Raw genomic sequence first — 144,179 nt, forward strand, 5'->3', positions numbered from 1 at the left:
CTTCTTGGCCCTACATCTTAATTCACCTTTATGGAAAGGCCTTACTATTCACTCAGTGGTAGACACATGATCCAGGCCTAGTCAAACAGAGAGACAGCAATTGGTTCAGGAATAAGCATGTGATCCGGTTTGGACCAATAAGAATCAGGGCCAGAATTGTTGCTGATTTTTCTACCATGTTGGTTAAGTTGGGGGAATCCAAGTCTGATATTGTCAATAGTCTTTCTACAAGAAGAACCTGCCTGAGAATATAATTATCAGAGAAGAAAGCGCATATACAAAGAAGCTAAGTCCTAATAATATAACTTTTTGCCTCTGAAACCAGCTGTACTGAAACTAGTATACATAACCCCAGGCTTTGCAGTTAGACAACTCAAGAAAGCCCTCTTTTTTGCTTAAGCTAGTTTGAGTTGGGTTTCTGTCATCTGCAACTTTAAGAGTCTAGAAAAAGATAACTATTATTCAGTTCAGAAGGTGGCACTTCAGTATATTTGCCTCGTCCCCCCCCCCCAGCTTTAGTGAGAGTTAATTGACATATAATATTGTATAAGTTTATGGTGTATAACTTGATGATTCGATGCACATATACGTGTGTATTGCAAAATGATTAATGACGACTACAATAAAGTTAGTTAACACATCCACTTCCTCACAAAATTACGTTTTTTTGGAATTTGCCTCTTATTAGTAATAATGATAGATAATCCTTATTGATCATTCTTAATAAGGGTTAAATGACCCATTGTACCCCTAAAGCAACCTTATCACGCACATACTATTGTTATCATATCCATTTTACTGAAGTGTAAAATGAGGCATGTAGACGTTAAGTAACCTGTCCAATGGGTATACAACTCTAGGTTTTGAGCTTGGGTTCCTAACCATTACGCTGTGCTGATTGAGCCAATTGATTCAGAGGCTACTAAGATCATTTTAAGAAGAGCTCTCACACCAAGACCTCCTTAGCTATTGCCAGTCTATGGATCAGATGCCCTGAAATAATGCCAGAGATGAACAATGTTTTTCACTTTCCTCAGAATCAGCTAAGAGAGGCAGGCCCCAAGACCATGACAGACTCTTAACCAACATCTGTATGCCAGCCAATGGGACCCAACATCAAATCTCCCTTCTTTTGCTCAGTAAGCTCCTACAGGGTCTCTCACAAATGGTTCACTTTGTCTTCTCTCCCTCAGTTTATCCTGTAACTACACACCTCCCTGGTATCGTCAGTACTGACACTTTCTGGTTGTAGCTCATCAGTCATCCCCACCCTTTCTGAAGTGTTGTCACTGTTATGGATGGGGAACCTGAACATGATTCCCCTTCACTAGTCTTCATGCTGAAGGTGGAGGGGGGATGCTCTGTGGACTCCCAATCTGTCTTAAATTCTTCCATTATGCCCCAAACTGGACACCTCAGTTTCCTATAATTCCTTCTTCTTGTTCCTCTTCCAGATTTATGTCTAGGACTGCCTCGGTGTTCTCTGTCTGTGGCTCTGGCCTGAGAGGTTTACAAAGATTTTAAGCCTAAACCAGACTGTCACCCAACCAAGTATTTCAGACTTGAAGCCACGATGATGTAGTCCTTTCATTTTTCAGCAAACATTTATTGAGCACCTACCTACCAGACATTGGGGACTCAGGAATGTATATGACAGTTCTTTCTAGAGCTCTCAAAGTATTAGAAGCAGGGCAGATATAACAGGTTGACAATTCCCATGAATAGACTCACTTGAAGTCACAGCAGAAGAAGGTGCCAATTCATGGAAAGGAGTGAGAAGGCTTGTAGATGAAGTGGCAGGGACACTGCTCTTGAGATGTTGGTAGGAATTACCAGGCAGAGAAGAGAGAAGAGCATTCCAGGCAGATAAAACAGCTTACTCAAGGTTAAAAAAGCAATAAAGGGCAGGAATTGTTGGAGAAATAGCAAAAATGTTGGTGTGACAGGAAGAGACAGTCTTTGAGAGAAAGTGGCAAAGGATGAATCTAAAAAAGCAGGTGGATGTCAGCTTACAAAGTCCTTGTGTGCTGCGTTAAGGAATCTGAAATTCATCCAGTATTCATTGGAAGCCAATGAAAGATCTCAAGCAGAGAGTGACGTGCTTACATTTGTATTTCAGAAGATTGCATGGACAACGGTGTCACTCCTATGTAGCAATCAGGCCCTTCCTCCCAGCCCTGCTCTTTGGATTTGAGGTTTTTCAGATGGATTCAACTTTTAGTCTCCATGACCACTACTATTGTTAGATTGTTCTCTTTCTTTTTTCTTTTCCCCCCTGTTTTAAGGAGGGCGCAGCTCACAGTGGCCCATATGGGGACTGAACCGGGAGCAACCTTGGTACTACCAGCACTGTGCTCTAACCAGCTGAGCTAACCAGCCACCCCACTTTCTTTTTTCAACATATAATCAGCATGCCCGGAGCATCCCCCACACCCATCAGCCCCAGTTACAGCGCTCTTTCAGAGAAGTAATTCTCTACCATATGTGGTTGTGTGCGTGGTGGAAAGAGTATTCCATCTTCTCTTGGAGGGCATTTCAAAATACATATACCTTTGTGATACTACATGCCCCACTTGCCCTGAAATTCTGATAGGCTTAAGGTTTGGAGGGTGGGAAGGGGGGGCTGGGGAGACTAGCATTTTGGAAAGGTTTATTCTTTTAAAGAATGGGGATCTGACCATGGGAATTCTAATCAAGATAATGTCCCTCTCAACCGTGGTAGTTATTAAAATGCTACAAAATCTGCATTTATGTATATATTTTAATTAAAATTTATTGGGGTGACAATGGTTAATAAAATTACATGGGTTTCAAGTGTACAATTCTGTAATACATCAGCTATATATCCCATTGTGTGTTCACCACCCAGAGTCAGTTCTCCTTTCATCACCATACCCGTATATTTGACCCCGTTTACCCTCAGCTACCACCCTCCTCCCCTCTTATCCTCTGGTAACCACTAAACTATTGTCTGTGTCTATGAGGTTTTTTTCTTTTCTTTGTTTGTCTTGTTCCTTTGTTGCTTTCAGTTTTATATCCCACATATCAGTGAAATCATATGGTTCTTGACTTTTTCTTTCTGATTTATTTTGCCTAGCATAATAATTTCAAGATCCTTCCATGTTGTCACAAAGTGCACTATGTCATCTTTTCTTATGGCAGACTAGTATTCCATTGTGTATATATACCAAACTTCTCTATCCAATCATCTATTGAAGGACACTTTGGTTGTTTCCATGTCTTGGCCACTGTAAATAAAGCTGCAATGAACATCGGAGCACATAAATCTTTACGGATAAATGTTTTCAGATTTTTTGGGTAGATACCCAGGAGAGGGATTGCTGGGTCATATGGTAATTCTATTCTTAATTTTTTAAGGAATCTCCACACTGCCTCCATAGCAGCTGTACCAATCTGCATTTCCACCAACAGTGTATAAGGGTTCCTTTTTCTCCACAGCCTCTCCAACACTTGTTAATATTTGTCTTGATGATGATAGCCATTCTAACTGGGGTGAGGTGATATCTCATTGTGGTTTCCATTTGCATTTCTCTGATGATTAATGATGTTGAGCATCTTTTCATATGTTTATTAGCCATCTGTATGTCTTTTTTGGAGAAATGTCTATTCAGGTCCTCTGCCGGTGTTTTAATTGGATTGTTTGTTTTCTTGTTATTGAGTTGTATGAGTTCCTTGTATGTTTTGGATATTAGCCCCTTATCAGAGGCGTTGTTTGCAAATATCTTCTCCCATTTGGTTGGTTGCCTCTTTATTTTGTTGATAGTTTCTTTGGCTTGCAGAAGCTTTTTAGTTTGATATAATCTCATTCATTTATTTTGGCTTTTACGTCCCTTGCCTTTGAGGTCAAATTCATAAAATCCTCTTTGAACCCATGGTCCATAAGTTTAGTAATTATGTTTTCTTCTATGTAGTTTATTGTTTCAGGCCTTATGGTAAGGTCTTAAAATGGCCATATTACCCAAAGCAACATATTTAATCAATCCCCATCAAAATCCCAATGGCATTTTAAAAAATAATAGAACAAAAAATCATCAGATTTGTATGGAACCACAAAAGACCCCCAACCTCCAAAGCAATCCTAAGAAAAAAGAACAGTGCTGGAGGTATCACACTCCCTGACTTCAGCTTGTACTACAGGGCAACAATAATCCAAACAGCATGGTATTCGCAGAAAAACAAGCACACATACCAATGGAATAGAAGTGAAAACCCAGAAATAAACCCACATAAATATGGACAAATAATTTTTGACAAAGGAGCCAAAAACGTACAATGGAGAAAAGACAGCCTCTTCAATAAATGGTCTTGGGAGAATTGGATAGCCACGTGCAGAAGAATGAAACTGGACTGCTGTCTGTCACCATGTATCAAAATTAATGCATTTATACTTTAATAATGATATCATGTCCCCCATTGTTGGACGAATGGTGGCCCCGAAAAATATATATAAAGATGTATCCATGTCCTAATTCGTAGCCCCTGTGAATTTTATCTTATTTGGGAAAAAGGGTTTTTGAAACTGTAATGAAGTTAAGGATTTTGAGATGAGATCATCTTGGATTATTCAGGTGGGCTGTAAATCAATGATGAGCGTCCTTATGAGACAGAAGAGGAGACGACAGGGACACAGATATGTTGGAAATATGCAGCCACAAGACAAAGAATGTCTGGAGTGACCAGAGCTGGAGGAAGCAAGAACGTATTCTTCCCTAGAGCCTTCAGAAGGAGCGTGGCCCTACCTACACCTTTGTTCTGACCTCCAAAATGATGAGAAAATACATATGTTGTTTTTAGCCAGTAGGTTCATGGTAATTTGTTATGGCATCTTTGGAAAATGTATATACCCTCTTTCTAATAGGTTATGCTTAATAGTCACTTTTCAGAGAAAAGACAATTTTCAAAAGTGTCGTATAATGGTATAATATAAATGAATTTGGGCAAGGTAACAATCTCTCTGAGCCAATTTTCTTACTAAAAACATGGAAATAGTAATCCCATCCTCACAGAGTGTTTAGACTATTAAATGAGATAAAATAAGCAGACAACTGGCAAAAAAGGGCAGGAGCTGAAAGATTTATCCATGTGAGAATACACACTGCACAGATACCCTGATGAAACAAGGCCTGGCAGAAGAGAGCTGGGTTGGTTAACATGTGAAGTTTGGGCCTGAATCAGAATCTCTTTTGCATGTAACCACTTATGCAGATCTGGCGTCAGCTCTTATTCTCACCAACAAACCACTGCCCTCTCCCCCAACCTTCTCAACTTCCTGTTTACGTAGATTGCTGCTTCCTGGCCAAGGGAACTGAACAGTTTCAGCCAGACTGCTTTTTCCCCTGGACCGATGCCAAGAATACCTTCTTTGCTCTCCTTCTCGCATTCTATTTTCTTCTTGTTTTAGAAGCCATCACATTAATGAGGAGCAAACTGCTGCCCTGAGCAATCCCCAGCTAAGCAGTTGTTCCCCTGCCTGGCTATCGGATCGAGTCAGATGGACATGAGAAAAAACACACATCAAGTATTATGTAGGTACCAAGGAATCTGTCTGCCTCTGCTCACTGCAGCCCCTTCAAGCTATTATGGATGCTGATGTTTTTGTCATTCATCTATGCTGCCACTGGTGCCTCCGTGCCCTGCACTGAACTGTTTGTGTGAAGCAGTCCTGACCAAGGCTTGCAGGACAACAGTGGGTTGAACTTGACCAGAACACCCAGTTGGGAGGTTGTTGTAATGATCCAATCCTTGGTTCTCCATATGAAGCCAATGGCCAAGTCATCTGAGAGGCTCTCTCAAAATAAATAAACAAACAAACAAGCAAACATTTGGAACTGGAGGGTAGGAATGGATATTTTGATTAAAAAATCCCCAGGCGATAATGATTTCCCCCACAACCCCAGACTTTTCATCCTTAACACAGAGTGGATAGGAATGTGAACTCTGGAGCCCAACTGGCTTCAAATTCTGGCTTTGTCACCCATGAGCTGTGTGACATTGCACATGTTACTTAAATTCTCTGTGTTTCAGTTTCCTCATCTGTAAAACAATAGTGATAATACCTACCTTTGTCACAGAATTGTTATAGGACTAAATGACTTGACATGTGAAAAGCACTTAGACTATATGTTTCCTGTTATTATCATTACTTTTATTGTTGCTTTTTATTGACCTGCTGAAGAGGGAGGAAGTTGGTCAGAGGATGGGATGCCTGAATTAGTGATGTGAAGATGATGCAGGTAGAGAAGATGACAGAGTTCATGGTAAAACAGCGGAAGTGGGTAGCAGAGGCTGAATGGAAGAAAGACCATCATTGGAAGGAGAAAATTTGGAATAGTATTGAAGCACATGTTCTCTGGGATCGGAGTGCCTGAGTTTATATCCTGCCTTCACTAGTTAATGACAGCAGCACCACAGGCAGATTATTTAACTGTTTCTTCATCTGTAAAATGGAGATAATAACAACAACGTCTTTCTTTGACAGAGCTACCGTGAAATCAAATGAATTAATACATAACATGCTGATTTCTTAGAATAAGGACTGGCACATGGTAAGTGTTAGATCTTATTTTTATTGGAGATGAGAAGGTCAAGGAATTGAAGGGCCACTTGTTAGCTGGGCTTCGACAGTATCTGAGATGACAGCAAGGTTGGAGGTCAACAGAAACACCCTGAACCAGGTTTAAGAGTCTTCAAGGAAAGCGTGAGATGACAGGAGACTGGTAGTAAAGCAGTAAGAGGTGATAATAGCCAAGTGGCACTAGCTTCCAAGTGACTGAGTCTTTCTCAAGAGCTCAGGGAGCACTTACCAGAAGTAAAGAAGACGCCAACACCATATCCTGACCCTGAACTGAGGAAATAAACTAAGGCCTAGAGGCAGAGGGAGGAGTAAGAGGTGCTGAGGCTATCGTTTTCTGCTTAGGGAGTGACAGTTCAGATGGCATGGTAAGAGTCTGGAAAGTGGAGGAAGGATAGGAATAAAAAGTTACATTTGCTAAACATCACAGTAAGTTCCACAGACAATAAAAGGTCTAGACCAGCACTATCCACTAGAACTTTAGGCAGTGCTGGAATAAGGTATAAAGTGTCAAGTAACGCGGTGGCGGATGGCTCAGTTGGTTAGAGCGTGAGCTCTGAACAACAGGGTTGCTGATTCGATTCCCACGTGGGGCAGTGAGCTGCGCCCTCCACAACTAGAAAAACACACAGTATCCCAATAAAATTTTAAAGTGTGTGTTTGTGTGTTTTAAAGTGTCAAATAAGGTAGGTAATAGCCACATGTGACTACTGAGCCGTTGAAATGAGGCCAGGGCCATCAGCGTTCCTAAGCCATCACTGAGAAATTTTGTTAAGATGTAGAACCCTAGGCTCCACCTTCATCTACTGAATTAGAATCTCTGTAATTTAGAGAAACTAGCAATTCCAGGACTAGGAATTGCTGCCTGATCTTGAGAAAAAGAGGGCGTTCATGTGGCTTAAATATAGGAAGAGCTTTTATATAAGGTCTAATTTGGGAAATTTAAATGTTCTATTTTATTCTCAGTGACATTGATAGTTTTTATTTTGAAAATGTTTGGCTTGGTTGATATAAGAAAATTTAAAACTAAATGCAATAGTAGAGAAAATTGTATTATGTTAAACATTAGTACTAGTGTTCATATTAGGGGACAATTAACTGCTTCAGAAGAAATATTTTGATAACTGCTAGAATCCAAAAGTGTGAGAGTGGAAATCCTTTTTTGCATAAAAAGAAAGATGGATTTGAAGTGCGGAGGGCTCTCTGGGATGGATAAAGTTAGGGTAGAGAAAGGAGAGGGCACAGGAATTATGCATGATAGTGGGCTGAGTACCATACAATATAATAGCTAGCCCCCTCAAAAGTCTAATGAAGTCTACCAAATTGCACATGTTCATCGAGCATGTTATTTAACTTCTCTGTGCCTCAATTTCCTCATCTATAAAACAGTGGTAGTATTACCTACTACTTTGTAATACCTACAGATTTTTTGCTGGGAGTTGACTCACGAAAGAGCTGAGTTTTTCAGCTCTTGGGAAAACTTGGGTTCCTCAGGAGAAAATTAGAGCTAGCACAATTGAATGCAGGAGCCTGAAGGCAGAGAAGGCCAGGAGAGCATAAACCTCTGAAACTTCCTGAAAGTTGGGGGAAGAAAGCTTTATTACACCCCATTGTGAACTCTGGTAGTTGAGGCAATTTCACTGAGCTGTCATTAGTTAGGGAGGCCTCACCTTTCATCTGGGTTATAGAAGGAAAGAAAACAAAATGCGCAACGGCCTGTGGGGCCTGCTATTCCTTGGCTCTTAGGCTGGCGGCATGAGCTGCTGCCCACTCCTGGGCCTCTCTGATAATCCGTTTGGTCTCTGGGGCTGTTCTGTCTGATATCGTATCCTCTCATCCCCAGAGTGGCCTGGTCAGCTCTGGTCTCAGCTCTTATCACTCCCCAAGGGTTGTCACAAGGAAATATGTAGATAACAAGTGCTCTAGTCCTAGAGTCTGGGGGCTTAGGGAAGAGACAGCGATGTGGGCCTGAGTGATTAGGTATCTGATTGACCCTTGAGGGAGGCCAGATTAGGTAAGGCAGGGTCATAGGCAAAAGAGGTACCCAGGAGGTACGAACAGCTTTGGGGAGCAGAGGTACAGAGTTCCCCAGAGCAGTTGGGCTATAACTGAGACAGAGGGAAAGAGAAAATATATTCCAGGAATATATGTTAGCAATTGAGCCTTAAAAGCCAAATCTGTATTAAGTCCAAAGAATAAGGAATGGTCAAAAATGGAAGAATCCCAATGTCAGGAACAGAGCAGCAGACAAGGCCAAGGCACGAAAGAGCAAAAGGTACAGGATTTCTACATGCAGTGCTGGGTTACGTGGGGTTTCTTCTCCTGACTGGGAGGTAGAGGTTGGGGAAAACAACGTATGCCCTGCACATTGAAACATATCTTTTTTGTGTGGGGTAAAATATGCGTTAACACAAAATTGACCAGTTTAAATTTTACAGTTCAGCGGCATTAAGAACATCCCCACTGGTGTGAACATCACAACTATCCATCTCCAGTACACGTTTATCATCCCCAACTAAAGCTCTGTACCCATTAAACAATTCACCACTTCCCCCTCCCTCCAAGCCTCTGGCAACCACTGTTCCAGTTTCTGTCTCTATGAATTTGACTATTCTAGGTACCTCATACAGGTGGAATCATACAGTATTTTTTCATTTTAAGTCTGGTTTATGAAACATTCCTCTTTACTATCTCCTGAAAATTCTGAACCAACATGTCATATATGCCCCACCTCTTGTCTCTGCTAGATCCTACAATAAACCAGCGGCCTGCCCCTTTCCCAGCACTAGGTCTGATGGAGGTGTGTGCAGTCAGCAGGAAGAGGGGCTACTTTCTACACTTTGCATTACTTCTGCTGCTGCTGCCAACTTGCCTCCTTTTGTTCCCCAACCTTGATCACCGCTGCCAAGGTTCTCTCTGTGTAATCACACCACAGCCATCTCTAACCCCAAAATGGAATGAAATTGCCCCTATAAGGAGTGAAAGCTTTTTCAAAAACCTCAGTCTGTCATCTAAACAAGTCCATTTGGATTCAAACAGACGGCCATGAAGCTCTTTTAATTAATTAAGGTTTGGGCTGGGGCTCGCTCTGTGATGCTGCCTCCTTCAGCCTCGCTCACCTATCTGATGTGTGCCCACAGTGAGACAGATATGCCCCGCCACTGCCCACCACGACCCTACTCTCGCCTCGAGTCCTCTGCTTTTCCAGCATGAGCCGTCAGCCCTCCTCCTAGGATCAGGGCTTACATCATCATCCTCTCTCTGTCCAAGGGTATCACACATCTCTCTAGGGTCCCAGTCATGAGTTCCCATGGTCCTTTTCACCATTTCTCCTACAAGGCCCAAGACTCTTGTAGCTCATGCAAATCAGACTCCTGGTGGCTGCTGTGACATCCCAGAACTCTCAAGGTGATATGCAACTGAGTTTCACATGACCCTTGGGGCTCATGAATTTTATTTTTGAAAGAGATGATGGAGGGCAAGGGACTGTAGTCATATGACCAGACACTACCAAGGAGTTTTCCTGAAAGGCTCTTGCCCGCCACAGAAGGTCAAAAACTATCACCCTCATGGCCTGAAAGTTAACACTGAGAAAGAGAAAAGCACATGGGATTTGGCAAAAATCAGAGTTCAGATCTTGACTGCATCTACTAAGTGGGTAACCTTGGCAAATGATTTACTCCGGCCAAGCCACAGTTTTCTCATTTGGAAAACTGGAATAATATAGTAGCTAATATGCAGGGTATATCAGTTTGCATTAGTATTGGCTGTGAGAAACAGAAACACAATGAAAGTGATTTAAACAAAAGAGTTTATTTTTCTCTCACATCAGAGTCCTGAGGTAGAAAGTCCAGAGCTGCTACACAATGTCTTCAAGGACCTGAGGCTCATTTCACTGCACTTCATTTGTCCAGTGAGGCCCTTGTTCTCAAGGTCCAAGATGGTGACTAGAGCGGCAACCATCACATCTGTGCTCCAGGAAGCAGGATGGAGGGAGGGAGGAAGAAGAGGAGGCACAGGGCATGTGCCATCTGCCTCTGGAGGAAAATTGCCAGAAGCAGCCATATAACATGTCTGCTTGTAAGGCAGTGTCCAGAACTTAGTCACGTGGTCACACCTAGCTGTAAGAGAGGCTGGGAAATTCCAGGCAGCCTGTGTACAGCTAAAAACTGGGAATGCCATTACTGTGAAAGAGGGGGAAGGTGGATTTGGGGGGACATTTTGAAACTCTGTTACATAAATTACTTATTATAAAGATTAAAGTGGTCCATCAAGAAATGTTGGCTATTTTTAATATTCTTCTTTGAGGGATTACTAAGGAGTAACTCTGAAAAGAAGGGACAAGAGTGTCCCCGAACGAAGAGATGTGGCTTTCATTTTACGCTTTTCCTTTGCTAAAATAGTGTAGCTTATGAAGTGCTGACTTAAATTTTTCAAAGTTGTTACCTCCTTTACAGATTTCAATAAGTGATACTTTAATGAGACCCTGCTTTCTTTGTGAGCGTCACATAGACTCACTATGAGCCAATCAGTGACAGGGCCAAGCAGACTCAGACGGGAGCATACCAACATCCCAATCAGATATAGTCCCTATGAGGGACGATTCTCAAAAGACCTGTGTATGTCCTCATACCCCACTCACCATCACTGTGAGGGTTTCCTTTTCTGTAGCAACTTCTGCTGTCAAGGACCCCATCAGCACCGTCTCCAACATAAATCCGACCTCCCCTCTGCCATCAGCTTAGTTTTTGGTGCAAACTAGTGCCTAGAGAATCTTGCTTCTTCTCTATCTTAATTCCTGCATTCCTCACTAACTGGGAGGATCTCTTTCATTGTAGAGAGCACTCTCCCTCCCAGAGCCCCTGATGCACTTTCAGTGAATAACTAAGGCATTAAAAGAATTGATCAATTAACTAGTCTTCCCAGAACCACAGGGCTGTGGTGGTCAGATTCCAGTCTAACGGCCTCCGGCAGACTACTGTAGCGGAAGCACACCCCCATCCTTTTTTCTACTGAAATATTACATTGCATCCCAATAGGTAAAACTGATACAAGCAGAGCTGGGCTGACTGAAGATGGGGAGGGCCCGAAGCCCAGCCCCCTCAGCTTGCCTCTGACCAAGCACCTTCCCTGTCATGTGAGGTGTTCCTGGGTAACCCCCCCCCCCACCCCGGAACTCTAGGGTTTATGCCACTAATCTCAGTTTCAACATCCTCATTCTGGTCCGTTCTCTTCTTTCAAGAGCCGGCCGGGCGAAGGGGGAAGAGAAATGTTTTAGAATCAGACAGGCCAGATGTCAAATGTTGAGATCTTAGTAGCTAGGTGATCCTTGGGCCTCAGTTTCCCCATTTGTTAAATGGAGATGCTGAAAACGGCTTTCCTGCATTGTAATGAGAATTAAAGGGTTTATGAATATAAAGTTCGAGGCACAGAGCAGGTTCTCATCAACGTTAGCTCACTTTCTTCTTTTCCTTCCCCATAAGGTAAAACGACAGATGTTGACCGTCTTTGTCCCCCCACGCTGACCATTGTGTGTGTCGATGAGCGTTCTTTTATGCATACATCTAAAAAAGTACAGGTCACTTCTGGGTAGTTTAAGGAACCAACAGCTAATGATTATTGTAGTTTGTGTAGACTCCTCAGGCATTAATGGAGTTAATGAAGGTACTATCAGATAAGGCTGTGACATAGAACGGATAGAATGGCTCTTCTTATGTTTGAAAATATTCGTTAAAGAAATATTGGATCTAGGAATGGCCTGGCTCTCACAATGAAGCATCTGAATGTTGTTGAAGAAATAAAGATTGGTTTCTCTTACCTACCAGTCTGGGCTGGCAGCCAGAGCACCTCATGCTCAGTGTAAAGCACCGTGTATCACTTTATATAAAGGTCAAGTGATGGGGAGGGAGCCAGTCAGGCCAGAGGCCGTCTCCTCCGGCATGGGATTTATGGCTACCATCACAAAGAGGGTGGCTCAGGCCTGGCATCGGAGGGAGTTTACTGGTTTCAGTCCTAATTCTAGAATCGGAGATTGAATGACGAATAATGGTTTTTGAAGGCAGAACAAAGGCTACCGAAAGACATCTGTATCATAATCTCGGGAATTTATGAATATATCATGTTACATGGCAAGGGAAAATTATGGAATTATGGCAAGGGTTACAAATGGAAACAAAGTTGCTAATCAGCTGACCTTAAAATAAGATTATCCTAGATGAATCAGGTGGGCCCAATGTATTGCAAGGGTCCTTAAATGGGGAAGAGGGAAGAAAGCAGAAGAATCAGAAGGAAACGTGATGATGAAAGTAGAGGTTGGAGTGACTCGATGTGAGCACTCAACCTGATGTTGCTGGCTTTGAAGACGGAAGGGGTCCATGAGTCGAGAAATGCAGACAGTCTCTAGAATCTGGAAAAGGGAAGGAAATAGTCTGTGTCCTGTGTCCTCCAGGGCCTCTCGAAAGGAACACAGCCCTGCTGATACCTTGATTTTAGCACAGTGAGACCCATTTTGATTTTCTAACCTCCAAAACTGTAAGATAATAAATTTATGTTGTTTAAGCCACCAACGTTGTGGTAATTTATGATAGTAGCATTAGACAACTAATATGATGAGTGATGGGCAAACACTGGGTCATTACACAGAACAGTGTGTGTGGGGGGGCCAACATGCACCAGTGAGTGCAGTTGTGAGAAACTAAGTATCACGAAAGCTGGAGAGGTAAAGCCAATAGCTTACAGGAACTTAGGAACCATCTCTTTGGCTTACTGGTTCATTTCTTGGTTAAGCTGGAGATGGCCACTCCTTACCCTCCACACCTGCGGAGGAAGGGCAGCAGGCAATGTGAGCAAACGTTCCCAAAGCAAGTCTTCCATGCTTTTCCTAGTCAGTCACTCTGTGACGTTGGAAACTAATGGTCACCAAAGCCCCCGCTGCGTCTCTGCTGGGAAATTCTGCAGTCTTCCTGATACTTACAACAAATCAGGACTGCTTCTCAGACACACACTCACAAGTCCCTGTGAGCAGCTGTCTTCCTCGTAGCTTCTCAGAAACTCGGTCTATTTTGCTTTCATCCTCAGAAAAGAAAAGGAAATACCTCACCACGTGCAAGTCAATACATGACGACCACAGTTTTAAATGATAGTAACAGATACCATTTGAGTAAGCACACTTCACAGAAACTTTACAGGCTTCATTTCTTTTAACTGTCATGACCTACATATAAGGTACACGCTATTACTATCTGCATCTTACAGATAAAAGAACTGAAATCTAGAGTGATCAAAGAGACTGTCCAAATCATAGAGCTAGCAAGGCGTAATCCAGCTCAGTCTCACTCCAGAGCCCATGCCCTTTGGGACTGTATCACTGTTTCCCACTGCCTTAGGTACTACAATACTTCTCCAGAACTAGCTGCATTTTGAGAAGCTCAGCTTCTTGTAGTTCTTCCAGCACCAGAGCAGAGATTATGACTGAAAATCATTTGCAATAATAAAATAACTAACATGGTTCAGAAATCTAACAACATTCTTTCAATCCTGACTCCCATGCTACACTGGCCCACCAAGTGACATTCCCTCTTTAGGCTCCCAATCAAATATAAGGTGTGATCAAGCAATATGGTAAATGTTTAAATAAAAATTTTTTTTTTTTACAGTAAATGACACATTGCCATTAATCCCCCTGAAAATATTCCCTCTCGCTTCGAACACACTTATCCCATCAATCTTGCCACTTTCTGAAGCAGTTCTGGAAGTCCTCTTTCGTGAGTGTCTTTAGTTGCACTGTCATGGCTGCCTCGATGTCCTGAATCGATTCAAAATGTTTTCCTTTCATTGTCATTTTGACTTTGGGGAAGAGCCAGAAGTCTCACATTGCCAGATATGGTGAATAAAGTAGATGAGGACACACCGTAATGTTTTTATTTGACAGAAATTGCCGTACCACAAGTGATGTGTACCACAATGGAGCCTTTCCATTGAGACTGCAAAATACAGTGAATGCTGCTGCCAAGTGCCATCTATCAGAAAGGCAGGGATCTTCAATACAGAAAGGGGTGCATTGAACCTTAGTAACAGTGTGTGACAAGTCTCAACTTGTTTGGTGCAGTCAATTGAGTGTGAGTTATAGTTGAGAGAAGGTGTGTCTTAATGTGTGCCATAAGTCATCCTTCATCGTGACAACACTCCATGTCACACATCGCTTCTGATATATGGCAATTTCTGTCAAATAAAGACATTATGGTGTGTCCTCATCCACCTTATTCCCGGATCTGGCACCATGTAACTTCTGGCTCTTCCCCAAAGTCAAAAGGACCATGAAAAGTAAACATTTTGAATCGATTCAGGACATCGAGGCAGCCATGACAGTGCAACTAAAGAAACTCACAAAAGAGGACTTCCAGAACTGCTTCAGAAAGTGGCAGGAATGACAGTATAAGTGTGTTTAAAGTGAGGGGGTATATTCTGAGGAGGATTAATGGCAATGTGTCTTTTACTGTAATACATTTTTTAAAAATTTAAACATTCACTGTAGTTTTTGATCACACTTCGTATATCCATTTCCTCCTGATCTAACTTCCCATCTCCTCTTCCCTATTTTCTCTCAAACCCTATTTGCCTGATGGGGAAGAAAAGAAGGGGAAGGGAGATAGGGTGGAGGAAGAGGAATTGAGCTGGGCAGATAGAGGGGAAAGGGTCCCAAGCCCTTTCTGAGAATGGGCAGTACTGGTGCCCTGTAGGTCTAGAAGCTGAAGGCTGGGGTCCCAGCTGTAGGCTGGGGTTCAGAGCCTAGACTAGCTTCCAGCCCAAGCAGCATACCTCATGCTTCCTCTTCCCTATGTGCCTCCACCCCATTCCTGCTTGGGATTCCCAGATTCATCTTACCAGAGGTAAAGAGGTAAGCCACAGGAGGAGAGAACATAAAGAGAAAGGGAGAAAAGAGCAGAAAGATTCAATGGAATGCTGCTCTACTTCAGTTTCATTTACAATCTCTTGTCAGCTTCCTCCAAAAAGCTCCACCCACCGGGGTTCTGGCCTCCGCTGTGTGCCCTTAAGGATTCTATTCTGTCATTGGGCTCCATGAAAGCTCTTTCTCCTTGAGGAGGAAAGGTGTCAATCTAGGTGCCCAGGCACTCATTCAACAAACATCACTATGCCAGACAGTGTTCTAGGCACAGGCGATTCAGAGATAAACAAGAAAGATGTTCCCATCAAAATGAATCTTTCCGGAGCAAAGTCTTATGTAAAATCTTATGTAAAGGAATCCAGGAAGACTTATGTAAAGTCTTATGTCTTATGTAAAGTCTTATGTAAAGGAATCCAGGAAGACTTTCCAAAGAAGAGTCAGCCAGACACTCAACTACCATAAGGGCCTAAGTTTGAAACAGACTGATACATTTATTTAAACTCTAAATAAGCCTGGGAACTCAGATCCTCCAAGTGTACGCTTCTCTTGTAAGGAGACAGGTCATCATGCAAGAAAGACAAAGATTTCACCTTCGATGCCAGTTTAGACTGACTGGCTTGAGAAGGGCTGTGGAAGCCCATCTGAGCTCAAGCAGGAAAAGGGGCTGTGACAGATGAGCGAGGTCTGCGACATGTACTTAAGGGATGAGTGATGGCACATGTGCTATGCATTACGACGCCAGCCCTCACATAGATTATCTTACATCTTACACAGTTGTTCCACACCTGTTCATTTCCCAGCGAGGCAACAAGTTCCAGGGAAGGCAGCATTATGCAGTAGAAGGAACACTGGAAGCTGAACAGAGGAGCTTTTCTTTCCCTTTTGGAGCATGGCACGGTGGGATGGAATGAGCGAAGATGTCCAGAATCAGAGAGGCAGGGCTCTGGAGCTCTGGAACTCCCCTCTTCCACACATTGATCCTGCATGTGTTATAGTTGACTCTTATGTTTCACGGTAGTTATTGTTTTATAAAGTCTCTGTGAAGACTGAATTAGCAAATACTGAAAACTCCTAGGAGAAATACAGGATTAGGTGCCTGCAAGCCTCTGGCCGAAACATTTTCAGTCCGCACATAACTTCGTTTCACGTGTGTTTCTGCTGACAGACACCTTATTTCCTACGTACAGGTGGCTCCCTGACACTGACTTCACAGCCAACAGCACTGTGACTCATGCCTGAAACATGCCTAACACACGTTTTCTCTGCAAGGTGCATCAGCCTTCTCGTGCTCAGGGACAGTAGACAGCACTTCAACATCGTCACTGGGCGCCTTAAACAGCAAAATCACCAACAAAATGTACAAAAGTGTTAAAAGTGTGCCACAAAGTTGCCTTCAAAAGGGAAACTTGTTGACAATATAAGAGCTGAACCTAGATGGCAGAGCGTTGCCTTGTTTACCTCAGCTGGATACGTCCAACGTGAACGTTGGACAACTCAATTTTTTCCAGGTGAATAACCAGGAAAGCGCCAGGAGTGAATTCGAGATAACAAACACATTTTAGTGAGTAGGCAAATTTGCAAATACGGAATCCATGAATAACAAGGATGGACTGTACTTACCTTCTATGAACCTCAGTAATGGTAACTCCCTAATAAGGTAAATAAGAGAAGGTATATAAAATACTTTACATGGTTCCAGTTAGTTCTCCTTGGTACCAAATGTCTGCATTGTCACCTTTTATACTTTACCTACCATGCTCAATCCTGAGAGATAAGTAGATACTAAGAAATTTCCAGGCAAATGTACCACCTTTATCCCTAGAGCATAAATCCGAAACTACTCCCACTATCTGCAGTAGAAAAGGAGGCATTTTGAACCAATACGAAAGGCAATCCTCTGGGCACTAAAGTGTGGGGATCGGCACAGTAAGGCTACCCTGGGAGGGGACTGAAACAGGAAGACGGGAAGTAGTCCCATCGCTCTCGTGTGGCTGCATCGTTTGCCAGCCCTGTTTCTCTCCGAGTATCTGCTACACTTTCCTGCTTCTCTCAGCAGACAGGTTTCCTCTGCCTTCTCTGGCCTCCTTGCACCCTCATAATTTGGGCTTACATAGGGTTCTGGCGTCCACGGCGCTGCCTGCAGCCTGACCGCCTGGCTGGTGCACACCTGGGGTCTGGGCCCGGGTAGCACCACTCTCCCACGTCTGGTGACAGAGGAGCGGACTGCCTGCCTGGCTCAAGGGTTGGCGGGTGACCCAGGCCTGGCCACTGAGTCTCTCTCCCGCGAATGTGATGCTTTCTTAGTCATTTTCTATCACTTCTGTCATTACTCTCTGTATCTTTTTGCTGTCTCGTGGTTTTTGTTTGCTCAGAGCTCTTGTTTATCCACCGTTTCCATTATTCATGAAGTCTGAATACTGCCTTCTCTCCGTGTCTTTCTGCTTCTGCTCTCACTGATTATTTTTTCTTTGTCTCTCCAGTTCTGATTCCTGAAAGAAAAAATCATTGACACAGTTAATTTCCATTTATTTGGGCAAAACTTTCATGCCAGGACACCCTGTAGGTTAATGTCCCACCTATTGGTTAGCTGCTCCTAGGTCAAGGTCAGTGCTTGCCATTGTCCCACAAGCTGTGTGCAGGGATGTAGGAAGGGTGCGTATGGTATTGAATGTGGTCACTTATGTTTAATGATTTATCCAGATGCCTATCTTTTTCTAATATGCCAAGTCCAAGCTACGAACAAGTCCTATTAGTTCTATTCTCAAAATATATCTAGAATGTAGTCACTTGTCACCATTCCCACTGCTCCCACTCTGCTCCAAGTCACACTTCCTCTGACTTGCAGTACCCCACATATCCATTCCCCCTTAGCCCGCTAAGAGGTCACTTGCTTCTAGGGATAGTCTATTCCCAACATTGCAGCAAGAGTGATTCTTTTAACACCTAAATCAGGTCATGTCATTCCTTTGCTTCACATAGCACAATGGCTTCTCATTTCACTCAAAGCAAGAGCCAAAGACATAGCCCCGATTATGCTCTGACCTCATATTTACCGTTTCCCGCCTTGTTCATTGCACTCCAGCCACACCAGCCTCCATGCTTTTCCTCAGATATCCCAGCATGCTCCACACAGGGCCTTTGCTCTAGCTGCCCTAGGTGTCTGAAGCACCTTTCTGAAAGATACCGGCTTGACTAACTCCTTTAGATCTTTACTCAGATCTCAACTTCTCCACAAGGCCTGCCCGACCAACCCATTCATTACTATAATTGTAGTAGTATAGCAAATTTGTAGCAAATACTGTATTTTTAAATACTATAGCTCCCCATATATCCATTCCCTCATACCCTGTACTACTTTTTGTTCCTGCACTTATCACTTTCTAACATTCTATATAAATTACACTTGGTGTTTATTGCCTGTCTCACCCTGGTAAACTGTAAGTTCCACAAATACAGAGATCTTTGTCTATTTTTTCCTTGAAGTATACTGAGGGTTTAGAACAGTGCCTGACCCAAACACTCCATAAATATTTGCTGAATTGAATTGAATTCCTCGGTAGGGAGCTATAAACATGTCAGGTACACTAAGGCTTTCCTAAGCAATATAAAAATATCTTTTCCAAGGAAATTTACAACACTAAGTGCACATATTAGACAAGAGGAAAAGTCTCAAATCAATAGTCTAAGCTCCCATTCAAGACACTAGGGGAATGGCTCCACCATTTTAGGAGAAGAATAAAATAAATCCAAAGCAAAAGGAAGGAAATAACAAAGACAGGGACAAAAATCAATGAATTTGATAGGAATACCATGAAAAATTCTACACAGATAAATTTGACAACTTAGATAAAATGGACCAATTCCTTGAAAAAAACAAACTAACACAACTCACCCAATATGAAATAGGTCATTTTAATGCACTATAACTATTAAGGAAATTCATTACATACCTATCAGAATGGTTAAAATTTAAAAGTAACACCAAATGGTGGTGAGGATGCAGAGAAACCAGATCACTCATACATTGTGGGTGGGGCTGTAAAATGGTAGAGCCATTGTGGAAAACAGTTTGGTAGTTTCTTAAAGAACTAATCATGTAACCACCATACAACCCAGCCACTGCATTCCTGGGCATTTATCCCAAAGAAATGAAGACTTATGCTCACACAAAAATCTGTACATGAATATAGCAGCTTTATTCGTAACAGCCAAAAGCTGGAGACAACCCAGATGGACTTCAATGGACGAATGGTTAAACACATTGGGTATGTCCATTCCATGGGATACTCAACAATTTAAAACACAAAAGGAAGAACATTGACACATGCAAAATCTGGATCAGTCTCCAGAGAAACATGCTAAGTGGAAAATGCCGAAAGAAAATACATGTTGTATGATTCCATTTATACAATTCTTGAAATGACAATTCTTGAAATGACAAAATTATAGAAATGGAGACCAGATTGATGGCTGCCAGGGATAAGAGACTGGGTAGGGGTGAGGAGAATGGGAGGGAGGTGGGGATGATCCTAAAAGGGCAACAGGGGGGATCCTTGTGGTGACAGAACTGTTCTGTAACAATATCAATATCCTGGTTGTGATAGTCTTGTAGTTTGCAAGATGCTACCAGTGGAGGAAACTGGGTATTATTATTCAGGGTTATCCAGAGAAATAGAAGCAAGAGAATAGACAGATAGATATAACTATAGATACAGACCCTGATATCCAGGTATTTATATAGATCTATAAGAAGCAATTTATTATAGGAATACACTCACACAATTATAGGGATTCAAAGTCCCATGACCTGCCATCTGCAAGCTAGAGAACCAGGAACCCCAGAGGTGTAATTCAGTCCAAGTCCAAGGGACTGTGGACCAGGGAGGTCAATAGCATTCAGGCCAGCTCCAGAGGCCTGGGAAGCAGGGGCCAGTGGTATAAGTCTCAGTCTGAGACCAAAAGACCGAGAACGACAAGCACCGGTGTCCAAGGGCAGAAGATGGATATCACCTCTCCAGCAAAGAAAGCAAATTCACCCTTTCTCCAACATTTTGTTCTATTCAGGCCCTCAAAGGGTTGGATGATGCTCACTGGTGAGGATCATCTTCATTACCAGTTTACTGATTCAAATGCCAGTCTCTTCCAGAAACACCCTCACAGATCCCCCCCCCAAATAATGTTTTACCAGCTCTCTGGGCATCCCTTAACCCAGTAAAACTGACACATGAAATGAACCATCAACACTGGGTAAGGGGAACAAGGGATATTTCTGTATTATTTTTCACAACTACATACAAATTTATAATTATCTGAAAACAAAAAGTTTAAAAACTCTCTCAATTTTAAGAAACCATGGAATACATGAGTTATAGCTATTTTGGGGGAAGAAGAGAAATACTTTAATTATTGATTGTAAAACCACATCTCAGTTTCAGAAATGTTAAAATGTGGAAAAACACATCTTAGAAATTAGCGAATATATTAGTATGCGTGTTTATTTTTATTATACACATCAGACACAGGAAACATGTGGAAGACACCAAAATAACAACAGTCATGTCATCTCTAAGTGGTAGGATTATGAGCGTTCTTTTTTTTTTTTAGCTTATCTGCATTTTCTCATATTTTCATAGTGAACACATATTACTTGTATAATTTTCAAAGCACACCATATTGTTAAGACATTATCTATTGCTTGGAAACCTCCAACCTATCTCCAAATTATTAGTCATTTCAGTCTTTCATATTGTAAAAATCAGTATCTCGCAAAGCAGTACAGACAGCTCTAATTATTAGAAATGAGAGCTGTTGAAAGCAAAGGTCTGTACTGCCTGTGCCTTCAGAGGGTTTAAGGACATGGATTTGGTCCCAGCACAGGTCAATTAACTTAGCTTATTCATAGAGGAAAATGGTACACCGGCCGCATGGCTCACAGGGGCCAGGCACTACTCAAACACTGTCCACAAGAGACACAAATATGTGAAAGCAAACAGGCAACACAAATCCATCTCTGCTTAGCACACTTTCTCACCCTGAACAATTCCTCATTTCCTCAAGAGGTCAGCAGGAAATATCAACCAATTGTAAAAGTCGTTCCAATTAATAACCAGAAATAAAAGTGTAAAAAGCAATTCTTTCACAACCAAGATGCCAAATCCGCACTAAATATTTTAATCTCAACCTAACAAAAACTATTAAAATAAAAAATCCAGGGGCGGCTGGTTGGCTCAGTGGTAGAGAGCAGTGCTCATAACACCAGGTCACCGGTTCGATTTTCCCACATGGGCCATTGAGCTGCGCCCCCCCCCCCCACACACACACACAACTAGATTGAAAACAGTGAGTTGACATGGAGCTAATGGGTCCTGGTAAAACACACTGTTCCCCAATATAAATTTTTTAAAAATTCCAAAACTTCATGATACAGTAAAAGGAAATCAGACTACGAGGAGAGTTATTCTTGCTCATACCTAGAAAGACTAAACAAATTATACTGTAACACTTCCCATTCACAGATTTAATGCAATGCTAATTAACAGGACAGTAAGAGTTATTTTATAAATACAAAATGCAAAATAACTGTAAAATGCACTTGAAAAAAAAGCATACAAAAATGTTAGTGTTCTGGGAGGGAAAAGATAATGTTGCAGAACTTCCATTTCCTGGATTTAAAAACATTGCAATGTCACATATAGCAGCAATTATCAAAACTCTTGGGCAGTTCAACTCTCAATTCAAGGGGCTGTTCTGAGTCAGCATGGTGAAGGAAAATGGGGGTAACAGGCCTGGCCTAAGACCACTCAGAGGCAGTAAGTGTCTTAGGAGGGCTTTTTTGTCTGCAAGATGGAGAGACCTCCTTCAAGGTAGCTCAAGTAAAAGAGGGTGTATTTTAAAGCAATTTCACCTCATGTAAGAATGGAAACAAAGAACAGTCAAACCTCACTGCACTAAAACTATGAACTAACGCAACTCTCTCCTTATGTAAAGAACCGTTCCTAGTGCTCCCCTCCACCAATCAACCCCCACTCCCAAGGTCTGAGCACTGGTTGGGTGACACCTCACCTCAGCTCCCATCCAGCCCCAGGAGCAGCAACTCTGGAGAATATTAGCCTCCAGACCTTTTTTATATGTCTGTATTCACACGGGTCTTTAATGTAATGTAATATATAAATTTCAGAAATAAATTCAAATCTATACAGTAAGTTAATGAATAAAAAATTTGGTGAAATAAGCACCAAACAAACAAATCCCTATTAAACAATAGGAGAAACTAGATATCATTTAAAAGAATATAAATATATGACCACGTTTTATACCATATGCCCCCATAGATTCAGAGGAGTTCAATAATTAAACCAAAATCTATTTTCATTGGAAGATAAAAATTTCAAAAAATCATCATAAAATATAGACAACAATACAATAACATGCCTTTCCTAACATAAAACAATGTATCAATTTTAGAATATTGAAACATTTAAAGAAATCATTAATTGCAAGGTCAATGGGTTTTACGCTACAAAACACAAAGTCAACAATTTGATTAAAAAGTGAATTCAAGATAAAGAGCAATGGAATGAGAAACCACTAAAAACACATGTCAAAGAAAGTTTATTATCTATAATATTAAGGGACTGATAAAGATATAAAATATCAGTACTCTTTTATGGAGAGATAAATAACCAAAAGATATAAATAACAAAAAATACAAAGAGTAAAGAAACACTTGGGAAAATTCCCTGTCTCACTAACAATTAAGGGAACTGAATCTAAAACAATAATGAGGTAACAATTTATTATCAAGAGTTAAAGTGAGAGAAATCCAACGTAAGCATGATATTGGGTAAACAGGTACTTAACATTGGTTATAGTACCGAAAATTAGGAAAACCTTTCTAAAAAGCAACATGGGAATATACCTGTTAATCCCACTTTGGGAAAGAAAAAAAGATTTTTAAAACTATTTTTTATGAATACGGCATCTTGAGCTGAGCTGCCTCCCGGATGTCTTGGTAGGTTGGAGTGTGTCCTCTCAACCACAAGGTTGCCAGTTCGACTCCCGCAAGGGATGGTGGGCTGCGCCCCCTGCAACTAGCAACGGCGACTGGACCTGGAGCTGAGCTGCGCCCTCCACAGCTAAGACTGAAAGGATAACAACTTGACTTGGAAAAGTCCTGGAAGTACACACTGTTCCCCAATGAAGTTCTGTTCCCCTAAAAAAACAAAACAAAACTTTTTTATAGCTGAACTACTCATTACTGTGAAAAACTGGATATAAGTCAAATGCCCCAAATAGAGGGAATAAGTCATGAAAACACTGATATAGTAATATGGTAGAATATTGAATTGCTATTTAAAAATAATGAATCTATGAACAATGTGTATTAACAGAAAAGAAAACAGAGAAATTAAAATATTATGAAAACAATTTGATCTGACTATGTAAACATTATGTTTATACAACAATAGAGATTTTAAAAGAAAGAAAGCAGAATCTTGTACTTTTTGTCGATCTCTAAAATTTTTTTGATTTGGATCAACTCTAGGTTTGGTTAAATACATATAAAATCATAATATATGCAGTTTTCAATGAAATTTCCCAGATAATCGACTATGAAATTTGGCAGGTGACATATGTCAAAATTCTCTCTCCTCCTCCAACCCATCCCCATTCCAGAACTGCTAGGACTAGCTGAAATTTGAAACAGAAATTCCTGCTGTTTAGTTTCTCATGGCTTCTGTGGTATGCTGCCTACCTAGAGCTCCCCTTCAGGACTGAGGCATTCCCCCACCTGTGGGGGAGCTGACTGACAACTCACATGAGTGTCTCTCCAAGAACGTGCCTTGCCCAAAGTCATGCCCCTCTCTTTGGGGGCAGCCACTTCTAATACCTGGCCAATCATGGGGGAAGAAGGAGGATAATAAAGGCCAGACTCCCTTGCTTCCAGGAGACCCCTGTGAAGGGTCAGCTCAGCTCAGAGCTCCCTATGGAGTCCTTTGTTGTAACCGCATCACATGTACTTCTCCCTCTGTCCAACCTGCCACCACGAGAGACCAACACTGAGCCCCCAACACAGCACCATTCGTCCAGAAAACCAACCAGCCACTTGATGGCAAGCTGATTACACCAGAAGGAGCAGTGATTAAATCTGACTAGAACACTGATTCGAGGTATGGGGTTTGCCTTTCCTGCCCTCAGGGCCTCAACCAGCACCACTACCTGAGCACGTACAGTATGTGATTCACCAACACGGAATCCTGTGTACTATTTTTATGGGCCGAGGAACCCATTTCACAATAGAGTAGGTGCAACAGTGGCTCATGACCATGGGATGCTATTTCATACCACACTACACAGAACATATTACCTGTTTCCCTGAAAATAAGACCTAACTGGAAAATAAGCCCTAGCATGATTTTTCAGGATGACATCCCCGAAAATAAGCCCTAATGGGTCTTTTGGAGCAAAAATTAATATAAGACCAGGTCTTATTTTCAGGGAAACATGGTACCAGCTTGACAGAGTGATGCAATAGCCTTGTGAAGGTAGAATTGAGCAACCACTTTGGAGGTGATACCCTACAGTAATGGAGTAACATCTTCCAAGATGCAGCATACACCATAAATCAACAATTATTGTATGCACTTGTGTTCTCAATAAATACATGGTTCTGGAATCCAAGGGAAGGAAGGAAGTAGGAGTGGTCCTGTGCCCTGCTTACCACCACTCACAGCAACCTACTTGTGGTAGTTATGCTTTTTGTCCTAGCAACTCTGGACTCTTTGGGTTTGAGAAGCTGGTGATTGACTAGGTTGTTCTTTGTCTAATTTTGACAGTAAATGGAGTCGCTATAGCCTGAGAAGGACATGGTAACTAGAGGCCACCGGGTAAGCTGCCTAGACAACAGAGCTGAGGGTGAAGGAAACAAAACCAGGCTGTAACAGGTCAGGGAGACAATGAGAATCAGTTGCAACCTTCAGACCAGGAGCAGTACCAGGAGTATCTTTTGTCCCACTAATCTTTCTCTTGTAAGATTCCCCAGGAAAAGAGACCAACCAGGATCCAAGAGGAGTTGTTCCCAGCCTTATTATATAAAGTGACTGGATCCAGTGCAAAGAGTAGCTCTAATGGATACACTGGTGTGCCACTCTGACCCTCCTTTCTGGAATGAGATAATCATTCCCTTGGCTGCTAGGAATACTGGCAGCTGATGGCTCTCAGACAAGTTTCTCTTCTGATATTGTCCTCAGTTGCCCAAGCTCATAGGCAGCCTACATCTAATGACCAGTCCATGCCCAGGTACAAAGGCCCAGACCTGTTTGCTCCCTCTTTCCCCACACGATTGGCTGAGAGACGTTTCTTGTGACCACACTGCAGTTCAACGCCTCCCTCTACCCAATCCTACTTCGTTCACAACTCTTCTGGTATTAAATCCCTGGGCATTCCCCAGTAAACTTCCCGCATGCAAACATTCATCTCAGTCTGTTTCTGGGGGACTCAATACACAGCAGTTACATCAGTTTTAAAAAAACAAAACAAAACAGAAAATACTATGTAGCACACTAGGCTTTGTGTGACTTACGTGGATACTAAGAATCCCTGCGTCATCTATGTCCAGAAAGCTCACTTATCTCAACCGCAACACTGATACTATTTCTTCTCCTTTTGAAGACTTTGGTTTTCTGGGACCCCCATTGCATGTGCTAAATACCAGAACAGCCAGGAAGCCTTTCAGTTCTGCTTTTAATGGTCATTTCCTTTCTTCTTTAGCTTTGGTGTCGTCAGGCCCTGAGCTTTCCAGAAAGCCATCGGTCCCACTAGTTGTCACTTGACTTCCTCCACCCATAGTCGAGTAAGTTTCAGATGCTGAGAGAGTTGTAGGAATCTCTCTAGTGTCACCAGGAGCAGGGGAACTTAAATTCCTCTGGCTAGCAGTAACCATCTTGTTCCTGTTTCTTTCCTTTGCCCCCATTGCTTTTCTTTCATCATAAGAAAGCTAAGTCACTTCCTTACTTCACGTCCCTCTGCCCACTAGGATTTCAATACCTTTTTATAGTAAGTCTCTATATTACACTTTCAAATTTTATTATTATATAATTATTCTTTAAATTTTCTGGATAACAAGCTATAAATGGGAACTAAGCTTCCACCGTCCTTCTTTCTTCCCTCTCTCCCTCCCTCCCTCCTTCCTTTCTTCAGTGAATTTCTTGTGTACCAACTCTGAGTCATCTCTTAAGTGAAGCTAGGCTATACCTACCTTTATTTCATGTTATTAAATGTGATATTAGGGACACAACCATTCCTTTTTGAAACCTCTCTGGGGGCCAAAATTGGCAGCAGATTGCTGGTCTGGCTGAGTCTTGCAGCACATCCCATTGGAACAACCCAGAGCTCTTACCCTTGGATGGAGAGTGTATTAACAGCATTCTCTTTGTGTAGGGAGGCCTCCAAGTTTTGTAAAGGCCCACTATACTTCAGGTAGTAAAGTGAAATGTCCCTAACCCGTAGATTTCTATTGACCAGCCAGTCTTCAAAGGCCAACGGGACAGGGTGGCTGGAAACCACAACCCAGCCCCCTGCCCAGTGGCTCCTTTACACCACCAGGCCCTGTTGTGTGCTTCTAAGTCAAGACCCACATCAGACTGGAACTTCTCCATCCTCACATTGTTGCCGACCTGAGGCCTGAAGCCTTTCTACGCCCTCCAGGTTTTTGACCTTGCAATTCATTCTCCCTCCATGCCTCTCCCTCGGGGCATAGCTTGGGGTCGGCAGAGGGAACTACTGTTCCTTGTCTGCACATTTACTCAAAACACAGCCATTTCAGATGGAGAAATACCTACAGAAGGTGGACAAAGACTGAGCCTGTAATATGATTACTGCTCCAGTTGCAGAACTTTTCTTGTTTTGTGTCATCTTTTGTACCCAACCGTAGGTGCCATGTTTCTGACTTGGACTTCAAACTCGTTCTGTTCCTGAATCAGGATCCAAGCCTGCTCATACTGGTACAAATCAATGAAAGCTGAAAGAGGTAAACTGCACCCCGGAACCGAGGACCTCTGAAATTGGAGGTACCAGGTGCCTCTGAAGATGGAATTGTGGGTGGAAATAAAAAATTGCTTGACAGTCTTTTTAATGATAAGGTAGACCCCCAGATCTTCTTGCCAACGTAGCACAGCCAAGTGACTACCTTTCTACCACCCTAGAAGAAGCCAGAAAGTTTACTTGATGAAAGGCTGAGTAAAATGATCTGGGGTGGGTGCATCAGGTACAGCTTTAGGCGGGAGATTATATGGCAGTCTCTAGAGGGAATGATGAGCTCCCTTCACCTGGACCCTTTAGCCCCTTTCCCCTAATAAGCTCCTAGAATGCTAGAAACCAAGTTTTAAAACTCCCATGTAGAGAAAGTGAGGGGGTTAAAAAGCACAGTCGGTAACCACAAGATTGCCATGGGGATACGAAAGTCAATTTGGGGAATGTAATCAATAATGTTCTAAAGATTTTGTAGGGTATCTGAGGGACACTTGTCTCATTAGGAAGACCATCTCAGGGATGATGTAGATGCCTGATCACTGCACTGTACACCTGAAGCTGAACAATAATGAATGTCAACTACAATTTTATATACATATATAGTTACAGGAAGTGGAGTACAGCATAAGGAATAGAGACAGTGGAAATGTAACGGCTGTATGAGATGTCAGAGGGGTAGTAGATTGAGGGAGAGGGGTTATCACTTTGTGAGAGGTATAAATGATAAATGTCTAACTATTACAGTGTTTTGTACACATGAAACAAAAAAATTAAATTAAATTAAATTTAAAAATAAATAAAAACTCCCATGGATTTCTGACTCATTGACTGACCAGCCTAAAAGAAAATAACTTCAAATAACGACATTTGGAGGTACGCACCCCAAAAAAACAAAATATGACACTACTGTGTAGCCCAACAGTCAATGAACTCTGCCCAGGGAGCATTTAAGTGCCTCACTCTTAAATATGAATAGACAGCTATTTATGAAAAGTCACTAATGTGAAACACAAACAAAAAGAGTTCAGAGGGAGATGACAATGTAGGAAATAAAAGAAAATTTCAAACACTAATATTTACAGCTTTAGATAGCAGAAGATATTGCATCCATGAAACAACAACAGGATGCCATTTAAAAACAAAGCAAAATAAAAATGAGGACAGGAGGAAGGGGACAATCTGCGAACCACAAAGAGCTTTAGAAAATAAAAATAAGCTAGCAGAAATTTAAAAATGTAATAGAAGAGTTAAAGACCAACTTAAGATAATCTTTCAGGAAAAAAAAAAAGAAAAGAAGACAATTAGATCAGTTCAAGTGATCCAACAAGTGTTGTAGAATTCTAGAAAGAGTGAGCAGAGAAAATGGAGGGAAGGGAAATACTGAAATACAAATATACATGACAACTTCTCAAAACTGAAGGGGATGTGTTTCAGATTGAAAGGGCCATTGTTTTTTTCATGCCCACACTGGATGAAAAAAGACCCTATTCTGAGGTGTCTCATCATGAAACTTCAGAACATTAGGAAGAAAAAGAGGATCTCAAAACCTTCCAGAGAGGAAAAAACATCAACAAACAACCCTGGAGTCCCATAGGAGGTATTAGTGTCAAACTTCTCAGTAGCAACATGGAAAACTACAAGACAAAGAAGCAATACCATTACAATTCTAAGGGAAAACTATTTCTAACCTAGAATTCTACACCCAGCATATCATCCAAGTGTGCTGCTAAAATGAAGGCATTTTCAGACATGCTAGGTCTCAAAAAAATTTTACCATTCATGAACTGTTTCTCAGGAAACTATTGCAGGATGACCTCCATAAAACCAAGTGAGTAAACCAAGAGGAAAAAAATGAAATTTAGGAAACAGAAGATCCAATAAAAGAGAGATGCAGAAGGAATTCTCAAAATAATGAAAAAGGGATGTCTCAGGATGACAGCTGGACCTCTAGCCTAGAAAGCAACCAGCAGCTGGACAATGAAAGGCTCCAGGATGATATTCAGAAGAGATGTCTGTGACAATACAAACAAAACTGACAGAGGGAGAGAGTTATAATTCTGTCAGAGGACTTGGCAGAAATTACTAATTGCTCTATAGAAACTAAAGTTTAAAAAAGACAATTATTAACCTAAGGGAAAACAAAACGATTATACAAGATACAACGTGAACAGCAAGCAGTTCAGTTCACCTATGAACAGTATTTCCATAGGCACAATAATGTAAACACTGAAAACAGGTTTAACAAAAATTGTGATATAATTATAATGGGAGGATGGTTATAGGTGAAAGGTGTGTGTTGTAGGGTGGTGTGGAAAAATGAAATCCTACTCCGTAATAGGAAATCAAGAGGTAATACCTAAACTGAAAAGTCAAGGGGGAAAAAGTATAAGCACCAGATGTGAACACAGTTGGTTCTACAGAACAGAAATCACAGGTGGGAGGAGTGAGCAAACGCACTGCCATTTTGTTTTGTTGTTGATGTTAAAAGCCTTGCATTTGAATTTCTATATAGTACGTGCTTGTATATTTTTCATTTTTATAAAGACTAAAGTAAAAAAAATGCATTAGGGAGAAAATCAGGGACAAAAGAAAATTAGGGTAGAAAACATACGTTGAAGTCAGAAGTCATATTAGATGACATGCACATCATTGCTAAAGATAGGCTGGAAATTTGGTTCTGAGCTTTTCAGCAGCCAGCACAAAGTGGGAAATATAATCACTTATACAGTTTCACAATGTCCAAGAGATAAAAAACAAACCACTTATTCAGGAGAAATATATCTATTCCTGGTCCTTAGATCTAAGAGACATTTTTTCCCATCTGTCCTCCTAAAGAGAACACCATGTGATGTAATCAACCACATCCGCATCTACTTGCCTACAGTAATGCAATAACTCTCATAGAGCTATTTCTTATCACGTCTCTCAACATCCACTGATGGCAAAATGCCAATACAGAGTCCAGTAAAGGCAATTCTGTGAGGAGATAAAAAGGGGTTCACTTCAGAGAGGCAATAAAGCACAGTGGCTAGGGCATGGACCTGAGTTCCAAACCTGTCTCTTAAGAATGTCCCTTAATTACTCTGCACTAGTTTTCTCATCCATAAAATGGGCCTAAATATTATCATCTCCTGGGATTTTATGAGGATTAAATGAGTTTATGTACATGAAACACTTAAAACAAAGCCTGGTACATGTAAGCACACACACACTCACAAAGATAGCTATTATTCAGAAAAAATGTTTTTTCAAAATGGGTCATAGATTAAAGGCAAAATGTCAAACTATAGAACTTTTAGGTGAAAAGAAAGGAGAAAACCTTGGAACCTAGGGCTAGATAAAGAGTTCTTAGATGTCACACTCAAGGCATAATCCATAAGAGAAAGACTTGTAAGTTGAATTTCATTAAACTTACAAACTTTTGCCCTGCGAAAGATCCTTAAAGGATGAAAAGACAACACACAGACTGGGAGAAAGTGTTTACAAACCAAAATGTACTTCGGAAAGTATTGCAAACCACACATCTGTGAAGGATCAGGAAAAAAAAAAAAAGGCTCAAAAATCAACGGTAAGGAAACAAACAATCCAATTAGAAAATGGGCAAAAGACATAAAAAGACATTTCTATGGCAAATTAAATATGTTTAACATCATTAGTTATTAGGGAAATGCAAATTAAAACCATGAGATATCACTAGACACCTATGAGAAACGCTCAAATACAAAACAGTGACAAACCCAAATGCTGACAGAGAAATTGGTTCTATCATGTATTGCCGGTGATAACGTAAAATGGCGTAACTACTCTGAAAAATAGTTTGGCAAATTTTAAAAACTAAACATACACTAACCACATGACCCATCAATCGCACTCCTGGCCATTTATCCAGAGAAATGGAAATTTAAGTCCACATAAAAACATGTACAAGATTGTTTATTATAGCTTTATTTGTAATTGCCTAAAATTGGAAACAACCCAAATATCCTTCAATGGATGAATAGTTAAGCTATGGTATGTCATCTCATGAAATACTACTCAGCAATAAAAAGAAACAAACTACTGATACCTGCAATAACTTGGATGGATCTCAAAAGAATTACAGTATACTAATGAAAAAAGCCAATCTCTGAAGGTTGAATATTGTATGATTCCATTTATGTAACATTCTCAAAATGATAAAATTATAGAGATGGAGGACAGATTAGTGATACTAGGAATTTGGGTTGGGGGAGAAAAGGAACATAGGTGCGACTATAAAGGGGTAGCACAGGAGACCTCTGTAGAACTTTTAGGTGAAAAGTTATAGTAATAAAACAGTTTGAAATCTCTATTGTGATTACGGTTATATGAATCTACACAGGTGATAAAGTTGTTTAGAACTACATATACATACACATGCATGCGTATCACACACACACACACACACACACTAAGTACACTTACAACTGGTGAAATCTATCGGAATCTGAATAAAATCTGTTGACTGCACCAAGGTCAATTTCCTGTATTTAATGTTGTACTATAGTTGTGTAAGATATTACCACTGGGGGAAACTAGATGAAGGGTACATGAGACCTCCCCGTACTATTTGCAATTTCCTGTGAATCCATAATTATATCAAAATAAAGTTTAAAGAAATAGATGCTATAAAAAATGTTAGGTAAATCCTATAATGAAATTTTATTAATTTGGGGATTAAAGTTACCTCTATTTAGCAAACTCAACTCTTTCTTTATAGATAGTAATAAAACGATAATTTAAACATTTGAAGGGATGGTACAAATTGTAAAAATTCATCTTTCAAAATATGGTGAAGGCAAAGAGGGGTGTGTGTGTGTGTGCGTGTGTGCGTGTGTGTGCGTGTGTGCGTGTGTGTGTAGGGGGATGCTTATGCAGGCACTCACTGTTTCAAGAAGGAAGAAGCATATTTCCAAGCGTCCTTGCAGAATGGCACTTATTACCGTAGACCAGTGTCTGGCCCTCAGCTTCTCATGTTCAAAAGCCTGATTTTATTACAGACTGAGCATGGATTCCCATTCTAGCTCACAAGACTGCTGTTATGCACAAGAAACTCAGCCACACAGATGTGCAGGAAAAGCCAAATTTCTTTCTGGTCTTTAAATTAACTTACTTTGAACTCCAAACCCCATCCTATAAGCTGGAGGGAATTCAACCTAAGTAATTCTTTGCCAAGGCACTGTTGTCCAGTTACTGCCCAGATACCCACTGGATACGATCACTCAGAATGGTGACTGTGGCTTTTGTGATGGGACTCAGTGCTGGAATCCGGCTTTCCAAGCACTCCAAACAGCTATTTCCCTCTGAAGTCTCGCACCTTCTCAGGTTCTAACATCTCCCTGATCCCTGTTTCAGAGCAACTCCTAGAGAAGACTCTTCCTTCTCTAAGATCCTTTCTCTTCCAGCTTTCTAGGATACCCAGCATCAGCTTAGCTTTTCCAGAAGGTAAGAAAAATCACTCGCTTGAAGCCACCTCTCCTTTTTATCCTGCCAAGCCAAAATCCCGATGGTAGGGAATTATAAGGCCTCACTCCCTTCTAAAATGTGGGGAAGAGAAAAAATATAGGGAGAACAAGATAAAACTAATATTTTAACAAGTCATTCTGCCAAAACTACATAAAGCCAGAAAAGCCACTTTATTAATTTGCAACGAGCAATGAATGTCACAACAACAGGTCACATCCATGAGCCCATTCTCCCCTCTGTAAAGTAGACATTCAAGATCCTAATTAGACCATTACTTGGTGAGCCTGGAATCAGAACCGGGGTATTAGAATAATTGAGCATTTAAAGGTGTCAGGCTGCCATGGCCTGATATAGGAATCCCACAACAGGGACAGTTATGTCATGCTATGGGAGCTGGACACACAGGAAGTTCATTGGCTACAATCCCGAATCCATGTTTGCTTTGCGAATGTCCTTGCCAGTGGAGTTACAATACTCACAGGCATCTCACTGGGATTCTCTTTCTCAGGAGAGCACTTGGATGAACACTACCAGCATTTGTCCTAGAGACTGTCGTTTTCCATGTTTCACGACTGACCACCGCTTCTATCAAAGAACGGGCCAGCACTGCCAGTCGAGGGTTCATGGCCCTTCTGGACGATTTCGCATACATCTGTTCCAATCAATTATACAAGGACTTTGTATACGAATTCTCAAAGAGCCATATAACTTCTTTGTTCTTGGGTGAGCCTTCCTGTACCCACCCCCTCCTGACAATGGTGCGGATACACCATTCAGTGTGGGATTCCAAATACCAGGAGCGTCCGAACAAAGGAATTATCCTAAACAGTTTAAAAATAATTATACATTTTAAAAAAATGACACCATTATAACAATTGAAGAATTGTACATAGCTTTTGTTTGTTTTTGTGTTTTAAAAGAGGGAGCAGCTCACAGTGGCCCATGTGGGGAATCGAACCAGCAACCTTGGTGCTACCAGCACTGTGCTCTAACAAACTGAGCTAGCTGGCCACCCCAAGAATAGTACATTGTTAAATGTAGTATGCATGATAATGGGTGAAATCTGCTGGATGCAAATGATAATAATGTCACTGAAGTCAGATTTTAAAGTGTTGAGTGCACATTGTCATGTGTTGAGTGGTCTTGCTGTAAAAGTTCTTGGGTATTTATGTTTTGGTGGGTAACAATATCTTTTTTTTTGGATTATTGTATGTGTACTGTGTTGAGATGTCTAAACTTCAGACATATCAATAATCTAGTATAGGACAGGTAAGTCCATTTCCCCCCACTCTTTGCAGAGAAATACTGAACATTCCAATGAAAGCATTGTACTTGAATTTGCAAAGTGCTTAAAAACAATCTTTATGGTAATTCCTCATCTATATATCTATGTGTATATCAAAAATTATTATCCCACTTTCTATTTTATAGAATAATAAGAAAATATAATAACAGTAATAATAACAATAGATTTCAAGGTTCCTTTTTCCCCATAAAAAGTTTAACAAGTTACATCACCCATGGCAGTAAGAATAAAACTCAGACTGAGCTTGCTCTCAAACTCTTTTTGCTAACCTTGTATTCTCTAGTATCCTCTGCTTGCCTTTTTCTCTTTTCAATCTTTTTTTTCCCTCCAGTTTTCTTAAAATGGCACATGCAGGGTACTCATCATTACTAATGAGATCTTCCCAATCTTCATCGATTCATTATGTCCAGTAAAGCAGAAAAAACATCAGCCAACTGGCCTTGTGAATAATTTCATAGTAGCTTTATCTATCAAGATAAATGAACATTCTGTAGGATGTTAGGGTTTCTGAAATAATTCCAGTATAATTTTGGGTTTCCAAAGGCAGTATATGAAGTTTTTTAAGTTCACTTCAACTGGTTTATGGGTTAAACTTAGCATAATGTTTTTATCAAGTTATGCTGTTTTATTTTTATTTAATTCCTTGACTATTTATGAAACACATGAATGTTTATGAAATACATGAATATATTTACTTCGAGCTTTGCTTTCCTCCAACTCATGCATAATGACCCTTTTTTATTTATGTAAACTTGAAATAATAATAATAAGCTAGTTGTGTTCAGCCCTGTCCTTTGAGATGAAGAGAAGCGGTCATAAGGCCAGAGGTCAGTCAGATGGTCTCTACTGCCTCTCAGCATGGTTACAAGTAATGACTGCTCACAATCTGTTCAGGTGACCGATTCACCCAAGATATATTTTTGCTAAATACAGAACACCAGGCACTAGGAGATGAGGCTGAGAAAACATGTTTTGTTTTGCTAAAACAAAAAAAGATCCAGTCCCGTGTATTATTATTACCTACTGACTCCATCCTAGTGCAACTGGTGCATCAGGACATAACCTGTTCACGTCCTGCTGCTCTGACCAGAACTCTGGTCTCGTACACACTCTGGGACACTCATTTGGCCAGGAAGATCCAAGGGCATGGGGAGAGAGCCTACTGTTGCTACATGCTATGAGGTGGCAAGAATGTCTCATTAGGTTTGGTTTCCATTGCAGGAAATTATCAAATCAGATCACTTCACATAATGGGGCTCAATCTCAGAGGCTAGAGTGAGATTTAGAAGGCTTTCAGCCCACTTATCAAAATGCTTACAGTTCCCATTTCACTGCAGATGAAACAATAATAAATATTGAGCAAAGGAAGTTAATCCACATCCGGAGGATTTTATTAAGTTAAACAACATAAACTGTGCAGATCCCAGGCAATGAGTTTCATATTAAAATTCACAGCAACCTATAGGCACATTTCATCAAAAGCCATAAATAGACATTGTATCTTTTTCATTGCTATCATGAGTCTAATTGTAAAACAAACAGCAACTGTGTAATTGCAAACATCAGGGTTTTTTTTTTAATTGGTATTTTTCTTTTAGCAACATAGCAAATCTAAGACTGACAGGGACCTATCATATAGTGTTGCTCACAGAGCAATATCAAGGCTTTTTTTTTTCTATATTGAAATTTAACATTTTATAGCAAGTATTTTCTAAAGAAATCTTTTTATTTGATCTTTAATCAGTATAGGCTGGGTGTGAGGGAAAGTAGGTAAAAATAAATTTATTACACAGTCAAGAAAAAACATATTTCTTGTACTTAGTATTTTTAAACTTTGTTTTACAGTTGGAGATTTTCTATTTATCTGTACCTTATAAAGTGAATTTATTTATGTTTTTGGTTACATTATTCTATATGCCAAGGCATATGATATGTGTCTCTATGTGATATGCATATTCAGTGGTATGTTGGTAAACCAACAACAGGACTTCAAAAAATAAAGTCCTGATTTGCCAATTTCTATGTTAGATATTCCCACTGTGGCCAATTTCAAGCTACCAATATTTTGTCACAGAATGTGGAGTTGGGAAGAAATGTGCACATTTGGCTCTTGTGAGCCAGTACAAACTCCAACACCATTGTATCTATGTGCTCGCACGTGTGCATGTGCGTGTGTGTCTGAGGACATATGTACACACACACACACACACACACACACACACACGAGGGCTGTGGAGTAGTGAGGAAAATGAAGCCAGTGCCTACCTTGAAATTCCACCTTTAGTACTCAGTAGTTATTTGACCTTGGGCAAATCACTTAACTTTTCTGTGCCTCACTTTCCTCTTTTACCGAATAAACATAATAATAGTACCACTTACTAGGTGTGTTGTCAGCTTAAGTACATTAACATATGTAAAGGGTATCAATAACACGTAAACATCAGCTATTACTGTCATTGCTAATAACAATATTATGTATAAGTAACTGCGTATGTGTAGCGTAGTAGTCTGTCAGGAGCCTGCCCACCAGAAGCAGCTGATGCTCCATCTCCATCTCCTCCTCCACTCCCCAGCCTCTGCCCCATCGCTTCCCTCCCCGTTTGCAGGTTCAGGTAAGCCTTGCAGGGATTCAATTCTGTCCCAATCAGAATCAGCAAATCTGTAGATGTGAGTCTAGAGTGGTTCTGTTATCAAGACTCAAGTCAGCTGTCTTACCGGCTTGTCCCTCTCCATCGGTGCCTAGAGAGCTCCCATTACTGGAGCACTGCCCTGGGTGTTTGGCTACCTACCCTCATCCCCCAGTCATTCAGCTCATCTGGTTGTCTGTCTTCTATTGGTGGTTTCTGACCGGTGGCTTGCCCTGATCCTTGCTCTGTGTGTTTCACCTGATCTCTGGACCTTGACCACTGGGTTCTGACTCATGACCTTGGCTTTGGTTTGGAATCCTGACTGATGATCTTGTTCTGGACCTTCCCCAGTTTCTGTCTATTTTTACTGCACTCCCAGCTCTCTTGATCTGGGATATCTTTAACTAGGATGGCCATTCCACCTGGGCTTTCCAGATAGTGTCAATTTTAAATATTTTGTCCTTTTGACTCTAGTGTTTTGGTATACAAAGTATATTGCCCAGAGAATTTTTGATGACAGAAATAGTCAAAACATATCTTTTTTTATTAATTCATAAAATATGATCATGGTTTGTCTAACCTTTTAATTTCCAGTAGAAAAATGACCACCAGCCTTAATGCCCAATCCCAAACCATGCCTACTCTATCACGCAGTACCATATTACATGGTGGAGATGATTTGGAAAGAAGACACAGTTCAGAGAAGGCCCCAAAAACCTCCTTGCCCCAGATTTCAAATAATGGCAGGAATGTCATATATTCTATTCACATTTTTTAAAACTATTACTCTATTTGTGTGTACATATTGTAATCATCCTGTATGTATTGTCACTTGAATACAATGAAGGCAAACAACTTCATTGTCTCTGTTTTCCTCTGGTCTGTCTCTTAGTGACCAAGTGTATCAGCAGCTATCTCTAAAAACTACCTGGAAAGCCCAGGTGGAATGGCCATCCTAGTTAAAGATAGCCCAGATCAAGAGAGCTGGGAGTGCAGTAAAAATAGACAGAAACTGGGGAAGGTCCAGAACAAGATCATCAGTCAGGATTCCAAACCAAAGCCAAGGTCATGAGTCAGAACCCAGTGGTCAAGGGCCAGAGATCAGGTGAAACACACAGAGCAAGGATCAGGGCAAGCCATCGGTCAGAAACCACCAATAGAAGACAGACAACCAGATGAGGCCAAAGATCCTGGGGGATGAGGGGTAGGTAGTGAACTTTAGTTAACTGTGATAGATTACAATATTATTAGCAGTATAGGCAGGGACAATCTCTACCCCCTGTACCACCATGACAGTTCTGACTACAGCCAAATAAGGACAAGAGAATCCCACCTCCCACCGGAAGGAGTGAGCAGTGAGGACCCGCTTGGGAATGCCTATAATGCCATTCCCAAATTTCAAGTATTTCATACCCTCATTTTGAAGGTAATAAATTCCTAAGTCCCTTTGTTCTTCGGAGCAGTTACTCTTCTCTGAGCCTGCCCGCTCCCACCACCTTGGGAGTGTACCATCCCCCTCCTTTTAATAAATTCACCGCTTACTTGGCTCATTCAGTGAGTCCTTGAATTCTTTCCTGTGGCATACACCAAGAACCCGTTTTCCGGCAACAACCTCACCTTCTTTCCAACTGATTCAAGCTCCTGGCAGCTTTTTCATCTTGCCAGGCATTCAAAAGCAAACTCTTGAAAATAATCCCTCTAAGAAAACTTCAACATCCACATTTCCACTAGAGCTCTAAACAATAATTATTTCTCTAAATCAATGTCTTCTACTGAAAGGGAGAAGCATTATAACATTATTTGGTGGTGGAGGTCTACATGGGTTGTATGGCTGGGTGGTGGGGGATGAAGTAGGAAGGTGGGTCATAGTCAAAATTCTTTTTTCTTTAGAACCTCCCAGACAAGCAACTCTCGGGTCCCTCTCTTTTTAGAACTGACTAAATCTAGCAATTTAAATAAAACTCATTCTTTTCTATCTACACCCCTTTATGAAGAGAGAAAAAAAGAATAGAATTAGAGAACTGGACTGAGTCCAATTCTCACTAACTCTCTTAATGCACCCCCAGGGGGACTATAGACAGAATGCCATGAATTTGGAAGGGAAAAAAATTGTATCATTATCACTGACCTCTAACTGAAATTTAGCATGTCCTTCAGGATCGCAACAACCTCTGCCCTGTCTGTCACCTCCTCCCTTTTGTGGGCTTAAACTGGCCATATAGTCCTTTGATTATTAATGGAGACAAGAAACCAGTGTATTAGCAGTACTTATGACTTTTCACCAATAAAAATCAGACATTTTTTATTGCTTTTACATTTGTTGCTGATATCTCAAAATATCGTATTTGTTCATCACTACTTCAAAATTATGGTAGTTAATAGACTTGCTGCTACATCCTTTAATTTAATGTGTTAAGAAAGAAGCATATGTATTACTATATCACATACTTGTTTTTTAATGTTCTGAAAACTGTATTTCAATAGAATTTGTTTCCTTTGGATTCTTATGTATTTTATTTTTTAAAACATCTTCATTGAGATATAATTCATACAAACATAAAACTCACCCATTTAAAGGATACAATTCAATGGCTTTAATCTACCCACAGAATTATGCAACCATCACTATAATCTAAGTCTAGAACATTTTCATCACCATAAAAAGAAAACGATGCTCATTAGCAGTCACTTCCCACTCTCCTCTACTCCACCCCAGCCCTAGACAACCACTAATCTATTTTCCGTCTTCATAGATTTGCCTATTCTGGACCTTTCATATAATTGGAATCATATAACATGTGGTCTTTTGTAACTGGCTTCTTTCACTTGGCATAAAGTTTTTGAGGTTCATCCAAGTTGTACCACATATCAGCACTCTATTTCTTTTTATTGCCATATAATATTCCATTGTATGAATATGCCATATTTTGTTTATTCATGTTGATGGATATTAGTTTCCATTTTTCAGCTATTGTGAATAATGCTGCTATGAACATTCATGTATATGTATGTATATGGGTGTATGTTTTTCATTTCTAATGGGTTTACACCTAGGAGTGGAATTACTAGTTCATATGGAACTTCATTTTTAACCTCTTGAAGAATTGCCAGACTATTTTCCAAAGTTGTTGCATCATTTTATATTACCACCAGCAGTGTTCAAGGATTCCAATTTCTCAATATCCTCTCCAATTCTTATTATTGTGTCTTTATTGTAGCCATCTTAGTAGGTATGAAGTGGTATCTCACTGTGGTTCTGATTTGCATTTCTCTAATGTCTAATGATGCACATTTTTTTCATGTGGTTATGGGCCATTTATATACCTTCTTCGGAGAAATGTCTATTCAAATCCTTTGCCCATTTTTAATGGGTCATTTTGTCTTTTTAATTATTAACATGTAAGAGTTCTTTATCTGTTCGGGATACAAGTCCTTTATCAGATGTATGATTCCAAATATTTTCTCCCATTCTGGAGGTTACCTTTTCACTGACTCGATGGTATTATTTGCAGCACAGAAGATTTAAATTTTGATGTAGTACAATTTTTTTCTTTGTTGTTTGTGTTTTTGATGGCATAACCAAAAAATTTTTGCCTAGGTGATGGTTATACAACTCTGTGACTACACCAAAAACTACTGAATTGTACACTTTAAATGAGTGGATTATACGTGAATAAATCTCAATAAAGCTGCTTAAAAAAAAGCCAAAATGGAAGAAGAAAAGGACAGAGAAAAATCCAGACCTTGGCGTCACCGTTTGATCGTCTCTCTAGATGACCAATAAATCTCCCTTATTTTTAAAAAATACAAAAAGAAAATCAGTTTCTAAAATTAGATCATGGTGTTGGTTGTACAATTCTGTAAATAGACTAAAGACCATTGAATTGTATATATTTTAAAAGAATGAATTTTATGGTATGTGAATTATATTGTGTTAAACCTATTTTTAAAAAGACAAAAGAAACCACTGCCTAATCTAGTCATAAAGATTACTCTTACATTTTCTTCTAAGAATTGTTTTCAAATATAGGGTGATGGAAGGAGCACTGACTCTGGGTGGTGAACACACAATGGGATTTATAGATGATGTGATACAGAATTGTATACCCGAAAGCTATGTAACTTTACTAACATTTGTCACCTCAATAAACTTTAATTGAAAAGAAAAAGGGAAATAGAAAAAAAAGAATTGTATAGTTTTAACTTTTACGTTTAGGTTTTTGATCCATTTTGAAATAACTTTTGTATAAGGAAGGAGATCCAACTTCATGTATTTATTTTATGGTCTCAAAACCATTATTTAGAGAGGACTTACCAAATGGCCAAGGTGGCCCACATTACAGACAAAGTGAGAAATCTTTGCTGTAGAAATTGGACTATATACCCTGCCTCCTCTGGGCCTCAGTTTCATTCCCTTTAACATTCATGGGTAGGATTGAATTAGGAAGTCCCCTCTAGTTCTGTGGCGCCCTTTTCTGTGTAGACACTATGGGTGGAGAGCAATGATTCTTTTCTTTAGAAAAATACCTCATGTCTGTGACACAAGCTGCTTCTAAGTTTGTTTTTTGTTGTTGCTGCTGTTTTTAAGGAAGCCATTGTCTGGCAATCATGGGAGGGCTCAGCCAGAGCTCTGCAACGTGTTTAGGGGGTAGAGGTGACACAATAGGGGAAGGAAACGTTTTCTATTGAAAAGCAGTCAATTGCCTTCAACAAGTTGCCAACAAACTAAAAAAGACTTTTTTTTTTTTATTTTCAGGTTTCAGCTGAATGCTAGCTTTTGGAAGGTAAATAGAGTGGGCCAGGTGAAAAGGTGACATTCACCCCCAAATGAGAGGGGGGATTATTTGTACAAAGCTAGGAGGATGTGAGATGCCAACCATGCAAATGAGCCACCATCACTAACGTCATCAAAGTGGAACAAAAATCTGGAAAGTACAATCAAATCTTTACTTCTATAATTGCAAAGGTACTTTTACAATTTTACAGTTGTTATTTCATATTACTTACCTTTTTAAATACGGTATGAAAGGTTTTAAAGATATATTGGTTGGTTCCTTTCAAAATTAATTAAACGATTCTGAGATAAATCGTTTGCATTTTTAAAGGCTTTAGCATCAAATTCTATAAGCCATTTGATCATTGTTTGTATGCATTGTAATTTTTCCTGGCATCTATTTCTACATAGTGGAACTATTGACACTAATAATTATTAAAAAAAAAGCAAAATGTTTGCAAAATTTGCATTAAATATGGAGTTTGAAAAAGACTGTTCCCAGAAGAGCTAGCATAGATTGATAGTTGTAGCATAGTTGATACATAGATTGTGCTAAATTCTTCATGTTTTGCAAATTTTGTATGTCATGTGTTGACATCCTTTTAAATTAACAGTACCACTCCCTTATCAATTCAAGAAGAATCCTTTTGGGCTCAAAAGTCAGGACTTTCATTTCTTCTCCCCAGCACCTTTTCCTCAGGCTTCTCCCCTTGCAAATAGTACCAACGATGTGGGGAAGAAGAGTATGGACAGAGAGGAAACAGGGTCAGAGCTTGAGAGCCCTGACAGTTCGTCAAAGGTCAGCATGGAAGGGACTGTCTGTAAGAACACGGAAGCTGAACTTCTCTTGAGCCAGCTGAACTGGATGGCAGCCAATCTCTATCTCCAGCCTGGGCCCAAGGGGAGCTCCCTACAGTTCTGTGTGGCCCTGAATAAAGATGAAATTGCTCTGTATAAATAGGGTCTAGTTTAACCTTTTTAGGTGAACAGATCAGGGCAGGTTTCAGCAGGGGGTCAAGGGACAGAGGACAGAGAACCCAAACTATGATTTGCTGTGTCAGAAACTTACAGGCTTATTTGGAAAGACTGAAACTAAATAAAGACTTCTTATTGGCGTAGGACTAGAGTTGTGAAATATGGTCAAAGGGTTTTATGCAAGGATGCCTCCATATATGTATACATATACACACAGTCATAATGATAGAAAAGAGTAGAGAAAAATACAACACTTTAATTAAGAGAGAAAACTATTATTTTTCATAAATTGATAACATTTCTCATGTCAGCAATCTCTTTACACTAAAACATAGGAGTGGTGCTCCCAAGTTTTTGCCCCCTCCTCAAAATGAAAGGGAAAGTAAAATTCTTTTCACATAAATAAAATGTACATTTTTTTAAAGTGCATTAAACCAATGTGAAATGACTTATTCTAAAATGACATTTCTCTTTAATTGGGCTTTTCTTCAGATTTTCTGAGAGGAAAAGTTGCTGTTTAACCCCATGTGTTACTTCTCTTGCTTTCGTAAATTTTTTTTTCACATTCACTTTCTGGCAGAAGTAGTATTTTATTGTTCTGTGACAATCCAATGGCAATCCATTAGTTATCAGTTATTAGTAAGGTCATATTAACAAGGTAATTAGGTAATATTCGTAAGGTTGTAAGTTATAAGGCAATGTGTAAAATGGAAAAAGAGATATTTATGTTCAGAAATGCTAAACCTTTTGGTTCTTTGTATTTAGGTAATCTCAACCTATTTTCTGGAAATGTGCATTGAACCATAAGTGTGTTTTTCACAGAAGGAAGAATTCTGAGGACTGGGTCCAACTGGGAGGAATGTTACCCAAGGTGGCCTGGGACAAAAGAGTTGGATGGCGAGTCCCAATTTTCATCATCTTAGTTGCAAAGAGAAAAGGTCATGGCACAGAAGACAACCTTGTGCGTCAGTGGGCCAGGCAAATGCAGAGAAGCAAGTGGTGAAGCTAAAACCAGGGGAGTGAAGATCCGAACAGAGGTAGGCAGGTGCAGAGGATCGAGAGAAAAGGGTTCAATTCTGAAGCAACAAGTGTGAAGCCTTTGCCAGAGGTCCCCTTTTACTGTGGCTGTTGAGAGGTTCTGCTGCTAGGAGTAGCCCCCGGGCACTCCAGGCTAAACACTGCAGATCAATAGATATATCAAATTTATTTCTTCTCTCTCTTTTATATACTTTCTTTTCATGTCAGTGCTATGTGATTTTTTATCCTTTCATTCTTCCTTCCATGTTTTTAAGCTCCATTCTCTACAGCTCTAGGTTCCTTTGTATTTTTGTTTTGTTTTGTTTATGAGCTTTGTAAAAGCTAACACTTTTGCAGCTTCTTTTTTTTTCTTTGTTCATGTAGTCTGATCTGGAATCCAGAACTTTATGCTGGCCTGGATTTCTCAGGTCTCTAATCAACTCTGTGGAAAGTGGAATAACTTGGCAACAGACGTAATAATAATAATAATAATAATAATAATAATAATAAATAACAGTGAGCACAGAACTAAGACATGAGATTCAAAAATAAAAAGGAAAATGACAGAGTCATAGGCTTTCATCTGAAAATATCTATTCTAGCTGACTGAGAAGCACCCTTGCAAATCAGTTAATAACATCTCTCTATGTGGAGAAAAGCAAAATGATAGGGAAATTTTGCATTTAGTTGTAGTTTGCTTTGTGAACTACCTTCAGTTGAAATTCCACAAACAAACAAAACTTTGAAAATCCAAGATGAAAACAATGGATGCCACTAGTAAGATTTCCAAGTGTACTTTTAAAACACAGAGTAGATTTGTTTTTCTGGCACAAGTACTTCAGAGTTCTCACTTAATTCTACGCATTGTCATTTTGTAGCTGCCATTATGCATTCTCTTTTGCTGAACCTACATCTTGTCAACGAGGTATTTTAAAAAATACTTTTTGAAATCATCCACACCCTGAACAGCAGAACTGCTGTGTGTATACAAATGCTCTGGAAAGGCCCAAGTCAGGTATTGGGTGTAGGCACAGGACAAACCGCATGGTCTGCCTTGGCAGCCCTGTCCTCACCTGCAAGCTGCCCACACACACTCCCTTCCAAATGGTGCTCCTCTGATGCCAATTGGCTCTAGTTTGGGAGGAAGCCTATGAGAAGGGAGGCGGGGAGGTGATGTGGATAAATATTTTATAAACTAAACTTCAAGCTTAAAACTTGATTTACCCTTTCAACCAAATTCACATTGGAAGTCCCATCTCTCCTTAAAAATCTTGGAAACTGAAGAGTTAAAGGGGTATGGAAGCTGGTGTAGCCTGGGGCTGTCATCCAAGGCCAGCAGAAAAGGGAGCAGGAAGGGTTTGGTTCTGGCTAGGCTACAGACAGACCATCTGGATGCAGAGGAGACCTAGAACGCCAGAAACAGCTTTTCTTTTTGGTGTTAGGCTTCAGTGAGTTCAGCCTGGGGAGAGTCGTTTTGGTTTCTGACCCAAACTGAGAGTCTTCTTTGAACAGGAATTTTGAATTTTATATAAAACATTCATTACATACATTCTTTTGGTAAAGAAAGTCACAAAAAGCAATGTACACAATTAAACATATTTTAAAGGTATATAGACCAGATTCAGTAGACTTATCAATGCATAGAAACTATGCCTTTAAATAATGTCGCTAGGAATAGAAAAATATGGATAGGCTATCTGAAAAAAATTGTTTTTCATATTGTGCCACTCTGTGACTCTTATAAAGAATTATTTTATTGTTTGTTTTTAGTATAGTTCACTTGAAACAGCAAATTAACCACACAAAATTGCTTTTAGGTCTTTAAAATTACTATCTTTCTCCATTCTTGTTTTATATTCAATTATTACATGTGGCATAATGTTAGCATGGGCCAGCTGGAATTCCTTTCACAGGAAATTTTTCTTTACTAAAATTGAAGAAAAAAAAAAACCTGCAGGGAAATTGTAGCAACTTCCTACACTATATCACTCATGAACATACACTCTGTTTGGAAACCACCCTCTTTAAAAGATATAATCTATTCTTCCCTAGCTATAGCAGTTTGTGTTAGATTTGTATGTGTTATCTTTAACAATTAAAGGAAAAGGTGAATGTAAATTCACTCGAGCAAAACAAAGTAGGAAAGAGAATATTATCCTTAAGAGAATTCTTACCTTAAGGAAGAGAAAATGCACGTATCTTTTTGGGTGGGGAAGATTGAGGGGGTGGGAGGGCGGATTTTTTTTTTCCTCCAAGGCTCTAATTGCCACCTAGCAGCAGAAAAGGGAATTGCACACTTAACTTTGCACTTACTTCTAGAAAACATTGGTTTTAAAGGGCACATTACTTTTATTATGATCAATATCTAAGGAATGATTATTAGCCTACTGGTAAACTAGGGATTGAGTTCTTTACTCTCTTGTTGTGATGAAAGAAAAATACAACAAATGAAAATTTTCGGCTTATTTATAAGAATACTCTTTTTATCATAAAAATATCTCTGTTCTTTTGTTTCGCTATGGCTACCCTGGCCACCTCAGCAATAGGCCAAAGGAAAGAAATTATAAAGCCACCCTGACACTAAAAAAAAATGCTTGCTTTGGCCCATTAAAGGAAGAAATGCCTGTTTTTAACATAGAAAGCAGTTTCCCAAATAATCTCAGGATGTATTTCTACAAAAATGAGATCAGAATATATTTTAGTTTGCTAGGACAAAAGAGGTCGTTTATTTTGAAAATTAGAAGACATCTTTTTTTTTTTTAAGGATGAAATAATTTCCAGACCAAATGATTATTCAAATGTGTTAAAGAAGAGCATCCTTATTTCTAACTTCACCAACCATGTTTTTATTTTTGTAGCAGTCAGCCATACTGAATGCCAAAGCTTTAAAGGAAAATAGGTCTCTATTATTATGTTTCATAGATCTTGGCAGCTAAATAAAAATAACCAAAAAATTTCAAAAGAGATTAAAGCAGAATTAAATATTTAAAAGGACTTCAAAAATTAACAAGTTGAAAAAGAAGGTTCTTGGCCTAAAGAATAACTTAAGATACCAGACATGGGGGGTAGTGGGTTCACGGTACACTTCCAGTTTGCACTTATTATCTAGATAAATAACAGGCATCACTACTGTATTGATTATATATTATCACTAAGGCAATCATTAACATTTTGGAAGACCAATGTTGATTTAATAAATAATAATAATATTAATAGTTAATTAATGTTGAGAATTTATCATGTGCCAGGCAGTGTGCTAAGCAGTTTAAATGAGAAATTCACTTAGTCATCACAATAATCATAAAAGAGTCTAGCCAATATTATCTCTATTTTATAGGTTTATGCAACAACGTCAAGACAAAGATTCAGAGAGGCGAAATAAGTCATCAGAGGTCTCAGAGGTTATAAGCAGCTAAGCTTAAATACAAACCCAGTTCTTCTTAATACCCCAGTGCTCCAGCATTCAGTTCTTGAAACTCTTCCCTATCTACTCTCACTCTAGTCTCATGGCTCTAAATAACTTCTGTACGATGATGACACCCAATTTTTTATCTCCAGCTTGGATCTCTCCACTGAACTCCAACTCATATGCCAACTAACTACTCCAGATCTCCATTGGGATGTCTAGCAGACATCCCAAACTTGAAATATACAAAACCATATTCATCATCTTTCTCCCCAAACCTGCTCCTCCTATCTCTCCTTTGTCACAGTTCATTGCAGTGCCAATCTTCCATTTGCTCGGGCCAAAAACATGAGTCATTTTGAAATCTCTCTGTTACATGCCACATATAACCCATTAATAAAGCGCTATTGGTTTTGCCTTCAAAATATATCTAGAATCCAACTACTTTCTATCATCTCACCATTACAATTCTGGTCCAAGGCATTGTTATCTCTCACTTGGCTTACTGTGATAGCTTTGATCTTATCAGTGTGCTTGGCTGCAAACATTCTGCTCTCAACACAAGGGTCAGAATAATCCTTTAAAAATGTCAGTCATAACATTTCTCTATTTAAAACCTAGTAGCTTTCCGTCTCACTCAGAGTAAAAGTCCTGACTATGGCCCAAAGGCCCTATACTATCTGCAACCCCCATCCCATTTATTCTCTGATTTCATTCCGTAAGACTCATCCTCAGGAATTTTTCTCTGTTTTGTTTTAGTATTCTCAGCATCTTATTAATAGTATTCTCAGCATCTTATTAATAATGCTTGGCATACAGTAAGGTGATCAACAAATATTTGTTGAAAAAAAATGAGAAATATCTGACTCCAAAGCCTGTCCTTTTCATGATTCCCTGCTATGCATATATTGGTGGCTCTGAGTTGAACATAGCTGGCTGGACGCTTCAAAGTGGCTGTTATATCAAAGCCCCACTGTGAACCACCAGAAGAGACATTTAGTCTCTTGGGGTTTTAATGGCTTGAAGCTCTTTTTTTTTTTTTTTTTTTAATTATTAGCTTTCGGCTCCTTTAAGCATGATTTGGGGAGTTGGCTCAGGGTACACCTTGATTCTTAAGCAGTAGTTTTAAAATTGATCAATAAGGGCATTTTGTAGAAAGAATAGGCCATAAAAGCAGCACCACTTCTATCATTTAAAGGCCATTGTTAGTTACTTCAGGATTTAAAAAAAATAAATTTTAATAGCCAAGTTAAAATTTTCCCATGGACACGTAATATTCATTGTTACTCAACTACCTAGATGACATTCTGTGATAATTGCTTAATTTCTGGAAAAATATTTCTAAACAACTTAAATATGCCAGTGGCTTTTATACAACCCTCTCTTTTGCTCACACATACTGAGGGAGGGAAATTATATTATACGGTTTAGATACAACTCTAAATTGTTATTCTTCTAAATTAGTCTATGAATTCCAATCTGCTCTATTCCAAGCTTTAGCTATTAGAGAACAATTAGAGAACATTAGCTTCTGAATAACTAGCAAAAAAATAATAATAATTAGGTGGGAATGGATACAGACAAGGGTAGCTTTAGAGAGAGCTATCTAAAAGCTATCAAATGTCAGTTAAATAAATTAGGATATATTCATATGATAGAATATTTTACTGTATGTAGCCATTTAAAAGCATGAAGAAATGCTTATGATATAATATTTAAATTAAAAAGTAGGTTAAAAATAATCATATATGATTTGATACAATTTTTTGCGGCAGTTTATTTTGTTGAAATATTATTTCTATGCGTTTTCCTATCTCTCTGCTCCTTGACCCATTCAAGCAGGTATCCAGACCTCAGATTTTTGTAAGGCAAAAACAAAAGCTGCTTAGAAACAACGTAGGCTCTCCCTGTCTTTTGAAATGAGAAGGAGAGAGAGAGAGAAAGAGAGAGGAAAGAAGAAAGAAAGAGAGAAACGCCTTTGAGGGTGAGGTAGAAGAGAGATTCCTCAAGATTTAGAAGTCTGACAGCCATCAGTTGAGTGAACAGCTAAGACTGGTGTCTTGCTCCATGACAGCCCGAGTGGCACAACCTCAAAGAGCAAGGCTGCACCTGGGTTCAGGGGCTGCCAGATTGACTCACTTGATTCCGGATTCTTGAAATCCGGAAAGGGTGGTAAAAAAATACCGGAGTCATCAGACCTGAAGGGAAGATGGCACAAAAGGGAATCTCAGCAGTAAATCAATGTGTACAGATGACCAAATAATTTGAGATAATTATAGGTACTTCCATAATAATTAAGGCCCTAGAAACTTTGTAGAACTTCCTATATAAAAAGGAAATGCTCAATAATAGCTGAGATTGAATTTCCACAGCATGGCAGGATGTAAGCTCAAGGGTAGATTCAAGTTGATCTATAAAAATGTAGTACTTCTTTCTATGGAATGAGAGTGATACCCACCATATGTGTATGCACACACAGACAATGTATTACATACTATAAATTTTGGAAAATATATTCTCAGGATATTTTCCTACCTTCTTTAGGGAGACATTATTGTAGGAATAAAAATCACTAAAATTTTAACTGTGATTTTCTCTACTTTGTGGATGATAGAAGATTATTTTTCATATTGTCTGTATTTGAAAAAAAATTTAAATAAATGTGTATTCCTTTTATTATTGGAAAAAATTATAAGACCAACCGCAAACTGACTTTTTCTCTATATATTTAAGCAGGTAGAAAACAGGGAAGAGCACATATAATCGTAGGTTCTATTTTCCAGGTGTTTCAGACCTACCAATATTGTTCCTGTAAGAATAATATACACTAAACTTCAAGAAAAATAACATATTTTTCTCACATTAAAAAAAGTATGGTCTAGATTCTGCATCCTATAAAAATTTTAAATATCATTGTATCAGTCAGGGTCCCAGCAAGAAACAATTGGCACACTCATAAGGGGCAACGGAAGAGAGTGTAATCAGAATGTGGAAACAGCAAGAGACGATGCGGTACCACTGCCAACCTGGCACTAACATGGAGGGACAGAGGGTAATAAATATGCTGATCTCTATCTCCTATTGCCTTCTGAGCTCCTGTTAGTGCCCTCTGTCCGCTGAGCCCAACCACAAGCCAGAGAGGGAGGAACTTTGCAGATGTAATCCATAAAGGGTGAAGTAGAGCTATTGGGGCAACAGAGAATATCTAGCATGGTGGCATCCAAGTGCAAGCAAGTCCACAACTTACTATAAATATTTCCAAATTTAAAGATTTCTACTAGAGGAGTACTAGAAACACAAGAGTTTTGGACTTCAGTCTTTGGTACTATGCAATATACACATATAAGAGTATTAATTATACATACTTACCTGGCAGGGGAGACACCATGATCATGAAGGTGGTTTTCCCAGGGCGAGGCTTATCCATTGCACTCCAGATATGCTGACGCCTGTGATTTCCCCAAATGTGGGAAACTTTATTGCATAATTTGTGGTAGTGGGGGACTGCGTTTGCGCTCTCCCCAGAGAGTAAAAAAAAAAAAAAAAAAAAAAAAAAGAATATTAATTATTGTATTTTTATAATAGCAAAGACTTGGAAATAATCTACTTACTCATTACTAATTACTCAGTAAATTACCGTATTTCCACACAATGGAATACTATGCAATTATTGAAAACAACATAGATCACTACTTATGAACATGAAAAGATAGCCATAACTTTTTAAGTGTAGTATAAGACAGTTTAGTATAATCTTATTTGCAAAAAAAATTATATGTTTATATACATAGTTGTGAGGCATGTGTATAGATAGATATGTAGAACTTTCAAAATGTTTATGCACTATATAACAACTTTTTTTTTAAGATTTTTTTATTGGGAAAGGGGTACAGGACTTTATTGGGGAACAGTGTGTACTTCCAGGACTTTTTTTTTTTTCCAAGTCAAGTTGTTGTCCTTTCAGTCTTAGTTGTGGAGGGCGCAGCTCAGCTCCAGGTCCAGTTGCCATTGCTAGTTGCAGGGGGCGCAGCCCACCATCCCTTGCGGGAGTCGAACTGGCAACCTTGTGGTTGAGAGCCTGAGCTCCAACCAACTGAGCCATCCGGGAGGCAGCTCAGCTCGAGGTACCCTGTTCAATCTTTAGTTGCAGGGGGCAGAGCCCACCATCCCTTGCGGGACTCGAGGAATCGAGCTGGCAACCTTGTGGTTGAGAGCCCACTGGCCCATGTGGGAATCCAACCCACAGCCTTCGGAGTTAGGAGCATGGAGCTCCAACCACCTGAGCCACTGGGCCGGCCCCATAACAACTTTTAAATGAGCATGTATTTAATTATTGAACATTCATTATTCATTCAGCAAGATCTATTAGGCACTAAACTTCATGTACTAGAACCATCTATTAATTTAAATCTGTTAATTTAATCCACTAAATTAGGTGATTTTTAAAAAAATGACAACTAGTATTGGTGAATTTAAGGAGGGCACTCTCATATACTAGTGTTGAGATATAAACTGGTAAAACATTTCTGGAGGGTAATTTAGCAATTTTTATCAAATCCTTAAGAGTACCCACTTCATTTGACACAGCAATTCCATTTTTAGGAATTGCTGCTAAAGAAAGGAACACAGATGTATATATATATATATATATATATATATATATATATATATATATACACACACACACACACATATATATCAGGAAGCTTGGGAGAAGGGTCACCTAAATATTAAACAATAGGCATTTGGGTAAATAAAATATCACATGTTCATAAGGTGGAATACTAGAAAGCCGTTTTCAACCTGGAAAACGTCCAAAATATATGTGAAAAGGTTTTAAAAGCGTGCGATACTAAGTTGCTCTGAACCTGAGTAAATCACTCAAGTGATCTGAGTCTGTTACTTCATCTGCAAAGTTCAGGTCCTCACGGACACCTTCAACTCTTACCTGAGTCTAGGTACTCATTCTTCTTTGCAAAGAAAGTAAGTCCTCGTTGGCAGCCGGGAGATGTCAGGTTGGCGGCTGTGAGCAGAGCCGTCCTAAACTCCTTCATCTGGGGTTTTACTAACAGATGCTTCCAAAGTAGAAAATACGTCTTTCGGGAGAAAAGAAAAAGAATTGTTGTTCTCAGAGGCCCCATCTATTAGGAGCCGTGCTTAGTTTTGGGGACACAGGACACTGATGCCCTCCAAGAGCTCCTCGTCTGGTGGGGGGGCACCAAGTCGTCAATGACAACAGAGCCTCGACAGATGAGTCTCCAGGGAGGAGGGAAAGGCTTCCAAAGCAGAAACAAAAGCATGTATTCAAACGAGATGCTCGAGGAAGAGCATGGCTGACACTTGGAAACGGATCGTTACTTTTTGGCTTTTCTTGCGGCAGCCTCGTGCCTCCGTCACACAACGCCCCCAGTTTCTGGGGACGCCGAAAGAGAGGCTGAGCGACACACTCGATCACTCCGAGTGGCAGCTGTCGTCTCGAGCGATTTCAGGTGCGAAATTGGAGGGAATGTGCAACACACCCCTAATATCACTGAGGCTGTAAGAAGGGCGGCTTGGGAGAGGTCGCCCCTCGGCTCTTAGCTGCCGCGGACACTCCTGGGCCCAGGTTTCCGGCCAATCTCGGTTCCACCCTCTTCCGAGGCCCCGCCCATCGCCAGCGGCTGAGAGTTCGGAGGGCCGGGAAGCCTGGGCGGAATATCGATATCTCTGGAATAGACTGCTCTACCCTGCGCCGCCGCCGCCGCCGTCAAAACCCCGCAGGCTTCTCAGCAGATCGCCGAGAGGAGGTTTCGGTAGCGCTCCTTGATCCGCGGCTTTGCTGGAGGCTGCAGCCAGGCCCGCGAAGGAATCATGGTGCGTTGGGTTCCAAGCTCAGGCTGGGTTGGGGCAGAGGTCCGCTAACTGGCGGATGGTGAGCCCGGTCCCCTGTCATCCTTAGGGCGGCCCGGGGCCGTGGGGCATGGAAACCTCAGCCGACGGGAGGGTTCGGGCAGTGATTCAGCATCTCCGGCCTAGCCGGGAGAGGAGCGGTCGGTAGTCAATGCGGCCCTTTTCCGGGGTTTGTTTCGCTTTCTGCCGGGCCTCGGACTCTACTTCCGTCAGCCAGCCGAGTTCTCCCCTTCGGTGGGGTAGATTCCGAGCGGTCCTGAGTGGGCCCTCGTGCTCCGTCGGGGAGAGAGAGGAGAAACCGGGGGCTTGACTCGGAGGCCTCCCGTACTGCCAGGGTCTGACCCCAGGGTTCGGGTGCCTGTGCGTCGTCCGTGTCCCTAGTGGGCCCGTGCCATTTCCCTCTCGCCTAGCGTTCGCTCAGAAAAGGCCCTTTTCAATCACTTTGTCCGCTCCCCGAGTTTTACAGATAAGTAAACCCCGGCCGAGAGGAGAAGTGATGTCACCCGGATCCCAACACGCGTGTCAGGGTTCCCGGGTCTCTGCCTGCCATTCCAGCACCCAGCTTCCCCGCCCTCGTGGTTATGCTCCCAAGGACTGTTCTGGTAGACTTGTTGGAAGACTGTCATTACGGCAGCAAAGGCTCGGCCTCGGTAGCTGTGTGTGTCCATCTCTAACTGCCTGGGGACATGTGTGTGTTTATTCGTTCAGTTGGAACGTCTGCACGTACACGGCGCTGTTTTAAGTGCAGTGAGGGGTCAGCGGTAAATCAGTCCGGTGCTCAGTCGTAATGTAAGGTACACAGGGGCGTGCAGGCAAATAACTGGTGGGAGTACATACTGGGGAGATTTTGGAAAAGATGGAGAAGACCACGAGATAGACGTTGGAGCGAGTTGAAAGAAAAGGAATGCTTTGGACCATTTATTAGGGCCTGGTGTGAGGGAGGAGCTTTGGCCAAGAGCAGTTGACAGATAGGACCTTCAGTGACTGACTGAACCCAAGGGGTGGAACTGGAAGTTGGGAAAATAGGTCCCGGAGAGATCTGCTCTCCCTCTCCCGCCCTCGCGCACGGTACACGGGGAATTGGCTTGCAACCGAGTAAGTAACACGGTAGTAATCTTACAGTGAAATTGTGTTAACGTCAGTGTGTTAACCTTGAATGGAAACGTTTGGGAAAACATCTTTCTTAATGTTAGAGCTTGTTAAGAGTTGGGATTTTTAATGTTCTTATATTAATAAGTCTGTTTTCTTTTACTTTCAGTTTCGCAACCAGTATGACAATGATGTCACTGTTTGGAGCCCTCAGGTAAAGTAATGTTTTATGCTATTTCGATGGAGTGGCTTTTGGTGACCGCAGTATGTTAGAAACTCATAAGGTAGTAAGTAGGCTGTGAGAAGATGGAATCGAATCATTTTAGACATTCTTGGAACCTAACTTTATCGTTTAAAGTAAGTTTCGTGGTTTAAAAACAAAAAATCATTTGAGATTTAACTATGCTCACCTACTATGAGATTTGGGAACTCTACATTAAATTTAAATTTATCAGAGGGTCTTGTAAGATGACTCTAAGCTGTGCTGGTTTTTCTTCTTTAGGGCAGGATTCATCAAATTGAATATGCAATGGAAGCTGTCAAACAAGGTTCAGCCACAGTTGGTCTGAAATCCAAAACCCATGCAGTGTTGGTTGCACTGAAGGTAAATAAAGCTATTAAGTAGATCTTCCTCCTTTGGAAAACAGAACTGTCAAACACAAGTTTCACTGTATAGATAAGAAAATTGTAAACTTGCTTTTATGTCTTATAATATCTCCATTTAGAGAGCACAGTCAGAACTTGCGGCTCATCAGAAAAAAATTCTCCATGTTGACAACCATATTGGTATCTCAATTGCGGGACTTACTGCTGATGCTAGACTGTTATGGTGAGTGTGATCATGAAAAACAAAAGAAACATCCCTTTTGGTTCATAATTGTTTCCATTTCTAGAAAAGATCCGGGTAAGGTATTTTAGGAAGTTGTCTACCAGAGTGTGTTTAAGATTGTGAATACCTTGGTGGATTTAGGCTCAGTTACTAAGTATTCCATTTCTTGACCCCTGTAATAGTAACCAATAGAATTAACCATATTAACACTTTTGAGAAGTCACTGAATAATGTGATATTAGTTAACTCAGTATATATAGCTTGAGATAATGTTATGTCTAAGAAGAGCCTGACAACTTGTATCTGGTTTCTAAGGATCAGCCGAACTACCCCTGCTTTCTTTAATATGCTAGCATTTGTTTTTGCAAAGCTCAATTCTGTATATTGCAGGGTATATGAAGGTGAATCAGACATAGATCCTGTCTTCCAGGAATTTAAAATCTAGTAGTATGCCTATAATACAAAGTAGGAAGTGGAAAGTGACAGGTAGATTTCTGTGAGAGTCCAGAGGATATAGAAATTATTTCTAGTTCAGAGGAATTGTGTGAATGAATAGCTAGGGCTTTGAAGTCACACAGATTGAGTTTAGTTCCCACCTTTACCACTTAGTATCTGAGATTGGGCTAGTTACTTAAACTCTCAATTTTTTTTTAGTATTTTTTCTTTCAAGGTTATTGTTCAATAGACTAACATGTAGTACACTTAACACCGTGGTTTCAGGTAATTTGTGAGTGTGTGTATTGGGAGATGGGAGGTAGTGAGCCAAAACTAATCTCTTAAGTCAGATTTAATTAGGGAAGAAAGAATATAACCACTGAGGCAAACAGTAATGCTAATGTTTATGATTTTCAAATTACCCAGCGAGCCCTTGCCTTCCTAGGCCAGCAATATAGTGACAGCATTATTGGTTTCTGTCAGTTCTTGAAGTGTAAAATAGATTGCATTATCAAACATTTTATTTAACCCAATCTATCTAAAATACTGCTATGTCAACACGTAATCAACGTAAAAACTATTAATGAGATGTTTTATATTGTTTTTTAAACCGAGCCTCTGAAATTTCATATGTATTTTGCACTTACCATACATCTCAATTTAGACTAGCCACTTTTCTCTTGCTCAGCCTTCTCTATTCTACAAACTGCTGTGAGACAAAGGTTTTCTTAGAACTAAGGAATATTTTAGTTTTGTTTGTTTTTTTAATCTCATGTGACCCCAGAGTTTGAACAAAAATGTATCCTTCGTGTCTTGCTGATTACTGTATATGAACGCAATCCATATAAATGTCTGGCAGGAAGCAAACTATTTAGATATGAATAACTGTGATTTGAAATTACTAATTTTTTTGGTTTCTTTTTTAGTAATTTTATGCGCCAGGAGTGTTTGGATTCCAGATTTGTATTTGACAGACCTCTTCCTGTGTCTCGTCTTGTAGCTCTTATCGGAAGCAGTATCCTTTTTATGTCAGCGTTTTGGTCGTGAACTTTAGAGGATTTTGATATTTAATTCTTACATTAGTTATTAGTAAGTTATAGGTAAGACTGTGAAAAAAGGGTACTTTTCAATAACAGAATGTTTAAAATTTAGGAGAGTTGTGGGAAGTTTTACCAGTTAGAATGTGTTCTAAATAAGTAATTGGTTTGCTCTTTCATCAGCTCTTATAAGCAATTGAAATTTTTCAGACACAGATAAGCTCAATTTTAAGAAAACTGTCCAAGCATCATTTTTAGAGGAGATTTAAAGTTTTTTATTGGTGGTTCTAGACATCGCAAAAAATTTTTGACCTCTTATATCCAAAATGAATGAGGTTCTCTCCATGGGAGAACATTTTGCTAGCATTGGTTCTTGGTTTGGTCGATAACTCAACATTTTTTAATACTAGACCAAAGAAATATTGCTCTGTTTTGTCATCTTCCTATGGTAGATTATGCAGCAATTAAGAAACCAGAGCTCTTTGTTAATAATATTTAATTTGAAAATAAAGGTAGTATTTTATTCCTCGTAAGAACAGGCTCTTTAACCAGTTTAAGAGACACAGATACCAACGCAAAGATATGGCCGGAGACCATATGGTGTTGGGCTGCTTATTGCTGGTTATGATGTAAGTTCATGGAGTATTATTATATTTTAATGATTTTTTTTTAAACTGACTAGCAATATTCTAGTTTTTAGCTCAACCAAAGTCAAGAATTATGTAGTGTATTTTTTTTCTATTTGTAGGATATGGGCCCTCATATTTTCCAAACCTGCCCATCTGCTAACTATTTTGACTGCAGAGCTATGTCCATTGGCGCCCGTTCTCAATCAGCTCGTACTTACTTGGAGAGACATATGTCTGAGTTTATGGATTGTAAGTGATTTTCTTTTTTTGCCCCCTCCACTCTTTACATAGTGAATTAGTATAGTACCCTAAATGAAGAAAACTATCAACCTTTCAGAAAGACTTTAAAAAATTAAGCTCATGAAATGTTTATTATTTCTATTACATATACTAGCTTTTACCCCTTCTGACTACCACAGTAGTTTCAGTAGAACTTTTTCAGAATACAAGTATGTGTCCCGAACCTTGCAGATTCTTGGTTCAGTTGGTGTGAAGTGTGCCTCAGCCAGAGTTGAGAAGCACTGTACCTGCTACCAATTTTAAGTTCAGTTTACAATTTTTCATTTTCTATGATTCCATTCTTTTTGCTGTAGACATTTTTACATTTACTAATCCATAAACAAGTAAAAAGTCTGTAGCTGTGGAAAAGAAAGGAAAAGATGTAAGATGTGATCATAGGGCAGGTTTTTAAGTGTTTTGCTTAGGCAAGGATCTTGAGTTTTAACACATGCTTTTTAAATCATCTGTTGCGGTGATTATGTGTTTTTCCCCCCTTCATTCTATTGTGGTATGTTGCATAGATCGACTTTTGATGTTAAACTAGCTTTGCATTCCTGGGATAAATCCTTCTTGATCATAGTATATAACAGAAATTATATGTATAAATGTTTATATAAACATAAATGTTGCTGGATTCAGTTTGCTGGTGTTTTGTTGAATTTTTTTGTGTATATAGTCATAAGGCATGTTGATCCATAGTTTTATTTTCTTGTGATATCTCTGTCTAGTGTTGTTATCAGGGTAATACTGGCCACATAGAGTTAGAGACTCTTTTTATAAAAAGCGAATATAGCAACTAGAATTCCACAATACATTCTATAAAACTTTGAGCTGTATCTTTATGAATCAGAATTTTAATTTAACTTAAGAAAATGTCAAATTTAGTAACAAAAATTATGTGTCCTGTCATTAAATAAAATAACACTCAGCTGTGTTATTATTAGAAGAAGATTATAGGGCTAACCATTAAACTTTTGGCTGTTTTTATTGTGATATATTTAGTATGTGACTAAAACCATGATGTTAGGCTATAGGCCCAACAGACAAAAGAAGCCTAGCGTGAAGATGAAATTAAGAAATAATTGTTAAACTTATTACACATAGGTAACTTGAATGAACTGGTTAAGCATGGTCTGCGTGCCTTACGAGAGACACTTCCTGCAGAACAGGACTTAACTACAAAGGTAAAAATCACGTTTTTCAATTGTAGATATTAACAATACAATTTAATCATTTATTGCATAAATGTAAGTAATAGAAAAGTATATGCTTATAGTTCTTTCATTTGGGAGATAGTTGCCTTGGCTTATTCTTTCTCTTTAAGCTATTCACTAAGTGATCGGATTTTGAAACAATTTGTAAACATTTCTTTTTGGTATAAAGCTATAAAACCAGTTAAGTCTGATGTAGGATATCCTTTATTTCATCAGCAGATAAGAATCTCTTCATATTCTTAATTCAGTTGACAAATATATGTATAGAGTACCTACCAGATGCGGGCACTAAGCACTGAGAATATAGTAAACACAATAAACATGTTGGCCTTTATGGTACATACATCCAAGTGTGGGGAGACAAACAGTGTGCCCATAAGTAAATTATGTAGTATAGTAGAACGTGATAAATGCTATAGAAGCAATAAAGCAGGTTAGAGAGGGACCAATTGGGTATAGAAAGGTGGTATGGTAGGTATAATGGAAAAATAGGGTGGTCAAGGATGACCTAAGAAAGTAGAATTTGAGGAAAAGAGCTAAAGGAGGTGAGTGAATGAGCCATGCAGATGCCTAGAGAAAGATTATTCCAGGGAATACAAGTGCAAGGGCCTTGGGGTCCAGAATGTTTCTAGTATTTGAGACAAAGAGGCTAGTACTGTTAGAGTCAGTGCTCAAGAGGAAGATAGGGAAGGAAATCAGAGAGGTAATGGAGGCCAGCTTGTGGTCTCCTATAAATCATGGGAGGTATTTTGGATTTTACTCTGAGTGGGCTCTTAGAATTTGAGCAGAAGAATACTTGATTTGATTTAGGTTTTAAGAGTCACTCTGATTGCCATTTAGAGAACAGATTGTAATGGGTGGAAATAGTTTTAAGATTGTTACAGTAATTCAAATGAGAGATTGTGGTGGATTAGAACAATTGTAGATGATTAGAAGGGGTTCGGTTTTGCGTATGGTTTGAAATTAGAGCTGAAAAGGTTTGCTAACAAATTGGCTGTGGGAGTATGAGATGAAAAAAAAAGGATGTCTTCAAAGTTTTTGGCCTGACTAAAAAAAGAGATTTATGATAGAACAGGTTTTGGGGTAGGATTTGTGAAGGAAGACCAGGCAGTTAGTTTAGGACATAAAATTTGAAATGCCTATTGTTTGACCATTTGGCAGTATAGCCTAAGCAGTTATCAGATATGTACCCCTTGGAGTTTGGTGGAGAATGGTCTAGCCTAGAGTTATAAATTTTGGAGTCTTTATGCAGAAATGGCTTTTAGAAAGAAACTGGACTGGATGAGATTGCTAAAGGAATCGAATATACAAGAGGTTTAAAGACTTGGCCAAGGGCACTCTAACCTTTAGAGATTGGGAGCTGAGTAGGTATCAGCAAAAAGGACTGAGAAAGATGGCCCAAGAGGTAGGAGGAAAACTTGGAAAATGAAGTATCCTTAAAAGCAAATGAAGAAAGTATTTCAAGAAGGGAATGAAAAATTACTAATCGATCAAGAAAGATATGGATTGAGAATTAACCATTAGATTAGTAATGGTGTCACTGGGGACTTGACTAAATAGTCATAATGGATTATTGGGGCAAAAACCTGATAGGAATGGAATCAGGAAAGAATGGGAGAAGAGGAATTGGATACAGCTCCTTGGAGGATATATAGATAAAATGTTGTGGGTCTAGAGAAATGGGGTAATGGCTGGAAGAGAGTGTAGTGAAAAAAGGGTTTTTTGTTACTTTGTTTTTTTAAGATGGGAGAAATTATAGCAAGTGTGCTGTATGGTTATGAAAATAAAGGGAAACATATATGTAGGAGAAATAAAAGTTGCTAGACCAATTTCTTTGAACATTACACAGGTGGAAAGGTCGGCCTCACAGAAGTTGGACTGTTCATTCATAGTAACAGGAAGGGAGAGAATGTAGGGACACAGATACAAAAAAGTGGATACTGTGGGAGGTCTGAACATTCTTTTCTTAATTTGCTTCTATTTTCTCAGAGAAATCAGAGCAAGATTTTAAGCTGCAAGGAGAATGGAGAATAGTACAGTTGTCCAGGAGAGGGGGAGAATGAATGATCTAGGGACCTGTATAGTACAATGTAGGAATCACTAAAAGCCTCTTTGAAGTTACTGATCATTAATTAAAGTGAGATCAGTCAGCATATTATAAATACATTTTGTTATAGTGGTTGGATAATTATTCGATGCGTATGTTCTTCACATAGGCTTTATAACCTGCATAATCTTCTAAACAAGTTTTCCTTTTGTAAAAATAATATTCTTTAAAAAATTAGGAAAGTACATTAATATTTTTTAAAATTTGTTTAAAGTACCTATTATGGTATCACAATGACTGTCTTTTAAAAGCTGCATATACATACACAGTTGACTCTTAACATTTACAATTTGGAAAAGTTTGTTCAAGTTTCTGGTTTCCTGATTTCAGAATTTTACTGAATCATAGAAAATGGGCTATATATCCTCATGCCTAAAATTTTCACTAAAATTTAATTTTACAGTAGTTATTTTGCACTGGTTAGCATTCACTGAACATTTTAAGTATTGTTCTTTAATTTTCCAATGTAAAACATAGTTTCAAGTCCTCACTAAATTCAACACATTAGAACCCCAAACTTCTGTTTCTTTATTAAGAACCATCATATCTTAGTCAATAAATAAATTTGATTGTTTCTTAGGAGTTAGGCTTAGTTTCTAACTAAGTGGTTTGTTCCCTCCCACTGGTCTGCAGCACATTCCCATTATGAGACAATTTGCAAATTTTCTAGGTGACTTAGATCTTTGTTTGGGGTTACTCATGATTATCACAAGTGAATATTTAAATATGTAAATTACAAGGGCTTACTAGTTTTCTTCTTTTTAACCTACACTTAAGTGTTTTTAAGTCTTATTCAAATGCTATATAAATTTTCATTCTGCTTTTTTCACCCAGCATTTTATCATAAGCATTTTTCAACCTAAATTCTCTTGATTTTTTTTTTTTTTTTTACCTTTTTTTCCCCCCTCAGAATGTTTCCATTGGAATTGTTGGTAAAGACTTGGAGTTTACAATATATGATGATGATGATGTGTCTCCATTCCTGGAAGGTCTTGAAGAAAGGCCACAGAGAAAAGCACAGGTATATAACTAATCATAACACAAGAGGCTTTATTCTATAGTAAACCACTATTCCTACTACAACTGTAAATCTGCCATTTTTGTCTTATTGATAAGCTCATAATTCAAATAGCAGTAGGAAAACTAAGCTGAGTAAAGGAAAATACTGAGGGGGCAGTGGTCTCCATAAACACAAAAAGAGTTGATGATTTAGTTATCTGTCTCTCTCACAATTCTGTGGGTTGACTGGGGCTCAGCTGATGATTTTTTTGCTGGTCTCACTTGAGTCTCCAAAACATTGCTGTCATTGAGGGGATGGGGCTAGAACATCCAAGATGGCTTTACTCACATGTCATCTTTACTCACTTTCTAGGTATCTTAGAGAGACAACTATAAGACTGGGACCTCTGCTAGGATGGCTGAGCCTCTGTCCATGTAGTCTCAGGGCCTCTCCTTCACCAGGGTCTCTCTAACAGTGTAGCAGCTCAGAGCTTGCAAACGTTCAAAAGCTTAAAAGTGAAAGCTGCCAGGTATTCTTAAGGCTAGGGCTCAATACTGGCACAGCACCGCTTCTGCACATTCTGTTGGCTAAAGTAAGTCATAGGGCCAGCCAGGAGTCTATAGGAGTGGGACTGAGAGAAAGTTCACTGGGACCAGCTTTGGAAACTTAAGTTGGTTCTTCACAAATACTGAGAAAAGGGTCGAGAAGTATTGGTGAATCCCAAGTTAAATACTGATTTTTTTATATTGGATATTTAGAATATACATTTGCTATTTATAGACGCTTATTCAATAGCTGTGTAATTGGAAATGCCCTGTACAGAAATTTTTTCTACATGAATTTCTTTTCAATTTGAAAAGGATATTGTTGGTACTATTTGGAGGAGCAAGATTTGCATTATTTAAACCATAGTTAGTAAGAACCATCACTTTTGGGAAGAATGCAGTGGAGTGCCACACAAGTGGTTTGTTTGGTCATATTTTTGCTGTGTTTATTAGTGCTAAAGAGGAAAAGGATGTCTAAAATGTGCCGATTGTATTTTAAGGCTAGTAGTGATAATAAAAGGAAGACCATTTATTCTTGTGCAAGACAGTGTGATAAAATGCTAGAATTGTTCAATGACGCTTAGGTTTTCAGAACTATAAAATTATATCTATTTAAAAAAAACTGTTTAGAAATTTCAACAGGACAGTGAACTAAAACAGTATTCAAAGTATCACCTAGCTCCTTTTTCTCATAAATTTGTTTATGACGTAGTATCACCCATTTTCTTTTTTCTTTCCCTCTTAAGCCTGCTCAACCTGCTGATGAACCTGCAGAAAAGGCTGATGAACCAATGGAGCATTAAGTGATAAACCAATCTATATGTGTATTATCAAATATGTAAGAATGCAAGAACATGTACCGTTGGCAGTAATCTATACTTTGAACCAAAAGATGTAGTGGTGAAGTGGTATGTTTTAGGCATCAGTCCAGGTGTGAATTTTTTCCAAGCACCTTCACTGTAAACCATATATTGTGACGCATTTTTCTTTGAAGAGGGGTCTATATAATCATTTTCTAGAAAGTATAGTTATCTGTACTAATGTTTTTATATAAAGAATATAGTGTCTTCGTGGTTTTAAAGACAACTGTGAAATAAAATTGTTTCACCTGGTGGGGTATTGAGTTTTTGATTGTTTTTTTTAAGTAGCCTCCACTATATAAATAGTCTGGGATTACTACTGGTCATTTGCCATGTTTGTCAAATTGCCTCATTTTTATTGATGGGGAAAAATAATAACTTACCTATCACAGCCTTATACTAGTTCCCCGTGTATGGACTGGCTGCATGAGAATTCATGGAGATTTGGCTCAGAATACAAATTTCAGGATTCAGCTTTGGAGATTATGATAAAACGTAAGAAACCACCACTTCAAGCAATAGTAGTAGCAAGATTATTAACATGTAAATTGTTTTTCTTTCCGACCAGCAGATGGCAGCATTGATAGCTCTGCTCTCAGTGTACGGAACTTTTGCAGAAATAACAAAAGGGAAATTTTAATCTGAAACCATCATTTCCTCTTATCCTGCTCAACCAAACTCCAGCCTAATATTGAGGCTGCCTTCCATTATTCCTGTGAGCTGTGTACCGAGATACTGCAGAACAATTTTTTTTCCTCTAACAGCACAAATTTCTTTTTATTGTTTGCAGAACAAGTTTTATCTTAGACCATGCAAAATGAAATTAAAGGAAATCTGACTTAAAAAACAAAAGCAATAATCCAAAATTTTGCTGCTAAGAAGCCTTAGAGGAGTTATGAATATAACGAATATATTCGTATCTTTCTGGAGAGGAGCAGTTCATTTAAAGATTGGGAACTTGGATTTTAGACCTAAATCTGCTAATTAGTTGCTATTGGCTTTAGGCAAGTTATACTTAGCCTTATTTTAAGGAAATCCATCAGAGAATTATTCTGAGTGTTAAATGGGACAGTTTATGTGAAAACACCTTGTATACTCAATATTTCATAAAATGTTCATTTAATTTCTTTTCTAGATTGCTCAAAACTTGAAAAGCATTCTTAGGTTCCAAGGTTTAAATCTCTTAACTTCTTGAGGGGAGAGTGATAAGAGAAACTGGCAACATTGTTGAGAGAAAAACCTGACTAAATACAGGAATATGTGAAATGTTAGTCTCCACTTTGGAGTAGCCTCAAGAGTCAGCTATTTGAATTTGGGACAAGGCCACAAGTACCATGTGGCCATTTAACTGACAATGATGTTGCATCAAGCACATGTAACTTTCACAAACAAAATAAAACTGAATGAGGGAGCCCTCCCGCCTGCCTTCGGACTCAATGGGGGTATAGTCTGGTAGAGACAACATAAGAGAGAAATTTCATAATCTGCTCTTTCCTCAGGCAGGCCTCTTCCCCTGTGCCTGTCACAGTGTGAGCCTTTGTCTTTGTTAAGTGATTCTATTGTTTAAAGATTTTGTGTGTGCATGTATAATTTTTGTACACTGTTCCCTAAATGTAAACCAAATTTGGCTGGCACTCGGCTGAAAAAAAAATGATCCATATTGTACTTTGGAAGCAATTTAGTAATTTTTTTCAACATGTGATTTTAGTCTTCTACACTGACTTTAGAACTTAAAATTTTCCTCACCCCGATAAGATTCAGCCCCATTGTACAGAGTTCATTGTGATGCCTTTTTATGTCAGTTTATCTAGTTATACTCAATTATTCCATTTAGTCTGTTAATTATAAACAAAATTGCTAATGTCCTCTCATAAAACCTATCACTTTTGTTGCCACGCAGCAGCCTACCCATCTGTCTCCTTGTACCTGCCCCTAAAGAAAGGAGAGTCTGTGAGACGGATCCTTTCAGAGACTTTGCTTCCCCTTTGTGTTTGCACCTTATGTCTCCCTGTTTGGCCCCAGAAAGATGGCTGGTCAGCCAATGACGAGTAAGATTCCCCATGGGGGTGGGGGGGAACAACTCAAGCCAGGTGCAGTCGAGTGTGGACCAACAGGAGAACCCACGGGGTCCTTAGAGGTGGGCACAGCCCCCCACCTTCCCCTGGCTAAGGAGAGCCTCTGCCTTTGTGGCTGCATTCCTTCCCACAACCTGCAGGGGAAGAGCTTCAATGATGTGCTCTCCATCTATTCATATGCATAAAGGTTTTGTCCCTTGGGGAAGTACATACATCCTGAGACTTAACGGTTCTGCTGCTTACAGACAAGGGTGATTGGCTTGAATCAGTTTCCTATTATGATGTATAGGATTCACGGATCTTGAGATTGACAACTTTATCCTCACCTAATAAAAGCTAATGTGTAGGCCCGATTTGGGGCCCAGTCCTTGAGACTGGAGCCCCTTGGTCCTGCTTACACTCTATTGTTGGCTACTGTCTTTTCTTAACCCTGCACCGCCCTCCTCATTCCCCACGACCCTCGTTGCACGGTACGCCACAACTTTGATATAAAGATAATTCACCTGGAATTTATTAAGTATCTGTGTGCATCTTTGAAGTACTGGTATGGTTAAAAACAAGAGGCAGTAAGGTAGGTGACAGATTCAGATTCTGGTCCCAGCCTTTTCAGTGTTTGACTATTTTGCAGTTTTGGTTAAGTCCCTTTTCTCTAGGCCTTGATTTCCTAGACATGTAAGTTTTTATGACTCTTGGTATATGACAAAGTCTTTGCTCTCAAATAATGTATAATTAAAAAAGCATTCAAATTGATGTAATTACATGCTAGAGTAAAAATAAGTCCCAAAACAAAAGTGCGTGTTTTAATAAGTCAGGAAGAATTAGACTACATAAAGTTCTGATACCTGTTTAACAAGCTCTGTATTTAAGAATATACAATAGTATATTGTATTTGTATTAAGAATATACAATAGTATATTGTATTGTATATTGTAAGAATATACAATAGTATATACACTGCCTATGACAATTTTAAGTACAGACCCTAAATGAGATTTTATAAAACATTACATTTTCTTTCCTTTTTTCATATTTAACAGTTTACTTAATAACTTGGTCACAATAAGCCTCAAATTCCATAACACAATGGAGCCTTCAGGACAACTGAAGGGGATACGGTTAGTCCTACACCATTCACCATGGCCCTAAACTGCTGAGCTTTCTTATTGCTAAGTCTAGTTTTTATGCTCTTTTGGGCTTCATTTCATGCCAACAGATTGTCATTTCTTGGTAAGTGGGCTTGGGAACCAGATAACTGCAGTTGTGAAAAATCTCATGTTAAAAATGAATACACAGAAATGGAACGACCTGTTGTACAGGTGGCTTGGGTTGATCTCAAGGGAATTATGCTAAGTGAAAAAGCCAATCTCAAAAGGTTACATTGTATAATTCATTTATATTACATCTTGAAATTACAAAATTATAGAATAGAGAACAGGTTAGTAATTGCCAGGTGTTATGGAGAGAAGTGGCTGTGACTATAGAATGTTAGGAATGATACTTGTAATGGAATTGTACCTTAACTGGTGTTGATTACTGGAATCTAAACATAGTAACTACACAAATGAGTGCATGTTAAACTGGTAAAATGTGACAAGTGAATGTATCAATGTCGATTTCCTGGATTTGATATTGTACTATGATTATACAAGATGTTACCATTGAAAAAAACTAGGTGAAAAGTATATGGGATTTCTGTATTTATATCACTCTACAATTATCTCAAGATAAACAGTTTTAAATGAATGCACAGGATTTGAGGAGCACTCAGAAAGTGTTATAAACACATGGCCTTTGTGATATATTTTGGGTGATCAAGGAAATTTTTTTGCTTGATGGCTCCAAAAATAAGTCTCAAAATATCTGGATTGTAGATGGATGTTCTATTTGTGTTCTATCTCCCTAACCGAGGTGAACCTGTTACTAAGGGCAGGTCCTGTCAGACCGCTTTGTATTCACAATATTTTTCTTAAGGCTTCAATTTCTTTTATTAATAATTGGCCGAAACCTTTCATGGGGGAGTCTGGTATGGAACCTCAAATGGGCAAAACCGAAGGTGCCACGGCGTACTGTCACTGTAAAAATTAGGTCTTTTGGAGATAGTAAAATCCTTTAAAACAGTGACTGTCGATCTCCCTTTATGCATAAAAAAATTTCAAATTTACTGGATGTTCAGAATGGATCAGGAAAGGGACCGTTACTAAAACAAGCCACGTCATACAGAGTGACTTGGGTGTTCAAGCAACTCCAGCCTGACTGCAGAGGCAGAGATTCAAATTCCTGCAGATGTTAAGAACTGAAATAGATCTTCATATAATCTAGTGTCCCTTATTAGATAAACCGAAGTTGCTAACTCCAGTAGTATTCAGTTACTTTCCCAGTTTATTAGTGGGTGGACGGACTTCTAGCTCCCGATCTGGTGCTCTTTTTCCATTGGACCAAACTGCGCTGTAAAATGTGTTTCCTCTCTCTCCAAGCACTTCCTCCCCTTGAGTGTTTTAATACCTGGAATAGGAAACAATTTCTAAATAGCGTTCAAGTTACCACAGCGCTTAATTCAGGCTTGCAGGGAAAACATTAAATATGTATGTCCAATCTTTTCTGCGGCCTAAACCAACCATGGACAAGAGGAAAAAAGGAAAGAAACTTACAAGACCTACTCGCAGCGCGCAACCGCAGCGCGGAGAAAGCGTGTCCTCTCTGCGGCGCCGTAGGTGCCAGGCGGCTGCGGCTCGGGCCGTCTCCCCACCCCTTCCACGTCAGCCAAGGACTCCGCCGAGCCTCCGCTGCTGCTGGGGGTTGGAGCGGGCAGAGACGGTCTCGCGGTTGCCCCGGCTGCTGCCCCTCGGAGCCAGGTAGCGGGCCACGAACCCCCAACCCCAAAGGCGTGGTGGGCTGAGCAGAGTTGGAGGAACTGGCTCTCCAGCGGGAAGATGCGGAAGGGGCGAGACTAGGCCGCTCGCGTCCAGGCCTGGCGAAGTGGGACGAGGGTCTGGGAAGCTCTGGGCCGGGCGCCCGGTCCCGGCCTGTATAGTGGCCAGTGGCCTTCTCCCTCCCAGGCCTCCGGGGCTCGCCATTGCAGGCTGGGACTTGCTTTGCAGGAGAAAAGGGACGGGAAAGGGGCGTGGAGGTCCAGCGCCCCGATCCACGTACGCAGAGTCCAGTCCCTGCGGTGAACACGATAAAACCCTGCAAGGCCTTAGCGGGTTAACCGGGCACAGGGTCTCTCAGCTTGAGCGGTTCGGGTTGGGTGTTACGTGAAGTCACTTGTGGAGTACGGTGGGGTGGGGCTGGGGGACTGTCACTGTATTGTGGCCCTTCACTCTGCAGGGCAGCGTTCTAAACCCTGGGCGGGGGTGTGGGGTAGGAGCTAGTGTGCCCAGGTCCAAACTGATAAATGCTTTGTATTACGTTAGGCTTTATTTTTACGGGGCACGGTAGAGATTAACCCTCCCCTTCTGCAACTTCAATACTCAGAAGCCAAACTGAATCAACTTTATAGACCGTAAGGCTCACTAAAGTTACTGGTTGTGTTTTTGGTGTTTTGTTTTTGTTTTTTACTTGTAATCATATCCTTGTATTTGTTTTTCTAGATTTCCTGGCGTCTGTGATCCTTAAATCTTGTATCAAGGGTTGATTGTAACCAGGAACCATGACGGCTGCTGAGAACGTGTGCTATACGTTAATTAACGTGCCGATGGATTCAGAACCACCATCTGAAATTAGCTTAAAAAACGATCTAGGTAAACTTTGGTCATATTTGAAAAAGAAAATGAAAATTAAAAGCTTATTTGTATTTCAGGTTCTTTTATGATTAGAAATGCTTAATTCGTGCCTAAATATTTTCTTCTAATAATCTCTTCAGTAAACCTTTTGTCTTACTAAAAATGAAAACTTGTTGCCTTTAGACTTGCAGTATTGGTTTTTGGAAACAAAACATCTCAGTTTAGCAAAACTAAAGAAAAGTGACAGTTTAATTGTTAGACGTTACTAAAAATAACACAATGGCTTGTGTAGTTTAATAATATTATGCTTAAAAGCAGTTGACAGTTCTCTATACAAATACATAACAGGTAGAGAGAATGTGTATTTGAATATCTTAGTCCCTTTGTGTATTTAATTCATATTACTTAGCTTGTACAACCAGAAGAACTTTGTGTTCACCACCTCTTGAACAAATGAAATCATTTATGGAATACACATGCATTTTCCAGGGTCAAGCTTTTCATTTTAAAGCATTATGTGAAGGAGAAAAGAAGTATATTTCTGAATTTTAAAAGTGTATGTCTCCTTTTTCTGAATGATTCTGTCAAAACAAATGTTAAGTAATGCACGTTCCAAAATAATGATTCTCTTTTAATTGAACTACTAACTTAAACTGATAACTACTGGTTAAAACAGAGTAGAGTGAAAATTATGCTTCAGATCTTGAAAGTATCTTTAAAAAGATAGTTCGCAGTTTGAAAGGAGACAGTTCTTACTTGTATATTCCCCCCGCTTAATCAGTAATAATGGAATACCTCCTGATTTTAGATTACTTAATACTAGGTTTCTATTGAGGTCTAGTTTTAGAGAAGGAAGAAAGAAAACCGTCTTTTATGGCATTTAAACTGATACCATTATATACAAAATATATGTACATACAAAATATATGTATATACATGTATATACTCATACATATGTTGTGTATATATATTTATATTCACATAAGATAGTAGAATGGAATGCAAATTACTGAATAGACTTTCTATTTTTTTCTTATAATTTAAAAGTTTTCATTTTTAGACCCCTGCAAAATACTTAAGGTTATAGCTGGGAAGGTAAAGAACAAAACCTGTTCTTAATTATAACAGTAGCCTTTTCTTAACTGCAGCTGCCTTTACTACTCTCCCCCAACTAATAAATAAATAAGTAGTCTAAAATTTGCGACGTTATCTCAAAAGAGTTGAAATGAGAAACTGTTTAGAAATAATTTCCAGTTTAAGTAACAAATACTTTTTTGTTTGGTGAAATAGTTGCTTTGCCTACACTTTTCTTTATATTTAATCATTGGAATGAGCTCTAACGACCATATACGTTCCCCCGGAGAGTTGGAAGTACTTAAGTGTATTTTGGTGCACTGAAGTGATATTTGAAATTTTCCATGTTTTTGGTAGTATTCATAAAGGAACAGAAGGTGTGGATAGAAACATCCTTCCCCTCGGTTTGAATTGTTGAAATAAATAGAAGTTGGGTTTGCAAGGGCTTGAAATAAAAATGGTGTAGATTTTTTTACAAGTTTGCTAGTAAACTTTTAAAACTTAACCTTTAGTTACAAGTGGTGTTCTAGCCTGCTGAACTTTTAGGATTTGCTAATTGGTGAAAAGTAGACAAATCTGCAACAAAAGAAACCATCAGCATTATAGTGATATAATTTTATACCTTTGGACTCTCCTTTACACTAGCAGACAAAGTAGGAAAAAAAAATTTTTTTTTCTTTTTTTTTTAATTCAGAAAGGAAACTTTGGGACAAAGAGAGGAAAACCTGTTTAGGCTCAGTAAACACAACTTTAGCCACATAGGACTTTGATTAGTCTGTCTTATTTTCATGGTTATTGCCCTCAGCTGCTGTCATCTCTCCTGATGCTTTTCGTCATCCTCACAGATTTAAAAAACTGAAAGTTTGCCCAGATTGATACTCAGTTCATCCTTTCACGTTTATTTCTTGATTTGATGTAGTATACACCATATTTTTTTTCATATGTGGCAGGAAATTGAATCCGCTGAAGCAGGGAGAGATGCATGAGAAGTTAATCTGTTTTAAGCAAAATTATTGACCCCTTTGGGATATATTTGGCAATAACCCTCACTGTGTTCTCAGTCTCTATACCTGAGGATATTCTCTCTTCTGCAACATGTTAAAATATCATACCAAGCTAGGAATAGATAGATCGTCTTTGGAGGCTAGAATGAACTTGAGAGTTACCTCGTACAAGGTAAAATCCTTCCCATAACTGTCGATTAGTCATTCAGTCTCTGTCTCTTCGATAACAGCAAGGAACTCTAATAGCCACTTTGCTCTAATTGTTGGAAATTTATTTCTAGTTCTGTTTTTTTCCCTCACGATAACTCGAAGATTATTAAAGACTTTTGTCATCTCTCTTTGTCCTCTCTTCTAGATATTTGTTTATATTTAGGATCAAAACAATTGTAGTAGCATTGTGCTTGTCTCTTATATTTCTGCCTTTGAATTTTGGATCTAAAAGATGTACTATAAATTCTTGTATGCAATGATAATGATGCGGCATTATAAATGGTGTAAAATATAGTGCATATTTTTTTCTAGGCTATGTAACTGTAAACTAGTATCTTAAATTGTGTTATCCTTAATTCTAAATAATGGCAACTAATCTAGTACATTTTAATTTTCTTGCAATTTTTTAGGTAATTTCTTAAGAAAGATTCTAAAGTTTTATAGCCTGTAGGAATAATGATAGGATTTTGGGATTAATCTAGTTTTTAGTTCCCAACCTTTTTGACGTTGAGGATCTTCCTAATGTGGAAAACATGTCACTGATCTCCCCCACCTCCATAATAGTGATTGTAACTTCGATTGAGAAAATACAGACTGACTTAAAAGCTACTTTGAATTCAGAAGCACTCAATAGCATCTGTTTACATTTTGAAAAATAGCTGCATGTGTGTTTGAGACATACATTATATAGTATATCTGTAAATTCCTGGCCTTGACATTAATTCCATTGGTTAGGGACCAAAGATATAATCCAGTGCTTTCATATTATATGTAAAGAATCATGAGATTCAGAGATAAATCACTGGTGTAAAGTCATATAGCTTGTTTGTTTGGGGCATAACCAGGTAGAGAACGCTTGTTACTTGGGTTATTGCCTTTATTAACCATTCTGCTGATCAAGTGAGAAAATATTTTGTTAATTGCTTTTAAAATTATCTGAGGAATTTTATTTTGAAATAATTGCACTTGTTTAATTTTTGAATCAGAAAAAGGAGATGTGAAGTCAAAGACTGAAGCTTTGAAGAAAGTAATCATTATGATTCTGAATGGTGAGAAGCTTCCTGGACTTCTGATGACCATCATTCGTTTTGTGTTACCTCTTCAGGATCACACTATCAAAAAATTACTTCTGGTCTTTTGGGAAATTGTTCCTAAAACAACTCCAGATGGAAGACTTTTACATGAAATGATCCTTGTGTGTGATGCATATAGAAAGGTAAACTAAATCATAATTATCTCAGCATATTGCTTTGATTTTAGATAATTGTAAAATTGGTGGAATGGGCTTTGTTTTAGTGTTTAAAATTAAATCTTAGATAAGATGTAAAGTGTGAATATTTGGAACTGAAGTTATAAAGAGTTATTGTAAAAAGTTTTGATACTTTTTTTATGACATTTTCCATGCACTTTTATGTTGTTAATAAAAAATGGTGGCACAGAATATGGCATTGATGTGATACATAAAAATTGCTTTAGTCAGCAGGAATTTGATGGAACTTATCTGATCATCTAGGTCTTTTTCCTCAAACCTACTTTCTGATTTTCTCATTGGAAAATGTTGCATTAAAAACTTTTTAACAAAATGTTGAAACTCAACATTTCATATTTAAATTTTTTATATCAGGATCTTCAGCATCCTAATGAATTTATTCGAGGATCTACTCTTCGTTTTCTTTGCAAATTGAAAGAAGCAGAATTGCTAGAACCTTTAATGCCAGCTATCCGTGCTTGTTTGGAGCATCGACACAGCTATGTTAGAAGAAATGCTGTTTTGGCCATCTATACTATCTATAGGTAAATAAAGACACTCCTTTAGCCTAGTTCTGTTTAATCTTTTAGACTAGAGGCTCCAAAATGGTTTCTGACAGATTGTATGCAGCTTTCAGATATGTTTTGTTTGGCCTGAACAAGATTTTTTTTCCTTATCATCAAGTTGTCAGCATTGAAAAATCAAAGATCTGGAAACACTGGGTCCTAGTTTCTGCATGACAACAATCTGCTGAAATTCAATGACAGTAGCCTCCTTTAAACAGGTTGTACACTTTCTAGTTTATAACAGTACTTGTCATTCTCAATTGTATTACTCCAGCCCACTTAATTAATTTATTCACTTACTTAGTCCCTATAGGCTTTGAGTTTTTGACCCTGTTGTAGAATTCTCTTTTTGTGGAATGTGGGTCTTGTCTTTTTACCCTTAGAGACCTTACGGAGGGAACTTCTTAAATAGGAAGGGTGGCAATTTTCAGCTGATTACTGCTGTTCTTAGAAAGCTGAAGACTTTGGACTTTAAAAACAATTCAAGGAACCAGTTAGATGAGGCTAGAATGCTTGGTTTTTACAATCACTGGTATTAGTCCGTTTAGAAGTAGGATGTAATTTTTATAAATATCTTTGTACTTTAATAGTTGGTTGTTACATAATTTCACAGTTCTCTTACTGTTATATTAGCTTTTTTTTACCTGTTAGGGAAAGTGGTTAATAACAGAATTCTTTGAAAACTACCATACAGACTACACAAATTTTAGTATTTATGCTACAGTGCATGCACAAAAGTTATGCCGTTTATAAGATAATCTGAAATTTGAAAACTGTCTATATGGTGATACTAAAGAATTGTTAAATTTTTTAAAGTACAATAATGTATTATGATTAGTTTTAAAAAGAAAGAATTCTTAATTGTAGAGAACGTACCAATATATTTACAGAAGAAATGATAAGTGGTCTGGGATTTGCTTCAAAATAATATGGGAGAAGTGGGGAAAGGGGTATAGATGAAACAAAAATGGCTGTGAATTAGTCATAATTGAGGTTAGGTGATGGTTTTTATTAGCTGGTGTTCATTATTCTGTAGACTACAAATACTTAAAAATTTCCAAAATAAGAAGTAAGTTAGTGAGTAAATAAGTGAATAAATATAGTGCATAACTGGTAAAATTCAAGGAACTATTTTTTTCTCTAATAATTCTTAATGATCTTTTTAGTACCTTGAGGATATTACTATGAGCATCGACATTATATTTCTAAAGTATATGAAAGACAATTATTAAAGATAGTTGATAGATAGCATATTGAATAAATCAGCTTTTTCTACATTGAACTAGAAAAATTTGATAATAGATGAAGAGGTAAGCTTGTGATTCCTGCTCACAATTTTCTAATTGACTTAATGTTTTGAAAAGCAAAACAATTGATATTGTTATAAAGTTTGATAAAGGTTAATTTTGATAGTGTCCAAAGAGTTACTGAAATAACAAAGTAGGTTTTTATTAAACATGGATTTTTTTTATTTCAAGAAATTTTGAACATCTTATACCTGATGCTCCTGAACTGATACATGATTTTCTGGTGAATGAAAAGGATGCGAGTTGCAAAAGGAATGCATTTATGATGCTAATTCATGCAGATCAGGTGAAGTACTTTTTAAAAGTCACTTTGATGACTATATTTAAATGAGAATTAAAAGTGTTACATAAGTTTAATCAAATTTTTAGTAACTAATTTTGTTTATAGAACATGTGATTTGTATGTTTTGATTTATTTAGATTTTTGAACTTAATTTGTATAAAAATACATTTTTACTTAACCTTTTCTGGAGTATTGCTTATGTATATATTCTGTTTTTTAGGTAATAGTGGCGAGGCATTTAATAACAACTACTTTATTGTTTTTCCAGATTGAAATTATTGTGGCCATATCCTGTGGCACTTTACTTTGAGGCTTTGATTGCCTGATTTTCCTTCTCTTGGTATAGATTTCAAATTGTTCAATAGAGAACAATAGTAGCTTTGTCTAAGGTCCACGCTGAGCCATGTCTGCCAGAGAAGGGTGACGTTCAGTGTAGATGTGTGTTCTTACTAGGCCCTTCAGATTTCATAAGCAGATATCAACTCTGTATTCAGCTCTGTCTGAGGTTAAAGTATATGGATCTGCTGGTGATTAGCAGTGACTGCACACCTTGGTGGCATCCAATCTTGGAATTTTTGCCATCAAGTATTTATTATCAAATGTGGGAAATAATATGCATGAAGATTAAACAATATGTAGTCTATTCATTCCTTTGAAATTTCGAAGCTGTCATTTTATCTTTGTAAACAAGATTATAAGAAAACTCCTTACTTAGTTCCCAGTGTTTTGCCCTCTTTACAGTTGGTTTTACTGACCTGTGTTTTTATTTTGACTACATGAAGGAACATAATCAGAAATAGTTCAATAAAATTTGTTGATACTTTTAATATAGAGATATTGTCAAAGCCATAGTTCTCTGTAGCACAATGTTCAGTATATGAGAATTGATGAGAGTTTTCTTCTAGGTCTCAGAAATAGGAATAACTACACCCCTAAACAGCTGGTTTGTTTTGATTGTACAGATCCTCTGAGTCATGACCCTGAATACATGGTGTTTTTCTCCTTGGTTTCCCTACTAGAAAATTCAGACCCCAGATGTTTGGCCCATTTTTAGAATATGTATTTGACTTTATGTGTTAACCATCATTTTTTTCTTTCAGTTAATTTTTCTTTGTCCTGATTTCCTCATTTGTTTTGTATTTTGTTGTGTATGTTTTTTAAAGTTGCATTAAGTCCTTCGTTGAATGAGGTGGAGTTTGATAAATATATTCTTATTTGTTTAGGATCGAGCTTTGGATTACCTAAGTACTTGTATTGATCAAGTTCAGACATTTGGAGACATTCTTCAATTGGTTATTGTTGAACTAATTTATAAGGTAAGACTAATTATGATGGATTAAATAAACTTTATCAGTTTAAGGTAAGAGTAAATAGTCTTTTTCTGGGAAGCGGCTTAATTGCTAGGATAATATGTTTTAATTGTAGAAATGTTTTATAGCATTACCTTTTAAAATCTTTTTTAGTTTTTCCTTTGGTTTATTGTGTTTTCCAAGTACTTGCTTCCATTCTTTCTAAACCATTGTAAAGAATTCTATAAAAACATAATGGCTTGACCCAATACATCTGCAAAGAAATTGTTGTGTACTGCTCAGTCATTGAATAGATTGTGAAGTAGGCTTTGGAGTAAAATTCAAGATCTTTTCTGGAGTACACACAAGACTACTTTAGAAATCTAAAAACAAACAAAAAAAAAGCCATAAATACCTTTATATTGCCTGTTTGCAAAAGAGAAGAGAGACTTTATGCTAATATGACACTGCAGGCCTTTGACTAACAGGAAATCTAAAACTAGATAAGAGATTTGGTTTTAAAATGAAGTACTTTATTGGCAACATTTTAATTATATATTCTTTGAAAAAATTGATTGCATCTTAATGTTCTGATAAAAGATGCAGTAACATTCATTTTTGCTGTTGATACCATTGGAGGCCAACAAAATATATATCAGGAATGACTTAAGTAGGATGATATGGACAAAAAAATACCCATAGCAGACACTGCTAATTCATTATAGCCATCTTTACTTCTGCAGGGAAGAAGCCCCTTTTAATACAAGGTACAAGTCATATGGAAGTGGCATTTCAGATGAAACCAGAATTGTAAATATATAGTTTTAATTCATGTGTACGATTTAAGAATGCCACTGAGGTTCTCAAAAATAAGGGTTCTCTGCTATCCAGTGGCTTCTTTGTCTAATAGGGTTCATGTTATAGGAAGAGGCATTAGCTTTTGAGTCATACCCAAGTAATAGAGATTTAACTGGATACATTTTAGGAAAAATCTAACATAAATACTAACTTCAAAAGAGAAAAAATAAGGGATATTTTCTTCATAGGTAAAGGTATTAAGATACATTTAGAACGGGATAGCAAATTTTAGTTTTCTCCTCAATATTGAATATAGTTCCAAATAAGTAGAGTTCTTGAAAAAGAGGTTATCTTTCTTGCTTTAAGAACTGGTATTTTCCTTTTATCAGCTCTTGAGATTTATATAATCCACCATGTTTTCCCTTTTGACATGACATCCAGAATAAAAATTGAGGATCAAATTTAATAATCTGTCACAGTACCCGTGTTAGCGTACTTGGTTATTGTGTTGTTGTCCTTGCTTTTCTACTTTACATTTTCTTTTTCTATTTCACTTATGTGTAGTACGCATCTTTTATTATAAGTCATCTGGAAGCCGTTTGTGAAAGAGTGAAAATACAAATTATGATTGAATTTAATAAATAAATCATTGGAACAATTATTTGAAGTAAAACTTATTTCTTTCTGAAATTACCAGTGTTCTGTTACAGGGTCTCATTCCAGGTTTGCTGGCATCTTCAGACTATTCTTAGCTTTCAAGTTAAGAAAAGCAGCAGCCCATAAGCTGACATCTATTTAAAAAAAAATCAATTTCAAAGCAAGTATCCATGAAGTCAGTTGAAACCTAAATGTTTTCTTCTCCAGGTCTGTCATGCCAATCCATCAGAAAGGGCTCGTTTCATTCGCTGCATCTATAACTTATTACAGTCTTCGAGCCCCGCTGTAAAGTATGAAGCCGCTGGAACATTAGTGACACTCTCTAGTGCACCTACTGCAATCAAGGTACTGCTTATTTCTTTCGGTGCCAGTTAGATAGATGATAGGTATGCTTATCACTCATGATTTAGTGACATTGCAATTTATTATGTGGTTACATGCGTTGTATGGCATAGAGATAACAACTACAAATTCTATGAAATTATTGGATTCCTTAGTCCGATCTTCCTTCTTTTCTTCCTTCCTGCTTTCATACACACACACACACACACACACACACACACACACACACACACACACACACACACACGGAGAGAAAGAGAGGCAGAGACAGAGAGAGTACCAATATTTATAGTTTCAGGAAAATGATACTGGTAATTTAAGATCTCTCCCCATATTTTAACTATGTTAAAAACTAGATCTGGAAGAATGAATTCTGGATCCTAAATGACGGTTCCTAAAAAAATTTCCAGTGAGTATTTTCAATAATGGAATATTATAGTTCTCTTCTTTAGTTTACTATATCAAGATTATATGAGGGAAAAAAGACTATATGAGGAACCCCTAATATATTCATAGAATGAATAGTTCTAGAAAGCCAGATCTTTATAAATAGGAGAATTTGCTGTTTTACTCACCTATACTTTAAACATTTTTTAAAACTTTTTATATTGAAATAATTTTAGACTTACAGAAAAGTTGTAAAAATAGGAAAAAGTTCCCATTATCCTTCACCCAGCCTTTCCATAAGGCTCATGTCTTGCATAATGATTGTATAATTGTCAAAACTAAGAAATTACAATTGGAATAATATTGTTAACTATGGACTTTATCGACTTTCACCAGTTTCCCCACTAATGCCCTTTTTCTGTCCCAGGATCCAGTTCAGGCTCCCACATTACATTTAGTTATCATGTGTTAGCCTCCTCTGTGATAGTTCCTCAGCCTTTCCTTGTTTTTCATGACATTGACCCTTTTGAAGAGTATTAGGTCACTTTGTAAAGTATCCCTCAATTTGGGTTTGTCTGATGTTTTCTCACAGTTACTTGAGGTGCATTTTGGGGAAGAATACCACAGAAGTGACGCACCGATCTCATTGTATCACAAAGAAGTACATATGTTGATATATCTTATTACTGGTGATGTTAACCTTGATCAGTCAGTTAAGGTGCTGTCTGCCAGATTTCTCCACTCTTGAATTACGTTTTTCCTTTTCTAATCAGTAAATATCATAGGAAGAAACTTTGAAAGTGTGCAGATATCTTATTTCTCCTCAAACTTGCATCAACTAATTTTAGCATCCATCAGTGGATATTCTCTACAGCAGTTATTACTGTGGTATTTAACGGTGGTTTTCTATTTCCCTCTTTCTACACTCAGTAATTGGAATTCTAGAAAGAACTATCCCTTATCCCCCCCTCCCTCCTTTTCTTTCCCTCCCTCATCAGTACAGAAATTTTACTGTATGGATTATAATCCAATATTATTATTTATTTTGTTGATTGAATTGAGAGCTCTTTCAGGTTTGCTCCTTTGTTGTCTGTTTTTAATAACTCAGGGTCACCTTAATATTCTTGACTTTTCTGTACTATAATGCAGACTTTGTACCTAAAGTAAAAGATGCTCAATAACTATACTTTTTGGAATTACCTATCAATCTGCTTTTTATTTTCAGATTCTCTAAGATAGATGACTGTTCTTAAAACGTATTTCTTTTTATGTAGGCTGCTGCTCAGTGTTACATTGATTTAATCATTAAGGAGAGTGACAACAATGTAAAGCTCATAGTTCTGGATCGATTGGTAGAATTAAAAGAGCATCCTGCTCATGAACGAGTACTACAGGTAAATATTATCTGAAAGAGGGACATCCTAAATAAAATTTTTTTCAAATTGAGCTAATTCTTGCCCTTTTGGTTAGCTTGGAGACTGGGCAGTTTAAATTTTGCTCAACTAAAGTGTAACTCTTGTATCACCATAGCCTTTTGGGGTATTGTCTTTGCCATAAAAAAATTTGTTTTATAACTTTTTTTTAATCTATTTTTTTAATTTTTATTGGGAATATTGGGGAACGGTGTGTTTTTCCAGGACCTATTAGTCGTTGTCCTTCAGTAGAGGGCGCAGCCCACCATTCCATACAGGAATTGAACCAGCAACCTTGTTGTTGAGAGCTCGTGCTCTAACCAACTCAGCCATCCGGCTGCCCCCCCAAAAATATTTCTAACATGAATTAATATGTTATCTTTTTTCTGTTTGTACTGTACTCAGTATTCTTAATGATAAAGATATATTTGTTTTGATTGGAATGTAATTTACATTTCTTGGAAAATAATTATACCAACTGATTGGGAATAAAAGATGATTAGATTCTAGAAAATATCAGCATACCTATTTAATCTGTGAGAATAATGATTGTTATAAAAATAAAGCCCCATGATGGCTAAATTCAGTCCTGACCCTGGATCAGAACAACAAAAAAATTTTCTGTAAAGGACAGTATTGGGACAATTGAAGAAATGTGAATATAAATTGTGTATTAGTTTATAGTATTATCAATGTTAAGTTCTCTGAATTTGATAATTATATTGTGGTTATATAAGAAATTATTCTTGGGAGGTATACACTAAAATGTTTAGGAAAAGAGTATGATAAAGTATATGTGGCAAAATATTAACTAATGAATGTTAAGTGAATGTTATACAGGAATTCATTCTTAGACTTTTTGGAACTTTTTTATCAGTGAAACTTTTTAAAAATATAAAATTTTAAAGAAGTAAAACCATGTTAGTTTTGCTATATTTTAAAATATTTATCTGCCATAGATTTTTTTTAAAGCATGCATCTTTAAAATATTACATTTTTCTGCAGAGCCAAAATAACATTATCACACTTGACAAAATTGTTAATAATTTCTTTCGGGTTTTTTTTGTTGTTGTTTGTTGTTTTTTTTTACTTTTAAGTGTGTTTTTCCAGGACCCATCAGCTCCAAGTCAAGTAGTTGTTTCAATCTAGTCGTGGGCACAGCTCGCAGTGGCCCATGTGGGGATCTAACTGGCAACCTTGTTAAGAGCACCATGCTCTAACCAACTGAGCTAACCGGCTGATTCAATAATTTCTTAATATTATCTAATACCAACTCCAAACTCAGATTTTCCCAGATGTCCCCCAAATGCCCTTTTTATTTGGTTTGCCCAATTCATGAGTATACATCATATCTGGTGGTTATGTCCCTTAAGTCTTTTGACGTGAGCAGTACCTTTGTTTCATGACACTGACTTGTTGAAGATACCAGACCAGTTGCCCTGTAAGGTACTCCTCCCCTGATGTGTCTGGTTACTTGTGTTCTTTTAGCTTGTTCCTCCGACTTCTCTATTTCCTATACACTGTAAGTTTGATTTAAAGCTTGACAGACTCAAAGTAAACATTTTCACTTTGAATGCATCATATGTGATGTCGTACACTTCATGTTGCATTATATTAGGAGACCTGAAATACCTGATTCTTCCACCACTAGTGTTTTTATTATTGATCAAAGAATTAAGGTGATGATAGACAGCACCTTTCATTCTACAGTAAAGATTTTCTTCTTGTGACCAGAAGTACTGGTGTTAATTCGGGATTTTTTGTTCTTTCTCAGGATCTGGTTATGGACATCTTAAGAGTATTGAGCACACCAGACTTAGAAGTACGCAAGAAAACTCTGCAGTTAGCACTGGATCTTGTCTCTTCTAGGAATGTTGAAGAGGTAAAACAAAACTTTTGACAGTAGTTTGTAAGCTGTCAGACAAATGTCATGTAATTCTCACTTAATTTTACTTTGTTATAGCTGGTTATTGTCTTGAAGAAGGAAGTGATTAAAACAAATAATGTGTCTGAGCATGAAGATACTGACAAATACAGACAACTTCTTGTGCGAACATTGCATTCCTGTTCTGTCCGATTTCCAGATATGGCTGCAAATGTTATTCCTGTGGTATGTAATTCTGATTACCTTCATTTTGAAATTCTCTATAAGACTAAAATATTCTAGTTATTCTGTACTTAAACTCTGAAAGTCTCAACTGTCTGTAATTATTAAATCTCATAGTCAGAAAGGATCTTTATGTCCATTCTTAAACTCAGAAGAATAAGGACTCTTGACTTTTTTCTTCCATCTTCGTTAAAAAAGAAAAAACACAGTGACAGAAATACCTTCGCGTATTGTTATAATTGATGTTTGTCACGGTTACCTAACGTAAAATTATTCTGCATATACATATCAGTAGGGCAAAGAAGTATTTCTTTCAAATAGTTTTACCTCTTAAAGTTGAAGGATTCAGTTATAGGAAAAATTTACATACCTAGAATATTTTGTTTTCTGTCACTGTCAGATAAATGAGGTATATTATTGTAATTTGAAATTTTGCCTTTGTGCTCTGAATTTTTCTAAAATGATTTTCCTTTTAGTTACTACTTAGGAGCACCCAATTTATTTTGAGTTGTGGATTTCCACCTTCTGTTGTATAGTGAGTTTTAGAATAAACTTTGCTGCACATAAAACAGAAAAGCCGTTGTGACTGGATTTGCACAATGGTGCTTATCTCTCAACTTACATTTGGTTCCATACTTGAAAATTATTACACATTTGTAAATATGTTTAAATTTAGGAAACCTTACTAAAAATTACTTAAGATTGTTGAGCCTTAGGTAATTTTCCTTCTGAAAATGACATAGTTGTTTTCCTTTTTTCCTTTTTTTTATTTTAGTTAATGGAATTTCTCAGTGACAGTAATGAAGCAGCAGCTGCGGATGTCTTGGAGTTCGTTCGTGAAGCCATTCAGCGCTTTGATAACCTGAGAATGCTCATTGTTGAGAAGATGCTTGAAGTCTTTCATGCTATTAAATCTGTCAAGTAGGTTTAAAATCTGTTTATACAGTCAAGTAAAAAATTTGACCAATGTCTATCTTTAACGGGACAGTTGAGAAAATATAAGGGAGGAAAGTGACTCAAGACAATCAAGACAAAATAAGTATGACAACAGTCATCAGCTCACCCCTGTCCTCGGTTAGTCCATAATCTGTGGGCAACATTTATTTTTGTAGTAGTTACTTAGCTAGGTTTCTCTATCCTGATTTCCTCTAAAACACTGTGAATCCTGAAGTGACTAAGGAACATATAGTTGAAAGAGATTGCTTTTAGCATATCATTATTATTTGCATCCCCCTCGAGTATTTATGGAAACGAAGGATTACAAGTGCAGCCTAAATCTGACATTGTGTTTCCCTTTAAATAGCCTTTGCTAATGAGAAAGGACTGTTGCATCCTAATTTTGTTTCATTAAAGCATCTGATAGATAGATGGTAATGGACTTGCATTATATCTAACTAGATAGAAAAGAAGGGACCATTACAAAATTGTTTTTCTGATTGGAAGTGTATTGATATTTGTGGAAGTGAGAAAGATTTGCTTCCTTTGTAAGAAAAAAGAATATATCAAAGTTTTGCTTTTGGCAGCCATGATCTCTTAGAGCTTCAGTTTCTAGAATTTTTTAAAGAATAAATTTAAGGAAAATCTTAGGGAAAAGATAACTGAAGACTTTTTCATTTTAACATTTTTAACTAGAAAATAGTTGCTTTCTTTACTTTTAGGGTTTGTTTTTTTTGTTATTGATCCTTTGTACTCCTTCCTTGTCCATTGTTCTGTTCAGCATCCGGCCTCTTCTTTTCAGTGACTACAAATAAAAAGTACTTTTACATTAAAATAATAAATTTTTTATAGTAGTAAGTGATAAAATCAAGTTTATCTTAACTGTGTCCAAAATGAAAGATAGTCCCTTTCTGGGAAACCTTTTGGTCTTTTATTTTTACTACTGGGATTACCAGTTTTAAAATGTTGCTAATAATGATGGATGAGACATTATTTTCCTTTTAATCCTTGTGGTTTCTGTAGAGAATCACAGAAACTTAATGTCTTTGTTATATTCTTTCTTAAAATGTCATCCATGATCCCTTAGAATTGCAGAATCTTTTATTCTCGCTTGAGCATAAATTCGCAAAGAAAGATCTCTGCTTCAAAATTTGTTGGCAAAGGCAGTGTTTCAAAACTTGTATTCTTGCCTTAGGATTTACCGAGGAGCATTGTGGATCCTGGGAGAGTACTGTAGCACCAAGGAAGACATTCAGAGTGTGATGACTGAGGTCCGCAGGTCCCTCGGGGAGGTATGTTTTACTTTAGTCAGTGCTACTTTGTATGGGGATTTTTACTTGAGTACATCTGACTTTTATGTGGTGATTTGCTTTCATGTTTTTATGTAGTAGTGTCGGTACTAAAGAACTCTGAAAAAATATATTTTAATTACCCAGATAATTAAGCCTTAGGAGCTCTGGGAAATTAGGGGAATTCCCCTCTCCTGCACTGAGAGATAGTACCTATTCTTTTATCTGTATTATTTACCCTTCTGGATTAAGATTTTATTTGAACAAAAGGTTCTGTGTTTAAAAAAAAAGAAAAAGGCTTGTAAAGCTCAGCGTTAGCCTATGTGTTCTGAATGAAGAACGCAAATATAAGAACAGAGCTGACTTTACAATATTACGTACTAAAACTGGCAGTATTTCCTCCTTCAAACAACTATATGGGAGAAAAGAAAGAATGGTACTTGTTAGAAGACCTGGGTTCCAGTCTTGCTTCTGCCGATAATTAGTTCTGGGACCTTGGATATAAGTTCCTTAACCTGACTGGACATCAGGTTTTTCATCTATAAAATAAAGGAATTGGTAGATAATGATCGAAGATTCTTAGAGCTCTTAAATTAGATGATGGACTGGTATGGTATTAAGGAATAAATACGTAGTAGCCATTTGGTTTTTTAAAAACAAAAAAGGTAGTCGATAAAGTTATTTTGTAAAAATAAGTTAGATTTATTTCATTGTGGGAACAGAGCCAGGAGTGCAGTTTCCAGGCTCTCGGCCTCACGTGGAAAGGTGCTGGCTCAGGTAGTAAATGGCCATCAACTGTGATTGGATGGCCATCAGCTGTGGCTAATTGGCCTTCAGCTGTGACCAGTGAGCCATTGGCCACTAATATAACTGCTGTGGCTACGCTAGCAGCAAATGGGGGCTAGCAAGAAGATGGTGGCTGAGCTAGCGAGAGTGGATGGCAGTTAGTAGGGCGGAGTGTAGTGAGGTTGGTTGGCAGAGACAAGTGGACGGCGGGTTGCGGATAGTGTGGCTTCTGCTTCCTGTGTCTCCAGCCCAGCCGCCAGCGAGAATATAGTGGTAGGACTCCCTTATCTATAGCTCCGTGGGTGTTCTTTTTTGGCCTCGCCATGTCCTGCGTTCTTATGTGGAGAGCGGGAGCTGAGACCCCGCAGGCCGCCCCGCACAACATTCATTATTGAAGGATGTATTTCAAGGGAAGGGATGGAGAATGTCTGCTTTGTCTTGGTCACTGTCCTGAGCATTTTGCTATTAAGTTATTTGTGTGGAAAGAATTAAGATTTGCATTTAACAGATTAAGACACTAAGGCTCGTAGTAGATTAATTTGCCCCAAACCATTTAACTAGTAAGTGGCATCCAACTCACAAGCCTCTATTCTTCTCACTACTTTACCATGGGAAGGAAAGAAAATTGAAAGCAGAGTTCCAAGTTCCAAAAATCCCATTGGGGAAATGTCTTCTCTACAGAAATGATTGAATATTTAAATATGATTTTGCTTGCCATTGATATTATTACTAAATTGATGTTTCCAATTGATTTTTAGATCCCAATTGTAGAGTCAGAAATAAAGAAAGAAGCTGGTGAATTGAAACCTGAAGAAGAAATAACTGTGGGGCCAGTTCAGAAATTGGTAACTGAGATGGGCACCTATGCAACTCAGAGTGCGCTTAGCAGTTCTAGACCAACCAAGAAAGAGGAAGAAAGGTAATTTGCAACACTTGTGCTCAGCCAGCTACCATATTTTGCTATGTATAACGCACTCCCGTATATAATGCACACCCACATTTTTGGCCCAACCTTTCAGGGAAACAAATCTTTCATTTTAATTTTTTAATTCAAACTTTTGTTTACATTTAGATACTTGTTTTTTGTACCATAAAGGAATTTTAGCATTTATTTTTTAACATATTATGGCACAAGAAATTTTATGTAACGGATAATTACGAAACAAGAACAGATACAAGGTACAAGACATTTTATGTACTGGTAACAAATTTCCGATATTTATGCATCAGAGAAAGCCAGGAACTCTTCGTCGTTTCAAGTTTGTCATAAATTCAACAAAACCAATTATCGTATTCCAGGTATTATTTTGCATATGGATATCGTTATTGATTTCTAGAGTTACACTTTTAACTCATAAGCATACATAAAATAATTAAAAATATTTATATAGATACAGAATTAGTACTACCGATGCATAATGCACATCCCTATTTTTCGCTCACAAATTTGGGCAAAAAAGTGCACATTATTCAATACATGGCAAAACACAATATACTTTTTTTATTACTCCTGTGTATAAAACAGGTGATTTCTTTCCTCTTATTTGCTTTTTTGACCAAAATGGAAATCTTCGCTATTTACGATACTTGAAAGGAAGACATTTAAGTTCTTTCTCTTAGAAATTATGTTGATAGTTTTAATCCTCTGCTCCTTATGACTGTTTCATTGAAATAACTGTGTTCTGTTTAAGCTAAAATTATTTTACTCACATAGAAAATGCTAAGTTGAGGTAACTTTGATGATATTGGAGTTTCATTGCCTATTATTTAGAAAATATATTTTGAAGATTTTTCACTTCTAACGGGAGAAATAAAATTTTGATGATTTCCTCCTTATTTTGCTCTTCAGTTTTATAGTGAAGATGATGAAAATAATGCCTAAAATTTTAATGATTGCTTCTTATGTACTGGGCATTGTGCTGAGTAGTTTGCTTCTTGTAATCTTGACAACAACCCATTGAGATACAGTGTATTATTGTCCCATTTTTATAGAAGAGAAATTTGAGGCTTGAAGAGTTTTGTAACTTACCCAAGGGGACATAATGAATGAATACTGTAGATAAGCTGGGATTTGAATGTAAAGCTTTAGCTCCATTTTATACACCCTTAACCATTTTCTCTTTCCATATTCAAGTTGGCTCTTGTATCATTTGAAGATAAGTTTTAAATACATGTATTTTTCTTTTTCCTTTTTCATTCTGAAGAGAGCTAAAGAGGGAGTTAGTTGAGATCCTTGTCACTGAAGGGTGGCAGTGAGAGTGTTAAATAGCCTTACTTAAATCATTTATGCAAAAGCTACATGCTGCTTAAGCAGTTGGTGGGTTTCATTTTCCTTGATCATTCTGCAGACCTCCCCTGAGAGGATTCCTTCTGGATGGAGATTTCTTTGTCGCTGCCTCCCTTGCCACAACTCTGACCAAGATTGCCTTGCGCTATGTAGCGTTGGTTCAGGAGAAGAAAAAGCAAAATGTAAGTCCACTTATTCTACATTTACCAACAAGTGAATATTGAGTGCCTGCTATATATCATTTCACTGTGAGGGACCCAAAAGTGAATGCTGAAGTTCCTGTCATGAAAGAGGTTATGGTTTAATGGGAGAAATGGACACAGTAATAGAATTTTATTATAGAATTGACTAAGTAATACAATAGTAATACCTTGTGATTAGTCCCATGGAAGAGATGTAGTGTTCATGAAGTCATTTCTGTTTTGTGGGATTAGTCAAGGCTCAGTGAAGGAAATGCCTCTTTCTCCAGCATCTTCATTCAGTCATTGCCCATTTTATCCCAGAGAAGTCTCTTAAATGTATTCTCATTTCTGTAGTTCATAACCTTCGTTATAGCTTCTGACAATTCTGACTGTATGCTCGTTTAAAATAATATACTTCCATTCGCCCCCCCCAACCCTACTACCATCCTTTGTGTTGTTGTCCTACATTTTATTTCTACGTATCATGTTATCAACCCTATGATGCATTATTATTATTTTTGCTCTAAATAGTTAATTATCTTTCTTATATATGTGCACCATCCCCCTCCATTTCTTATTTATCTAGAGTCCACACTCAGATAGGAAGGGGGCATACTTGGCCAATTGTAAGAAGTTGAGAGTTGGGAACAGGAGACAAAGCAAACTTCAGATACCTTCCTGAGTGCTTTTGTGTGTGTGTGTGTATTTTTCTTTATGGTAAAATACACATAACATAATTTACCATTTTAACTATTTTTAAGTGTACATTTGAGTTGTGGCATAAAGTACATCCACATTGCTATTACCACTCTTCATCTCCAGAACTTTTCATTGTCTCAAACTAACACAGTACCCAGTAAACAATAACTTCCATACATACCTCTTCCCTCCAGCCCCTGGCAACCACCATTTTACTTTCTGCCTCTAGAATTTGCCTATTCTACGTACCTCATATAAGTGGAATCATACAATATTTGTCTTTTTGTGACTGGTTTATTTCACTTGGTGTGATGTTTTCAAGCTTCATTTATGGTAGCATGTATCAGAATTTCCTTTCTTTTAAGGCTGTATATATAATATTCTGATTTTATCATCTGTTGTAAATAGTTTTAAAGATTCTTTTAAATGAGAAAAAAGTCTTATATTTACCCACATATTTATTAATTATGATGTTCTTTATTCCTTCATATAAATTCAGATTCCCATCTGATATTTTCTTTCTGCCTAAAGAACTTGGTCATTCTTATAATGAAGGTTTGCTGAGATGAATTCACTCAGCTTTCATTTGTCTGAAAAAAATCTTTACTTTGCCTTCATTTAAAAAAAATATCTCTGTGGTAAAATTGTGAATGTTTTTATTTTGTTCATTTATTTTTTCATGTTGCTAAAATAAATAGAGGGTGATGTAATAACTAATAAGAAAAAATCATTCATAGTCATAGCAGTGAAGTACAAATCTTGTTAATACTGTAGTGTAGTTAGAAACATCAAAATATAAAATTACATTACCAGAAATAATAACAAGAATCTTTCCTTCCTCCAGAAAGAGTTTAATATGGTTTTTATCTATTTTTATCTATTTTATCTATTATCACTTTTCTCTAGTGATCATTTTGTGTTTTATAATATTGCAGTTTTACTTAACATTACAGCACACATTTTCCCATGTTATACTAAACCCTTCCTAATCATCATAATTATAATATTTAATAACTGTATAGTCTATTAGATGCCTTCAGTGATGTAAGCCATTAATTATATCATTAGACATTTTCATTTTAGATTTGGGATTTAAAAAAAATTTTTTCCCATCATAAAAACAGTAAGTGAGATTTAGAGGGCCAAATTATAAGGTGTATTATCCTTTTTTATCAGTTTATTTTGATTTATTGGCAATAATTTACTTTGTAAGTCTCTGTGGACCATTATTTATTCAGGTCATGTCACAGTATTATCGTCTATTCTTTAAATTATGCTTGTTAAAAGTCTCCAAGATTCTGTGTCTCAGAAAACAGTTTGATTTCTTTTCATGGAAAGGCTGCTGCAGTTCTGCAAATTGGGAGAGCATTTGCTGACATCTGTTGAAAGAGCCAGGTTTCTGGTAACATGTGGTTAAGGAAGTTTTCTGCACTTGGTAGAAGGCAGGAGGAAGTTTTTTTTTTTTTTATCATCACACTGGCTTTCCTTCATTTATGCCTTCTAGTGCTGTTCATTTATTTGTGTAGATCTGAGTTTCTCTATGGTTTCATATACCTTTTGCCTAAAGAATTTGCTTCAACTTTTCTTGTACTGCAGGTCTGTTGGAAGTGAATTCTCTTGGTTTTTGTTTGTCTAAAAAAGTCCATTTCTGCTTCATTTTTGAAAGATATCTTTGTGGATATAGATTTCTAGGTTGACTTTTTTTTTTTCTTGTAGTGCTATAAGGATGTTTCTTCCTTGCCCTCTGGCTTGCAGCACTATAAAAGATACAGCTCCATTATCTTCTGGCTTTCTAATGAGAAGCTTACTGTCATTCTCATGCCTCTATGTAGAATGTGTCCTATATTCTCTGGCTGCTTTTTAGATTTTTTTTTCCTTACCACTGGGTTTTGGTAATTTGATTAGAATATGCCTTGGTGTGGCTTTCTTCATGTTTGCTTTGCTTGTGCTTCATGGAGCTTCTTGGATATGTGGGTTTGTAGTTTTCATCAAATTTGGGGAATTTTTGGCCATTTATTTCTTCAGCTATTTTTTTCTGTCCCCTCCTCCTTCTTCTCTTTCTGGAGACAGCATCCAGGCTCAGAGAATTGTTATACTTGTTCTGCTGGTTCTTTCCCAAGGTCTCTGATAGTTTTTTCACGCATGTGTGTAGATCAGTACTCAGCCAAAGGCAGTTTAGTTTGGCAATGACATAGAGCATGTGTCAGGATAATGCTCCATGAGACTGAAAAAGTAAGTTGGATTCATTTGTGGGAGACTTTGAATAGCTGGCTAAGTAATATGGAATTCAATAAGAAGGCTGTGAGAAGTGGCTGAAGGTATTTACATGTAGTGTGAAATGATTGGTGCGCAATAAGGATTAAGGTAGCAGCAGCAGGTGATCACACTTAGCTTCACCAAAATGGGAAAACCTGACATTATGTGCCTCCTGATGCAGTACAATATGAAATATAAAACATCACCTATCTGGTATTCTAACCAAAAGTGGGGGACATTCAGTCAAACAACTGGCCTGGACTCTGAAAAGTCCTTGTGATGGAAAACAATGCAGAAAGCCAGGGGACTGATCTGGATTAAAAGGGGTTAAGGGGAATAATAGACAAATAAAAGGCATGAAACTGATCCTGGATAAAAAAACAATGAAAACATTTTGTGACAATTAGGACGATTTATTTGAATTTAGAGTGTATAGTAGATATATTTTGAGATTGTTACATTTCTCAGGTAAGATAATGATATTGCAGTTATACAGGAAACTGTCCTGATTCTTAAGAGATATATGCTGAGGTATGTACCGCGCATTTCCCCGAAAATAAGACATAATCGGAAAATAAGCCCTAGCATGATTTTTCAGGAAGACATCCCCTGAACATAAGCCCTAATGCATCTTTTGGAGCAAAAATTAATCTAAGGCCTGGTCTTATTTTGGGGGAAACACTGTATGAGGTGAAGAATCTTTCACATGTTTAGCTAAAAAAATAAGTGTACATATATAAGTAGAATAAGAAAGCAAGTATAGCAAAATGTTAACAATTTGTAAAAAATATCAGTCTCAACTTTTCTGTGGTTGGAATTTTAGTAAGATAGCATTGGCATGTGAGGAGGTTAGAGTAAAGCCAACAGTGAAAAAGGCATTGCTATCTTTTCAGTTGAGAGTTAATGAAGGTTAGAGGGTGGCAGCTAGAATAGAAAGGAAAGAGAAGGGTGGAGATAAAATCTAACGGATGTGAAATCTCATTCAAATGAAGTGAAAATTAGTTTTATTTCTTGAATTATGAGTTATAATAAAGTGACGTTGCTGCAATTGCTGAATCATGACATTAACCCATTTCTCTATTTTCTAGTCTTTTATCGCTGAGGCCATGTTGCTTATGGCCACTATCCTTCATTTGGGAAAATCCTCTCTTCCTAAGAAGCCCATTACAGATGATGATGTAGATCGTATTTCCCTGTGCCTCAAGGTCTTGTCTGAATGTTCACCTTTAATGAATGACATTTTCAATAAGGAATGCAGACAATCCCTTTCTCACATGTTATCTGCTAAACTCGAAGAAGAAAAATTATCCCAAAAGGTAAGGTATATATGAAAAGGCCATAAAAGTGCTTTGTGGCATTTTTTTTCTATCCTCATATGTGAGGGCTGTCCCTGTTAAAGGCCTACAAAAAGCTATCTTTCTTTCCATACTAAAGAGAGATGTGTGTTTGTTTTCTCAACGCAGAAAGAATCTGAAAAGAGGAATGTAACAGTACAGCCCGATGACCCCATTTCCTTCATGCAACTAACTGCTAAGAATGAAATGAACTGCAAGGAAGATCAGTTTCAGCTGAGTTTGCTGGCAGCAATGGGTAACACACAGAGGAAAGAGGCTGCAGATCCCCTAGCATCGAAACTTAACAAGGTAACAAAATGTCACATACACTGGTACGTTATTTAAATTGACCGATTAAGAAAGTAGTAATCAGGAAGTTGCTGGTCCCGCTGATTTTGAAAAGAAAAATAATGAGTTATACAGCATCAGTTTTTGTCAGGTCACACTGACTGATAGGCTTGTTAAACATGAATTGAAACTCAGACACTGATAAAGTACTTTACTATACTATAGTAGTATAGGTCCAGTAGACGATTTTATAGTATAACTTGTTCCAGTTGTGTATGGAATAATAATCTGATACATACTGCTGGAGATCCTCAGAGGTTAACTAAAGTTTAGAAAGGCCAGGGCTCTGGCTTCCCGCACACCCTGTCCTCAGCTTTTCCTATGCCCTGTTACTTTACACAGAGCAAGTCTACTTTTATATTCTTTATATGTTGAGTTCCAGATAAGATTTTATTAGGAAAACTTTTCTGCACTCAAAATATATAAATTTACAAATCAATGATCTAGTTTAATCCCTTTATCTGTTAGATGAGGCAACAGTCTCAAGCTGATATTTTTGTCCAAGATAAATAAGATTAGTAGCAAAATTCAAACCAAAACACTTTATCTCCTTTCAAATTGGGAATTGATTTCAACAATATTTCAGTTACAGGTTTTTAAAATTTTATTTTTAAAAATTTTTAAAAATATACATAACATCAAATTTACCCTTTTAACTATTTTTAAGTGTACAGTGCAGTGGTATAAAGTATATTCATATTGTACAGCCATCACCATCATCCATCCGCAGAACTCTTTCCATCTTGCAAAACTGAAACTCTGTCCCCATTAAATAATAATTTCCCATTCCCCTCTCCCTCATCCCCTGGCAACCACCATTCTACTTTCTATCTCTATGAATTTGACTGTTCCAGGTACCGTATATTAGTGGAATCATACAGTATTTGTTTTTTGTTTGTTTGTTTGTTTTAAGATTTTATTGAGGAAGGGGAACAGGACTTTATTGGGGAACAGTGTGTTTTTCCCAGGACCCATCAGCTCCAAGTCAAGTTGTCCTTTCAGTCTTAGTTGTGGACGGTGCAGCTCAGCTCCAGGTCCAGTTGCCGTTCAATATGAGTTGCAGGGGGCACAGCCCACCATCCCTTGCGGGAGTTGAACCAGCAACCTTGTGGTTGAGAGCATGCACTTCAACCAACTGAGCCATGCGGCCGTCCATCCTTTGTTCATTTTTTAATCCTGTGTTTTTGTATTGAGTTATAGGAGTTCTTCATGTATATTCTGGATACAAGCCCCTTATCACACATATGATTTGCAAATATTTTTCTCCCATTCTGTGGGTTGCCTTTGTCTCTATTAATAGTGTTCTTTGATGCACAAAAGTTTTAATTTTAATATAGTCTAATTATGTATTTCTTATTTTGTTGTCTGTGTTTTTGTTAAGAATATTTTGTTTTAAAAGTGCTATGTTTTGGGTGTTGTAGAAATTTTTGGGAGGAAACATTTAAAATTTTATCTTTTTGTAATTACAAGCATTTTTGCTATTTAGTTCCTGAGCTTGGGTAGCAGGGACTGCCACGTGATGTGAATTTTATTGGATTCTTGAGTTTTGGAGAACAGCTAGTGAGTTTAGATGCTGAGGGATTTAACTGAAATGTATCCAAATCTATTTAGTTCCTAAATTGGGATAATGTGTAATGTATTTGCTAGACATATTTAATGTCTTTCTACTACTTTTTTGAGATATAAACTTCAGGACCTGTTATTTCTAATGTCTCAGTTTTAATTACCGTTTCTGCATTACAAACAATTTTATTACACCTGTTTCAAAATGACTTGTCTAATCTAAGCACATCCGTTAATTATCTAAAAGACTTAAGTCATTTGGCTAATATACTCATATGTTTGGCTAAATTGTCTCAGTCATTTGATTATCTCTTTATTTTTGTTTTGTAGGTCACCCAGTTGACAGGTTTCTCAGATCCTGTATATGCAGAAGCTTATGTTCATGTCAACCAGTATGACATCGTGCTGGACGTACTTGTTGTGAACCAGACCAGTGATACTTTGCAGAACTGCACGTTAGAGTTAGCTACTCTGGGTGAGGAAATTTACCTTCAAGACATTTATAGTAAACCTTTACAACAGATTATTAAGGGAAGTACACAAGTTTTAGTATGAGAATTCTCTTGAGCCCTTTGTGACATTTTGAGTCAAAGCTTAGTTTACATTTAATACCTAGCCCTCAACTCCAGTTTTCTAAGCTTCTGTGATACTGACTTTCTTATGTTTATGCTCTTGGTACATCCAGATAGGTTTTATTCACTGAGTTCAATCGCAAATGTCAGTTTTTCTAGATATAAATAAGAGTTGTTTAAGTTACAGATTTATCATGTAGCTCACTTGGTTAAATTTTTAATTGCCTTAATACAGAACTAGGCATTTTCTGTACTAGGTATTTCATTATCGATACATACTGCATGTAGCCAGGGTAATATATCATTATCATATTTAACAATGTGAGATGTCTTTCTTTTTTCTTAGTAAGACACATGAATCAGACTGATCACTTCTACATCTGGCTTTGAAGTTGGGAAATACAAATTGTACACAGGAAGAGCACAGTGCCCCTAGGAAATTCCAAATGGCTTAAACAAGAGTTCAAGGACTTTAATTAAGATATCAAGGGAAAACATACTTCTGCCCTCAGCATAGCTTGATGCCTATATAAAGAACTTTGTTTCTAAGAAGTCTTTCTGTAGATTGTTTTATCTTTCTTTGTAATGGAGTATATAGTTTATGATTTAAGCTTTTTGAGAAGTTTGTATTCATTCATTGAAATAAAATGCTGTGCCCAAAGTACCCTCCCCCACACACACGAATTAAATACAGAATTTTTCTGAGATGCCTATTACCTTTTAAAGGAAAATGTGCAGATTGGTATGAATAATAAGGTATTAAATGATTTCTTTGTTTTGTCCCCATAATATTTCTTCATTTTGTCCTCATAACCCTTCTCTTATTCCTTCCTTTGCTAGAAACTGTTAAGCTGCATACATTTTAAGGTTTTATAATTTGAGAGGTTCATATACATGTATTTTTAACCATGTCTAAATATTTTTTTCAGGGGATCTGAAACTTGTAGAAAAGCCATCTCCTTTGACTCTTGCTCCTCATGATTTTGCAAACATTAAAGCTAATGTCAAAGTAGCATCAACAGAAAATGGAATAATATTTGGTAACATAGGTAAGGAGCTATTTTACAGCATTTGATGTTTGAATATTTTTATTAAAGAATTTATATGATGAGTAGCTGTGTGACATTTCTTGAGGACAGGACCTGAATCCATTCATACGTTTGTTTCTGAAGCACCTGCTGAGATACTAAGCATTACACTATGTTCTGGATGTACGGAAGTGAACCAAATGGAGTCACTGTCCTCAAGAAACTGTCAAGCAGAAGGAGGAGATAAATAAATATATAAATATGACACAACGTGATATGGACTAGTTTATATACTGCGTGCTTTGGGATCATGATGGGGAAAATGCTAACAGTATGGAAGGCTTTATAAAAGATGAGAGTATATTATCAAAAGATAGCATTTGAACTAAAGTCTAAAACTTTGCATAGGCATTTGTTGCCAGGCAATTTAGGGACTAGCTTATACAGAGTCATTCAGTCAATAAACATTTTTTTAGCAGTTTCTGTGGTAGGGATGTGGTCTACCATGGCAAGGAACAAAAGATCTCTGTCTTCGGATAGTTTATAGTCTAGTAAAGGAAAACAGATATGTAAAATATGTGTGCGATACACAATGGTAAGTGTTGAGAAAGAAACCTGTGGGAGTCTATGAAGAGATGAGGTCAGTTCTCTCAAAGCTGGTGGGAAAGGTTAGGAAAGGCTTTGAGGAGGAGCTAATGCTCAGGGAGGGTTTTGAAAGATCAGTAAGTGTTCTACAGATCGGGATTCAGCTGGAACAAAGGCAGGTAGTTTGATATACCTGGAGTTTACAGCGGGCGAGAGGGTGGTGGTGGTAGAGAAAAAGAGGTGAAGAAGGTTACAAGGAGCTATATTTTACTTGTCAGGCTAAGGATTTTGTACTTTATCCCGGATATAAAGGGGAGCCACTGAGGAATTATAAGTGAGTGAGGTACATGATTGAATATTTCTGTGACCGCACTATAGAAGACTGATTGGAAGAGGCAGGAAGATTAACTAGTAGACTATTGCAATAGCCCAGGTGAGAGAGAACGGAGCTTGAGCCAACACAGTAGTGTTTAGGGTGGAGAGGACTAAATAGAATAGATATTAAGGAGTATGTTTATAGGCTGATTATAAGGGTAGTGTTTAGGATGGAGAGGACTAAATAGAATAGATATTAAGGAGATAGAATGTCCAGGACATGGTTTCTGATTGAAGAGGAAGTGGCTAGAGTAATGCTCAGATTTCTTGCTTGGGTTTATTGAGTTGATGTTTATATCAGTTACCAAAATGGAATATAGGAGAGAAGAACAGATTTGAGAGAGAGGATAAGTTAAATCTTGAGTAGGCTTTAAATAATAAAATGTCTGAAGATATCCAAGGGCAGGTTGATAGGAGTCCGGAACTTGAACAGGAGGTCTAAATTAGAGATAAATATTTGTGTAAAAGCCATAAAAATGGAAGAAATCACCTAGGGGGGCATAAAAAATGAGAAGAGGTGAGATTTGAAAAACAAATCCAAGAGAACCGCAATATTAAAAGCCTAGTCAGAGAAGAAGCCTACAAAGAAACCTAAAGTGTGGTGAGAGACATAAAGAATATTTTTCAAGAAGTACCAAAAGCTGCAAAAGATCAAGTAACATGAATTCTAAAAGAAGGATCCTTTGGATTTGGTGATTTGTTGTACTAAAACATTCCTCATGCGTGATAAACTGCAATGGTGATAAACTGAAGACTAAATAGAAGATGGAGAAATAAAGATAGTGATTGTACACTATTCTGAGCGTAGGACCTTGGTTTTGATAAGAATGAGAGAAGGCAGTAGCCAGAATAGAATTCGAGGATGAAGGGAATTTTGGTTTTTAAGATGAGAGCCTTGAGTATGTTTATAGGCTGATTATAAGGGAAGAAAGTCAGTAGAGAATACAAAGGTAAGGACATAAGAATGAAAGAGGTAGTGATTGATGAGGAGAGATCTTGAACCAAAGCAGAGATTACAGATGGCAGGAAGTATTTACCCTGGAAGAGAAGGGGCAGCACGTCTCTGATACAAAAGCTAAGGAAGTGAGAGTGCATTCAGAGAAAGATACATTTATTTTTAGATGTGGAGCTGAAAATTATTGTTTTTTAATTGGGGTGACAATGGTTAGTAAAATTACATAGGTTTCAAATGTAAAATTACAAATGTACAATTCTGTAATAACCCCTGTTTTCTCTGCAAGTAGATAGGGTGGGAGAATGTCAAAAAATGAGGCTAGAAGGAGGAAAGGAAGGCTCCAATCAGATGATCACTTTCTAATGTGGAAGAGACTGTCATAGAAGCATACAGTCTTGTACCATTAAGTACTGTGGCTCAGCAATAGGCATTCAGAAATACTAGTTAAACACCTGCTATGGGAACAGTACTATTTGTGTATTCTCCTGGAGTGCCTGACACACAGCACCAGTGTTTGAATCCTGGCCCCCACCACTTCGTTCTGTGACCTTGAGCGACTTAATTACCTTCTTTGTTTTTGCTTCCACACCTGTAAGGTAGAAAGTAATAATACTGTAACATAGGATCATATAACAGGATTATGAAACAAATAACATTTGTAAAGCATTTAGAATAGAGCAGTGTATAATAATAAGCTTTAGATAAATATTTGCTAATACCATGATTCTTATTTGGAAATATTAAAACTTTTTAATTTAAAATTTGCCTCTGGTAATTGGGGATTATTTTGTGTGTGTGTATTGCAGTTTATGATGTCTCTGGAGCAGCAAGTGACAGGAATTGTGTGGTCCTCAGCGATATTCACATTGACATCATGGACTATATCCAGCCTGCAACTTGCACTGATGCTGAATTCCGTCAAATGTGGGCCGAATTTGAATGGGAAAACAAAGTTAGTCCCTGGGAGATTTCCTTGAACTCCTGTCTTTGTTTCTTTTTGGCTAGATTTTCCTCTAAAATTAATCCCACTAAAAAGTGTCAGATATGAAAAGAAAAATCTTTCAATATTTATTCTTGCAAATTAGCCTTAATTGGAAGTCATGCAGGTAGTTTGGTAAGTTGCTGTTGTAAATTGATGAGAGTAGCAGTTCTATAATTAATCTGATGGATTGATTGATTGATTGATTGATTGATTGATTGATTGATTGATTGACGTTATAGACAACATTCCATTTCTTGTATGTATGAATAATAATTTATCATTAAATCCAGTGTCCAAAGAGGCTTTGCAAAGTCAGTGGCCAAGTGAGGAACTTTGTTTCTTTGAGGCTTGATTTTTATTAGAGATATTTTATATTTAGTATGTTGATCTTCTATGAAGTTGTATCTGAAAGTTCTTATACCATCCTGCAGTTCGTTGGATTTTGTAGATGTCATTTACTGTTTTGTTGCCCATCCTCCCCACTTAATACTTGGAAGGAGGGTCTCGTATGACACACGAGTGATTGTTTCTCAACCCCAAAATAAGAAATTCACAACTTTTTCATTGTTAAGAATTATAATCTCCTTAACTTTTTTCTCCCTCTGTACAGGTGACGGTTAACACAAATATTATTGATTTGAATGACTATTTGCAACACATATTAAAGTCAACCAACATGAAATGCCTCACTCCAGAGAAGGTAAGATTTGACTGAGAACTTGTTAAATCTGATAGTGCGGTGGGTTCCTCGCTTTCTTGTATTTCCTCTAGTGTATTTTTGTTATTCAGCATGAGAAAAACAGTCACTCTGGACTAGCTAAAAGAAGTTATTTCATAGAACGTATGACTCTGCTTACACCTCTCTACTGGAATATGCCAGCCTGCTTGTTCTTAGTGCAGTGACCCAACTCAATAGTCAAATTAGTTTTTCTGTTCAGTCTTCTCTCGTTTATCTAAAGGCTTATTCTAAAATAGTTTGTGCTACTCGATTAGAAAATGTCCATGATGTCTTCTGTTGGCTCTGATTGTGGGTCAGAATATAGCTGCCTAAATACAGAGTTGTTGATAGACTCTGCTTTTCTGCTGTGTTTGAAAAAAGACTAGAAAAACAAAAAAAGAAAAATGACTCTGAGGCTCGAAGGAATATTTTTCTTTATAAAATTTCTGCTAATGGTATAATACTAATTTCATCAGTAAAAGGATGGCTACTATCAGACAAGTAGATTTTAATTCATATTCGTTTATTTAACAAATACTGAGCCCAACAGTTATTCAAACAAATATTATATGCCCAGTACACTTTGAGCTGCTAGATATACAATGAATGAAATTAAAGTAATCTCTTCATGGAGCTTAAGGTCTGGTGTGGGAAGCAGTCACATACCTCTATAAGTAAACAGAGAATGTATAAATACAAATTGGGTAAGTGCTGTTTTCTTTAAAGTCAGGTTTATTGAGGTATAATATATACATGGTAAAATCCACTCTATTGATGTATGTAATTCCATAAATTTTGACAAATTCCTACAGTTTTGTAACCATCACCACCACATGAAAGTACTATTTTAAGTGATAATTCATCTGTGCAATTCAGTCTTTCTTATATATATAGTTCTCTAGTAAAGTATTGAATTTATCACAAATTTCTTCCAGGCACTTTCTGGTTACTGTGGCTTTATGGCGGCCAACCTCTATGCTCGTTCCATATTTGGAGAAGATGCACTTGCAAATGTCAGCATTGAGAAGCCTATTCAGCAGGGACCAGAGGCCCCTGTAACTGGCCACATAAGGATTCGTGCAAAGAGTCAGGTAACACTTGCTTTTTTTGAAGCCATCTCTGAATTGAACAAAAAGAGAAATAATTTTGTCTTTTTTATTTCTGTATGTAGTACCTACCCTCTGTCACTAGTGTTTGTGTGTGTGTGTGGGGGGGTGGTATTCTCTGAATAGGAATATAACTTTTGCTTCATTAAAATGGCCTACCTTTTGGGTCTTTCATTCTGGATTATTTGCTTAAAACCAGATTGAATCCCATGAGATGTTTGTGAAATGAGTTCATTAGAAATTGCTTTGTAAACCTAGCACTAAAAGTGCTTGACCAATAAGGTTTTGATGAATCTGTTTTGTACATCCTTGGTTTCGTTGTAGAATGTGGTATTACTGAATGAGAGCTTGTTCAGGATAGAATAACCTATTGGTTTTACATAGTTTCAATAATTGTAAACATCTTCATTCTTATTTACAGGGAATGGCCTTAAGTCTTGGAGATAAAATCAACTTGTCTCAGAAGAAAACTAGTGTATAAGAATAAACAAAAAAGTCCTTGCAGCTTTACAGTTAAAATTTAGGTATGGGCTTATTGGACTCCAACATCTTTTGTACTCTTTCATGCTTTATGTTATATAGAATCTGAGTTCATGCTGAATGCATTCCAGCCAATAATTTATAGCCTTTCCCTTAAATCAAGATTGTGTTTAAAATTATAGTTTGTCTTTTAACAGTTTTGAATGCTGTCCTCAAAGTATATAATGTTTCTCTCGTGTACCAAGACCATTTTCACAGTACAATAAATAGATCTATTCCTAAATCTTTTGTTATTTTATAAATAAATGTATAATTACACAATTTTAGTTATGTAGCGATGGATTTCTTTTAGTTGGATTATAGGTTTCTATTATAAATTTAAATTACTCTTTGAATTGTGAATATATGAACTTTATTAAGAGAATTTACAAACCAGTGATGTGAAATGGAAAGGCCTTGATTTACTTGATTGATTTTTACTTATTTAATATTCCGGCATTACTATCTCTAAAAATGCCTTACTGTATGTATTCTAAAGAGTTTTTCTCTGGAATTGTGCTCCAGGAAGAAAGGATCAAATAGCTTGAGAAGACAGATCCATTTTCAGTTTAAAAGAGCCTTATGAACCTACTGAAATGAACATACTGTTCTAATTATTCTGAATATGAAAAATAGATAACCCAAACTAGATTTTTTTCCATTCACGTTTACCTTTGGGTATTCCTTTATGTTTGTTAGAAGTTAAATTGGTTCCAGCCAGTTACTGAAGCTGCACTGGGAGGATTCAACTCCAGAGGAGTCAGAAAACCGTCCTGTTCCCATGTTGCCTCGTGCCTTGCCCCTCCCCTTTTTCTCACTTTCACTAGGCTGGGCACCATCACCGCCCAGTATGATTTCCAGATGCCTTCTTGAGCCCAGTGCCCCAGAGTGTGATTGCACTATCCATTTGGCCCTTGCCTTCCTTGGGGATGATTGAAGTAGCTAAGGCTAAACATTGAACTATTATACTGTGTCTTCCAGTTAGGTTTCAGGCTACATTCAGGATGAGTTCATAGATAAGGTCTGGCTGTGAAAGAGTGAAAGCAACAAGTCCTATTTCAGCACTTTAGTGAGAATGGAATGATTTGTTTGGATTGTGAAGGAGAGTGATGCCTTGTATGCCATACACTTTGAAGTCACTTGCTTTTTAAATCAGGAAGAACCAGAGGATTATGAGCATTGAGATCTCAAAGAAAGTTGGTGGCTACCAAATGGGAAAGGTACTAAGAATGCAGGAAGGGGTCAGTTTCATGCATCGAGTCAGGGGCTGGAGATTTGTGATGAGAGCAAAGAAATTGATACAACTTTGTTTGGATTACATCATTTCCCAAAGTATGTTCCATTGAACATTAGCTTCTTTGATGTCATTAGATATTCTGGGAGAAAAATGATTCCATAGTCAAGTAAGTTTGGGAAAAGCTTCGTACCATCCTGTACTTGGGATTCACCGTGCATATGAGCATACTAAAAATTCTGAGAGGTCCTTCAGTCAGGAAAGCAGATTAGTTTGCTTTAACCCATCCTATGTTAATCGTACTTGACCAGGGAATCCTTGTTTCATCCAATACTGATTGACAATATACAGGACAGGAAAAGTGACTTAACATGTTAAAGATTTCGGTTTCGTATTCATAATCAACCAGTATTGCATTTAAAATCACAAGGAATTATGCCTAGAAAGTATGTCCTCGAATGTATCTCTGTTGATAACTCACAGAATATTGCCTGCCTGACCAATTCAGGCCATTTTTGTTGGAATTAAATTGGCTCACATTGCCATTTTCTTAAATTAATAAATAAGGAGAACAACAACAAAAAGATGAACACAGTTGTCAGATATCTGTACTACATTAAGCTGTTTACTTCATTAGCATTTTATAAGCTTTGTGCATTTAATAAATGTAAACTGAATTGGATAGCAGAACTGTTTAGAGAAGCCATTTACACTGTGCTCTCTTAATTAGGATATAATGTACATTAAAGGTTGTAGCTGCTCACATTAGACTATATCATATAATTAGGGCCATGATATCTGTAAGACAATAAACAGTATCTGACACCAAGTGAGGGCATAATAAATAAATGTATTGAATGAATTAAGTTTTGCTGTCATGACACTAGAGGGAGCAGTTACTTTTATTTTGGGATTAGAAGTGATTGGAGTTTCAAGTTTTTGTAAGAAGAAAAAACAGGTAATTTTTTATTAGCAAGGAGATTAATTTTAGCGATATTTTGCTAGCTATAAGAAACTTCTATGTGATTTATAAATAATATAGGAGACAAAAGGACTCATTTCAGGGTATCTAAAAAGGCAAGAGAATAAAAATATTTTTAGAAACTCAAATAATATCAGATGTGAAATACCTGTGCTCCATATTGGGTAAGGTTAGCAGTTTTCCTAATGACTTTTTTTCCCCACACTGGTAAACGTTCTTAGCTAATAATTTATAGCCTTCCCCTTAAGTCAAGATTCAATTTAAAATCATAGTTTTGTCTTTTGTCTTAACAGTTCTGAATGCTATCCTCAAAGTAGGGTCAGGTGTATCAGCTTTCTGCCTTACTGCCCTCTCCCAAATTCTCACTACAGCAGTCTCATCTGTCCCCCTCCCTGAGCTCTGCTCTCCACCCCCAGGATCTCAGGCCTCCAGAGGTAACCAGGTATAGTGCAGAAATTCAGTTTAGAATCAACAAAGCGTGGAGTCGTATCTGCCACTTACTTGCTGTGTGGTCTTAGACAATGGTAAATAACTGATTTATTGAACACATACATGTGGCAAGCATAACACTGAGTGCTTTTGCCGTGCCACATATAATCCTGTGAGGCAAAGGATTGCATCATTTACAGATGACGATTACAGTTTTAATACCACAGATGATTACAGACACCCCAAAATGAGTATTGATAAGCAAAACAAAAAGTATATCAGTGTATAAGTATATACAGAGAGTAAGTTACTTATTAATGAAGGCTTAATAGAGTTGAACCCAGACACAAAGCCAGGATGCCTGGCAGCCGTTGCAGCTAGTCACACATTGCCATCACTGCCTACTCTCTTTGTGCCTCTGTTTCCACATTTCTAAGGTACTTATAATGTCCACTGCACAAAGTTGATGTGAGGGATGAAATGATACAATGAATTTATTATGAATATTTGGTACTTACCCTGTTCCCTCGAAAATAAGACCTAGCCAGACAACAGCCCTAATACGTTTGGAGCAAAAATTAATATAAGACCTGGTTTTATATAACATATAATATATGATATAATGTAATATAACAATATAATATATAATACCATGTCTTATATAAGACCGGGTCTTTATAATATATATAATATATAATATAATACCAGGTCTTATATTAATTTTTGCTTCAAAAGACACATTAGAGCTGATTATCCTAGGTAATCTCATTAGGTGATGTCTTATTACCTAATAAAACATTAGGTCTTATTTTGGGGGAAACATGGTAGTAGATGTTTTATCAGTAAGTACTCATTCCATTTCTTCCCCCATTCACCTTCCCTCCTTACACTACAAAGAAGACAGAAACCAATTCTCATTATCTTCATACTGCCCTCAGAATTTAGATCCTAATTTTATACTTGAATTTCTCAAGAATTGTACTTCATTTCTCAAGAATTCTTTATTTGAGGTATCATTGGCCCGCAACTTAGTAATGGTATCATGTCAATTTTTTTAAGTAGCTCTTGACACTTTTGCTTATCAGCTATTGTTATCACAGCTAAATGTAACTGTCACACCCCATGTACCTCAAGTGATAGATGGTCTGTGATGAACATACTGGTTTTGTTTGCTTTCAGAATGACAATCACATGACAGAAATATGTGCAGCCAGGTTATAGTAACAATGTAATAATTAGAGTTACTCTGATCAGAAGTCACTTCCAGTAATCAGGCCACTTTCTGTTTATTTTCTCTATCTAGCATGACAGTACCTCTCTCATAAGTCATTCTGCAATGATGAAAGAGTGCAAGTGGTATTTATGCCTTTTATCTGGGGTTCCGTATATAACTGAGATTCTGAGAAAACTACCCTATGTATTTTTTGAATAATTGTAAAACCAACGAGAGATAAAAATGGAATGCAACATGGTGGGCTGAAACAGCCCTGAATGAGTTTTCTGAAATCTCATCTCAATTCTCTAGCCTTCTGAAAATAGGTGTATCTTTCTGGGCCTATCTCCTTGTCTGTAAAATAAAATAATTCAGTAAATGGACCTTTGGGGTTTCTGGCTTAAGAAATTCATACCAAAAAGCTTTGTGTTTTTACAGCTACTTCTTCAACAAACTTTATAATCAACTGGAATATTTCCACCTGGATATTACCCACAGACACCACAAAAGTCATCATGAAACGGAACTTCTCTTGCCCCTCAAACTTGTTCCTCTGCTGTGTTCTCTGTCTGGTCACGTACACTAGAAACCCGGTAACCACCCTTAACTCTACCCTCACCCCTCTTCAGATACCAGTCCCATGTTCTTCGTTCCTCAGTAGTTTTCTCATATTTTTTCCCACTCCTGCTGCAAATGCCTTAGTGTACACTCTTGTCATTTTTATCCTGGTCTACTGCAGTGGCCTAACCTTAACTTTCCTCTGTAGTTCTAGATTTAAAGCCTATGCTTTAATCTTGACTACATACGACAGTAGCTAAACAATTCCTTGACCTGCTTAGATTATTGCCTGGTTGGTAATACCTAAAAAAAATAAAAGCAAAGATTTTAGTAATGAAAATTGAAAACAAGACATCCCAAAATGAGTATTGGTAACAGATGGTATTAAGTATATACAGTGTGTACCAGAGGACCCAGTAAATAGTAGATGCTTAGAGTAAATACCTACTGAGTGGCCACATGAATAAAGCATGTAGCTGTAAAGATAACAGGGTGTGGATTAAATTACACTGTGGACATGTGCCTGTGAAATACGAGGTGGGAAAAAAGGCCCCACTCTGTAAGAATGTCTCCTATTAAGATGAATCTGGATATGTTATAGATAATACTGTCTGTCTCTCCAAGTGAATAAAAAAATCAAAATATACCAGTTACAGCACTAGTACATCTTGAAAATAAATGCTGTCTGTCCCCTCTGGTCACTGGGTGTGGCTAAGATATCTCAGTGCTCAGAATCCCTGATTCCAGCTCCTGTGATTTTTAGGTCTGTGTCTTCATCTGTTGGGCTTCTAAGTGACTGCAGCTTCAGCTTCTTCTAGGCCCACCCAAAGAGCTGGCATCTCCTCATAACAGGGAGGGGACCGGATCTTACTGCATAGGACTTCCCAGGTCAGGGCGACAATGCCTAGCTGGCTCAAGGCATCTGGGAAAATTACTGAACTCTACTAAGCTATGCAAACCATTTCTAAAAGCCCAACAACATTAAAAAGTGAATTTAATCATAATCAAAATTTTCTCTTTCTACAAAGTTGTTTCAGGTCATGCTTTTTTATAATGATCCTGTGCTTCAAGTAAAGGTATGACTTATGCTTTGAAGAAAGGTATGACGGTTAAAAGTGTGGTTTTCAAACTACCATGTTTCCCCGAAAATAAGACCTACCCAGACCATCAGCTCTAATGCGTCTTTGGAGCAAAAATTAGTGTAAGACCCGGTCTTATTTTAATGGAAGACGGGGTCTTATATAATATGATATGATGTAATATAATGTAATATAATACTGGGTCTTATATAGGACCGGGTATAACATAATGTAATATAAGACCGGGTCTTACATTAATTTTTGCTCCGAAAGACGCATTAGAGCTGATGGTCCGGCTAGGTCTTATTTTTGAGGAAACCCGGTATCTGCCAGGACACTGAGATTCCACAAGCTAGACCAGTGTGTTCCCACAGCTCAAATCAAATAATGGTGGTCTTTTTCCTAGGTCCAAAAAAAGTTGGTAAGCAAGAATTTGTCAATTTTATGTTTCTTCTCCATACATGTTTTTGACACATTGACACCTGCTCCCAAATTTTAAAAGTAATAAGGAAGCATGATGGGAATATTTGGCCAGCTGTTTGTTCTTGGTCTAACAGCTTGTCTTTGTGCCCACATGGCACTCCTGGTAGTTTTATATTGCATACATATATTTTCTGCTAGTAAATTGTTCCTTGTTCATCAAATTGAATTAAATGTGTTATTACAGTGGCAGCAAAGGACAACTTGATTTCCAGGTTCTCCACCAGTGGCCTAGATGTCTGTTGAAATATGAAATCCAAATATTCTTATGTAATTTATACAGATCATATACTCATAGGCACTATTTCATGAAAGTAAACCTTGGTAATGAAAGTATTAATCCAAGTTCGGTAGTCGCTGACTTATGCCTTCAGTGTCATCACTTACGGAAAAGGTCTGGAGGAGTGTCCCCTGATTTGGGGCAGGCAGCCTGTAATTAAGACGTTTCCCTTATTCCCTAACCTAAGGCACAGGATGGGACTTTCTAGGATCCTTGGGTTCTGACTGCTGTTTATGTAGTGCTGTGCTACCCCTGAAGTTACTAAGGGTGAAATGCAGTTTGGTGAGTATTTTAAGGACATAAACACCTAATCAGAGTACTGCTTAATAAGTCTTATAATAGAAAAATGTACCAGCTGCTGTGAGAGCATAGAAAACTGGTGACTATCAGAAGAAAGGCATGGTATCACAAAGAGGTGACATCTGAACTAAGCCTCAAAAAGCATAAATTTGCCTGCTGAATGTCAGGTGAGGGATGGGGAGAAGGGATAGGAAAGCCATTTCTGCCACAGAACCATTCTGGTAAAGTCACAGAGGTACATGGCACACTCCATGTGGGGTGTGTTGGGAGCAATAGCAGGTGGTGGGGCCAGAGATGGTAGACAAGGGACAGGATCCTGAAGGACAGTCTGGGGCATTTGAACTTTGAAGGAATGAAGGACTACTACAGATTTTTAGCAGATAAGGGAGATGATTAGATTTACATTTAGAAAAGCCTCACGCTAGTTCGGAGAATAAAAGGGGTTTGGGAGACCAGTTTTAGGAGCCTATTGTAGAAGTCAAATTCATGAGTTGTTGTGACAACATGATGCAGAGAATGGGGAAAATGGGACATAGTGGAGGTAGAGAGTAGAGGACAGGCAGAAGCCTTAAACAAAATGTTCCAGGTTTCCCTTAGGGCTAATGCTACTCCAATAAGCAGGCAGGGTTACCAAGTCTGCTTTTCCTCTTGTATAAAATGGGAGCTGTTATCATCCCCTTCCTGTTTTAAGGGGTTGCTGAAATGGCAATGAAATGTGATCTATAGATATGTACAGATGGGTGATAAGAGTAGTTACTAATCGTCATAACGCCCTTCATCCACAACAAATACCATGAGGTTGAACCGTGTGAAATTGCCTCTCATGGTGAAAAAGATCAAATATCAGCAACTTCATGAGATTCAGCCTCATAGTTTTTCTTCTCACTTCCGGCCTCCTTTTCAGCCATATCATTGCCTTTTTTTTTTTTTTTTTTTTAAGATGAGCAATGCATTTCATCAATGGGGATTTCCAGGGATGCTGGGGAGGCAAGAGCGGTAGAAAGTGTACCACACTTGTGTGGTAGAAAGTCTTTGGAGTCAAACAAACCTGAAATCAGATTTTCCTCTCTATTAACTGTGATTTTGGGTAAGTCGATCTGATTGCAGCCTTATTATTTACGTCTGAGAAATGGAAATAATGCCTGTGTTGCAAGGTTATTAAATGAGAAAATGCGTGCCTTGTTAATATGTGGCATGTAAAAGATGTTGAATAAAAGTTAGTCTCAACTATTTCCTACTCGCCCCCCATTTTTCCTACTTTTTCACAGAAGGTTTGGCATGGAACTCCAGTTATCTGCTTTCCTGTGTCCCAGAAAAGCTGAGTTGCAGCTACATACAAGGGATTTGGGTTTGTATAAGAAATATGTAGCTATCATAACTTCAAACCAAAAATCCTTTAAATTAAGTGAACTTTTAGACTCGCAGCATTCCATAGAACTGCATTAGTACACACTTTGTGTCAAGTTTTTCCGGAATGCCACAAGCCTCATCAATTTTCACATCATTCAGGAAGTTACTCATTTAGCCCAGACTTCCAATAAACTCATACCTACAGACTGTGTCATATTCCACTGGAAATGTCATCACTCTTTTCGTGTGTGATATGTGATAACTACTCTTTGCAAAGGAAAAAAACACTTGAATTATTGTTTATTTCCTTATATTCCTGACTGAATCCAACCCCAAAAGGTGAACTCACAATTGCTGACCCTCTACGTTCCTGGGTCCCAGCAGCACAACTGGGTTTCTGTCTCAGTTTCTCCACTTAACATTTCCTCTGATGAGGAGTTCTGATTTTGTATTAAATCCGTGGTTGGTTTGGGTGGGTTTTTTTTTGTCTGTTTGGGTTTTTTAAGCTAGTTTGTGCAAGCACTATTCTTGTCACAGCGTGTATATGACAAACAAGACAGACAAAATCTTTGTACTCATGAGCTGACATTTTTGTGACAACAATCAAGATATTTTCAGAGTGGATGAGTATTGTCAAGGAAATAAATAGGCTATTGGGATAGATGGTGGCTGGTAGATGGAGGGTAACTTAGAAAGGTTTGTCAGGGAAGTAAGGTGGTAGCAAGGTCCTGCGGTGGAAAAGAGTTTGGCATATTTGAGGAACAGAATGGCTAGGATTTTTATTTTTTATTTTTTTGTCTCTTTTGCAACAGAGGGATAAAATGGTAGAAGATGCACTAGAGATAGGCAGGGGACAGATAAAAATTATTCTGTGAGTTCTGGCCTCCTGCTTCTCTGGAGGGTTGGGTCTGTATATCTAGCCACTGCTTCCAGACCTTCCTTTAAACCAGAAGTACGCCATGACTGACATTCTGACTTTCTGTTGTGTGGAACCTGGTCCCTCGCCCTACCCCTTGAATGTGCCCCTAACTGAAAGCAAGTCAGGGTCCTTGATTTTCTACTAAGTGATGACTTTTTTAAACTTAAAAATTAATTACTACTAAGGAATGCCTGCTTATGAAGATAGAAAATGAAGAAAGGCAAAAATAAAAATTTTAAATTATCTGTAATCCCACCACCCAGAGATAAATATTGGTTATCATTTTGGGATAAATATTGGTTATCATTTTGGGATATATCATTTCAGCTACATATTAATTTATATATTTTTAATCTAAATATAACGTGATCTTTTTATTCAATGATATAACTTTCTATGTCGATAAATCTGTTTCTATGTTATGTTAAATAATTTGTCATGCCGATGATATACCACAATTGATTCCACCCATTCACTGTTTTGTGGACTAGTAAAGTAATAATTATGACAATCATAGCAGTTAGTACACATTAGGAACATTGATACTTTTATGCAAATCATTTCTGAAGCAAAGAATGTTAAGTGACTTGCCTACCACAGAGATAATAAGTAAAACAATGGAGAAACAGAAGTGACATTTGCTAAGCATGTACTATAAGTTAGGTATGGTGCTAATCTCAGTAGAGAGATAACTCCTGCCATTTCCTTTAAACCGCGCAGGTTAGAACTCTGTAGCCCTTCAGAAACTGTAATGGAAGATGGGCATCTGGATACCCACTCCCACTAAGATTGCATATGATGGTGCAGAAGTGGGTGTGCTATTGGGAAAGGGGAAATGGTTGCTGCATAGACAAAATTTGAGTCATTATTTCTTCCAGTCTTGTGTTCTGTTGTCCTTCCAAAGATGTCTGTCCCACCCTGAGGCCTTCACTTCTTCTCTGAAGTTCAGTTTCTTCATCCATAAAATGGATATGAGGTCAGACAATTAAGTTTGCGAACTTGTAACGATGTTGCTAACCTGTTTTGATATCAAAGGGATTATTCATTATGAATTTGTACCAACTGGACCATTAGCAAAGTTTACTATTTGAAGATCCTGAAAAGGCTGCGTGAAATAGTTGGATGACCTGAACTTTTCCCCAACAATTCATGGCTCTTGCATCACGACAATGCACCAGCTCACACGGCACTGTCGATGAGGGAGTTTTTAGCCAGGAAACAACTGCATTGGAATACCCTCCCTACTCACCTGATCTGGCCTCCAATGACTTCTTTCTTTACACAAAGATAAAGGAAATATTGAAAGGAAGACATTTTGATGACATTCAGGACATCAAGGGTAATCTGAAGACAGCTCTGATGGTCATTCCAGAAAGTGTTCCAAAACTACTTTGAAGGGTCGACTAGGTGCTGGCATCAGTGCATAGCTTCCCAAGGGGAGTATTTCTAAGGTGACCATAATGATATTCAGCAATGAGGTATGTAGCACTTTTTCTAGGATGAGTTTGCGAACTGAATTGTCAGACCTTTGTAGACCATGGTTTTTTTTTATTGTTGGCTATTAAATAAAAATAGGCCCCAATCTTGTGTGACCAAGTTTCCCAGAATCAGCCAGGTCCCCACCAATGCCCTTTGAAAAAGTGAGAAGGGAATCTAAGGGATTGTGGGGGGGGGGGGAAGAACCAGATAGGATCAATGTTACTAAAGGGACTAGTGAGGGGAGAAGTGGCTGGGGGTGGGGGGACTCCTCCAGCAACCTCATTCAAGGGTGGCACAAGGGGTGTGTGACAAGTCACATATGCCTTGTAAGACCTGCTGGATTCCTGGGAAAGGAAGTTTGATTCACTGACCTCTGATTGGTTCCTAAATAAAGTAGAGCAGTCAGCTCTACTTTAGCAGTCAGCTCTACCAGGCATCATCAGACAACTGAGAAGAGGCTAAGAGGCAGAAACTGAAGCATGTCTGGGGCATGTGAGCTTTGCATTTGCACCCTGACAGAAAGTTTTTCACAGCAAATAGCAAAGGGACTAAGCAAGAGTGGTGGTGTTCCCATGGCAGCCAGGCCCTTAGCAAAATTAACAGAATAACCTAAGTGGGACCAAGGAGGCTTCTTTTCTTTTTGCCTGAAAAGCATTGGCAGTGGGGGAAGGCACCGAAATGCATGTCTGTGGCGCTGGGTTCTAGTTGGCTCTCCACTGCCAGCTAACTGGGAGTGGGATACCTCTCTCTCCTCTTCTCTGGCTTAATCGTCAAGCCCAGCTCCCATGCCACCCCAACTAGAAAGCTTTCTCAGACTCTTCTTAGTTGTTCTTTTCTCTGTGTTCACACAGCAGTCTCTAGTCTACCATTATGCCACATGCCACACCTTCTCATGTGACCACGTCTGCCTCCTCCACTAGACCATGAGTTCCAAAGTTATGGATTGTGTCTGATTCACCTTACTATTTATTCCCTTGTCCAGCTCAGTAACTGACATTGGATTAGCAGTCAGTAAGTTTTTTTTTAAATGAACCTGTAAAATGGAGATAGCCTTTGCCCTGCCTTCCTTCCAGAAGTGCTCTAAATTGACAGTCAAGAATTCAGAACTTTTTGCCACATGCTACTCTGTGCAATAATGGTACTCAGACATGGACAACACTGCAGTTTACAGTGCCATTTTGCAGCCATTCTCTATTTGGTCCTCACAGTAAGCCACAGGTGATCCCTGTGATCCCTTCACAGGTGGGAAAACTGCGCTCAAAGAGGTAAAGTAACTGGCTACAGATGCTCAGCAAGTAAGTGGAACTCTGACCTCCGACAGAGAGCCTGTCCTCTCTCTATTGCATGTTGTTATTTTTACTGCTGAAACAACCTTTGATCCATTGTAAAATGAGCAAATAGACAAACACCTCTCCTATAAACCTTCTGCTCATGGCAGATTACTCTCTTCACCTCCTGCTTAGTGGAAATTTGGCTTTCCCTCAATGCCACACCTTCCCATACTGCCTTCTAATCTCTTGAGTAGAAGCTGCCTATTCTCACATATTCCATTGGGGCCTCCATTGGCCCCAATGGACACTAACTTATCACTACCCTTCTATCACATGCAAAATTTACTTCCACCTTGAAGCTCATGACACCCAGCTCCTCCCATCAAACACTGTCCTGGGACCATGACTCTTGAATGAGTGACCTAAGAATGGAAGGAATGATGGGAGGCTCATGGGAGTCTTGGAGGCTCATGCCATCTTCTATGCTTTCTTTGCAGTGGTTGTCTTCTAACTACCTCAGCCCTTCAAGTCTTCTCCACTTCAAGTCCTGTCATCACCCAGGTGACTTCATTATATGAAGCCACTGAACATCCTAGCCTTTTTCTCCTTCATGTCAGCAACAAGAACCACCACCTCATAGCCACAGTTATACCCTGGACCTTCTCAAGACCTGGCACTCCACATTAGAGATCTTAAGTTCTGGTACATTAAATGTCTGACTGTCATCACTAGCTCTCTTACCCTTTTACTCCTACCAGACCTGCTCCTTGGCATGTGGATACCACCAAGTCTTGGTCCTCATTGTTTCTCCTTTAATGTTTCCTTGCCTTCCCTATTCTTCCTAGGCCTGAGAGTGTAGCATGAAAACCAGCATTATCCTCTTTGTATCTAAACTTTGTATCAGTCCAGCCATCTGCCGTCTCCATTTCATGCAGACTGCCTCTAAAGCAGCAATGTGGTCTTCATCCTTGACTGGACACTCCTAGGTATTACCAGCTTGGTCATCACTTCATAATAGGTACGAATGAATTAACTAACCAAACTGATTCATCCATTCATTCATTTGACAAACATGTCCTTACTATCTGTTATATGCCAGGCAATGCGCTACCTGTTAAACAGATAACAGTAGAGGAAAAACAGACAACAGACACAGAGCCTGCCTTCATAGAATTATAGTCTAGCTGAGAAGAGAGACGTGGTCCACTATATACAAACATATAATTACAGTTGTGAAGAGTGCTACAAAGGAAAAAACCACCAAGTATTATAAAAGCATGTAGTAGGAAGACCTATCCTAGTCTAAAGGGTCAGGGAAGGCCTCCTTGGGTAAGAGACATTTAATTTCTGGCCTAAAGGAAGGGTTCAAAATAGCTAAGTGAAAGTAGGAGTGGAATGGAGGGGCTTTCTAGGTGGGGGGAAAAGTATCTGTGAAGGCCCTGAGACAGGAAGGAGGAAGGAAATGAGGGGTTCCTTGTGAGAGTGTATGGAGGGGTTTGAAGGCAAGGTTGGAGACGTCAATGTGAGCCAGATCTGTGGGTCATTTTAAGGATGTTGAACCATTAGGGTTTTATACAGAGGATGGCATTGTCTAATGTGCCCTGTCTTTTAAAAAAGGTCAACCCATTTGTAGTATGTTGAAAGAATTGAATGAAAGTAAACTAGATAGGAAGCTATTGTAATTGTCCACGTTGGCTGATGGCTTAGTGGAGATAGATCGGAGCACCTTCTCCGAGCTCTAAAAGGCCCATAACCTACTTCTGATTCCTCCCACCACCACTACCACCATTTGGGGCAATTGACTTTCTTCCTATTTCTTAGGAAACTAAAATTATCAGGTGTGAACTTCCTCAGTTTCCTGCCTCTACACCTACAAATTTAGTTAACCGCATGTCCTTCACTTTCTTCCTGCCAGTCTCAGAGAGTCAGGTCTCCTTTCTGGCGCCCATCATCCCCTCTTCCACCTTCCCCAAGACCCATACAGTGCTCTATTCCTTATCCACTTCCTGTCCTGTGAGCAAACTCAATTCTCTTCCAATTGGGGGGGCGGGATCCACTCACCTCTTGTCACCCTAGATATTACCTCATCTCTCTCCTTCCCTTTATAACAAATTTTATAGTCTCCCTACGTCAGGAAGTGATGCTCACCAAATATTCCATGTACTCCCCACATTTCCCAGCTCCTTTGAAGTTAGGCAGACCTGGGTGACTAGTGTCTCACTCTGGACCAAAGCATTAAGTAGCTGGGATGTCCTTCCAATGAGCTCTTCAATTACTGAGGCAATCGTGTAGCGGGGTTTGTCTTCCAGAAGTTTCAACTTTAAGATGATGGAGCCGCCATCACTCTGAACTCCTAAGTGATTATGTAGAGCAGTACCCCCACCACACAGAGTGTAAAAAAGAAACAAATTTTTGCTGTGGTAAGTCACTGAAATTGGGGGATGCTTTGTTACTATAGCCCAGCCTAGCCTAACTATCCCATTTATTAACTCTACATCCTCACTTCCCGTGCACTTTTAAAAATAGGATTATATTGCTTCTGACATACTCTTTAGCCCTTAGACTCCTCTATTTATATTTTACTCAGGCAAATGCCACTGCAGTTCTTTTTTTTGCTAAATTGTCTAATATGATTTCTCTGTATCATATGACCGAGTTGGCTACTCTCTTCTTGAAGCTTCTTCTCCTCTGACTGCTATGATACTAGCTTTTCATGGTTTTCCTCCTACTTCTCCAAAACATAGGTTTTGGAAGTAAATAGGACTCTTTTTATTTTGTCACTCTATCAAAGTGGAATCAAATGGCTTTTATCAAGTCAAACTCCCATTTAAAAGACTTCAGTGACTTTCCAACTCTAACCTCATTAAACTGACATTTGAGACCCTCAATGATGTGGCCACAGCCTATTTTTCCAGCTTTACCTTCTGTTCTCCTTTACACAGCTTACCCTTTACCCAACAGAGGCTTGATGAGCTCCTCCTCTTCTTTAACCGTCATGCTGTTTCCTGCATCTGTCACATGCTTCAGTGTGGGTTTATCCTTTCGAATAATTTAGACATGTGTGCAAAGATGCTAAAAGTCCATCTTTAGGATAGAATAAAGAGATTGTCAGACACGCCATGTCTGAAATGCACCTTTTCTCACCAAAGTAAGGGAATAACCAAGAAAACAGAAAGAGATAAAAGAAAACGAGGAAACAGAGAAACAAAGAAAACAGAAAACGAGGAAAGAGATAAAGAACACCTGAAAGGTGACAGTGAAGATAAATCCTAAAATAACAGCTTTGCACAGATAAAGAGCAACCAATTCTGATCAAAGGAAGGTGATTCAGAAGACTTATCACCAGGCGAAAACCCATAAAGTCACTGGCTCATGTGATATCCCGAATAAGGGTGTAACCTAAGGAAGAGGAAGAAAAATTCTAGTAAACAGGGAGGGACTCCAACTCAGGACAAAGCCAAAAAAAAACAAAAAAAAAAACAACCTTCCAGGATGACAGTGAAGGAAAGCCCCAGAAGACAACTAAGCAGGAGGGCTAAAGTATAAACAGTTCCCACAGGAAAATAAAGGTCTCCAGGACAGGTGTCTGCAAGAGAAAAATTGGAGCTGACAGATTACTTGATGCCATTAGCCATAAGGAAAACTGTAGTGAAAGGTTATTGGAAGGTGTCAGAAGAGTTCGCGATAGGTAATAATAATTACAAAAAATATAAGTGAATGGAAAATCCAAGGCAATTGTTAACTTCAGGAAATGCAAAGTAGAACATGAAATATAAGGTTGATATCCTTCAATGGTCAGTTATAAATAATATTTGCATCAGCATAATAATGTAAACACTGAGTACTGATTTAGCCAAAAATTCTAATATAATTCTATTGGGAAGATGGGGGAGGAGAAACAGAAGCGATGGGGGTGTGAGAGTACAAAACCCTACATAAAAAGTCACTATACGATGTCTAAAATTGATTAATCAAAGAGTAACAAGAAGAACATATTATTTAGGAAAAACGTAGACGTATAAATGCCAAAAGAAACAGCGCAGATGGTGACCTTTGGGGAAGGGACATAGGGGATGGGGAGGGGACAGGCAGGGCAAGACATTATTGCTTTCCCTTAGGTGTTTCTGAGGAGTGAGACTGGCATGGAGAGGGGTTTTGTTTACCACTTTATTTTCTCTATACTATCCACATTTTTTTTGCAATAAGCCTGCATTACTTTTATAAATATAATAAATAATAAAACCAATGTGCTGTTTCTATACACAAGTCTTGGGGAGTTTCATCTCCAGGCTGTTGAAAGGAGGCAGCAAGGAGGTTCTCACCATCCCCAGGCCCAAGCCCTGTCTGTGTGTGTGAGTGACAGTAGGGCAATGGCTCTATGGTTTCCCTTCTCAGTCAAGAGCTCGGCTCAGGTATCGGCATCCGCCCATCTTCAAGCCCTCTCCAAAGGGCAAGAAGCTCTGTCTCCCTCAGTCACGTCAGCCGCTGTCCTGCACGCCAAAGAGCCTCTATCAGACCACGGCCTGCTGTGCAGTATGTACCTCTGTTTGAAAGTTCTCTCCTCCAACCTTTTCCTTATTCTCACTAGATAGTCATTTCTATCTTTGTACGCCAGCCCCCAGCTCCTGGGATAGGTGTTTCCTGGAGCATAATATGATCAAGTTGCAGCTATGATATTTTGTGTTTGTGCTTGGACCTCACAAGAGAAAACACCCTGAAGTCAACTTTGACATTCATAGTGTATGGTTAAAAACTGGAAGCTGCAGGCAAACCTGCCCAACCTTTGCCCCAGACAAAGTTGTTATCTTTATTAGATGGATCAGGAAACAAACCTGCCCTCTGCCATGGAGAAAGACACTTAATCTCTGTCTTCAAAGGCTGTCCGCTTACAAACATCCTGAAAAAGATAGTGTGGAATAAAGTTGATACAAGAAGTGCAGAAATGCAACTGAGAATTATCTCCCAAGACTGACCATAGAAACTGTGAGATATTAATGTTTGTTATTTTAAGCCATTAAGGTTTAGAATAATTGGTTACACAGCAATAGATAACTCATAGACCCATATATTTTTATTTCTACTGCTCTTTATTCCTTTGTGTAGATCTAGTTTTTTATCTGATATGATTTTCCTCTTGCCTGGAGTACCTCCTTTAACCTCTCTTCTAATGCTGGCTTGCTATTAATGACTTTTTCTGTTTTTTTTTTTATGTCTAAAGGTTTTTATTTGTTTTCTTTTATACAGCTTTTATTGAGGTTGCAAATGTATAAATCCAGTGATTTGGTAAATCAGTAGAGTTGTGCAACCATTACCATACTCCAGTTTTAGAACCTTTCATAGTTCCAAAAAGTTCCCTTTATGCTCCACTCCCACCCCAGACGTAGGCAACCACTTAATTTGCTTTCTGTCTCTTAAATTTGCTTTTTCTAGATATTTCATATAAATAAAATCACATATGTAGTTTTTGCTTCTGGCTTCTTTCACTAGCATGTTTTTGAGATCCATCCGTGTTGTAGCATATATCAATAGTTCATTTCTTTTAAATACTGAATAATGTTCCATTATATGGATATACCACATTTACCTTATCTATTTACCAACTGATGGACATTTAGATTGTTTCCATTTTTTTACTATCATGAATAATACTGCTACGAACATTTTCATACATGTTTTGTGTGGACATATGTTTTCATTTACCTTGGATAGATTCACAGAAACGGAATTTCTGTGTTGTATGATAACTTTTTAAGAAATGGACAAACTGTTTTCCAAAATGGTTGTACCATTTCACATTCCCACGTGCGTGAGCAATGCCTGAGGGTTCCAATTTCTGCACATGCTAACCAACACCTGGTATCGTTTATCTTTCTTATTTAATGCCCCTCTAGTGAGGATAGAGTGCATTTCATTGTGTCTTCAATTTGCACGGCATTGATAAATGATATAGAGTATTTTTTCAGGTATTTATCAGCCGTTTATCTTTTTTATTCAAATACAGTTAACAGACAATGTTATATTAGTTTCAGGTACCACATAGTGATTTAACATTTATATACCTTACAAAATGATTGCCACAATAAATCTAGTAATTATCTGTCACCATACAAAGTTGTTACACTATTATTGACTATATTCCCTGTACATTATATCACCATGACTTATATAGTTTATGACTGGAAGTTTGTACCTCTTACTCCCTCATTTGTTTATCTTCTTTGGTAAAGTGTATCTTCAATTTTTTTTTGCCCTTTTGAAATTGTGTTACTTTTCTTTTTATTATTGAGTGGTAAGTGTTCTTCATATATTCTAGATATAAGTCCTGTATCAGATGTGTCATTTGCAAATATATTATCCCAACCTATTTCTTGTCTTTCATTTTTTAAATAGTGCACAATTTTTTTATTTTGATGAAGTCCAATTTATCAAATTTTCCTTTTTGGCTATGTTTTTATTTTATTTTATTTTTTTGATGGGGGGAAAGGGAACAGGACTTTATTGGGGAACAGTGTGTACTTCCAGGACTTTTTTCAAGTCAAGTGGTTGTCCTTTCAATCTTAGTTGTGGAGGGCACAGCTCAGCTCCAGGTCCAGTTGCCGTTGTTAGTTGCAGGGGTCGCAGCCCACCATCCCTTGCGGGAGTTGAGAAGTCAAACCGGCAACCTTATGGGTGAGAGCCCGTGCTCCAACCAACTGAGCCATCTGGCACTGTCCCATGTGGGAATCGAACCGGCAGCCTTCTGCATTAGGAGCGCAGAGCTCCAAACGCCTGAGCCACCCGGCCAGCCCTGGCTTATGTTTTTAGTGTCATGTCTAAAAACTACTTTCCCAATCCAAGGCCATGAAGATTTTTCTCTCTCATTTATTTTAGAAATCTTATAATGCTAACTCTGATATCTAGGTCTATGATCCATTTGAATTAATTTTGTGTACAGTGTAAGGTAAGGGTCTAGAAGATTTTCAACAGCTCAGTGATGCTCCATTCTCTCTTTTTAAAGTCTTTTTCCTTGCTTTTAATTTCTATTGTTATATATTCAAATTCACTAATATTTTCTTCTTCAGAGTCTTATATGTTAGTCCCATCCAGTATGTATTTCTAGTGTTAAGGCCCTTCTTATTTTTCCTCCCACTTTCAGGAATCAGTGTCCTGCTCTGCCTATTGTCCAATGTCTGAAAACAGTTATTTCATATATTTTTGTCATGTTTTATAATTGTGTTAAGCAGAAGGTTAAATCCAGTGCCTGTTACTCCACCTTGGCTGGAAGTGGAAGTCCTCTATTTCAGTGGCCTCCTAAATTTTCTCCAGATATTCTGTCTCATTGCTCAAATTTGATACACACTTATTGGATTGATCTGGGAATATCTACATAACAACTGTAAACAAGAATATTAAAAACTCCCATAATTCACCTGTAGTAATAACTCTGGTTAGGGTTTTGTGTATTTCATATTTCCTTCCAGTCTTCTTTCTACCTTTTTCTACCTTCTTTCTACCTTTTGATTTTGCATAGTTTTAACGTTAGTCTTCCCCTTACATGACTTCTTTCCAGCCCTTGACATTAATTTCCAACCACTCCCTCATTTTCAGAATTTCGTTCACTGTCAGCTTCCAGGAAATCCCTCTCTTCTGGTTTTATGTAAACCCTTCCAAATTCTAAGAATCCTCCCTCACAGACTCCCTCACAGATTCCTCTTCCTCCATGTACCCTTAACTATTGACTTCTTTCTTGCTTCTCTTCTTACTCAATAGCTACATTCTCCCTGAGTGATTTCATCTGTTACCCATGACTTCAGTTATCATTCATCTGCTTATGACTCACAAATTTATGTCTCTGAATCTCTTTCCCCAATACTCCAGACCTATACAGTCAATAGCCTAATGCACATCTCTAGCCAGATGTCTCACAACGTGTCCCAGACGGAACTCACTATCTTCCCCAACAACCTACGCTGCCTCTTGGTTCCATCCCAGCGAATGGCACTAATATCCACCTTTCTTTCCAAGCTAGAAACAGGGAAATCATGCTCAATTGGTCCTTCTTTATTCTCCTGAACCCCCATATCTTAAATGGAGGCACACAATCCTTGACTATGATCGCCTAAATATCTCTTTTCTTTAAACCTGCACCCTGGTTTTCCCACATTCCTGTGGTTCACACCTTCATTATATTTCACCCGGACTATTGCAATAGCCTCTTCTCTGGTCTCTGGATGAGTACTAAATACACTGTGGTCTTTACAAAACACCAGTTAGATCATGTCACTCTCTTGTTTACAGAGCTCCAAGGGTTCCCCATCACTTACAGGATAAAACCTAAAACCTTCAGCTTAGTGTGTATGAAGCTACGCACAGCTTGCCTGCAGACTCCCTTTCAGCCCTGCCTCCTGATCCTCCCAGATGTGTTATCCCCAGAAGCAACCTCTCCTCTGCCTTTTTACATGCTCTTCTTTCTGCCTGGAAAATCCTTCCCCTTCTTCTCTTTTTCAAAAATGCCTTCTCATATTTCAAGATTTGGCTAAAATGTGCTTCTTCAGTGAATCTTTTTCCGGAACGTATCCCCTCATTCTTTTCATGCCCTGGCAGTTCCTTCATTCAACCATTACTGCACTTGTCCCAGGACCTGTGGTTATGCATTTACATCTATTTCTCCTACTGGACTGTGTACCCTTCAAAAACAGTGGCCATCTGACTCCTCTATGGACTTATCTCTCTAACAAGGGCTTGGTATATATAGTGGTAGTCAGTAAGTGTTCAATAAGTACTCAATAAGTACTGGTATCCTACTTGGTTTCCTATCAGAGGTTCCTAATAGGCTTTGGAGGGCCTCTGTGTATTGTATGTTGTGAGGGTTTTCCTGCAAACAAAATCCATTCTCGTCACTAGATTTTCAGAGGGGCCTAGATTCACAAGTTTCAGAACCTCTACCTTTCTGAGAAACTGTAGCCAGGAAGTTGTTTTGGGAAACCTGAAGCTCAGTCAGAGCCTAAACTTCACTCTGTGATGGGATGACTTCCTGCTGCAGCTCATGTCCCCTAGTCCTGCGATGAGGAGAGAGCTGGAGGGAGGGGTGTGCCGCAGCTCTCCGCCATAGGTGGGAGCATTCAAAAAGCTGAAATCTCAAAGCCTACGACCCCCCCCTTCCCTGTCATGCGCATGATCACATATACCAGGATGAATGCACACTTGAAATTGAAATACATACACCTCTGCATGCACACAAATATGCACGCGCACACAAATATGCACGCACACACAAACACACAGCCAGGTACACCCGTACACACTCATCTGCACACACACAGACAAACATGCACACACAAACCGGCCACATGCCAATATGCAATCTGGGTAACACGCAGCCTCGCCCACGCATGTTCCTATGTAACCACACACATACATACAGCCATGCATGTGAGAATCGCACGACCTGGCTCCCGTCCTCCCTCCTGCAGAGAGCAAGCTCAGCCCCTGGCATCAGGCCGGGAGAAACAGCCGAGTGGAGCCATCTGTCAGGCTGAGGTTCCTGTGCCGCCCATCCTGCCTGAGCTCAGGCAGTCGGCATGCGGGGCATGCAGCCTCACTATTCTCCCTGGCTGAATCATGCTGAGTGAGCTGGCCTGGCCAGAGTTTATCAAATCGGAACAGAATTTTGGCAAAACAGATGACTTGTGAGCTTGGCATTTGTGGGCCTGGGAGGTGGAGACCTGGGGAGGGGGGGAAGAGAAGTGGGGAGGTGACAGTATACTGAGAGACAATAAGAGGTGATATCTGAGTCAAGGTCTTAAAGAACAAGTAGAAATTCCTAGGCAGAGAAGTGGGACCCGCGAGAAGGTGTTCTGGGGATAGTCCAGGCAGAGAGAACAAGATTATATACAATTACAAAATTTGTAAGAGTATCAATATCTTCTCATCCTCGGGCTTCTTCACATACTCTTTCCTCTTTCTATATATTTTTCTGCTTCCCATATTAATAGAACCACCATAGTGGTTAAAAGAGCACAGGCTCTGAGCTCTGAAAGATTTTGTTTCTGCCACTTACTAGTCCATATGACCTTGGGCAAAGTCACTTACCTCTTCCAAGTAAAAACAATAGTTTTATTTGCTTCATAAGCTTGTTGAGAACACTAAATGAAATCACAGATTTAAGGAGTGGATTTGACACAAAGTAATGCTCAAGAAATGCTAGCTGCTATTGTTTTTATTGTCATCCTCGTAGTTAAGAACCTTTAAGCACCAAGGAACAGAAAGCTTAACTCAAGCTGGCATAAACAGTAGAACATTCTTCATTTTCTATAATGAGGAGTATTGAAGTAGAATGAGCTCCAGGCATGGAATAATCAGGGCTCTGACTCTAGATCTCTGCACTTCTCCTAGCTTTGTGCTCTTCTTTGTATTGGCTTTGTCTGCAGGCTGGCTTCCCTCATTGTCTCGGTATGGCTGTGTCACCGTGTCCTGAGCAACTGTGACAACATGCTTCCTTGTTCACATCCACCATGACAGAGAAAAAACTCCTCCCCCACACAGAAATAGAAATCCTTTCTTTCAATCTGTGTAGGCCAGCTTAGGCTGAGTGCCTGCCTGTGAACCAATACAGTGACCAGGGGGATTCCCTGTGTTAGCTGGCTTCAGCCTGGCTTCCTAAACCAGTCGCTGGTCAGTAAGGTTGGGTTGCCAGGATTGGCTTAGACTAACTGGGATCCACTGCTGGAGTGAGAGATGGAGTCCAGCTTTCTCGTGTCACATGGCTGCATTATGGCACGGAGGTGGTGGGAGGAGCTCTGCTAGAGAAAAGGGAGGAATGGCTGGACAGCCAGCAGCACCCTGTGCAATGATAACTATTTAATTTTTTTGCATGCTAGTTCCCATGGGTCTTTTCAGACCTTAACGCAGATGACTCCTTACCTGTGAGGCCTTCCTTACCATGAGACTAGTTACGTAAATCACACATACACTCCCGCTTCTCCTCCACTCCTCTGCCCCACTTCCTACCTCCTTTGCCCTGCAGGAGTTTTATCTAAAGCACTTATCACCACTTGTTATGTCATATACTTTTGGCTTTATTTGCTTATTGACTCCTCCCTCTAGAAAACAAATTCCATGAGGGGAGAGGTTTTAGTTTGTTCCGTGATGTATTTCTAGCACCTGGAAGAGTCCTGGACCGCAATAACAGTTTGTTGAGTGAATAAATGACTCTGGCCAGAGCCAGACCCCTCTCATCTTCCGGAGGCTGTCTCCTGTTATAGGGTCTGGGAATGGTGGCAGCTTTCACAGATCCTCCTTTTCTTCTCTCCCTGCTCTCTCTCTCCATCTACTTCCCTCTCATCTGTCTTCCTATCCCTCTAATATCCATCTGTGAAGTAGGCTGGTGTTTGTAATTATGCTTTCTTTCTACATAGTATTAATTATAAATAGTTTTCTTCTCCCTTTTCATGCTAATGATTACCTCTTATTCTCTACCTGCAAAATATTCAATATTTTGTGTTCAAATAAAATTAGAAAACCTGAGTGGCCCTTCCTTCTTGCAAAGATTTAACAAGGCATCTTTTTTATTATTTTGGGGGGAGAAACTGCATTTATGTTTTTATGCATGTATTTAAGTAATCCATATGGAGTATTTCCCTATAGGTGCTTTTGAGCCCACTATTCTAGTTTCCTAAATTTGTATCCTCTTTGAAGTCTCTTTTCATATGAATATTTTTTTAGCTTTGAAGGAAAAAAAAGCTCTGCCTTCCCATACACCACCTCCACCCTAAAACCCATCTGCCCCTAATAAGAGACGTGTAATGGGACATTCTTTTCTTGGGTGATATTTTCTGAGTCCAGCACTGTACAAAAGATAAAATTAACAACAAATAACATGTAGTTGCCCAGAAATTTACAATGAACCATTGTAAATGAACCATTCTTTCCTTAGTTACAAAATTAATACGTGCTCATAAAATATTACTTGTTTTGAATAAAAAGTGAAAATCTCTCTATCGTCTCTAATCTTATTCCCCAGAGGTAACTACTGTTAATAGATTGGTGTACATTCTCACCCAGATGTTTTTTTTCTTATGTGGCACATCCTCCAGAATTTCACTTTCTTCTCTGTGGTACAAGTTGTTGCCAGAGCAGCTATTTGGGAAGAGATTATATTTTCTAGCCATCTTTGCATCCAGGTGTGGCCATGTGTACAGGTATTGCCATTGGAATGTGAGCAGAAATGACATGTTATCATTTCTGGGCCAAAGCTTTCGGGAAGTGAGTGTGATTCTTCCACACCCTTTTCCTCCTTCCGTCTGTTGAAGCCCTGGTGGATGGCAGAACCTCAAGATGAAAGGACCCTGGGTTTTTGAATTACTGAGGGGAAAAGGGCCACCTGCCAAAAAGCCTGAGCTTATGTGAGTGAGAAATGAACTTCTATCATGTTTGGGTCTTTATACATTTGGGGGATTATTTGTTATAGTAGGTAGCAGTACCATAATTGATATAGTGTATTTAAACACATGCTATTTTATGTTACGTTATACTCATCTATACAAAGTTTTTTTTAAAAAAATGGGCTCACACATTGCACCCTGATGTTATTTGGCTTTTACACCTAAGAGAGATCGTCTAAGAGCTACAGCCAGGACTTGGAGGATCTAGGCCTGGAGCCTGGATTTTGTAGCCCCCAAACCTATGTTCTTTTCAGTCCCTCATGTCAGCCAGACACTGGCCCTAACCTACCTCTTTGATGATGCTCACATGTAAGAAGGCGTTATTTGTTAGGCTTCTTTGATAACTCAGAACAGCTGCATTTGTCTCTGAGGTGGGGGCAGGGCATAACCCAGGTAGGCTCTGCCCACCCAGGAGACTGTGGCTTCCTGTCTTCCTCAGTTTAAGGGTTTCTCAGTGAAGGAGACTTCACAATGGTCATATTTCCCAGAAGACATAGTGTCATGCAGGGTGGCCTGCGGGGTCTCTGGTCCCGCTCCCCACATAAGAACGCAGGACATGGTGAGGCCAAAAGGAACGCCCACGGAGCCATAGATAGGGGAGTCATACTACTATATTCTCGCTGGCGGCACTATAGTCTCACTGGAGGCTGGAGCCACACTGTCTGCAACCCGCCATCCTAACTGTAATCCGCGCTTGCCAGCTCAGCCACCATCTTCTTGCTAGCCCCCATTTTCTGCTAGCGTAGCCACGGCAGTTATATTAGTGGCCAATGGCTAACTGGTTATAGCTGACGGCCAACTAGCCACAGCTGATGGCCATCCAATCACAGTTGATGGCCATTTACTACCTGAGCCAGCACCTTTCCATGTGAGGCCGAGAGCCTGGAAACTGCTTTCCTGGCTCTGTGCCCACACATAGTTTGATTTGCTAAGTACTGCCTGGAGGACAGAGGTTGTGGGGTTGTGGTGAACACCAGCAGAGTTTGGAAAGCTGGGGCTGAAAGCCTTCTCCAAGCTGACATGACCACCCCCCAGGCCCTCAGAGTTTATAACTAGTGAGCTTATGTCCCCAGAGGTGCTCCCTGCTCCACGTCCCAAGCACCACCAGAAAGTGAACTGTAGAAAGCCAGATGGTCTCAACTCTCACAGGCTTCCCGGAAACCTCGACAGTTCTAAGAAGCCCCCATTTCCTGCTTAACATCCAGAGCCTGGGTGGGGAAAGTCAGGGAGGCCTTACCCACTGCTCCCTCCACCCCTGAACCTTACCCTGGGGATTAGCTCTGTGTTCACAGCTGCTCACAGAAACAGTATGGGCAGCAGGATGGGTCAGGGAGAAAGGGCCCTCAGCTTATCCAGACTCTGGGATTCCCAACATTTCTGGGGCACCCTCTACACCCATGTATTCTAACTCAGCATCCTCCTATCACTTCCTGAACTGAAGACGGGTAAGGTAAGCCAAAGCAACTGATAACTCAAATGGTATTTCATTGTGGTTGTGACGTTTCATAAATCAGTGTTTCCTGGTGTGGAAGCCACATAGCGCTGGTGAAGCACAAAATGACTAAAGGTTTCTGCCAGTGTTAAATAATATCTAATCATTCCCTTTTCCATTTGTTTTCAATACTTTTGATTGCATGAGAAAAAATGTCACCGTTCATTGCTAGTAGGTCTTTAATAACCTTTCTGATACCAGTAAGACTTATCAGGAAAAAAGAGAGAAGGCACAAATAAATAGCATTAAAAATAAAAATGGGGTCATAACAACAGATATTAAAAAGATATACTAGCAATAAACATGTTCTAATGTAATTAAAAAATATCCTTTACAAAAGCAATTCAATTTTATGTACCTAGAAACAAATCTAACAAAAGGTGTGCACCTGGTCTTTATCAAGAAAATTGTAAAACTTTAATGAAAAACATAAAATAAAACCTAAACAAATGAAGAGATGTAGTAGCATGGATAGAAAGAAGACTTAATATTATAAAGACGTCAATTCTCCCAAATTATTATAGAAATTTATGTAATCCCATTCAATATACTGACCGTGTGTGTGTGTGTGTGTGTGTGTGTCTGTGTTTTGTGTGTGTGTGTGTGTGTGTGTGTGTGAAATTTTTCTAGCTGATTCTAAAATGTATCTGGAAAAGCAAAGAGAGTTGCTGCTTTATGTAAGGCGGTCAGGAAAGATCTTTCTGAGAGCTGATTGTGAAGAGTGAGGTGTTCCAGGTAGGTGGAGGCAGCAGCTGCCTTGGAATGTCCAAGGAATAGGAAGGGGTCAGTGTGGCAGGAGCAGACTGAATGAGTAGCAAAATTGAGGTTCAAGAAGCATCCAGGAGCCTTGTAGGCATAGTAAGAGCTTTGGGTTTAATTCCAAGATGGGAAGGCAGAGGACTGTTTTCAATAAGGAATAACCCAATGTGATTTAAACATTGGAAAGATTTTGCAAGAGTTGGAAATACTTAGTAAACATGTTTTCAGGTGGTATGGAAATGCAGTTAAAACTGTGAAAGGAGCACACGAATGACTGAAATTTTGGAAATTCTGCCTTCGGTAACTGCTTGGGTCAGAGATTTCTAATTCCACGCAGCCCAAACAGAATAGGACAAGAATCTAAGTTCTCAGAGCCAACACTGACAAACATGCAGGAGGGCCAGGCCAGGCTCAGCAAGTCTTCTTTCTGCTCCTTTGGCTGGGGGCCTTGAATTACATCCTCCCAGGGAGCGGGTCCAAAAAGCAGCAACTCTGTCCGGCTCCTGAAAAACATCACTGCCTTCCAGACTAATAATAAGGCTTAAAGAAGGCTAAAGGTGAAAGAGACTCCAGAGAGAGTCATAAAAAATAACAAATTATAATACAATTAGCATGTCCCTAAGGACTCTCATTATCTGCTCTAAAAACTGGTTCTTTCTCTGGCATTCTTTGGTCCAGCAAATGTCAACACCATTATTCAGTCAGTCAATAAATACTAATTAAGCATGTGCTGCCAGTATTGGATTCACTGTGATGAGCAAAATAGGCATAGTCTTTGCCCTCATGAAGCTTATAACCTAACGTGGGAAGAAAGACAATAAATAAAAAGTAAGTTATTACAAAATGCTTAGTTCTGTGAAGGGAACAGATAGGATGATGTGGTAGAGCAAGGGTACTTCAGGCAGCGGGCAGGCCATTTGTGGCCCTCTGTCCTTTCTTTGTAAATAAAGTTTTATTGGAACACAGCCATGACCATTTGTTTATGTATTGTCTATGCTTGCTTTCACGCTTTCAAAGCCTAAACTGTTTACTATCTGGCTCTTTGCAGGAAAAGTTTGTGAACCCTTGTGACAGGATAATGAAGGAGGCTATTTCCTACCAATGTCTGATAGAACTTTCTGCAGTGATGGAAATGTTCTATGTCTGTGCTGTCTCATGTGGGAGCCACTAACCACATGTGGCTACTTACTGAACTCTTGAAGTGTGCCTAGTAACTGGGGAACTTAAATTTTACCTTATTTAATTTGAGTTATTTTAAATTTCAATAGCCACATGTGGCTAGTGGCTACAGCATAGTTCTGTACATTGACTAAGGTCTTTCCTGAAATCTCATGCATCTCCAAAACATCTCTCAAAGTCCCAATAGGCCAAAAAAAGCCAAAATCAAAACATATGTTCACCACAATTTCAGTTGTGCACAAATGTGTACAAGGATACACAGGAGTAAGTATTTAATACTTAAAAGTTACTATTATTATCGTTAGTTATTTTATTCAATGGGGAAGCATGGTAGGTGATTTTATCTTGCTCTTTCGACATTGCCACTTGGCTACTGAATCATTATATTTATTAAAAATCTGAGATTAGGCTGCGTTGGGTTCTTTTGGTTGTCAGGAGCAAAGAATCATTCAATTTACCTCAAATACCATGGGTGTGTGTGTGAGAGAGAAGGATAAAAGGGGAGCTAAATTTCTCATTGAATCTGACAGGACCCATATGGCTGGGTGGCAGGGCCATATGGTTGCGCTGTACCTGAAGAGGCTCAAGGTTTCCACGGACCTTCACTGTCCTGCTCCATGAATGGGACTCAGTTACTCTGCACATCTACGTCTGCTCTGTGTTCTCAGGACCATCTCGATTCATAGTTCCTGATTACTCATAATTTCTGATTCCTTATGGCATTTGCATGTTTATCATGGTTGTACATGGTTCTCTCTAAATCATAACCCTTCATCTGTTCCTGCTGCTAAATGTCTCATTCTCTCTGCGTTTCTGTTTAAATTTCCAAGTAAGAAAATATGGTTATCCCAGTTTCTCTTTCTGTGTCATTCCATATAATAGGTCATTGGCCAGCCTGTGGGTTTGTTATACTTGGGTTGAGCTTTCTACTTCCACCTGCCCAGACAGTTGTAGCCAAAGGGAGATAGGGTCACGTGGTAAAAGCGGGGTTACCCTTGGTTGCAGGGACAATGAGTGGAGGAACTGTGGGGATAGCAGTTGAGTTAAATGACATGTTGAGCATCATCCTACAATGTCTGCACTAGCTGGGACATCTCTAGGTGCCCAAATCTGGAGTACTGTGATTCTCCCATGAGGCTTTGGCCCCTGGGGGGCTGGGCCTGTGACCTGAATTGACTCTCTTCACAACCAGAAGTTCCCAAATGTTTGCTTGGTTGGAGCAAACCTATTCCACTCTCTCCTTTCCTTCGTACCACTCAGAGATCCCCTGTCCCTTCCCCAGTTTAGAATTGCTTCAGCAGGGGAGGGAAGGACAACGCTTCCCACATGTGGGTCTCCGAACCACAGAGAAACACTGCTGGCCCTTGGGAAGAAGCCTGCTATAGAGGCTGCTGGAGAATTTCTGATTTTCTGCTTTGGGCCTTAGGAATTCAGGGATGACATGGTCCGGGCCTGAGGGGATACGTCTGCAATTTCACCCCTAACAACATTGGCTTGGTCCCTGAAGCTAGGGCCACCTCTGACTCAGAGCTGAGTTAAGGAATTAAATCTGCTGCCTCCCAAATTTGGCAGGGACAGCAATGGGCGGTGGCTGTGCCGCCCCTGGGAATCTCCCAGGGAGGCAGAGTGGGCTTCACTTGGCCATAGGCGGGTGGGGGTAGCGGGGCCTGGAAATTTTCCATTTCCAGCAGGCCTTCCCCAGCTGCTCTGAAAGCCTAAAATAAACCAACAGACACTTTCCCTTACCTGGAGGCTTTGGTCCCAATGAAAATGCAACTGCTTTTTCCTGCCCAAGTCCGTTCTGAAAGTTGACCTCAGTTCCATGGGCTTCATGGAAGACTGAGTTTCACATCCTTTCCTCTTCTCTGGTTTGGAGAGGAAGATAGCAGGAACAGTGGAAACTTGAGGGTGTGTGCACGTGAGTGTGTATGTGTGTGTCTGTGTGTGTGTTGGAGGTCAATGGAAAGAGAAACATGTTCAGAATTGGGGCTGGGGCCCTACCGAATGCAGGTTACAACAGAGCTGTACCTGTAACAAAGACCTGGTTTAATCCTGGTTGTGTGTGCCACTGGCTCTATATATCCTTAAACAAGTTGCTTAATCTCTCTAGGACTCAGTTTCCTCACCTGTAAAATGAAGAGATTGGGTGAGGCAGTCTCTAAGTTCTGAATCACTGGCCCTGAAATGAATGCCTTCTGGAGGAGAGCCAGTGAAAGGAGGAAGTTTCCACTGGAATCTCTTCTTTTAGGCGTTGAAATAGTAAGAGCAGCAGCAGTGGCTCACCCTCAGAAAGTTGGAGAGTGGGGAAGGTCTTACAGCTAAGCTCAGACTGCTCCATCTCCCACCCCCAAATTCCAGCCCCTGCCAGTTCCACCTCCATTCCAATTAGAAAAATGTGCCCGTTCTTCAAGGGACAACTTCTTACCTCTGTCTTCCAGAAACTTGTCTTAATAGCCTACAAACCTACTATGTCTACAGTGTGAAGGACTTGAATATGTGCAAAGCACGTGCCGCAGAGACAGAAGCAGTGGGTGCCCACATGACCACACCACGGCCAGGGTGTAGACTCAGGGGGCACTGGGTACCATAAAGACCATACTGTAGAGCAATGTTTAGCAAATTGCTGGGCCCCAACCCAGAGTTTCTGATTCAGTGGGTCTGGGGTGGATCGTGAAATTTTTACATTTATATCGTGTGCAGGCGATGCTGATACTGTTTAACAGGGACCACATATTGGAAATCCCCACTATAAAGTATTAGAGCAGAAAGGGATCTCAGAGACAAGAAACCCCCTTCCCCCCACACATACATCCTTTCTTACAGAGTAGGAAATTGAGGGAAAGTGAGTTGTTCACATGACAGAACATCTAAGCAGATTTCTCATCCCGTCTTCTTTCTAATCCACCATCTTGCTGTTCCTTGGGTAGTGATATTGATGGAAATCCAGCATCTTTCTCAGCTTCCCTGGATAGCTTTGACGACAGATAAGGTTGAGTCAGGTCTGCCTGGAGGCAGGGGGAAGGACCTACAAGCCTCTAGCAGGACCTGGGAAGTTCTTTTTAAACTCAGGCCGCACGAAGGGAGATGAAGCCTGGATTCATTAAGGGACCCTGGTGGGGCATGTGGCAGTGGCTCCCTCCTTACCCCAGAGAGAAGAAGGCCTTAGGAAGGACAGCCAGTTCAGAAGCAACCGTGTGGAGCTGTGGTTTCCTGCTCTAGCTATGTCACTGCTTGCTGACCTTGAGTGAATTGTTTGGCATCAAGGTCCCAATCCTTCTTTCCCTGAATTCTGAATCTAGTTTCTCTATGAGACACTAATTCTGCTTGAGTTTGAGTATTTTCAGTAAGCAGAAACTCATACCTTCCCAGGCATCATTCTAACTTCAGCTAAGTACCCACTCTTAGATGGAGAATTTCTCCTTTCCAATGAATATATGCGTTGACACCTAAAGTTTTCCCTAAGGCCCAAGCACTTCGTCTTCCTAAAACAAAAAGCATTCCCTCATGGCCATCAGCTAATTAGGTGATCAATAAATATTTGTTAAATGAATGAAATGTGGTGGGGAAAATTAGAAGACTGGCTTTAGCAACAGCTATAAGGCCTCGCATGCTCTGGCCGTTGCCGCCCTCTCCAATCTTATCTAACACTACTTTACCTCATAGTCTACTTTTCTAACTATAGATTTATTTATATGATGGTTTGAATAATATCTGTTTGTTTCACCAGATTGGAAGGCCTACAAGGGCAGGAACAGTACCTGTTTTGCTCACTAATGTATCCCTAATACTTAGCAATGTGCCATTGCATAGTATATGCTCAATAAATATTATGAAATGAAAAAGGGATTGTCTACTTTGTGGCAGGCCCTTGCTTCATCCTCTTAAATCCTTGTTTGAATAGAAAGAATGTGTATCAATAAATCATTTGGCTTAGAGATTGAGAATAATACTCTAAAAGCCCATTTCCAAAAAATATTGGGTGGATTTTTTGGATCCACCCAAAAGGCTAAGTTGCTATAACAAAGGGATCCAAAAATACAATGACTTACAGAAAAGAGATGGTTATTTTTCTCTCATAAAAGAACCGCCAGGTAAGCAAGCCAGGGTGGCAGAGCCCTTGTAATTCCCTCAGTCATTTATGGCCCCAAGTTCTTCCATCTTCTTGTTCTGCCATCCTCAAAGCCATTTTCTTCATCTGCATGGTCCAAGACGGGCCGCATGTGACCCCCACATGTTTCAGTTTATGAGAATGGCATAGAGTAGAAGTCCAGGGAAAGTGATTTTTTTGTTTGTTTGTTTAAATAAATGAGGCAAAGTTGCACCCTTCATTTCTACATTTCTAAGTCCATTTAATAACTTAGTCACAAGGCTGTACCAAGCTGCAAACTAGCCAGAAAATGGGTGGCCATTTGCCTAGCTTACACTCTACTAAAACAAAAAAAGGGGAGAATGGATTTGGGGGATACGTGGCAGTGTCTGTCATGAGGGAACTTATAGTGATAAATAACCATTACTCAGAGAATGTAATCTTAACCCAAATTAAAGGCTTAAGTCACTTAGTCCTACCAATAAATTGCCAGAAAAACATTTTCTTTATGGATTCTCCCAGCTATTTCTGAGAATGTTTTGGGGTTTTCCATTGTGTTCAAGAATATATCCCTCCTCAATCTGGCAATATACATCAAAATTACAAATACTCATACCCTTTGATCCAGCAAGTCCACTTCTAAGAATTTCTCCAGTAGATATATTTACTCACATGGTAAATGAAATATGCACTGTAGGCGAAAGGAAAAGATTAAATAAAATATTACATCTCCATACAATGGAATACCATCTAGCTTTTTAAAAAATTTTTATTGGGGAATATTGGGGAACAGTGTGTTTTTCCAGGGCTCATCAGCTCCAAGTCAAGGAAGTCACTTTCACTACACACTTTCAATCTAGTTGTGTAGGGCTCAGCTCACTGGCCCATGTGGGGATCGAACTGGCGACATTGGTGTTATGAGCACCACATTCTAACCAACCGATCCAACTGGCCGCCCCAGCTATTTTTTTAAATGAGGAAGATCTTTATGTACTGCTATGTAAGGATCTCTAAGGTATATTGTTAAATGAATAAAAAAGGTGCAGAATAATAAGTAGAGTATGCTACCATTTTTATAGAAGAAAGTAAAAAGGAGTATATGTATTATACATATTTATATTTGCTTTTGTATTTATAGGATATCCCTGGAAGTATTAAAAAGAAACTAGTAACAAGAGTGGGAAGGGGATTGGTTGACTGGATGTGTGGGGTATATATTTTGTATATTTTGATTTTGGATCATGTGAATATATTAGTTATTTTTTAAAAAAGGAAGAAAGGAAGGAGGTAGATGGGAGGGAGGAGAGAACAAGAAAGGAAGGGGTAGAGGAGAAGACAGGAAGAAAGGAAAGAAAGGCATAAAGAAAGGGAAGAAGGAAGAAAACAGAGGGGAGGGGGATAGGAGAGCATCTTTCCCATTCTTTTGCTCTGGCCGTCTCTCCACACAGCCGGCCTGTTGCCTCTGCCACAGTGGCCCCTGGGGTGGCTGCTCCATGGCATAGCTCTCCTCTGCCGACACTCTTTGGTCTTCACATAGGGCACTGTTCTCCTCTTGTCTTCTCTGGCCCTAGTGTAAACCAAGACCTTCCCTTCAATTCCCCATATCCCAGTAGAGACCAGCCTACAATATTGAAAGAAAAGTGACTGATGATTCCAAAATAAAGGGAAGAATAACCAAAGATGATAACTTCCTACAACAACATGAATTCAGATCCTTCCTTAGGGCCCCCTATTGGTCCATCTGTCTGCTGTGTTCCAGGCCTGGCCTCACTCTGGAGAAGTCACTGTTCATCACCACCAGTAGTTCTCCAGGACTGTACCCACTTCAGAGACCCAGCCAAACTCACCCAAGACCCCAGAGAGAGAAGGAAGTTTTTCCCTTACCCCAGTTCATGGGGTGGCTCCCCAAACCATATTTCCAGCCAAAGGATTGAACTCCAGCCAAGGATTGAACCTTGCCAGGATGACTAACAATGGCAACATCCATTCCCTTCAGGAAATATCCCCTGCATCCCCACAAGGGTGTAATGGGGTACTATGGGCCATACAAGACAATCACAAGAGTCTGACTTCAATACATTGCCAACGTTTCCTCAGTGGGCTTTAGATATCAAATTAAAATCAAATTAAGATATGTAGTCTGGAATATTCATTGCTGACTCAGGAGGGAATACGCAAAACTTAGTCCAGTTTCAGTTGCTCTCTCCTCAAGGGCTCGAAAATTCTGGGCCTCAGTCTTTCTCAGAATCGAATTATGGCATAAAGAAACAGGAACCACCCAATCTTAGAAACAATATTAGAGAAAGGAGAAACAACGGTACCAAGAGCCTGCGATGAGATCATTATGGCCATTGAGCTCTACACAGAGCTCTAAGTTTCACTGCTGCAAGAAAGAACGACTATGGATTGTGTAAGTGTCCTTGTTTGGTGAGAGGATATTTGTCCACAAACACAAACTTGCAATTCAAGGAGAAATTCATCACAGATTCTTATATAAAGGGTAGTGAACAAGAACATAAACAATGTCTCTCATGGGAGTGCAGCAAAAAACCTCAAGGGAAACACAAGCTGTGCCTGAGGGGCTGTTTCTAGAACTCAGTGGGGAGGTGGTTAACAACAAAGAAAGACCAGAAATGTTTGGGGGGAGAAGTCCATGTCAGAATGGAGGGTGTTGAGGACAGCCCCATGTCTCTTACAGAGATTGTTGTCTGGCCCAGGCCAGCAGATTTGAATTGCAGTGAGCTATGTGGAGAGTTACATGGGGTGTGACCCCACATTGGACACTCTGTGTAGCCTTTAACTTCCACTTCAATAGAACCATAATTTTGTTTGCTATCCACTCTTTATGCAGCCATGTGTATCAGGGAAAGTGCTCCCAGCTCCAAGGAATAGGCCTGTGTGGGGACAGAGTCCCAGAGAGCAGTTTCCAGGCTCTCAGCCTCACGTGGAAAGGTGTTGGCTCAGGTAGTAGATGGCCATCAGCTGTGACTAGTTGGCCCCCAGCTGTTACCAGTTAGCCATTAGCCACTAATATAACTGCCGTGGCTAGATTGGTTGGTTGGTTGGCTGGCTGGCTGGCAGGCAGGCAGGCGGGCAGGCAGGCAGAGAAACCGACGGCGGATTGCGGCTAGCAAGTGGGGTTAGCAAGTGTGGATGGTGGATTACAGATCGTGTGGATCCTACTTCCTGTGTCTCAACCAGCCAACATCGAGAATATAGTGGTATGACTCCCCTATGTATGGCTCTATTGTTTTTCCTTTTTGGCCTCACCATATCCTGCGTTCTTGCGCCGGGAGCGGGAGCTGAGACCCTGCATTACAGCCTGACTAACTGGTCTAAAGGCAACCTTATACTCTTGCCCAGGGTAAGTGTAGGAATATGTATGTGACTGAATTCCAGCCAATGAGAGCTGAGAAGTCTGCTGGAGGATTCTAGAAAAGTTTCTTTGTTTCAAAGAAAGAGCCATAGAGAGATAGTCACTCTCTTGCTCTGGATTTTGTGGGATGCCTAGAGCTCTCGGAGTCATCTTGCAGCTTGAGGATGAAACCAAAGATGACATACAAAAGCTGAAAAAGAGTGGGATTTTTAATGACATTGGTGAGTTGCTAAGTCAACCAATCTGGGAACCTACCCTATCTCTATCTTCTCTATGTACGGTAACATATTTTCTCCTTTTAAAACCAATTTCAGTCAGGGGTTCAGTCACTTGTAACTGAAAGCATATATTCCAGAAATATTTATTGGAATCCAATTATTTATTAGATGCTGAGGAAGTAGTTTTAAATGATAACACATTTCTGACTCCAATGGATCTTATCTTACAGTGGGGGAGGGCCAAGCATTAGACAACTGATTTCGCAATTGATTATTTAATCATAATAGTGTAAAGTGCTACCAAGGAGATTGTGCATAAGAGGATTTGATTTTGTCTGAGCGTGGCACATTCTTTTCTCAAGAAGTCTCTCTCCTAACTAGGCTTTTTTTGTTTCAACAGTGCTTCTTGTTAGAAGGTAGTTTGCACTCGGCTCTGCATTTTGTTTCTTGGTAAGGGCTCATGGCATCCATTTGATGACTAAGGGGCTATCCATAAACTTTAAGTATAAGACCAAAACTGACATACTTCTGTGAAAATTGTATAGCCTGAGTTATGTTTCTTCTTGGATGGAAAGAGTTAGTTCAACCTGTGGCTTGCAGAGGACGAGCACATCCCACTTTACTGACCAACAATGCCAAAGAAATCCTGGGCAAGGAGATAACTAGGAAGGCTGGGGACAGTGCTTGGGGATCGCTTATAGCAGTGCAAGTGTTGAATACATTACGAACAAGTGTTATATTAGTCATCAATTAGCAGGCTTTAGATTACAAGAGAGAAAAATCAAGGTCTTTTTCTTCTCCTTTACTCAGAATCAGCCCACAAACTCAATGAGACCAATAAAAACAGAAACTCCATCTTTGATGACACCATCTGAACTGGAGAAAGCAAGTGGGGACAATGTCTTAAGAAAGGAGAGAAAAAACTGATGGTTGCTAGATGGGAGGGGGTGGCAATGAGGGAGAGGTAAGGGGATTAGAAGGCACAAATTGGTAGAATTGGTAGCCACAATATTGCTATGGGAATACAAAAGACAGTTCGGGGAATATAATCAATAATGTTGTAAAGATTTTGTAGCATGTCAGATGGGCACTTGTCTTATTAGGGAGACCACTTCATGGATAGTGTAGATGCCTGACCACTGCTCTGAAGCTGAAGCTGAATAATACTGAATGTCAACTATAATTTAATATATATATATATATATATATATATATATGTATATAGTCACAGGATGTGGAGAACAGCATAAGGAATAGAGTCAACAGAATTGTAATAGTTATATAAGATGTCAGAGGGGAGGGGAGTTATCACTTTGTCAGGGATGTAAATGTCTATTACATTGTTTCGTATACCTGAAGCTAATAAAAAATAAAGTGGAGGAAGGGAAAGCTGCAACGGCAGCTACTTGTGGTGCCACACTCACGTTTCTTCAGTCCATCTCTGATTTCAGCCACAACTCCACCTCTCCCGCCCTGATCGCCTTGTGTCTCAAGGATGTGACTTTCATCTTTTCTCTTTTTGTTCTGGGGCTTCTCTGGTATTGTAAAAGGTGCCTGACTCATGTGCAAGTGAAAGTGTGGTTTGGGGGGCGTAAATTTATGTTATGGGGGCAGTCCTCAACCAAAGGGAGATCGGAGAGAGAGAGTGGATAAATGCTCCAGCATCTGCTTCTGGCAGACAGTTTTGAGAGGCATGCTGTACACTTCTCCAGCCCCCATTGCCCACAGCGACAACCTCAATGACACGCCCTGATAGTGGCTTTTCCTTCTGCTCTGAACTTAATTTTCTCTACTTCCTTACTCCTGCTTCCTGGGATCATTTCTTAGATAATCTATCTACACTCAAGTTCTTGTCTCAGGCTGTTCTTTCGGGAGAAACCAAACTAAGGCAGATGGTACTTGTCTTACTCTGCTTCCTTACCAGAAGGAGACACTGACAAAAAGCAAATCAATTTTTGCCGCAGTACCCTAAAAAGGCTCAGGAATTGGCGGGGCACCAGATGCTCCACAAGGCAGGGGTGGGAATCTCCAGAGAAAAAGACACACTCTGCTTATGGGGAAGCTACAGGGAAGCTCTCCAGTCAACAATTGTTGCCCATAGACAAATTCCAATCTGCATTTTAGTGCCCACTATTTTCTTCCTTCGGGAAAATAATTAAATTTTAAAAACAATCTCAAATCTACAGAAAGGTAGCATGTATAATATCTACAACGGTATTGGTAATAACTGATAATTTCAATATGTACAGAATAACTTTTATTCTCTCCAACTATTCGAGAGTAAGGCACCGACGTGATGATTCATCACTGAGTACTTTCGTGTGCATTTCCTCAAAAACAAGGACATTCTCCTACTTAACCACCATCCAACCATCAACATCAGGAAATTGACATTGACACGTTACAACCATTCCATCTTCAGACCCCATGCAATTTTCACCAATTATCCTAATGAGATCTTTTACAGGAAAGTGAGCCGGGGCAGAATCAGGTTTCATGTAGTTGTCATCTGTCTTTAGTGTCCTTTAATCTGACACAGTTCTTCAGTCTTTCCTTGACATTCAAGACCTTGACGCACTGGAAGATTATAGTCCAGTGATTTTGTAGAATGTCCCTCAATTTTGATGTTTCCTCAAGATTCGATTCAGGTTCTGCATCTGTGGTAGCTGTATCACAGGAATGATGGGTTTTTGTTGCATCCGATCAGTTGGTACGTGGTTTCAATTTGTCCCATTACGAATGACGTTCACTTTATTTGATTAAGGCGATGTCTTCCAGGCTTCTCCATTGAAGAATTACTTTCTGTCCTTTTGTCACTAATAATATTTTTATTGTGGTAAAAACACAACATAAAATTTACCATCTTAGCCTTTTTTCAGTGTACAGTCGTAGTAATCCTATGCACATTGTTGTGCAACAGACCTCTAGAACTTTCTCATCTCACAAAACTGAAACTATATCCATTGAGCAAAAACTCCCCATTTGCAACTAATGAATATTTTGTAGAGATGTGTTTTGGGCATGAAAACATGCTGTTCTTCATCAAGCTTTCAATTTATTCACTTATTTATTTAGATCAGTATGCACTCATAGTTTCCTACTTTCAGTAGTGGATTATAATCCATTATTATCATTATTTCTTGTGATGTGCGAATTATTCTAGATTTGGCCAGTGGGGGTCCCCTCAAGCTTGCTTCTATATCATTTTGACATGTCCTGATTGGTTTTTGAACATTTCCTTACTTTCTGGCACAAAAAGATGTTCGAGGTTCATTTTGTACTTTCCCTGACTGAGCCCTGGAATCAACCATTTCTCCAAGGAGCCTTAGTTCATTTTAGTGGAGAACGGTTTCTAGAAACCAAGAACTGAGTGTTAGGCATGCTCATTGTTTTGGGACATCACTGCTTCCAGCCCCTAAGAATGGGTAGCTAGAGAAAATATCTACATGTATCCATGTTTGTGTGGTGTGGTGGTGGTTGTGGTGGAGGTGGTGTGTGTTCTCATACAAATTTTTACATTTCTATTTCTACATCTATCCATATGTATTGAAATTCATCAGTTTCCACCAATACCTCAATTTCTAATTCAACACTACATTCTGGTTTTTTTCCCTTTCAGTATGTTTAACTTTATGCTTTGACAGTGAGAAAACTTAAGGATATCTAAGATACTCTGTTAAGTGAAAAAGGGAAGTAACAAAACAGTATATACACTATGAGATCCCCTTTTTAAAGTTAATCAAGTTAATATGCATTGCAAAAAAGTCTAAGAAATAGGTATCAAACTACTAACATTGTTTTGTTTTCCATTGTTTTCAGAAAAGTGAGATAATGAGAGACTTGTATTTTCTATTATATTACACATACATTATGGTATTATTATTATTATTTATTTATTTATTTTGCCAAGAGCAGGAATGATTTTTTAAATAGGATGTTAGTGGCTCTTTTACTATTGCCGTACAATCACATCAAAGCCTATGGCTAAAAAAAACCCCAAACAAACTAAATTGAATATCTCACTTTCTAAAGAGAACAACATACACTTGGGGGGATACCCTCCTATGCTTCAATTTTCTCCTGGGTTTACAACAGGGTACAGAAGTTGTCCTGCTGACATCATCCACCACCTCTTCACCACTATACCACCCTTTCCAAAATATCTTTAAATATAGGGTAGGGAAGACGGGGGAGATTTCTTGAGGGTAGCTGGCCTTGTGAAGACTTCAGCATTTGTTCATGGAGAGTGGGTTCTTTCTTCTCTACCTGAAGCTTGGTGCTAAGGTGTGAAGGGGGAGCTCTAAAAAAATCATTTATAGAAATTAGAGTTGCCTGCAAAATGAAGAGACCACATTCTGTACACCAGTTGGACATTGGCTTTGGCAATAGGTTACTGAACTATCTCTAGTTTCTAACTGAGCCAGGAAAGAAAAAAAATGGAGGGAGATCGTAGGCGAGAGAGGAAGTGAGAGCAGTGAAATAGTCTGCACACCCACTGCTTGGAACTGAAAGTTTTTGTGAGTTCCCTGAAGGTCAAGTGAACATCAGAGACAGTAGGGAAGTTTCAGCCTTCTTACTGTATTGTTGTTCTATCCAAGAGGGCTACCTGCCAGCAGGAGACTCCAACATTAAGAAGCTGTAAAATATACTCAGGGTTGCTATTCAAAATAAATATTTAACAGCTGGACAGCACGGATGCTGCTTATTCGGAATGTACACTAGTCATAAACAACTTTGACAGCCGTACTGCTGAATATCATTCTGATAGTGGTTGCTGAGTGGTGTGTAAGAGCAGAGCCAGAGCTCTATCTCTTATATCAGATGGGATGGGTTTTATCCACTTGTCCCTCTAGCCCCGTTCTCCACCCTTCCCTGCATCTCTCTGTGCCCTCAGATGTTTACTCTAAGGGACCTCATCACCAGATTCCCTTACCCTTACGCTTCCAGCTGGCTCTGGGCAATAGGGGACACCAGCAAGAGATCAGAGGATGGGAAGAAAGGAAGATATTAATTACCCTCCAACCCACTAGGCCAAAACCCTCCTTGCTGAGTCACAGCTTTACCACAGCTTCACTCATCTTCCCATGGCCACAGCCTTCAGGTGGTCCCTCATGGTTAACTATTTCTTCCCCATACTCCCCCCAGCCTAATGGCTTCCAAGACTATTCCTGGGTGCTTCAGCAGTCCTAGTTGGTTCCCCTAACTTTGTCCACTCCTCTGTCAACAGTCCTTCATTAGTGTCCCTTTAGTTACCCTTTAGTGTCCCTTTAGTAACTAAAGTCCCTCTAGTTACTTTCCTGCCTGGACTCTGCCAGACCTGTCAGACAACTCTGTAGTGGGGAGGTTCCTACAATTCCTTACCGAAGAACTCCAACCTGCTCTCCAGGAGAGAGCCTGCTTTTGGAAATCTGCCTCATAGCCGTCATCAATGGTCTCCCATTTTCAGCCAGAGAAGCAACAATAACCAACCGAGAGAGGACTATAACCAGGGCCAGTCAAATTAAGACACTTGTCTCTAAAAGAAGGAGAAAGGGTATCAGAGTCTCTGATGTGGCCCAATCACAGTATCCCTCTCACTGCCTGGATTCTAAACAAATTGAGATGTTATACAAAGAATAAGGTAGATAGATAGTGGCCAAAATATCACCTTATGGTGATAAAGGCTATATTGGGGCATATAGGTTACAGTGAGAACTGAACTCCAGAATTAGGCAGACGCACCATCAGCCAGTGAGTATAGTACTAGCCAGTGAGTATAGTCTGCATATAGCCTGCAGACATGGGGTCCTGCCCCAGGTAAGACTTGAAACGAGTAGCAGAGGGGAACTCCTACTTCCTGAAGGCAGACTTTCTCCCAAGAAAAATGAGAGGAGGAAAAGGAGTCACCGAATCAAAAATACGTAGCTTATCCCCAGATTTACAAATCAAATAAGTCACTCCACTTTCTATGAACAGAGTAAATGAACAGAGAATGTCACTCTAATTGACTTCTCTGATTTTGAAAGCAAACTTCGATGGTGCCTTCCTCTTATTAAGGAGAAGAGGTAACTTTGTGCTATATTTCACCCCTCTACTTCCACTCTAAGCAATCAGGATTCCAACCTAAGCCTGGATGGGGAGGAGAGAAGATTAAATTTATACTGAATTTAGCATTAAAACTTTTAAAACTCCCAATGGATCATAGACCTGTTTCTAGAGGAGAACAGGAGAATAAATCTTCATGACCTTGGGTTAGGTAAAGCCTCCTTAAATACAACACCAAAATCACAAGCAACCAAAGAAAAAAGAGATAAATTGGGCTTCATCAAAATGTAAAACTTTTATGCTTCAAAGGACAGTAGTAAGAGAGTGGGAAGACAATCCACAGAATGGTAGACAATATTTGCAAATCATACAGTTGATAGAGACTTGTATTCAGAACATATAAAGAATACTTACCGTTCAATTGTTAAAAGACAAACAACACAATTTAAAAATTGGCAAAGGACTGGAATAGACATTTCTCCAAAGAAGATATACAAATGACCAATAAGCACATGAGAAGATGCGTAACACCACTAATCATTAGGGAAATGCAAATCAAAATCACAATAAAATGCCACTTCCTATCTACTAGGATGACTATAATGAAAAAGACAAATAATAACATGTGTTGCTGAGGATATGGAAAAACTGGAACCCTTATACACTGCTGGTGGGAATGTAACGTGATACAGCTGGTTTGGAAAACAGTCTGACTGTTCCTCACAAAATTAAACAGAGTTATTACCATAGAACTCAGCAATGCCAGGAGAAATGAAAATGTACATCCACTCAAAAACTTGTACATACATGTTCATAACAACATTGTTTATAATAGCCAAAAGGTAAACAAAATAAATGTCCATCAGCTGAGGAATAGATAAATAAAATATGGTTTATTATTCAGCAATAAAAATAAAAAGGAATGAAGTATTGATATATCCTATAATATGTATGAATCTCAAATGCATTAGGATGTCTATCTGTATCTATCTATCTATCATCTATCTATCTATTGAAGGAGAAGCTGGCATATCAGAGGAGCAAGAAAATTTTGCAATACACGGTGCCAAATTCTACCTCAGAGATAAGCTCTGAATGCTGCAGAACAGACCAGAGATGGAGAATCAGTAAAGGCTTCATGGGGTTTGTGATGTTTTGAGTGTGTTTGGAAGGAGGAGTAGGCATTAGCTAAATGATGAGGATGGAGAAAGAGCCTTCCTGGTAAAGCAAACAGCATGTGGTGAATACAAAAATGAAAAATGAATTCAAGAACTATTTACCAAGTGCCTACTTTGTGCTAGACACAGTGGGAAGTACTGGGATTCTGCAGTGAAAAGGGTGTAGGAACAACTCTTGGATCCAATGTCCACACTGGACCAATTAGCCCATGATGGGAATGAGAAATAGGGTAATGCAGCAGTAATGTGGCTTCTGAGAGTAAATTCCTAGGGTGAGGCAGCCGGTTTCTCTCGAGAAGCCAAACCTCACTGTGTCCCACTGGGCTTGTGAGGGTAAGGATTTTATGCCCCTGGTTCTGTTGGGATCTGTGCATTATTGACAGATTTTTCAGGTTTCTTCCAGGTTATTCACCTCTGACCTTCCCAAGATGCAGCCCCTATTCTTTGCTCGTAGTCCGGGTTGTGCCACCAACAGATGGACAATGAGAGACCGGCCAGGGCAAAGTTTACTCTGAGTCTGAAGGAAACATGGAGCTGAGGGTGCAGGGCCCGGAGAGTTTGCCCTAGGGACAATTGGGCCAGCCCCAAAGGAAGCAGAAATGGGGAAGACAAATGCCTGGTGTAAAAGCTCCCTGCTGGGCATCTCAACTCTGCCTCAGAGTCATTTCCATGAAATTACCACCATAAGGCTCTAATAACGTGATCTGGGAGACAGCCAGTATTTTGCATAATTCCCAGCAGGCCTGTATTTAGTAGAAATCATGATTGATTCCCTTGTATCTTCCAAGAACAATAAAGGTATGAGGATGAATGTCATCAAAGAAGCAGAGGGTGAGGGATACCTGGAGGTGGCCTGTTGACAGGCCACCCCTAGGGACCCTCTGAAGGGAAAGAACTCTAGTTTTTGGAGTTTTGCCCAAAATTGGCCTATATCTGCGTCAGACAGGGTAACGATAGCATCTCCTGGCTTTGAGCTCCTTCTTTCAGCCTATGAACATGTTCAAGCCGCATTCCACATTTATAAAATCCTCCCTCGTCTCTCCACCTGCCTTCTATAACTCTCTTCACAGTGAGACTTCTAGAAAGAATTTGCATTTGCTGCCTTCACCGTCTCATTTCAACATTTCTCATCAAAGTCATAAAAGCTGAAACCATTCTCTTGTCTTCCTAGTTCTTCTGTAGGATTTAACACTCTCTTGAAGTCCTCTTCCCGTGGCTTCTGTTAACACCACCCTCTCCTGGTTCTCTTTCTACCTCTCTGATTTCTCTGAATCCATCTTTTTCACTGAATTCTCCTCCGAGATCCATTCCTTAAATGCTCACCCAGGCATTCTGTCCTTGGCCCTCGTCCTTCTTGCTCTAGGTGATCTCATCCATTCCTCTGGTTTTCACCAGTCCCGCCCATGCCGATGACTCCCAGCTCCTACCTGTTTCTGAGCTTCGAGCCACTTTACTGTTCTGCTACCTGGAAATACCATGGTTCCCCCAGCTCAGTATTTACATAATTGAGCTAATCATCATTTCCTTCAAACTTGCTCCTGTGGTGTTCTTCAGCTCAATTGGTAGCAAGATACTCTTACTCAGGTACAAAAGTAAGAAATCTAAATCGCATTCTGGCACATCAATGTCTGTGTTTCATGTTAATAACAATTTCAGAACTCCAAGTCCCTCTGTCTATTCTATGTCCCTAACTCCCACGCCAATTTCTATCAGCATTAACTTAGTTCAGACCTTGTCATCTCTTATATGGATTTTGCAACAGTTTGCTAACAGGTCTCTCTGCTTCTCATCTTTCCCTTCCTCTATTTATTAAAATGAAAGCTTCTATGCCTTTTCTAG

General features: G+C 39.0%; 2 protein-coding genes and 1 long non-coding RNA gene across 4 annotated transcripts; 2 read left to right on the top strand and 1 right to left on the bottom strand.

The window, feature by feature from the left end:
* Positions 1–15,953: 15,953 nt before the first annotated feature.
* LOC308503029 lies at positions 15,954–52,719 on the bottom strand. Its single transcript, XR_013994123.1, has 3 exons — positions 52,065–52,719; positions 50,486–50,633; positions 15,954–17,986 (listed from the first exon to the last, which is right to left on the bottom strand). It is a non-coding gene; the product is annotated as an uncharacterized lncRNA (long non-coding RNA).
* Positions 52,436–63,281, top strand: PSMA1 (proteasome 20S subunit alpha 1). The gene is made up of 10 exons (XM_081061753.1): positions 52,436–52,969; positions 54,264–54,308; positions 54,597–54,698; positions 54,820–54,923; positions 56,285–56,373; positions 56,954–57,024; positions 57,144–57,273; positions 58,408–58,487; positions 61,535–61,645; positions 62,916–63,281. Exons 1-10 carry the CDS (start codon positions 52,967–52,969, stop codon positions 62,970–62,972), a joined length of 792 nt encoding a protein of 263 aa, XP_080917879.1. The 5' UTR covers positions 52,436–52,966; the 3' UTR covers positions 62,973–63,281.
* Positions 63,282–67,778: 4,497 nt separating this feature from the next.
* COPB1 (COPI coat complex subunit beta 1) lies at positions 67,779–105,104 on the top strand. Of its 2 annotated transcripts, XM_081061755.1 has the most exons (23): positions 67,779–67,956; positions 68,695–68,844; positions 72,101–72,330; positions 72,739–72,908; positions 74,408–74,522; positions 75,743–75,835; positions 77,471–77,608; positions 79,267–79,386; positions 81,179–81,286; positions 81,368–81,514; positions 82,287–82,432; positions 83,643–83,739; positions 85,281–85,441; positions 86,871–86,991; positions 91,035–91,262; positions 91,410–91,589; positions 93,522–93,666; positions 94,693–94,812; positions 97,513–97,658; positions 98,299–98,388; positions 99,342–99,497; positions 99,934–100,036; positions 104,328–105,104. In XM_081061755.1, exons 2-22 carry the CDS (start codon positions 68,754–68,756, stop codon positions 99,991–99,993), a joined length of 2,862 nt encoding a protein of 953 aa, XP_080917881.1. In that variant the 5' UTR covers positions 67,779–67,956; positions 68,695–68,753; the 3' UTR covers positions 99,994–100,036; positions 104,328–105,104. The 2 variants fall into 2 exon arrangements, with proteins under 2 accessions (XP_080917881.1, XP_080917880.1); XM_081061754.1 differs by lacking the exon at positions 104,328–105,104 and having other exon boundaries at positions 99,934–102,125.
* The last annotated feature ends 39,075 nt before the right edge of the window (positions 105,105–144,179 follow it).

The sequence above is a fragment of the Rhinolophus hipposideros genome (genome assembly GCF_964194185.1).
Source record: "Rhinolophus hipposideros genome assembly, chromosome: 10".
In the NCBI taxonomy this organism is placed as follows: domain Eukaryota; kingdom Metazoa; phylum Chordata; class Mammalia; order Chiroptera; family Rhinolophidae; genus Rhinolophus; species Rhinolophus hipposideros.

Bases quoted from the DNA above. Each gene is read 5' to 3' on its own strand.
- PSMA1 (XM_081061753.1), top strand. The intron at 54,924-56,284 runs GTGAGTGTGATC...TTTCTTTTTTAG, and splicing joins GCTGATGCTAGACTGTTATG to TAATTTTATGCGCCAGGAGT. The intron at 58,488-61,534 runs GTAAAAATCACG...TTCCCCCCTCAG, and splicing joins AACAGGACTTAACTACAAAG to AATGTTTCCATTGGAATTGT.
- COPB1 (XM_081061755.1), top strand. From the start codon at position 68,754: ATGACGGCTGCTGAGAACGTGTGCTATACGTTAATTAACGTGCCGATG. The intron at 79,387-81,178 runs GTAAATATTATC...GTTCTTTCTCAG, and splicing joins CTCATGAACGAGTACTACAG to GATCTGGTTATGGACATCTT. The intron at 91,590-93,521 runs GTAACAAAATGT...TTTGTTTTGTAG, and splicing joins TAGCATCGAAACTTAACAAG to GTCACCCAGTTGACAGGTTT.